This window comes from Caretta caretta, chromosome 8, assembly GCF_965140235.1.
Source record: "Caretta caretta isolate rCarCar2 chromosome 8, rCarCar1.hap1, whole genome shotgun sequence".
Classification (NCBI taxonomy): domain Eukaryota; kingdom Metazoa; phylum Chordata; order Testudines; family Cheloniidae; genus Caretta; species Caretta caretta.
Window position 1 is genome coordinate 66161648 of NC_134213.1, and position 144179 is coordinate 66305826.

General features: G+C 39.6%; 1 protein-coding gene across 2 annotated transcripts; it reads left to right on the top strand.

Annotated features, from left to right (window-relative positions):
• Positions 1-6033: 6033 nt before the first annotated feature.
• On the top strand, positions 6034-107795 carry NR5A2 (nuclear receptor subfamily 5 group A member 2). Of its 2 annotated transcripts, XM_075131573.1 has the most exons (8): positions 6034-6079; positions 6456-6593; positions 10402-10520; positions 11776-11917; positions 14686-15332; positions 60855-60974; positions 77000-77147; positions 104820-107795. In XM_075131573.1, exons 2-8 carry the CDS (start codon positions 6512-6514, stop codon positions 105065-105067), a joined length of 1506 nt encoding a protein of 501 aa, XP_074987674.1. In that variant the 5' UTR covers positions 6034-6079; positions 6456-6511; the 3' UTR covers positions 105068-107795. The 2 variants fall into 2 exon arrangements, with proteins under 2 accessions (XP_074987674.1, XP_048718083.1); XM_048862126.2 differs by lacking the exon at positions 6034-6079 and having other exon boundaries at positions 6374-6593.
• Positions 107796-144179: the final 36384 nt, after the last annotated feature.

The following is a 144179-nucleotide window of genomic DNA, read 5'->3' on the forward strand; positions in this document are numbered from 1 at the left end:
GTATGTGTACTCCAAGCTACAGCTTTTCTTTTACAGAAAAAAGAAAAGGAGTACTTGTGGCACCTTAGAGACTAACCAATTTATTTGAGCATGAGCTTTTGTGAGCTACAGCTCACTTCATCGGATGCATACCGTGGAAACCTTCTTTTACAGAGTGAGCTAAACCTCAAATAGTGAAGCAGAAATATGGACAGAAGAACCTAACTAGAACAGTATTGTGATTTCAATAACACTGCAGTAAACATGCTATAGATTGGCAACAGTAAAAGTAGGTGAATGTGATAATTAATAAATAGTAACTAGACAAACGTTAATAAAATAAAGTAGTAAAAGCTAAAGCTCCGATCTTGCAAATCCTTACTCACATGAATAGTATTTACTGTCCTAAATAACGCCGTTGGCACACCATGAGAAATGTCTGTTTGTGTAAGGGGTTAAGGATGGGGCTCTTCTTTGTATTCAACTCTTCTTTGTCTATATGATAAAAACTAAAAATGTCCTCAACTTCAAAAAATTATCAAAGCTGAACAAATTCCCTCCCCCCTCCCCCGACTGCTAATGGCAACAGGTCTGAGCTGTATTTAATCCTTCTCCATTAGATCAGATTTTCCATCTGAAAGGCAAACAGTGAATCGCAAGGGGGAAAAAAACCCGAACACCATTTCTGCCTGAACGTTTGGCTCTCAAGGTGGCCTAATGGGATTGGGTGAAAACTGCAGCCTGGAATAGATTGCAGTTTGCTATTGATGCTGTTAGTTCAGGAAATTCCTCACAGCAACCTTTGGGCACGTGTTGTTCACATATTAAAATGTACCAAAGGTTGTCATTGTTTAATTTCAAATTGGATTGCAGAGTTACAACCACTTTGTCCCACCCTAAACGTCCACCACCACCCCCTTATATACACCTCACCCTCATCTCTTTTAAACCTCAATATCCATACTCCCAGTTTGTTTGCTGTAAGAAAGTTACATTGCAACCTAAAGCTAATGGGAAATTATAAACTCGAGTTTTGGTATGACTATTGAAGGTGGGAATATTTTACTCCCAAACCATAAATTGCAAACGTGAAATTTGCTTGTAAAACACCTTATTGCATAATATTTGTATTGAGATTTGTAAGAGAATTAAGCAGGGATCAGCTAGGTATTGTGTCGTGTCCCTACCTGCATGGGCTGGAAGGTACATCAACTAGTAGGAGGTGAAGTCATTACAACTGACTGGTGATGACTCATTTCGCAATAAAAAAAAATACAATCACAGAGATACTTTACCACTTACCTGACCACGTTTATTCTCATATAACATGTCCTGCAAGTTTCACTCTACGCTGCAAGGTGTTTATAAGGCATGGGTGCGTTCCAGTGTGCAGCAGTAAGTTTTATTGTTCTTTAAAAATAGCACTGCAGTCAATAATTGATTGTGTCGAAATAGTTGTGTATTTCGGAGTGGAGGGGATCGACACCCTCAGTAAGGTAACTGTGAATCACTCAAGCTCGTAAATGTAATAGACTTTTGAAAAGGTTGATCACCTGCGACGTATATTTTACAGCCTGACTCACTCACTGTGTATTGCGTTTTACATCGGATCAGAAAGGTGTGGTTTTGGTTTTCACTTCTCTAGACCGGGCAGTTTACTTTCTAACGCCTCCTTCTGCGAGATTTGGATTAGAGCACTAACAATCCCTAGCGCCTCAAACCCAAGTTATTAAATACAAGACTTCCAGTCTAATGGGAAAAAACAACCAACTCCTTCTCTTAAGGGACTTGCAGTGACTTCATGTCACTCTTCCCTTTCTCTGTCTGAGAGACGTGGGTATGCTTCACATTCTGATTGACAGAAAGCAAGCACGGAAAAGAAATGTGTGCGCATGTGGTCGGGGAGATGAAGTATAAAGCGCATGAATTGTTCAGGAAGAGAGCATGTCTCCCATTGTAAAGAGATCCCTTGCATTTCATGCTCTCCGAAGTTGACACGAGCAGCTAAACACTGGCTCCTCTGCTGTATTTTGTGAGGGGACGTATCAAGTGAGTGGGCTATGGACTGGCTGCGCGTTTGTGGCTCTTTGCCTTCCATCTACAGACACAGTTTGTCATGCTGATCTTTGCAATGTGAACTTTCAGCAGAGGCAAAAAAGAGAGTGCAAATCCTCTCCACCCTAAACATTAGTATAGAAGCAAGAGGACTCTTGCCAACAGCAAAGTTACAATTTGCTCTCATTTATTTCTTAATGGGATCTGGGGGAGGGGGGGGTTCTTCTGCTAGAGCTGCCTGCCTTTGTGGTCAGATAAAGCAAACCCTCTCCCCTGCAGGACACTTTACCCTAAGCAAAGCAGAAGGAAGGTAGCCTCGCATTTGTTGCTCACAGGAACGCCCATCAAAGTTCGAAATGTTCCTGCTTAGCTGGAAAGCCTTTAGGAGCGCCCAGCTTTGGGCCTCTTTCAAGTTCCCAAGAATTGGAGCTGGCCTTGAACTTCCACGACCATGGAGCCCTGCACTGTGAAAACAAAAAGAGCAGAGGAAGTTCCCGATTAAAAAAATAAAAAGATAAATAATCAGCCCGTGTTTTTAATGGAATTGTACATACATTTAAACGGGAAAACATAAATATTCCAGAGCTGTGCTCCTTGCACTAATCAAGGCTGCTAGAGGCTCCCCAAGCCATCATCTTTTATTATTATAATTACACGCGTCAATCAAGACCTTCAGGCTACATCAGAACAAGCCAGGCAAACTCTGGAGAGAAGTCACATTAAAAAGTTTGGAGAACTTGGTAAGGAATGGCGAAGGGATTAGAAGAGAGGGTAATTAAGGTTGCTCAAGGCAATTGTGAGAGCTAAAGCTCCACGTTAAATTTAACGTAGCCACGAGGGAGCAGGTATAATTTATAATGGTTACTGCCCTAAAGTGTTACTTCGGAGAAATGTAGATGTGTAATAACCACTCCAAAGTATTTTCATCGACACTAATAACTCCTGGAGTAGCTTTGCAATGTACCATTTGAACTCCTTCCAAGTCAGGCCCCTGTGGAGTGATACTGCCTGTAACATTGACTCCACAAGTCCTAGTTAAACAGAGACTTAAGCACTAAAGAGTCATTTAGAGGGTGGATTCTGTTTATACCTGAGTGGGAGTAAACCACTGGGGGGGTGATGGGGTTGTGGAGAGTAGAGATAGAGATAGAGAGCTATAAATGAAGCAATAGGTAGAATCTTCACAAAGAAGACTGGCTCGTATTGATGTGAAAATAAGTAATAGGTAAAATCTGAACATTAAGGGCTCGATCTTAACCTGAGTAGATTTGAGCGCTCAAAACTCCCATTGATTTCAATGCATAATCTGGTCCCAGACGAACTATGAGACTGAGCTATACTGTCCTAGTTGGCATGATCTTTTTCTGCTTTTGCCTTGGTGGGCTAAAATGTTGATCTTCTTTACTCACCAGAAAGAGCGGGAGAAACTAAATGGATTGTCTCGCTGCGAGTTTATCGGACAAACAACATGAAATCACTTTCCCCGGAACAATATACTGCAGAGAGGGATAGAGAACGGCCCTTCTTATTTGCCCAGGAAACCTTAGAGAGCTGTAGGACTGAGGATCTGTATATAGGTATTAATCTAACTTTCCAAGGTCTGTTGTAAATACTGTCATAGGCTGTGCCTTTCATAATTTATGTCCTGCGGGGAGGTAAAGTGGGGTGGGAGGGACAGGGCACAGATCCCTCTAACAGAGAACGAGGTGCTTTTAAAATAGGACACAGATAGCTACCTTTGCTCCCTTTGGAACGAGTGGGCATGTAGGGAGAGAAGCAGCGTCAGTCTATCCTGTTACATGTCTCCAAATCAGAATTTTCCGTCTAAGACCGGCTCTTCGAAAGCACCTCTGTGTTTTTATCCATTGATCTGCTCCTCTTTGCTGCGGAGACAGGAAGCCCAAAGTGTTCTCCTCTAACCCATAGCCGAACCAAAAGCAACTTCCATCAGATCCACTTTTGTGACCCTTTGCCTCTATTCTGAAGGTATTACAACTGCTGAGCCCATTCAACCTGAGCTTACAACAATTTTATAGAAGCAAAGTCTATAGGTTTGAAAAAATAAGTAAAGAATACATCTACAAATGCCAAGATTGTATGGTCTCATCTCATACTCGTCCGCTCCCCTGAGAGGAAGGCATCTTTCAGGGGACACTCAAACAGCCCTCCCTAGTAAGATAGGCTGCGCCGGTATTTATTTTTAAAACCTGTCCACAAGAGAATTGGAGAGATAAAATTCCAGGTTTGGAAATCATGTTAATATTGAGCAGGATTTTTTCCCCCAAATTGGCTATTTCAATATTTTTAAGTTGCAACACTTACAGGTCTGATTCCCTCCCCACATTTAACCCGTCCCAAGAATATCAAGTCCGGAAGTCTCATAAAAGAAAGAGAGAAAGAAAGAAACCTGTTTTTCAGTAACACTGTCGTTTGGAGATATCCAGATCTCCAGGAAATTAAGTTTAGAGTTTTAACTTTTAACTGCTTGATGGGAAAAGTTCAAACTAACTAAGCACAGAGCACAACCGACTCCGTTATCGCTCTTAAATGACTTTTTGCCACTTTTCCATCAGCACTTTGGTGATCAAAATTGTTTAATAAAGTTAGAGCAATAATTACCTTTTATAGAATCTGGATTAACAGTCATGAACCTTTATTTTCCATACACTATTATAGTCAATAGCATATAATACTTACAGTTCAAAGGGATTTTTATTTTCCAAATATTTATATTTTTCAATAAACGTGAACATGATTAACAAGCCATAGAAAAATAATCATATTAACTGTCAGATAGAGGAGGTTTTGATTGTTTTGAAGATGGAAATAATGCTTGCTCATCTAATGTCAACAAAATAGATATATGTTAATACAACTAATTTGAATATCACAGCAATTGTATTACCTCGACTAGTGGACGGTGAGTTTTGATTGAAATATTTCTGCTCCTCGTGCTACTCAAATAGAATACATTAAAATCTTTGAAATCCCATTCACTAGAATGGACTGCGAATGGCTGCAATAACTGTGGGATTGCAAAAGCTGGCACCGATAATTAAATATTCTAGCATTTAAAAAATACTATTTGAACGAGGTCTTTCTGGTAACGTTTAGGTTGGTGCCATTTACTGCACTTTTAGTCGGCAGGTTGGCTGTTGTTTGACAGATTACTCTTTAGGACGTTTGCTTTATTTAAGTTATGTAGCTCGTCTTGATACGTCTCACAAGACGCTAGAAAATGTAGAATTAATACAGAAAACCCAACTGTACCTCCATTAGGTCTCCATCGGACTGTAAGAAGGAAATGTAAACAAGGGGGATCAAGGCAGTGTTTGCAAAGATATACAATTCCTTCATAATAGTGGGGCGGGGGGTGATAGCTTCCCACCTGAGTCCATGTACAGGCGGCGAGCCTAGGACCATGTGCGACAACGTACTCTCTACTGGAGAGAGTTCAACTCCAGCTGTCGCTGCTGTGGGGCGGGGAATAGCCCTGATGGGTGAAAATGGGATAGACAAAAACGTCTCTTATCAGCCCTGCACATACCCCCTGTGCACGCACAATGGCTGGGTGAGAGTGTAAGGCAAGAGCGCGGCTGCACAGTTAGGAAACAGCCTGCGATGACTAAAGAAGACCCCTTAGCCCTGCCTTCCACGGAGCAGGAATAATGCATTGCCCGGCTCCTTCCTTGCACGGCCCCTTCATGTCTTAGTTCCCCTGGATGCAGAGATCACCTGGCTTGCTAGGGGTGTTTGCAAGCTGCTGGCCGGTGCTCCTCGCTCCCTTAGGCGGCCCGTGCCTGTTTTACTAGCCCTGTAATATCAGGGTGATTTAACAACTGTAACGGGGGGAGGGGGGGCTTTAGTGAAGGGGGAAGGGTTGGTTGCAGATTGTGCCTCTTCCTCATTGGCTGGAGCGGCAGTGTCAGCCTCCCCCCCGGGAGCCCTCACACTCGCTATCTCCCCAGCCCCCCTCCCCCAACCCCAGCCGGCTGGGAAGCGCCTCTTCACGGTGCATGTGGAGTAAACAAGGCAGGACCGCAAGGTCTGAACTTCGCAACTCCACACTTGTGACAGGGCGAGAGCCGCGGCTGGAGGGAGCCCCTGCCCGGCCAAGGGGAGGAGAAGAAGCGGGGCGGGGAACCCGGCCAGCCGCGCACCAGCCCCGCCGCAGCGCGGCTTCCCCGGGCTGGCGCTCAGCCTGGCTGCCGCCGCTCTCCGGCCGAGCTGCGCCGCGGGCTCCCGGGCTGCCCCCTGGCGCGCGCCGAGCCCCACCGCCCCACGCGCGCGGCGCTAGCGGGCGGCGGCGCTAGGTGCGGGCAGCAGCGGGGCGCGCAGGGCACGGGCCGGAGTAGGGGGTGGCCGCCGCCGCCGCCGCCGCTCGCCCCCTCTCCGAGCTAAATCTGTGCTGCCGTGCCCAGGTGCCGCTCTCCCGGACGGACACGGAGCCCCCATCCCGGCCCGCAGCCGCCTTGTCATGCTGCCCAAAGTGGAGACGGAAGCCCTGGGACTCGCCCGAGCGAATGGGGAGCAGGGGCAGATGCCGGAAAACATGCAAGGTAAGCACAGGGGGGCTCGCTCCTGCGGTACCTGCCGGGCAGGGCTCCGAGCCCCGGGGGCAGAGCTCCGCGGCTCCCTCCATAAAAAGTTGGGGGCTCCTGAGCAATCGGTTGCGGAGGTTTCTAAAGCGATTGCCAGTTAGCCACTTCGAGCCGGCAGGGCTTAGCGGCACCGGCAGCTGGAGCCGGGCTGAGCCGGGCAGCTGAGCCTGACAATTGGGAAGTTCGCTGAACTTCCAGAACCGAGTTACTAAAAGCTTGGGGAGCGGGGGGGTGGGGTTAAAGCCTTCGGAAATTCAGCACGAAAGCAATGAATGGGAGGGAGAGCTACGTGTAACGATCCGAATCTACCCTCTGCCCCCGGTGCATGGGAGACGTGACACGGTGCAGTCGTATCCTCAAAGCATCAGACGCAGGGTTGAGCTGTTAAGGGAAACTCGGACCCGCTGTCTAGTATTTTAAGGGGGGAATGGGGCCTATGGGAGCGGGGATTTGCAGTTCCCCTTTATTTTCCTAGCTCCTGATTGCTCGCAAGAAAACATATCCATCCCACTGGCTCTATTTTAAACGTGTTTTATTAAAAAAAAAAAAAAAAAAGGCAGCTCCAGATTCTGGCGCGCGTGAGAGAGCCTCTGAAGTTTCTCTCAAGCAAACGAGGGGGTGACATCAGGAAAATCCCTGCAGCAATTCCATACTCGCCCTTTGCACGACCCAGATTCTGTCTCTGCTCTCGAAATGCTCCTCGCCACCCCTTTACAACTTTACCTGGCATAGACTCGAAGGAATAAGGCTTGGAGACTGAAGCCTCGAAGGCATCCGAAATACACAGCTGTCAGGGGACCATTTCCAAGCAGGGTTTTAGCCATTCTGATGCGTTATTAGCGGTCGTTTTCTGGGCTGTTCCTGTCGGTTTGCTAATTGCATCTATGACTTTGTGTGAGAGTAAGTGTGGTAATAAGGGCAGCTTGTCTTTCAGTACAAATAACACAGGTGATCAACCAGATGCGTTGGGAAACTTTGATTCAGCAAGTCCTGAAACTGACGGCGTATTTATGCCTCTGAATTTCATTCCTGGGTGGGCAGAGAATGCAGGCGCTGGAGCTGAGTCGCTGGGGTACCATAGTTTAGCAGGAAGATCTTTTTAAAGTCCTAACTCCAGAGCGGAGCTGGAAACTTTCTGTCTGAAACCCAGAGACTTTCGCTTTAACCTGCGTGAATTTTGAGCTCGGGACAGGAGATCGGAACGCTCTTTCCGAGAAGTGACTGTGAGCGGCACGGGAACCAGTGATTTTCAGCTCGCTCCCGAGCTCAGTTAAAGGTGGTCCTTATTTGCCATGCTAAAGGCAGGGGGCTTTCGCTGTGTCACAGAGAGATTCGGCATCAGCGCTGGAGTTGCACCCCATTCACACCCCTAAATGGAGGAGCAGAGAGGATCCCCTAAATGCTGGGTCTCCATTTCGGGCATTCTCCACATCCTATAGTCCCAGGTGTCTGGTGGGGCTAGTTGGCCAGAGACACAGCGGTAATTCTTCACTGTAGAAATGCCCCATTTTAACACAATGTGCTACTCAACTCCTGAAGGGGGTAGGAGTGAGGGCTCTGGGCGACCCTTTAGCAGAAACTTCTCTACCGGTCGCTTGTTTCAGCCTAAATTGTTCGATTTCAAGGGGCCCTTTTCTGTCTTGAGGCTAATGGGACGCAGAAATTGTAAGGGGATTGGGGTGTCAGGGTAATTCAGACTTTTTCTTTGGATGTGTCTCGCTCAACACTGTGTTATCCTGCAACGCTCCCGGACAGCGCTTGGGAAAAAATCCTTGTTTTCCCTACTGACCCCTTTGACCGTTTATTTTCTCTTGTGACACCGGGAACTTTGTTCTTGCGTCGGCCCCTGCAGCCCAGACAAAGTGAGGAGAAGGAAGGGACTGGTCGTTCTCTCTCTCCCCCTGTGTATTTATTGCCTGCATACCGTGAGCAGAGAAACTACATTCATCCGCTCTTTAATCTTAAAGAATCGTCCACCTAAGATCAGGTATATAAAAGAAATCAACAAGCGTGGAGATGGTAGCTGGAGAGCCCATAGCGTATAACACACACACACTACTCTCTGATCAGATTGGCCCTGATTCATAAACCGTGAAGAAGTCGTTCTGAAAATATTTTCTCTCGGCTATTTCACGCCGTGTTAATTTCACTCCAGTTCCCTCTCTAGTTCCCAGAGAGAGCCTGGGGGTTCTTTCCTTAGGGGACACGGCTGCTGTTAGTTACTTAAGTCTTAGCACATCTTTTTCTTAACCCAGAGACTCTTAACTCCAAGACATCCTCAGCCGCTTTCTGGGGGATCTCTCCCTTGCTACAACTACTTAGATGTAACTCGCTTAGATGACCCAAAAACGTGATAGCGGTTTGATTCTAGGGGAACAAAATAACAACTTCTGCCGCTGCTGTGTCCATCACCCCCTTACAGAGATCATTGATTACATTACAAACCAGTCAGCTGCCTGGTGTATTTTGCAGCAGGAAAAGAGAAGGAAATTGGCTCTGCGGTGAGCGATGGGAGGGTTTTTTTTGGGGGGGGGGGGGGGAGAGGGATAATCAGACCTGCTGAGTGCGCTGGTTGTGGGGTGAATCCGGATCAATTCTCTCTCTCTTTCATTCAGGTCCTTTCGCACCCCCTCATCTCCCAGCTCCTCCTCCACCTTTCCTCGGAGTGGCAGAGGCCGCATTAGATTCCTATAGACAGTTTTTTTCCTTCAGGGTTTTGTCTAAATTGCATAGGGGTATTTGGGAAAATCAGGGCATAGGAACTGCTGCGTTTCCTGTTTACATTCTGTACATCTTTTAGATCTCCCGCAAACACTGATTACTTTTGTCCGAGGAAGTTGGTTACTTGCGCCTGGGACCTTCATCCTGGATCGTTGGGGTTTGATTTGGGTTTAATTTAGCATGGCGATTATATAAAATTAATTAGGTTTAGGTACTTTACCACCTCATCTCTCCAAAAAAACAATCCCAGTGCCTTCTGCTTGTCTCCTTCTTTGCTGTTCTCTAGTTTCCGGGGGTTAAAAATGTTTGGAGGCAAAAGTAAATAAAATGGGAAACAATAAGAAATGTGAACACTTAATATTAAAACTGATCGATTTAGGTATTACAGGAAGCAGGCTTTTGTTAAAGATGAGCCTGATCAGAATCAAGCACACAAGGTTTTGGGTGTCAGGACAGCATTTTAACTTGGTGCTGTAAGTAATTTACATTCAACACACTAGGAGAGTGCTGGTTATGTGGGTTTCAAGTTTAGATAAAGTAAATATTTACAGATTGGTATTATTTTAACAAAACTTTAAAGGAAGCAAACCTAGTTAAAGTTAGTTTACATACATCAGTGAGATTTAACCTTGTCAATTTTGGTTCTGACTTTTCAAAGCACTTTCCTGATAAGTGGTGAAATTAAATTATTTAACATAGTTTCTGGTTTGATGGACTGTAGATGGTTTAAGAGCACTGGAATTCTGAATAACTCTAGAATTTTTTCTTACAACACAAAACTTTGAAGTTTATACTTTTGTTTACTTGTGAAGAGTCCATATTGTTTTGCTGTTGAATGAAAAATTCCATGTTTCTGTGTGAGTTGTGATGGGGGGATGTTTTGTTTGTTTGGATTTTTTTAAAGTCTTTTTATTTAATTTGCAGAAGGTGTTTAATGAATTGTTTCCTCAGGTCAAAATTAATGTCTGATAGTTGGAGCTGAGGAAAGCATTTTTGAACTACTAATGTAAATGCTCATTGAATGTGTTATTTCTGTTTTTTCCAGTGTCTCAGTTTAAAATGGTGAATTACTCTTACGATGAAGACCTGGAAGAACTGTGTCCAGTTTGTGGAGATAAAGTGTCTGGTTACCATTATGGACTTCTCACCTGTGAAAGCTGCAAGGTTTAGTACAAATTACTTAATAGAATGCAAATCAAAATGGTTTAAAATGTTTAAAAATGTTAAAGGAAAGTGCTGGTAAAAATTCCATTTATTGTTAGATTCACACCCAAAATTTTGAAAAACCTCATTTGCCCAAATGGAAAAAAACAAGAAGTTAGATTGTTTTGTTGTATGTCTGTGTCCACTGCTTTTAAATATTTTGTTGTTGTGAAGTGATAGAGTTGTAGAACTTTCAGTCCTAAGTGACTCAACTATTGATTTTAGGTGATTTATATACATTTAGAGTACTATTGTTCCTGTAGGATAAAGTGACAAACTGGTATCCTCAATACATTTCAGTTTTACAAAATCTAATGCCACTGTTCCAAGGTTTTCCCTTTCAATATAAAAATGTAAATTTCTGTTGTCATCACAACTTCATGCTTATTTTTCCTACAAAGTATTTTATTTTAGTATTTACTTGGACATGTACACAATTAAAGTCAAGCAAATAATTTCTTGCAGTATATTAAATAAAGAATAGTCACACATGTAATTTATCCTGTGCACATATTTGGAAACTAAATCCATATCTAATAAAACCAACTATTAAATATAGTTGAGCCTTGTAAGTGAATGCAATAATTTGTCATGAATAAACCTTTTAAAGTTATATACAACCATTTAAATCGGTTTTCTAAGAGCAGAATCTCTTACCTTCTACACCAGAACAATGCAATTTTAAACATTTCACTGTATGGCAAGCAGAATAAACCTAGCAAATCGCATTTTTGTTTTAAAAAAATTGTATCGAGACAATAAAAGTGAAATATTTATTATGCCTCTGGTATACACCATAACAATATACAAAGAGCCAATGTATCTTATGTTTCTCTTACATTTTGCATCATTTATTCCATATAAGATTACTTGAATAAGGCAGGCTTCAGTCATTTTATGAATATTAAAGAGCAGACAAAAGAGATACTGGTCAGCATCAGTGTTTATGGTCATATTGTCAGGGATGCAGTGGCATACAGACAAGTCTCACCAATCTTTGACGTAAGTCTACAAAAAACGCAGTACTACTACCAGAAAAACTCCTCTCTAGTCTAGCAGTTTTCTCCAGGGTATATCTTGCTGAAATCTAAAATAAACCACGTAACCTCATAAGTGTTTGAGTGGTATATGACAAGTTTCTGACAAATTTCCATAAAATAAAATGCTGAAACCTACTGTTAAAGTGAAACGGGCTGACTCTTTGTCTGTCATACAGGGATTTTTTAAACGAACGGTCCAGAATAACAAAAGGTACACGTGTATAGAAAATCAGAACTGCCAGATTGACAAAACACAGAGAAAGCGCTGCCCTTACTGTCGATTTCAAAAATGCCTAAGTGTTGGAATGAAGTTAGAAGGTAAGAATTATTACTGTTATTGTATATTTATAATCTATACAAACTATTGAAAATATTACATACATTTTAGTTTTATACAAATTATGTTGCACATAATTTACCATACCCATTTAAAAATACTTGCTAGTAACTTACTATATGCTGCTCTTGTATGTTTTAAATAAAGGATATTTTTAATCTATTCATAAGTAGTAGCAGGTCAATTATAAGTTAAAGCTAGTTAAAACCACAAGAAAAAATTGAAAACATTTGATTTATAGATAGTTTGATGCATTTAGGAGTACTTGGATGAAAGAGTAAGAATAGCATGGAAATTACTTTTTAAACTTTATAGGAACAAACAGAATTAATTCAGAATAAAAACAGAATACAGAACGGGGAATTAATAATTGCAACTAATTTCTGGTCTTTAGTATCAGGGGATTATTTTATTTAATTTATATTTTATAAAGTATTTTGTTTTTGTTGTGGTTTTGTTTTGCAATATCCATCTTAAAGAGAATGTGAAATAAAGAAAAATTAAGAGTCTTTCCTCATGCAAAATTGCAATGGATTTCAATGGGAGTTCAGTACACAGAGTGACTAAAGAATTGAGCTAAAAATAGGGGTAAAATAATCTCCAAAAGTATGTCATAAAGCTATTATGAATAGGTATACTTTCACAATGAGATTTCTTGAAAAATTTAAAGGAAATACAAGATTTTAGAGTTCAGAAAGATCATTCACATACAGAGAAGAATGGTAATACTACAAGAGTCTATTGAAATAATAGAACGCAAAATTACTGTCAAGAGATTAGTAAGAGAATCTTGGCAGTTCAACACAACACATTCTAAACATATCATTTACACTTAGGCCCAGATTCTACAGTCAATGGGAATTTTGCCTGAGTAAGAAATGCAGGATCAGAATTGAACATTCTTTACTCATGCAAAACTCTTATTGTAAATGAATAAGTTTTGCCTGAGTTAAGACTGCAGGATCATGCCAGTATTACAATGGAAATATGTAGATATAAATGCAAATATGCATTCAAATATACAGACACCCTCCTACAGACACAATTTAGTAAATACAACACTCATTACATTTGCCCACAGTGCACAGATAAAACTGGTATATTGCAATGAGCTAAACATCTTGGGTTGCAGTATATCCCTCTGAAAACTAGTGGTAAAATAAGTCATTTAATGTTTTTGTCAGTATGGACATTTATCAGGTTGAAAATATATTGCATAACTGCTACTTCTAACTGTTTTTAATTATAGATAATCATACAGGGCCAAATTCTGTAATCGTATGATTACATACAACTCACTTTTGTGCAACTCCTACTGAAATCAAAGTATCTCAGGGTGGAATTTGACCTATAATATTTAATTGTGCAGCATGTTGCAACTGTTTTGAGAAGGATGCTTATATATGTTACATTTATCAGAAAAATATTGTATAAGACTTTTCAGTTTCCTGTAATATTCATAAGGGATAGTGTTAGCAGCAAAAAATGCTTTAACTACAGCATTAACTAAAACTGAGAGAGACTATAAAAGATTTATCTTTATATCCTTCTGTCACATCTGTACAACTTCTCTTTCTCTATCTGGAAAATTGGAAGAACACATGCTTTCATAATTATAAATGCCTGTAACATTTATATATCTATTTCCCTGATAGTGATATGTGGACTTGAATTCTAGTTAATAAATTACCGTGTATACCAAAAATCATTAATTGTTAAAGTCTTCATGATAATTTATAGTATTGTGTACCTAGGATTCATAATAAATTTTTAATGTTACACTAATCCCTAAGATAAAAAGCTCAAGAACTTAACCTCCAGCAATCTCAGCAGTCTCATCATGTCACCAAGCTGTCAGAGGTTCCTGTTTCTATCTAATTGCCATTGGGCAAGGTGGGCTTGGCGAGAACTACTCACTAGTCCATTAGATATATGCCATAGTGACAGATACTGCTGTGACAGAGACCACCAATATGATTCCTGAGGCAGCTGTTGAAGTAGATTTGTTTTAATTATTTCTGATTCCAGAGATATTACAAGCTATAACACTGTCAGTAGTTTCTGAGTCAGTTCAACCTTCTGTGTGGAATATGGCAAGCGGGCAGCTTTCTCTATGCCTATTCAAATTGTATTTGAAACATCTCTAGAAAATGAGGAATGTTCCTTAAACATTTGCAACGATATACATAAACCATAAAGGAAATAATCTTTAATTTTTGCCAAAGAAACCAGATTCACCTTTATGCCTATTGAGCATTTTACAGCTTACATTTCAGACAATTTTTGTGTAATGGTGGTATGCAATAATGGAATGATTATCATGAGATAACATGGCCCTCAGGATACTTCTCAGATGAGTTCAGGACAGAAGCCATTTTTTTCCTAATGATACCGTGGGTTGCAGTTAAAAAAAAGTATGAGATCTCAACAGGAATCACGTTATCTCATCATGTGTGAAATTTGTTCAGCCAACCACTGTGTTTGTCCCTAATTATTACATTTTAAATGACCTAAACAATGAGTTCATACATGTTAAGAATATTTGTCCAATAGGTAACTAAGACAATTAAAATTCATTAAATCAAAAGATTTTTTTTCCTTTTGGAATAATCGTGATATTTTGATCAAAGTAAATTAAGGGAGTGCTGCTGTCTTGCCACTCTTTCCTAAACGTGTGTTCAACTCAAGAATGTTAGTTACCTGCTTAAGTTTTAACGAATATCTTACTTCCTTCTCTTTTCCCCAACAGCTGTGAGAGCTGACCGAATGCGTGGGGGTAGAAACAAATTTGGACCAATGTACAAGAGAGACAGGGCACTGAAGCAGCAGAAGAAAGCCCTTATCCGAGCAAATGGACTTAAACTGGAAGCCATGACTCAAGTGATCCAAGCAATGCCCACTGACCTGACAATATCCTCTGCAATCCAGAATATCCACTCTGCTTCCAAAGGCCTACCTCTGAACCATACTGCCTTGCCTCCTACAGACTATGACAGAAGTCCCTTTGTAACCTCTCCAATTAGCATGACAATGCCGCCTCATGGCAGCCTACAAGGTTACCAAACCTATGGCCACTTTCCAAGCCGTGCTATCAAGTCTGAGTATCCTGACCCTTACACTAGCTCTCCAGAGTCAATAATGGGCTACTCATACATGGATAGTTATCAGACAAGCTCACCAGCAAGTATTCCACATCTGATATTGGAACTCTTGAAGTGCGAGCCAGATGAGCCGCAAGTCCAGGCTAAGATCATGGCATATTTGCAGCAGGAGCAAGCTAACAGAAGCAAACATGAAAAGCTCAACACATTTGGGCTTATGTGTAAAATGGCTGACCAAACCCTCTTCTCCATTGTTGAGTGGGCAAGGAGTAGCATCTTTTTTAGAGAACTTAAGGTAGGTAAAAAGCTCATATTATTTTAGATACAGGTTTTTAAGCAAGAGAATATGATTTATTTTGTTAAAATGCATCACACTTGCTTACTTTACTTCGGCTTCATGTAGGTTTACTATAATGAGAATAAACTTTCAATTGATTTTGCTATTTTAGCCTATTATGTGGGATATAAGAAAGACTAGACACTGTTCCGCCTTTTTTATATTTAATGCATCTCCCTCTCTCTCTCGCTCTCCCTCTGATCAGAAATCATTTACTCTTCTAAATACATCCATTGAGTATATTGTATGCAAGTTACACCGCTATAGGTAGCATTTACCTAATTGGTCCTGTTACTGTAGTCACATATGGGGAAAAAACACTTTATACACTTATGTATATACAGCCCCAAAATTACTGTGTACCACTGGAGCATGGGACCTGATGAAGAGCAAGCAATGGTGGCTTAAGGTCTCCTTTGCACTCCCCTGATCCTAGAGGTACCAATGGACTGCTTTAACCCATGCTGGCTGCAACAGCCCCTTAGAGGCTGTTACTCAGGCCAAGGTTTGCCAGAGCACTAAACAGCTGGAACCCCTAACACACATGAATGACAGCTCTATGATAGCCAGGAATTCCCTCACACCAAGGGATTCCCCAGTTGATTTGTTAGGGCAGCTTTATGGCCCAATTGTGCAATTGGTCTGGCATAGAAGAACTGGGGAAGTGGGGTGGGGGGCAAACATCAGGCCCAGAATGTTAGAGGGGTAAACAAGAGCATTCTCTACCCACTAGCTTAATAGGGGGATCGCTCTTGAATGACCAAATGGTCTCTTTCTGTCCCCAAAAGAGAAGATGCATTGGAATCCACCTCTGAAACTTCCTGCTCTAGTTCCTGTTTCTGCATTTCCTTCTGCTACTCAGGGAGATGCTGTTGCTTCAACATCATTTGTTGTACAGCCTTGTGACAGTCATTGGTTCCTTGCAGGCTGACTCTGTAGCCAATGGAAGGTAATCCAGTATGCTGATAGAACTGCTGCTGCAGAGTTTCACTGAGCACTGAAACCTCCCTTGTGAATCGGGAGCACTGATGGGGGACCCTGTTAAAAAAGGCACAGGTACAGAATAGGACGCTCGCTGCATCAGAGTTGCTGGCTGTTATAAGCATGACGATGCTAAGACACATTTGGAGTGATCTCTGAAGGCCAGTTCAAAGGAAGCTAAAGGAACCTCGTGCTACCTAGGCAGCTGAAGTATGGGTGACTCTGACCTCAGATGTCTGTTCCCACTCCATTCATGAGAGTAGTTGCAGGAGCAGTGCATACTAAGCCTGAATGATGAGGAAGGTCATTTAGAGGGAAGGTGATTTAAAAAGGAAAACTAAATGTATAATTTCTTCTGATTTATTTGCAAATATAAATTATTTAAGATTTTATAATGAGCCACGTGCTCTATTTTAAATAACTTTAAGCTACAAAATGCAGAAACAAACTTTTAGCAAACCATTTCCTAAAAGTCAAATTTATTTATAAAGGACCAGACCCTGCTGCTCTTACACTGAGGAATACCCACTGAAATCACTGAGACTATTCACAGAGTAAGGCACTACTCAATGTGAGCAAAAATGGCAGGATCTGGCCTAAAATTATTATGGAGTTATGTGATAAAATGATAATCTGAAAACATCTTTAACAGATGTTCCTTAAACATTCATCGTTTGGTGTCCCAAAACCCAGTGCAAATGAAGACTAACCACTCAGATGGCTGTAGTGAGGACAGTTATAGGAGACAGCCATTACCTCCAGCATCAGCCTTGTAGAGTCTCTTTATCCCTTCCATCCACTACAGTAAACACACAAGATGCAGGAATGCGTTCCATACAAGAGAGAGCCAACTTTTCCAGGCTGCAGAAGTATGGGGACTATATACATTCTGTACCCAGCAAGCAGGTTTTTTTAAAATAGGCTTTTTAAGGCACTTTTTTCATCTTAATATTTGTACCTTTTACACCATAGGACCTTATACTTCAGACAGTTTAATGTCTACTGACAGAGATCTTCCTCTTGGACAATGAGCTACTAAACCACAGAGCATCCCTGGAAAATCACAAGAAAATGAAGCACACTAGCACATATAGATCTGATGGATTTTATGGCCCAGGTCCTGCAAAATGCTGAGCATGTTCAACTCCCAGTGACTTCAGTGGGAATTGTAAGTGCTCAGCACTTCCGTGGATCAGGTCCTAGAGTGAAAGACGACAGCATATCCCTTTGCTGCTAAAAGAAGATGAGAGAAACAGCACTAAAGCAGGACTTACATTCCTATCTGCGCATGGATTCCTTCCCAGGTCCCCCCTTCCTATCACCTTTTGCATCAGTTTCAGGTGTCCATTCCTGGTCAGTACAAAAGGAGCAGACATCTCAGAATGCTCCACAGAGCATGGATACTGAAGGAAGCATATTTGGCCTGTGGATATGACTGGGAGAACTCAAGTGCAGTATGGGAGTGAGAGGTGTTTGTGAGGAAAGAGGGACTAGATCGCCAAATGAACTAGCCCTCGTCTTGCCAGTCTCAACTGATTCAAATCAGTAGTCACAGCTGAGAAGCATGAGAAGTATGTAAAAAGAATGAGAAAAATGTATCTCTTTTTATTCCTACTTCTCCAAGTTTAAAATATGAATCTTGAACATCCATTGCAGGTTAGACAGCTGCATAAAAAGAGATCTGGGAATAAGAGTGTCCCTTGGATGAGTGAATCACAAATGATGTAACAAAAAAATCTGCATAAATAGTGACTAGTAACAAATTCATAATGATCCAATGCATATAGATCACATCTTACACAAATGGGTGCAAATTATTAAACAGGGTGTTTGCAAGCCATTCAGTTCCTTCCAAACCCATTGTTACATGCTCATCTCTTCGATGCACAAGAAAGGGGAACCTTTTCTTTTGTCCCAGCCCTACCGATTTGGAGCCAGAAAGCTTAAACATCCTTTAACTCGGGACTGAAAAGGACATATGATGACAACGTGCTGTCTTAGTTCATAAATGGATTAGGAAAAATTCATCCTTGGGGAAATGGCACTGAATTTTGTTCATTATTTTAAGTTTTCCCTTTATAATTATTATTTTAAAATCAACTCACATGATAATAAATGCATATTTACTTCTTAAATGGTTATGTCTTGAAGTTTCCATTCAGTTTATCCATGATCATCTTCCTCTGAGTGTATCTGCTCTATCAAAACGCAACATCTCTTCTGTGGTCCCTGACATACATACAACAGGAAACACCTACCACTAGAGTAGTAGACTTACACCAGGGAAAAAAAGAGAGCGAGAGAGAACTTATCCTGTTGTGACAACAGTACATAGATTAAACTCCTCATTTTGGACCCTGCTCCTTAAAGGTCAGTTAAATGATATATTGTAGCACGCTCTTTGCATTGTACTGGACTCTTCAGAGCTTTGGAATGAAGTTAAAGATCTTTTCAATCCATGTATGAGTTAAATTTTGGGGATCATCATTTTCATGTTGGAGAAGGAGAGAAAGGAATCATTAGTCTTCAAATGATGTTCATTATCATTTGCGGCAATGAACTATAAAGTATGCATAACAAATACTTTTCAAGCTTGGTAGTGAAATGATATTAAGAAAATGTAATGTTTTAAGACTGATAATCTTACTTATTAAGGGCCAGATTCTGCCAGTTTTTACAATGAGTGGCACCTTATTCTGAAAGTTGTCCTATCTGAAATTAATAAAACCACATGAAGTAAAGTACTATGCATCAGGGAATATGGATGTCAAAATCTGTCTCCAAGTGACTAGCTGCAGTCTGGAAACTTTGATTTCAACATCTTGCTAATATCTCAAACTTAAATATATCTTGTGTGTAGCCCTAGATGATGGCTGTGTAGCAGGCTGTGCTATCCAGGAGAAAGGTCTTTGCAAGGCTCAGAAGAAAACACTGCAAGAGTTTCTTCAGTCCAGAAACTGCATGGCCCCAAGACTGGATACAGAAAGTTCCAGTGGCCTCCATCTTCCCTGATCAAAATGTTAGTCAGCCACAGAAGAATTCACCAACTGCTATCAAAGCTAACATATTCCCCACTCCATAATGGGGAACAATCTCTGTTGCTGCATAACTCAGGAAGACAATAACACTTCCATGACGCAGTAGCCATCAAATTGCTTTCATCTTGATGCAGTCCTGATTACGCTGTGGCATAATATCCTGGAAAGTAGCAAGGGCCCTGGGCTCCAAAAATTAACTGAGGTTGGTAGTACCTAAAAGGCAAGGATCATGTAATGTTTAGCTCAATTTATTCCCATAATTTGGAGTGTGGATATTATAGGTCAAAATACTATATGGCCACAAAATCCCAATATCCAGCTGTGCTAGAAGAAGGATAGGAGGCACTGGATGTGGTTTAATTAGGCTGCAACTTTATTCCTAAATGTTAGGGAGTACCCAGCATGTAAAAGCATACAGTGCAGGTAATCCCATAATAATTTATATATACTAAAGGTTAGGGGAGTGATGTCAGCTCTCCCCTTTACTCATTCTGGTCCCCAGATAACCTGCTGCTGGGCCCCCCACCCACCTCAAAAAAGGGTTAAAAGGGGGGGCTATAAAGGAGGAGGGGTTGGCTGCCAGCTGTACCAGTCATAGAAGTCCCAAAACCTGTTTCATCTCCTTTAAATTCTTTACCAATCCATGCTATCTGAACACTGTATCCCTTCCCTATGGAGTACCTGCAGTGGACATCCGCCTCATGTTTACATAATGAGTTGTGACATCATAGCCTAACCTCCATTTCATGTCCACCCCAACTAAGCCCCCATCCTGCTGTGGGAAGAAGAAAACAACCCACCTTGCCATGGCCAATCTGGCAGTGAGGGAAAAAGTCCTTCCCAGCCCTTTGAGAATGGAATAACTAGCATAATGACCACAGCAGATCATGACAGAACCTGGCATTTAACTACTTCCAGTGGGGTACGAGGGGAGGGCTGGTGCAGCTCTGCCTGGTCCAGGTTAGAGAGGGCTTTTCCTGCACCAGGGTGGACTTAAGTAGTCCCCCCACTCCACAAGTTGCACATTTTTCCTATAAGCCAGACATCGGCCCCTATCATTTAATGTGTGGTGAGGTCATTTAGCAAATGGTTGCAAGTGTGGGCAGCTTCACTGACTTGGATGAAATTACACCCACTTACAGCAAGGAGGATTCTGGTATGTAAACCATGCTTACAAAGAGTATACAAAGCCACATTTACATAAATCCCCTCTCCTTGTCTGGGGTGCTCCTCTTTGTGACTTTTGCAACTTCAAGTATTGCCCCATTTTTTCCTGTTTTAGACTGCTTTTCCTTCATTACGTTGCTGGAAAGAAATGATATTAATATGTCATTTAACTGACCTTTGAGGAGCAGGGGCTGAAATGAGAGGAGTTTAATCTATGTATTGTTGTCACAATGGGGTAAGTCCTCTCCCAGCCACAACCCATACATTCTTTGTCATTAAGATGATCATTTTTATTATGTTGGTGACAATTTGGTAATGTAGTCAAGACAGGATAATAGCGAGGAAGTGAGATTCTTACAAGGTGAGCATGCAATTTAAAGTTGGAATGAGTATCTTGAACATACCCAGTTTTAAAACACATTGAAAGGACACATTTATTAGGGCAAAGTTCTTTTCTCCCCTCCTGGCTGGTACAGGAGAGACCCCCAAGAGGACCCTCCAGAAACTGCTTTCTTAGTTAACCCTTCTAACAATGATGTTTTTGGACCTCTTCAACTTTTGTGTGGCAACCCCACTGGAGTTAATGCTCACCTGGGGCTACAGGAGCCGTTGTTTCTCCTGTGCAGGGGAAAAGGGGAAACCAGATTTATGGAGGCCTCCCCGTTAAGTGGCTTTGCACCCTTGGAGAAGGTGCTAGTCCATTTTCCAATATATTTACTGTCTTCAGGGTTGGTCAGGGCAGCGCAGAGCTGGGTTAAGGATACTGTGTCCTTTATTCCTGCACAACCACGGATCCAGAGTTTGTAGACTGAGTTGGACAATCCAGTGATTTCTGACTGTATCAGTTCAGAGCCAGAATCCTCCTTGCTGTAAATGGATCTAATTTCATCTAAGTCAGTGAAGATGCCCACACTTGCACCAAAACTGCATTTGGCCCTTTGACTTAAAATATATTTCTTCCAAGGTTTTAAATTCTCTAAGAAACCATGCAAAAAGAAAAGGAGTACTTGTGGCACCTTAGAGACTAACCAATTTATTTGAGCTTAAGCTTTCATGAGTTACAGCTTTGACAATTTATGTTCCATAGGACTCAGTCTACTCTGCTACTTCTGCTGTATAAATACTTGGAAATTTGTTTACCCTGGTATCAGAGACAGATGGCAACTGGGCAAAAGCCATTTAAATAAATTTAGATCCCATGCTCACCATCAGCACAACAGTTAGCAGAAACTAAAATGGGTTCTAAATATGGTAAAAAGTATAGTGTGGACAGAATCAACAAAATTACTCGGCTACATCTTCCATCCAAAAGCATTACAGATAATACTTCGTACATCACCTTTAATTCCAAATTTCTAATTCCAAACAAATAAATCAAACATCTTAAAACAGAACCCATAAAAAAGAGGGAATTGAATTACAGAAGTCCAGGAAATATTAAGTTATCTCTTATAAGATAATTATATAGAGTAGGAAATCTATATTTGTTTGTGGAGAAAAATATTAGCAGCGGAACTCAAAATTTTCCTTTGGGTGCTGAAAGACTGTTACATTATTCAGACTAACTAATCAAATGCAACTGGGTAGCTTGAAGTGCTTTAGATTTTTCTTGTATTTACATTTATCAAAGCAGGAAATGTAACTAACAGAGCTGATGAAAGGAATCTTTTGCAGTGTTCTTTCAATCAGGGATCTTCCAGAGCAAATAAGGAGAGAACAGCTCTGCTGTTTAAAACATTTAGGTTCAGGATTTCCCTTAGTATCAATGGTTATATTAGCTGTCACGTATAGTCGTGGATTTCTGGTCACGCTTAGGAAATGTATTCCATGATATGGAAATAGGAATTGCCTTCATTCTTAGTCTGTTTCTCAAACTGTGTGGAAGAAATATTGGGTGAAAGTATTAATCTTGTACAACAAAAAGAATTACTCATTTAAAAAAACTTTAAATTGACAAACGCTGAGTGTACTTTGATGAAAAACAATTGTTCATACTGACATTTTTATCTGAGAAGACTTGGAAGGCAGTGGTAAAATCAATATTACAAAAGGAAAAGCCTCGAGAGAGGACAAGGATGGATGGAGCATGGAGACTAAGCTACACACACCATCTACAGGTGAGCCTTCTCAGTCAGTGTGGTGTGTGTGGAAGTTTACTTTGCCACTGTCTTTGCTGTATCTGTTCTAAGGATAAATACAGGATTTCAGTATCTAGGGCCATTATTCTGACATCCTTCTTGAACACTATATTCAGTCCTGATCCCAAGCCTTCTTGGGATGATAAGAAAGCTGACCTTCCATGCCCAATTACTGCAGGGCTTGTGCTGAGGCAGCCCATAAACATGCCACTTAAGGGGGTATATGTTTGAGGTAGACACTTTCCACTAGAGTAGACAGACTCACCAACCCACCTTAGTGAATAGCCAGCAGGTAATAATGATGTTTAGTCATTTATGAACTGAGCAGGACTTGAACTACTGATGATGCCATGAGGCATCCAGTCCGCCCTAGAACTAGGGTCTGATGTGATAAGCAAAGGCACGCAGTACAACAATTAGCTGGAAACATGACAGGTAAAGGAATTTCAGAATTTCCATTTGTTTAACTTTCCCTTTCAAAACCGAGGTGCAAAATCAGAAGCTCAAGGCAACTATTTGCACTGAACTTTGAACTGTTACATGGGAGACGTTTATCCGTCCAGATTAGAATGAAAAGATGCTGCTCTTTAGGGGCCTCATTCTGTAGGCTTTGGTCAAGCAAAAACTATATTAAAGTCAATCCAAGCAAGGATTGGGCCCTTGATCAGAAAGTGGGCCCCAATGAATAATGGGCCAGATTTTCAAAGGTATTTAGGTGCCTAAAGATGCAGACAGGCACCTAATAGAGTTTTCAAAAACAGGTACACAGGTTAGGTGCCTAGTTCCCTTTGTTTTTATCGAGGCTGCTTAGGTGCTTCTGAAAAATCCCAGTAGCACCTCTCTTCATCTTTAGGCTCCCAAATACCTTTGAAAATCTGCCCCATTATGAGTAAAATTGAGGAGAGAATGGTACTCCCCTCAAGGGTACATTCTAGCGCTTCTATACTGGCTGCTTAACCCAGATTCTCCCAGCTGGGGAATGTTCCTCCTCACGGAGGTGGAAAGCTGTATTAAGTTTGATGCTGACTAGATCAGCATCAAGTTATCTACTAAAGACCCATGGGGTGGGTAGGGAGACATAACAATTTCTGCACCCACTGCCTGCCCCATTTCACACACAGATGTTCGGGCGTGCCACAGAGGCAGCACTCACCACCTCTACACCCCTTGCACTGGGTGCTGCTAGAGAAGGATATGATATGGTCCACAATCTTCCAAACTATTATTTGGACTATTATTTGCTGTGCTGATGTAGGGTGCAATTTCATTCTCTGTTAAATGACACAACTTTTATAACCGTGAAAAAAGGAAGAAATTCCAGTCCCAGGGAAAATCACAGATTTGTCCATTCACAGAGGAATGTTACAGTTTCATGGTGGAAGGTTTCTCCTTGTAAAAAGTTCTTTCATCTTTGCAAAAAGTTCTGTGTGAGAACAAAATGCCCTGCTTTTTGCAAACAATGAAAAGAATTGGAGGGAAGGCTGTTTTCAGTTACATTGAAAGTTTTCTCATCCAGTTCTATCAAGGAGATGTAGATTTAAGGGCATCTTTAATTTAACCCATTGCAGCTAGCAACTGCTACATCTAGGTAAAATCCTGGCCTCATAGATGCCAATGTCAAAACCCTTACTAAGTTCAAAGGTGTGGGGGTTCCATCCCTATGGGACTAGCCAATGTAATTTTATGCTTCATATGTAGAGGTATCATGTTGTTACAGAGTAGGGAGAGGATTATCTTTCTGTATACAATATATACAGTTTGGAGGCAACCCCTAGAATAATGCATTAAATTCTTGGGGCAGAAAAATATTGACAAACTGGAGGTAACTATGGGAAGAGCGGTAGTAGTAATTGAGATTGGAGAAATTGACTTTAAAGATAGATTAAAAGAACTGCATATGCAGAGCTTGGTCAAACAACCACCTTGGGAACCACATAAGCACATAGAAGTGCTGTATCTGAATGGAGCAAACACCAAGGACAGTGAAGAACTGTGTTCTAACTGCACTAGGAGTAATAGAGTGATACTAAGAAATGGAAAATTTAGGCTGACTGTCAGGAAACATTCCCTAACAACAAGAGCTATCAAACTGCGCAATAGTCTCCTAGGGGAAGCGGTGAAAGTCCTATTGCTTGAGTAATTTAAAACTGGTCTTCACAAAGTATACAGCTGTATACTACAGAGAACTTTCCAACATATGCAGAGGAGTGAACTAGATGACTTACTATGTCTTTTCCATCTTTGGTTTTAAGATTGCACTGTAAAAATCAGTTTAAGCCCCACAGGCAGGAAGGAACAAAGATGTAGACTGAAGTTCTTAGTTTTAGTGAATATAAATTAGGGAGCAGATCATTCATTGGGGTCCATTTACTGGTCCATAAATGGCATGGGTCCATTTACTTCACTGGAGCTGTACCATTTCACACTAGCCAAAGATCTGATCCCTAGATTTTTAAAATTATTTTTGGCATTTATTGAATCCATCAAGGTTTGCTCCATTACCCAGCCTCAATATCTGAGCATTCAAATTATTGCCAGCTTTACTTGCAAACTCAAGCAGGAGGTAAAGTCAGGCAGTGGAAAGTGAATTCAGTTGCTTAATTATTTTTCATGCTAACTACTCTACCTATTTTCTCAGGAGCAAAAACAACCTCCACAGAGCAAGTTTCACTTTTGATGTGAAATCCATCATAGTTTCATTACACAAGGTGGAGGCGTGATAGTTTCAATAATTAGGTTATATCTGAGTGGACTTTACAGTGTCTATGTAATTTTTCCCAGTGATAACTCTATTAACACAAAACAATCAGCCAAACTGGAGAGTAGCACTTAATACAATGACTATGTCCAGAATTTGTTGTTCTGTCAACATAGGGGTAAGACAAATCCTGCAGTGAGTCATGATGAATAACATGGCTATGTAATTACTAAAGCAGGCAAACCTTCTGGTGAATATTTAATTTGTTGCAGCACCAAAACTATTCATGACTTTGGGTCGAATCTGACAATTAGTTTCAGTCAGAAAAGAAACCTGAAAAAAAAAAGTTGGAAACACTGAAACATTTTGTATTGACATTTAGCTTTGAAATAACATTTTCAAAATGACATGTCGGTTTGAATCAATATTCCATTCCATTTCAAAATGTTGTTTCAAATCAACATTGGAAATGTTTCATTTGACCTAAACAAAAAAAATATTTTTTGTTTTGGCAAGAAAGACCTTTAAAAAAATTTAGTTTCAGTTCAAAACAAATCGAATTATTTTTCTGATTTTTTCTGTTCAGCCATTGAACTGAAAAATCAATTTGTTCGCTTCTATTAATTATTCCCTTTTCCCCTGAACCTTCTAGTATGATCAGTTTTTAAAAAGCAAAATAGTAAAAAATATTTTTGTTAAAAGAAAGCTCTTGGGAATTCAATGTTCTAACTTCCTGTTTGGTTTCTGATTGATTTTCTAATGAAAAACCCATCTAATTACCTTGTTCCAGTGATTTTAAGGTTTATAAGTAAGTACTGTTTATAAAAAAGCACCGTTTATATTCAGAGAATGAAGAGGAGTTAATAGTAAATTCGAGTACATTTTGCTTATTTGTGGGCTTTCCATATCGTAACATTCATTTGAAATGGCTCTTTCATTTGTACTTCTGCAAAAATGACTAATTTTTTTTTAAAAAGTACTCTTAAACTATCATTACATTTGTACTTTATAGTCTCTTGATGTACTGCTCTGTCAATTCAGCTTGGCAGCAGGATGTAGGATTGCACTACCTTGTGTGTCGAACAGAAATAGACATGCAACCCTCACTCAGACAAAACCCCCATAGACATCAATAGGAATTTTGCCTAAGTAAGGGAGTACAGAACTGTGGCCTAGTTGTTGAAATGACTTCATCTTGAAATGAAAAAAAAAATGTCAATTATTTGCTGAACAAAAGCAACATACTTCAGGGAAGCATTAGCCTAACAGCAACTAGTTTACAGATTAAAATCTCAAATCTAGCTGTTTGACGGCAGGTCTGTTTCCATTTCACTGACGTTCACAGCATAGGGTCAATCTTATGCAGTGCAAAAGGGGGCAGGGGAAGGACTTTGTATACCACAAGAGCACAGAGATACTGCAAGTGCAAACCTGTCAGATAATCTGTAACTTGCCCAAGCTTCTGCACCCTGCATGAAATTCACCCTTGTACAGAGGGCCAGACCAAGGCCTATGCACTACATAAACCCTCCAAACTGGATTTAAATAGGACTGAGGTGGTGTATAAGCCTAGTGCTGCTCTCCTGCAGAGGGGTGAATTTAACCTCACTCTGACCCATTCCCTTTGCCCCCATCTCGCCTCCATTTTCCACGTTGGCACAAAGGCAGGAGAAGGGAATATGTAAGGCTTCAGAATAGATTGAGGAGTGGTTTGGGTTGAATTTCCTGTTCCTGATCTTGCAGTGCACAGCAGCCATTTTGGACAAAGTCCATTACATCTGCCCAGTTGCAAGATAACTGGGATACAGACTCAAGACAGCATATGATAAATAGGATAAGGAGTTAGGCTACCACCTGTTCAGGTTTGTATTCCACACAAGTGCAATTCCCCTTGTTTCTGACCAGTGGTAGATTTGAGTTAATGCTACCTATTGAATAGCAAATCATTGATAATTTTCTCACGCTTTCCTCCAAAACTTTTCTTAACCCTATTGATTTCAATAGAGTTAAAAGGCATGGTACAAGTTTTGCCCCCAAATGTACCTTATTTATACATTTTAAATATTGGTCATAAGCAGTTGCAACTGGAGTCACTACTATTAGGTTGTCAGGACAAGTATAGGGCAAATAGAAAAAGAACGAAAGAAAGAAAGATTTGTATTTCTCATGGATATTATGGTGATGAGTGACTTAGAAGCATTATAGATGGATACACTGCTGGTAAAATCAAATCACACCGAATAATTTTAAAACTATTGAATACTTGTGTTCTGATAAAGTACCAATAGTTAAAAAATTTGCAATTTACAAGAAAAGTTCAAGTAAATGTTTGGTAAGACACTGAATAAACACATTACTGAAAAAACAAATATTTGTTTTCTCTATTTCTAGAGATTCCTATAGTGGTCCTCACTCTTGTATTTGGAAAGAAACAAAAATCTGTCTTCATTAATACAGAAATAGAAAAATGCTTTGTTTACATCTAAATACAGCTCTTTCGTTTGTAGAAAGAAAAGTAGCTTAGAAAAGTTTGTTGCTAAATAAAATCTTGGATCAAATAAATTTAATTAATAATGTGCTAAAGCAACAATAAACACAGGAAATATACATGAATAAAGTGTTCAGAAAGTCAGGCAAATCTTTTAAGACTATAAATATCACCTAAGCTAGGCCACTATAATTAGCAAAGGGTGAACAAAAGAAGATATCCAGAAATAGATATGGGGGGAGGGTGAAATGTCTTGGCTAACCTTATTCAAGTGTTCTTTCCATAGCATAGGAAATGGTTCTAGCTAGCTCAAGAGTTCTGTGGCTATTAACTGATTTTAAAAGGACATTTCCATGTTGTCTCTTTGCCAAGAAAATTCTTTTACTGGCATGTTTCCTATATACAGGAAATATCATCCTTCCTAAGTGACATTGGATGAGACGAAGAATTATATCTTCATTCTAGTGCTACAATGAGCATGGTCTACTCGTCTCAACTGATTACCTTTATGTATTTATTCGTGAATATTTAGAGTCTTACTGTAACCTCACAATCTGCCCTAAGTAAGGGACAGTGCTGTGAATTGTGGCTCTGAGGGCTTGTCTTCGCTGCTAAAAAGGATGTGTTTTTTTTTTTAACCTCAGGGTAAGTAATGAATGTGAGCTAGCCTGAGGTAAAAACACAGGCACATTAGTTTTACCAGGAGGTAAATTCACCAAGGGTAAACCCAGGTGGAAGTATAAGTCTGACTATGGCAAGTTAACCCCACAGTAAAATTGAAGTGCCTGGTCTTCATTATGATTTACCTCAAGATAGCCCATGTACATTAGTTACCCTGAGATTAAAAACACAGCTTTTTTTTTTTTAAAGCAGTGAAGACAAGCCTTTTGTCATCATTCATTCTCTGATTCCCCCCTTGCAGAGGGAGGGGCTGAGGATGGGGACTCGGGAGGGAAGCGTACCCCTGTGGTATGCGGTGCAAGGATGGTGAGAGGCATCTATACCCCCTTGCTCCCTAGGCGGGTGATTGAGAAAGTAACAACCTTTCCCTTACTGATTATCAATGTGAGTAACTCAGTCTAACATATCTTACTGGGAGAAAACTTGCATGGAAGTCAATGGGAGTTTGTCTCAATAACGAGTGCAGTCTTAGGTCCTACATATGTATATTTAGAATTTAGTGTGAAGTGTCTGCCTGGTTTCTTTGGTAGGAGTTCCCTTGTTAAATCGCTCACTATTATATTTTTCTAAGACATTATTCACCTGTTTCCAACTTCCCAGATATTCACCCCTTTTTCCTTTCATTTCTCTGCCTCTTGAAAACTGTATTAGCACCAGCTTTGCCACCTGGAGTAGCATTTTTAGCCCCTTTATATCTATGGGCCAGTTTGCATCCCTCCACAGAAAAACCCACAGCGGGGGCCAGAAAAATTCTGTGAGATTCCCCCAGAGACATCTCTGTGAATCATCCTCTCAGGGGAGAGGAATTTGTGGGGTTGTGAGGTGAGGAAGGGGATAAGGCTTCCCATCCCTCTTGAAGCCTCAAATCTATGGGAAGAGAATCTTCTGCATGGATAAACTCTGCCTCTGTGATATTCCAGTGGCCTTCTTTCTGGAGCTCAGGAACAGCCACAAAGATGGCCCAGAGGTAGCCAATCCGAACTCTATTAGCTTCCCCCAGGTTTCAACAAAGAAATCCAGCTGTTAACAGATGATGATGCTGTGCAGAGTAGCCTGTCTTGTGCTCCATTCCCACTTACCTTGGTATCCACTCCCACAATTGGTAGAGTCCCTTCCATGCAGACGGACTTCATAGGGTGCTAGAGAGGGGGAAACAGTGCCACAGATGTAGAACTCCCTGTCTCCCCCTTCTGTGCAGCTTGGAAGAGATCATTAATAACTATAACTTATGCAGTAGAACAACTCCTCATAAAAAGCATGACCAGACTATTTTATGCCCAAAGCGTTGAGGCTTAAAATCTTTTAGCAGTAATTTTTAATATGAATACTGCCAATACTGTTACTCTTTGGAAAAGTTAAATTGCTGCAGAAAATGACATCAAAGAGACCATCTTTTTGTTATATGTTTTACAGTGCCTAGCATATTTCCTTGTCTACCAGGACCATCCTTTCTATTCTTTCTTTTACTACCACAGTCACTATGGAACATGACCTGCCTTTCCGTAGACCACACAAATAACTGTATCATACCAATGAAGAAAAATTAAAACTCAGCACCCTGGCAAATTCATATTAATTATATAAATTATTCAAATTATCTTGTTTTGTTTTAAAACAGCAACATATGTATCTAGCTAGCTAAATATTTTTAATTATCCTGATGCTAATCTTAGCACCCTGTACATAAACTAGAAAAATTACATTTTCTGTGTAGGGGACCAAAATTCTCTCTACCAAATTTAGGGCCAGATTCTGCCACCCTTACTCACCTTGAATAGTACTATACTATGCAAACAATCCCATGGATTTCAATAGGACTCTCTGTGATAAGATGCTACTCAACTTGAGTAAGACAGGCAGAATCTGTCCCTTAGTTTGCACTGCTTCCTGACTTATTTTTTTTTTAAGCAACAAAATTTCTGTAACTGTAGTTAACATCTTGAGAACAAAAAATATTCTTCTGCTTTGGGATTTTGATCTCAAGCTTGCATGCCCACATATACCCAAAGACATATTGAACAAGAGGCATTTTTCTCTCTTTAGAAGTAGTATTCCATGTGGTTTTATGTGCTCACATAACCCCTGTTCCAATATTTCAAAAGATACAGAACTTCCCAGCATGATGATAAAGTTTTCCTGTGTTCCAATAATAAAAGCTGAACGTACCAGTAATTTCCAGTTCCTTTGTGGCCAGGCAGCTTGTGAAGACTAACTCACTCATAAGTACCCAACCTGCAATATCAGTGTGGGAGTCGGAAACAGATGTTCACTGGACAATACAATTTGTTGTCACTGTCGATACTATGTGGCACTTTTCCCAACTGAAATTGTTTGTGGATGGAAAAGAATGTAAGGAGTGATTCATGCCCAAAATGATTATTTTTTTCATTTGCTAGGTGCTACACATCTAAATGACAGAACAATAGGGAACTAAACAATCAAAATACAGTATGCTGATGCATCTATGTAATACTTTACTGAGCAGTGTTTACAACATTTTCCCCAGAGTCATGACTATTCTCATTATTATTATGAAAATGTTAAGCACATAGGGTCAAATTCACTTCAGTTATAAAATGGATAAAACTCTACTTATGTCAATGGTGCTGCACTCATTTATGCTAGCAGAGAATCTGGTCCATAGTATCTATCTATTTTCCTAGAGACTCAGCAGTTTTCTTCTGTAAAAGTTACAAATTAGCATTCTCGTACATAAAACAGTTAATTTATTTTAATGGCTTCTCTGTTTCTTAGCAATTTTTTCAGGATTTTTGAATCATTCAAAAATTATCAAACACTCAAAATAGTAAAATTTTCTCATGAGAATAGAATAGAATGCCTAGCCTTGATTTGAAAATATCATGAATATTACAAAAGCAAAAGCACTAGATCATACTTACTGTAAGAGACAATGGATTAGCCTAGGTGCTTTTTAAATTAAATATTAATTTTTTAGAGATGCATCAACCATATTTAACAATATACTGAATGCAGAAAAGCTACTTGAAATCAAGCCTACCATGTGACTATATTTATGAAAACAATTTCTTCTCAATATGAGCCATAATGAAAGTTAAAGACATGATTGTCATAACTCAGGGGGCATTCCTACTGTATTCTTACACTGCAAATCTGTGATATAATGTTCAAGATACATTTAAAAATTAAGACATCTTAGCTCTGATTCTGTGCCCAGTGAAGACAATGGCAAACCTCCGATCCGGTGACAAATTGAAGCTACAAAAATCAACTATGTGAGCATGCTTCAATAGGAAAATAAAGAAAAAGAAGACTATATTCATGATAGGGTCCAACCAGGAGTGAAATTATTTTAAAACTATAAAGCCAAAGTGTTGATTCATTTTTACAAAGACATGGGGTAGTATTTGACAGAATTTCTGTAATAGTAATTTTGCTCTCATTGCTTCACGTATCCTGCAACAGACTACTTTAGTACTGTTTGCATGAAATATTTTTATCAGCGGAAAACATGAGCTGATCCTCAACTTTGTGGGGTGGGGCGGGTTAAACTATCAGAACACTTAACATTAAGATTCCCGTTATGATCCCACAACTTTAATGGTTTTAAACTTACTATAAAAGAATAGTTGTAATGGAGGAGCACTGTTTCCTCAGATGATTTCCTTTAAAAGCTTAAATTCCATGCCTGACTTCCAAATTCATCATGTGATACGAATGAAACAAATTAGCTGACCAGATATCTTCTTACTATATGTTCCATTCTATGCATCCAATGAAGTGGGCTGTAGCCCACGAAAGCTTATGCTCTAATAAATTTGTTAGTCTCTAAGGTGCCACAAGTACTCCTTTTCTTTTTGCGGATACAGACTAACACGGCTGCTACTCTGAAACCCATAAATTATATGTATATTTTTGAGTGTGTGCATGTGTATATTTGTGCATGGATTAAATTAAGGTTTTCATCACATAGGAGTTGGCATGTGCCAAAAATGATTTAGGCTTAGAGTTGAATCTGCATTTGACCAGGAGTTTAGACTAATCGAGCAGCAGTTACATTTCTCACTTCATCATCATGCCTTGGATTGTACAGACAGATCTTTAATTTATGAAAATGACAAAATTAAACGTTCATACCAGACATCCCATTAGGTTAAGGGGGTAGAGGGGAAAGACTGTATTAGACCTTGCACCCAACAGAGAAGAAGCCCTGAATGCACAAAACAGCTGGGAAACTTCATGTGTAGTATATAACTTGAATAATGAATCCAAGTTAGAAATTAATTCTAAATAGTCAAATGAAACAAACCCTATTTCCTGGCCCTGTAGTCCTTGTCTTTGTAAAATACAGATTTATAGCTGTTGTGTTGTCTTGGTGCATTGTCTTTTTCAATATTAATATTAATCTTGTTTTAGCCATCATGCAGATTGAATTCTAATAAACACTTTGGGACTTTTAAGACCTTTAATTGTAATACTGTCTCTAGAATGTGGTTATCTTAAAGTTTTGCTGTTACTTAGCATTTCAATAATTATAGGGGTGGGGGGGTTAAGTCTTTTCTTTGTAAAAGTAGCTAGTCCATTTTGAAAATTTTGTTGATGTTAATATATTAAATGTCCACTGAATAATTTCTGGTTGTACCTTCCTGCCAGGCCACATTTAGGTGTTAAAAAAAGAGAAACTTAACCTGGAAACAAATTTCAATCTTTATGTTACAGGAAGGATTTCAAAGAAGATCAGAGAGAACTTAAATTAGAAAGAACCTGCCCTACCTTTTATTAACTTGAACAAATATTGTTTGGAAAAGAGGAAATCCTTGGACACTGTATAATGTCACTTTGTAAACCAGAGTTAGTTAGAGTGCTCTGAATCTCATCTTTTGATCTCAGGCAATATTTTTCCCTGTTATGTCACAGAGGTCACCTGGCTCATGTGTGACAAACTGCCTGCATAAGTCACAGTGCCAGTGGCAGAGATTTGTAACCATGTCCCTGGTCCATTGCCTTTGAATTATTTCACAGGCCCTCTGCTTTACATTTACACTCTGTCGGAAGATGAACAGGGGAAGGGAGTAAAATCAAGGGCAGGGTCTCATCCTGAAGGACAAGGGGAAACAGGTGGAAGGTTAATGGCCCTGGAGCGTATCCACAAGCCTCTCAGGCTTGATATATGGGCCTCAGGCCTAAAACGGGCATTGGCTTTCAAAGATATATTATTTCATTTGAGGAGAGACATTCTGGAGTTCCTGCATTTGTCTGCTGATAGATGATCCTCTGTCCACAATTGGTTATGGCGTGTGAGTTTTCCTTGGGCCTGCTCCCGTACATAAAAATTTTGCTGAGCTCTCCAACCTTTCACATGCCTTTAAGAATGGGACGTGTGCAGCCCGTTTGGCAGGCTGTTGAATTTTTGTGGCTGCTATTTTAGTAGTTCCTTTTGAACCAGGAGGCAAGTGGGGGATGAAAGACGCTTCTGTTCATTCATACATAACTTGATAAGGGTGGCCTTGCAACAACAACAAAAAAAAATAGATGTCAGGAATCAATTATGAATGTGTGTGTCAGGGTCCTAAGATGAGCTTAAATCTTCAAATGCAATATTTCTGTATTGACATTTTACCTATGTAAGGATACACAGAGTAATGTAACAATTTAGAGAACTTCTCACAGTCCCCTGTCATTTTGATTTATAATATTTCATTTTTACTAATTATTTTCAAATGTGCTTGAGTATTTGGTGATGCAATAAATTACCCAATCCATAGCCAAAGATGCTTTATTAGGGGGGTCTATCCAGCACAGTGCTGAATGCCTACTGGGAATTGCTGTACACTTACTATGAGGTGCTCAGTACCTTGAACCTAAGTCTCCCCTTTGATGAATCCCACATCCTGGATGAGTGCTCTAACCAGTTAAGTAAAAATCCTAAAGTCGATACCTTGTAGTATCAGGTCCTTACTGACCACATTTTAATTAAGCTATTGTACAGTTAGGGCCCAATCCTGCTTTCATTGATATCAGTAATATATGATTGAGTTGAACAGTCAGGATTAGGCCAATAGAGCATGATCATGCAAAAACGTACTGCTTAGATTAGCGCTTAATACTAAACATAATCCTGTTGATTAAATAGAACTATGCTTAGTGGTAAGCACCACAACCAACAGTAAGTGTTTGCAGGATCAGGCCCCTGCTCTGAAAGTTAATTTATACATTCATTTGGGCCCTGATTCAGCAACACACTTAAACACATGCTTAAGTGTCACAAGCATATGCTTAAATACTTTTCGATAAAGCTCTCAATTCAGCAAAGAGCCTGATTCTGCATTCATTGCACACCCAGAATTCCCATTGGCTTTCCTTTGGCTGTATGGCCATGATAAATTATCATCTAGCATTTTGTTTAAAGTGCCTCTGGATAGTTAGCAGATTGTTAACAAGTTTTTCTTTTGATCTTTAGGATGTTTAAATACACATATAATGTTTGTGTCTCTATTTCCTGATAACTATTATAAGACTTTATTTTGGAGATAACTTATTCGTATACTTTGACAACATGAAGCAAGGAAAAGTTGGGTCTATAATTTAGCTACATAAAATATTATTCATTTAAAAATTATTTTCTAATAGACTTCACCATACTTACAGTAGATTTTATTTAAAACAGTTCATATCAATTATTTTCAAATCTGCCACATTTTTATTATTGACATTTTTGCTCCAGATATATTGGATAAAACAGGCAAACAAACAAAATCATGACATATATATCTATGTATGAAGTCACCGTGTAGTTTTTGTTTGTTTGTTTGTGCTGTCTTTAAGAGTTTGTGTTTATAGAAATAATTGTTTGATTTTTATAGAATGGTTGTTACGTTAAAAACTAAACTTAGAATCATGGGAGGCTCAATCTGAAATTAACGTTGAACAGAAGTATTGCTACGTGGGTAGCCTATGGATTTAGGGCCTGATTCTGCTGTCACGAAAATTGAAGGCAATACCACCACAGACTTCAGTGGGAACAGGATTAAGATCATCTTGTATTTCAGTCAGTCTCTGTAGATAATGCACTGTTGTAAAGCAATTATGGATTCCTTTAGAATCCAGCAGAGTTTAGGTTAGACAAGCGAGTTAAAGACTTGAGAGATGTATTTAGTACCGACTGCAGCAGCAGGAAGGAAATCTGAGAACTTGTTAAAAGGAAAGATTTAGAATCAGAAATTCTACAGAGAGAACTGAACAGAGGGTGTTAGCAGTCAGGAGGATCTGCTTTTCCACTTGTTGCTTTGATAATGGATAAAAGGCTGTCATGAACTAGAAGATACCAGCTGGGAGCAAATAGAATATTCCTGGCAGAGGGCTGCTCCCAGACTACACAGGCATTCTTTTAAATTATAGAGAATACAGAGAAGTTGTTTTTGTCATCGTCATCAGTGTTGATGTGGGTATCTTCTGTCCATGTTTAAAATGTTTGTCATCTAAGTTTATTTTAAAATTTATTTTTATTTATCTTCTCTGTGTTATTTGTCTATCATTAAATAGACAAAAATACTTCAGATATTTCATTTAACTGAACGAGGAATCCCAGAATACCAAAGAACTAGATCAAATATGAAAATTCTGCTGCCTTGGTAGATCTCTGGTTTGTTCTGAACATGAAGGGATTGCACCTAGGACTCAGATAATCATGCACATGCCCTGGGAGGAATAACTTGCTTGTAATCAGTTGCTTAGCTGTTTTCTTGTAGGCAAAATGTTTGACACTTTAAAATCAATGGGTTCTATACCTGGAATGGGAATTACATTAGCAATATCATGTGTTAGAACGAGTGATCCCTGCATGAAACAAACAAGTGCAAACATGACAACAGGCGTAGGGCCCAATCCTGCAAATATGATCCACTTTACTCGTGAATACTCTCTTTGACTGCAAGTTACTGACATGCTTAAACATTTGCAGGATTGTGCCCATAGCATTTTCTATGGTGAGTGGTCAATGAGATCAGGTATAGTGCTTACTTATACCAATAAGCAGTATAGCTGGTACTAAATGTTGGCAGGGCATGATACTGCAGTTCTTCCTCTGGCAAAACCACCACTGAGGTTAATGAGTTTTGACCAAGAAAGAACTAAAAGGATTGGGCTCATCAAACAGTAAATGCTTTAGTGGAGCTGAGTTATTTCAACTTGCATTCTTCCAGCCAAAGCAAAAGGCATACTTAATGCCCTGTTTGTCATTCTATACTGTTCATTTTAATGATATATTTAGGACCTCATCTTACTTTGTATTCTTATGTGTAATTACCTGTATTAAAAAAACCACTCATTAGTGTTCTGTTCCAGTGACTTAATTATACTCCTTAATTAAATCTTGACTAACTGGGGGTCACTGCAGTGTCAGTGGGATTTGTCACTATTTGTCAGCAGGTGTCTGGTCACATCTATTTCTGGTTTCCCTACTGCTGCAATCTGTTTTCAGAGCTTGGTCTTTTTTAAATGCAAAGGACAATTATGTGTTAGCTTATTGTGTTTATTTTGTGACAAATTAAATGAAATGCCAATGAATCCACTCAGTAATTTTCTTATGTATTAGCACTCACTGGATCTTTAAATTCAGGAAGAGTAACTGTAAACCTTGTCAAAACACAATCCAGCACCTGAAATGTTCTCCTTTACAATGCTCATGCCTTTCTTCACAATAGAAATTGTAGTTTTATTCATTTACAAGATAATTGAGTGTACAATAGATGTAAAACATATGATGCAAAAATCAATCCAGTGATACTTCCTCCCTCTCTCCTCCACCCCTTCAACATGGAACGAATCTAAAACACTACCAGCAAGGATAAGCTAAATCTATATTGTACATATAACAAATACAGCTGGCATGTGCAACTATTGCTGTGTTGCTTAGAGTCAAAATACCAACAGGCCTGATTCTGCACTCCCTGAATAATTCAAGTTTTGTATGTGCAAATAAGGGTGTCAGATTATATCTGCCATTTCTTTCTATTTCAAATTTGCATGTTTTGGGTTTGTTATTTTAGTAAGTTACTTAAGGGAAATACAATTCCCATGTTTATGTATATAATAGGCACCTAATGTTCATCTGAATAATTGATTAGTCAAGTCAGGCTTTCATAATTAGTTGTTGGCTTTCCAGTATAAGCCCACAAAACAGTTGCTGTCAGTCTACAAATATTTTTAATTTATTAATATATATGTTATCAAAAGAGCAGCAGTAGTTACCTGGAAAGCATTTATTATTTATTCTTTGGAGGCTGAGATACATGTATAGAACAGAAATACTATTTTCAATCTATTGTAACTTTCCCAGAAAACTATCTTTTTCTGCTGAAAGTTTTCATGGTTGTTTTCTGTCTATAAGCAACCGCTTTTTGAAAGTTTTATAAAATTCTATTAAATCATTTCTGAATTATCCAAAGGTGGAAAAGTGGTATGTTTAATTGGTTAAGAAACTATGCATACAATTTATTTGTAGTTGTATAAATAACCATCATTTAGATGTATAGGTAGTAATATCTATCAGTAGTAACATTATCAATAGATACTATGAATAGATAAACAGATCTGTTGGTACAACACATGTAGTAGTGGTATCCAAGTTATAAATTGGGGAACTATATGATAAATTGCAGATTTATATGATAAATAATTTATCATGCACTTTGATTGCCTCACCTGAACTCTGCCCACTAATCCATCTCTGCTGCCTCAGATTCCAAACCTTTCAGCAGCTTCCAAGCAGCTGCCATTTTTAAAAAAACAACTTGCTGCAAAAATGTTTCCTTATTTACCTGCCAGTGTGGAATTTCCCTACAAAACTACTTCAGTGTGAGGGCTAAGCGAAAAAATATTCAGTTATAAACCCATAATAAGTTTAAGGTCCTATGTATGATAAACTATCCGGGCTAGAAATGGGTGCTTTATCCAACTGGAGAGCTAACAATCCCCCACTTTCCATTAGGAGAGAACATTTGTTTCTAGCACAGGTAGATTGTGAAATACTGGATTTTAAAAGGACATTATGATTTACAGAAAAGGTATTTTAGCTGTTATTCAGGGTCTCTGAAAATTATTGGATATACATTTTTCTCTCTGGCACCAATTCAGGAAAGCATCCCTATTCACAAAAGTACTTGAGCAGGTACTTAATGGGACTGAAGCACATGCTTAAAAGTTAAACAAGTGCACAGGTGTTTTTCTGTATCAGAGCCCCTCTGAGGCCTGTGAGCTTGGGCTCAAGCTCCTAGCTTTATGGGCGGGAGAATACAAACATCAGGACCACTAGAACTTCTTCAAAATGCAAATCTAAAACATTTTTAATAAAGTTATACAGCAAATATGTGCTGTAAAAACTATATCATAGTGCTGTCTAGAGAATTTTTTGCTACCCATTTTAGTGACTTGTCGCATGGTTTCACCACTGCAGGTTACGTGGTCCCACAAATTCATGCCACAAAACTTTCATCCTATACCACAGCATAATGTATATAACATGTATTTTAGTATATATCTATACATTGTATATATGTAATACATCTGAATATATAGAAGATAGATATTCTGTAGGCATATACACAGATGTATATTGAGAGAGACAGATAGATGCATCTATGTGTAATATGCCTCAAACTGAAGCCTAATAATGCACCTCCTAATGCAAAAGGCAAATATACTTTTAAAGTTGATGGGGAAAGTTCATCTTGCCTTGTATTATCATTTTGTATTATTAAATTAATAGTATTTCTCATTCCCAAGTGTTATAGTAATTGCAAGATCATATTGCAATACGGGCTGTGTCTATAAAGAGTCAGTGTTAAGGTTACTGTGGCAATCTTAACTATAAATTTACTGATTTGTGTATTGTTAAAATCTCAAATGTAATGTTATATTAATGTAGGGTTTTTTTTAAAATGGGAAATGAGTTTAAAAGCATCAGTAATTACCTGGAAAGCATTTATAATTTAGTCTGTTGGGATAATTAAAGATTAGAGCTGTGCGAACATTGAAATATCCACGTTCTCATTATTACCAAACAAAGTTCTCACCAGTTCTCTTGTCTATTAACTTAAGGGTTTCAAAATATTTCCCAGTGGTATTGAATGGTTATCTTAGTTCTTCCATCTAGATTTTGAAACCGTGTTGTTCAAAAAAGTGTATTATTAAGAGAAATGAATATATTTGTTAAAATGATTTACAATTTCATGCTTAGACAGGTGAACTGATTACAAAGAGGACTAGAGATCATATAAATAAACAATGAATTTTAAAGCTGAATAGGATCTCAGTCTGTTTTTCTAGGTTACAGTTAAATGAGAGTCATTATGTAGGCTTTCAGATAAGCTCACAAAGCTCTTATCTATACAAGCCTGATAGATCTGCCATTATTCTTAGTGAATAACAGAAGTTATATCATTCAGTTTCATTAAAAATGCATTAATCCTTTTTTAGTAACCTTCTTCTAATTCATTGATTCAATTATACACTGAACAATAAAAATGTTTAGTATAATAAAAATACAGTACTAAAATGTGCTTTATATATAAATACTGTATTGCAGTCAGATTATACAGGGTTTTAAATATGTATGTATTAACATAGAAACGTCAAGATTTTGGGCTACTAAGTATGGTTTGTTGAACATTTTTGAAACCAGGTACTAGACAAAAATTTGGTGTTTAAAAAAAGAAAGGCTGAAATGATTCCATGAGACATCACGTATAGATTACACTCAGTTCTGCAATAATTTCCCATGTAGAACTCCCACGAAAGTCAATGCCAATATGAGAGCTAATTCGTAAAAGAGCCAGGCACCATAATAAGAAGTATGCATGTAGTAGTCCTAAATACTACAAAGCCCCAAGCATCCAAAAGGTTCTGAGCAGCAGGTGAACACTTAAGCTCTAATGGAGTGCATTGACTTGAGTCTGCCTACTAGGATCCCATTGCAGGATCAGTTCCTAAAGTGGTAATAGTAAGGGCTACCTTTTGAGGAACTTACCCACAACTTTTGACTCAGTCCTTACTCAGACAAATTCCCACTGAAGTCAGTAGCGTTTGGTTTGAATGATAGCTAAGTAAGACCCTCAGGATTTGTTCAGAGTTAACAGGAAATATTATGAGGGTTATGCTTGCTACACAGTAATTGCAGAACATGGCAATTTTATTAGCAAATTTAGCAGCAATGGCAGCTGTTACAATTTTATGTTAAAGAAAGTACACTAGCCATGACCTCCATAATTTAAGCATAGCTGTTAGTTTTGTTGCTTAGATTAATCAGTTACAGCTGTGGTTTTCAACCTTTTTTCATTTGTGGACCCCTACAAATTTTGAAAGAGATGCAGACCCCTTTGGCAATCGTAGACAGTTGAAAACCACTGTTCTATGGTAACGACAACCCCATTCACGGACCCCTTAGACATAGGCTGCAGACACTAGGCAGTGACGCTGGAACTAAGGGTGCTGGGGGTATGGCAGCACCTCCCACCCATCATAAACAGGGTTTACAGTTTTGTTCAATGGCTTTAAGCACCCCTACTATACAAATTGTTCCAATGCCACTGCCTGGGGAACTGCGGACCAGAGATTGAAAACCACTGGTTACAGTAATTCAGCCTTTCAAGAATTCTATTATCCACTTTGCCAAGGCTAGTAATTTTTTGTTGACAGGCCAGTAAAGTATCATTAGTTGTACTTTATTCATAATCTTAATTGATTATGGTAAAAGTGAGTAAGTAGAATTGTACCTGAGCTGGAAAATTTACATGACAATTGTGCAAGGCTGGTGTAATTTCTATAAGAACTAAAAAGCAAGAGGAAAATAAAAGCACACTGTATTTTCATTAGTCATCTCTTTTCAGCTTTATGTTCTTTTCTCTGTAGCAAAGGAGATTTATTAAAAGCAACGACCTGAGGTCTTCATTCAGATATGAGGTTTGCGGTACAGTATAATTTGCACTATAGGGCAGAGGTCACACTGATGAGTCTGTTAATGCAGTCACTCTGGGATAAGATCAATCTCCATACTTCATCATATTGACCTAATAGCTCATTGGCACTTCCCTCCTTGAACTGATTAGCTCATGTGTGAAAAGAGATTGATGGGTTTCTGACCCTGAGGATTCTATCAGGGTACCACCCATGACAGGAGAATTAGATGTTTTCACCACTTCATTTGGGTGGCTCATTATGTGCATGACTCACATAATAAGGGAATAAAGGTTATATAATTGTTTTATCAATTATTCAGAACAAGACATCAGGGTTTTTTTCAGTTTTGATTTATACTATTACTATACTGAATCTTTTCCAACCAGGACATAAAAAGTAGCCATGAATAACCTGAATGCTAAGCATGACTACCTTCAACAACCACATATTAGTGACTTTATAATGTTATTTTTCCAATGCAAAGTAATAATAGATATTAGATTTAGAAAGGACTTCATGGGTCATGTAGTCCAAACCTCTATATCATGACAGGATACTGATGATATATATATATCCAAGTATATATATGTGTGTGTGTGTGTGTGTATATATATATTCATTCATGTAGTACTAGTATTGTCTGTCCAGCTCAGACTTTTAAGTGACAAGTTGCACGCAAAATTTGAGTTAAAATATAAAAAATGCAATTTTTTCCATCTTTAAAGATCATTTGCAGGACCCCAGTTTCAACCTAGTTCAGCCAGTCACATATTTGCAAAATGCATATATCCGATACAGAACTCTGGATTTTAATGCTGTGTTATCGCATATGAGAAGGGCCCTACCAAATTAGCAGCCCATTTTTGGTCAATTTCATGATTTCAGCTATTTAAATCTGAAATTTCATGGTGTTGTAATTGTTAGGGGTCCTGACCCAAAAATGAGTTGTGGGGGGATCGCAAAGGTTATTGTAGGGGGAGTTACGGTATTGCTACCCTTACTTCTGCGTTGCTGCTGCTGGCAGCAGCGCTGCCTTCAGAGCTCAGCAGCTGAAGAGCAGCGGCTGCTGGCCGGGATCCCAGCTCTGAAGGCAGAGCTGCCTCCAGCAAAAGTGCAGAAGTAAGGATGGCATGGTAGGTATTACCATCCTTAGTTCTGTGCTGCTGCCTGCAGAACTGAGCCCTCAGTCAGCAGCCACCACTCCACGGCCACCCAGCTCTGAAGGCAGCAGCGCAGAAGTAAGAGTGGCAGGGCATGGTATGGCCATCCTTACTCCTGTGCTGCTGCTGGTGTGGCGCCGCCTTCAGAGCTGGGTTCCCAGCCACCAGCCGCCACTCTCCGGCGACCCAGCTCTGAAGGCAGTGCAGAAGTAAGGGTGGCCATACCACAGTGCCCCTAAAATAACCTTGCAACACCCCTGCAGCAACTGTTCTGACCCAAGTGAAGCAACTTCCTTTTGGGTCAGAACCCCCAATTTAGAAACACTGGTCTCCCTCATGAAATCAGTATAGTATTGAGGAAAAGCACACAAAAGACCAGATTTCACAGGGGGAGACCAGATTTCACTGTCCGTGATGTGTTTGTTATGACTGTGAATTTGGTAGGGTCCTACATATGAGACAGGAAATCTGTGATACAAAATAAACCGCAGCCAGAAGACAAATTTAAAATTCGCTAATGGTGGATTGAGTTTTAAAATGTGTGCATTGTCATAGAGTCTTTACAAATATAAAGCAGTATAAACTGAGGGCCTGATCATTTTTTAAGTCAAGAAGTTTTGTCTGAAAATTGGCTACTGGATCAGGCTCTAAAGTATTTATAATAAAATGTAATACAGCCCAATTTCAGATATGTCTGATTGCAGGATACACAGCTATGCAACATTATAAAGGATATGGAGTTAGACATTCTCACTGTATTCTTGTATATGGAATAAGACAGCAAATTGCTAATAATATCCTGCTGCATTATTTCCCTAGACATTCTGGCTTTATTTGGGGGACTGTCCATTTATGGGGAATGGTAGATTTTTTTTATTTACATAGAAGTTCCCATGCATGTTCCACACAGTGAAGCAGCCCTTTACTATTATTATTTTTATAATAGCAAAGAGACCTCCGCTGAGACAGGGATCCATTATGCTAGGTATTGTATAAACACATAATGAGAGACAGTTTTGCCCTGGAGAGCTTACCATCTAAATAGACAGGACAAACAAAGGGTGGGAAAGAAAACAAAGACAGAGACTTGCCCAGGTCATACAGCAGGTTAATAGCAGACCCAAAAAATTCCTGTCTCCCAGTCCAATGCGCTGTCTATTAGATCACAATGAATGTGTTTCTAGATCAGTTGAAGTTACAAGCACACAAATTTCTCAGATTAATTGTGGATTGCCAGATCCTACAACATAGGGAAAACTTAATTTTCTATGCATTCCTTGCATTCTCTATTACAAGATCATATAACTTCCCAGTGAATAAAGAATAAATATTGGGTGAGCTCTTGAACCATCTCGTTAGGTCTAATTCATTGACAAATTACTGCATGCAAGGCACTCATTGGATGAAGGGGAGTGAACCACAGGCAACATAGCTCCTTTCCTCATCCCCTGGCTGACACCCAGAAGTGAGCAGAGAAAACCTAATAAGTTGGGGTGGAACAGCCTCTTAAACTTCTTCCCAGACTAAGGAAGAACTTGCTCTTGGATATAGGCATTTAGGAACTCACTGAGCAACATTTAGAGGTGTTCTCACAAGGCTGTGTCCAATTGAGTGAGTTGACCACTGCTTCAGCATTCCATACTCACTTTGTTGTAAGGTCCATGTTCATTTCGTGCCTTGAACAAGCACCAAGTCCCTTACTGGAAAAACATTTTAATTAGGGCTGTCAATTAATCGCAGTTAACTCATGCGCTTAAGTCAAAAAAATTAATCGCGATTAATCGCACTTATAACAATAGAATACCAATTGAAATTTATTAAATATTTGTGGGTGTTTTTCTACATTTTCAATATTGATTTCAATTACAACACAGAATACAAAGTGCACAGTGCTCACTTTATATTATTTTTTATTACAAATATATGCACTGTAAAAATGATAAACAAAAGAAATAGTATTTTTCAGTTCACCTCATACAAGTGCTGAAGTGAAATCTCTATCGTGAAAGTGTAACTTACAAATGCAGATTTTTTTCGGTTACATAACTGCACTCAAAAACAAAACAGTGTAAAACTTTAGAGCCTACAAGTCCACTCAGTCCTACTTCTTATTCTGCCAATTGCTAAGACAAACAGGTTTGTTTACATTGATGGGAGATACTGCTGCCTACTTCTTATTTACAGTGTCACCTGAAAGTGAGAACAGGCATTTGCATGGCACTATCGTAGCCAGCATTGCAAGGTATCTACATGCCAGATATGCTAAACATTTGTATGCCCCTTCATGCTTCGACCACCATTCCAGAAGACATGCTTCCATGCTGATGATGTTCATTAAAAAAATAATGGGTCAATTAAAGTTGTGACTACTTCTTGGGGGGAGAATTGTATGTCTCCTGCTCTGTTTTACCTGCATTCTGCACATATTTCATGTTATAGCAGTCTCAGATGATGACCCAGCACATGTTTATTTTAAGAACACTTTCACAGCAGATTTGACAAAACACAAAGAAGGTACCGATGTGAGCACTTGACCCAAGGTTTAAGAATGTGAAGTGCCATCCAAAATCTGAGAGGGACAAGGTGTGGAGCATGCTTTTAGAAGTCTTAAAAGAGCAACATTCTGATGCGGAAACTACAGAACCCAAATCACCAAAAAAGAAAATCAACCTTCTGCTGGTGGCATCTGACTCAGATGATGAAAATGAACATGTGTCAGTATGCACTGCTTTGGATCGTTATCAAGCAGAACCCATCATCAGCATGGAAGCATGTCCTCTGGAATGGTGGTTGAAGTATGAAGGGACATATGAATCTTTAGTGCATCTGGCACGTAAACATCTTGCAATGCCAGCTACAACAGTGCCATGTGAACATCTGTTCTCACTTTCAGGTGACATTGTAAACAAGAAGCAGGCACCATTATCTCCTGCAAATTGAAACCAACCTTGTTTGTCTGAGTGATTGGCTGACCAAGAAGTAGGACTGCATGGACTTGTAGGTTCTAAAATTTTACATTGTTTTATTTTTGAATGCAGGGTTTTTTGTACTTAATTCTACATTTGTAAGTTCAACTTTCATGATAAAGAGATTGTACTACAATTATAACTACAGTTGAAGTCAGTGGAGTAATTGTAGAATAGCACTGGTATAATTGAGAACAGAATCTCGCAGAATCTTACGTACAAACCAGTTCTTGGAAGGTACTGTAGGTGTCACTTGTTTAGTGAGAAAGGTTACACCTCCTTTCCCTTATTCCCTGGCTCTTTCTTATTATCCACACCCCCTTGAGTAGCAATAATGGAAATCAAGAGATGCAGAGCTTGATAGACAGGAGAATATACACATAGCAAAATTTAAATTAGAGCCAATTTAAGCATTTTGTGTATTTTAACGTATGCAAAAATCGGCACTATGGGACATGCAGCACATGGAAGTACAGAACCCTATGTGCATAGAGAGGTTATTCTAGTTGTCCATTATGATGACAGAGGTTCTTTCTGAAATTAGCATGTCTCTGTTGCACAAGAAATAAATATGTTCTCCATCTTATATTTAGTTGATTGTTAATAGACTATTTCTTATTGCAAAAAATAAATTCCATTCTCACTAGGATGAAGGTCCTCCTTCATCTTTCTTTTAGCAATGCATCTGTATGTGCTGTATTGATTTCTCTCAGGTTTTGATGTTGCTGTTTTCTAATAAATTTCACAAATGAGAGCTAATACAGTGGTAAACTTTATATATAGACTACTGAAATAAGTGTCAGCTGCAAAAATGGGGTAGGTGTGAGAAAAGTGATGCAATAACTATCCAATAAATCACCAAGCAGGAGATGAACTTTAAATATTAGAAATCATTTTACATAATGCTAAAACACTTGTGACTCAAAGATGTCAATAGGGACTTTAATCAAAGGCTGTTGTAACATATTTTATAATTGCTGATTCAATATATTCAAAAATATGACTGGGACTTTTCAGCTTGGAAAAGAGATGGCTAAGGGGAGATATGATTGAGGTCCATAAAATCATGACTGGTGTAGAGAAAGTAGATAAAGTGTGGTTTACTACTTCTCATAACACAAGAACTAGGGGTCACGAAATGAAATTAATAGGCAGCAGATTTAAAAACAAATAAAAGGAAGTATTTCTTCACACAACACACAGTCAACCTGTGGAACTCCTTGCCAGAGGATGTTGTGTAGGCCAAGACCATAACAGGGTTCAAAAAAGAACTAGATAAATTCATGAGGATAGGTCCATCAATGGCTAATAGCCAGGATGGGCAGAAATGGTGTCCCTAGCCTCTGTTTGCCAGAAGCTGTGAATGAGCAACAGGAGATGGATCACTTGATGATTACCTGTTCTGTTCATTCCCTCTGGGACACCTGGCACTGGCCACTGTCAGAAGACAGGATACTGGGCTAGATGGACCTTTGATCTGTCCCAGTATGACCATTCTTATGTTCTTAAATAAAATCACCAACAGCGTTTTAAAATTCACCCGGCTTTGTCCTGTCTTCTGATTCCCAACAGAGAACCCACTGGGCTTAATTCTGATTTCGTTTGTACTGAAGTCAATGTAGTTACACCAGTCTACTAGTGTAAGTGTGATAAGAATCAGACCCATCGTGTTTTCGTATTTGGCATATTGGAAATAGAAGTAGATCTACTGAAAGGAAGAGAATACTTTCATTACCAGAAACTAATATGCAAAGTATGTACCTTTAGCAAAATTTTACTAACTATGGGCTCATCTCTGCATAGCATTACTCACTTTAGTGGAGCCACTTATTGGAGTAAGGATTACTTACAGAAGTAAGCTTGCAGGAGCAGGGTCCTATGGGCCAGATCCTGTACAAGGCATCTTCTTGCCTCCTAGTAAAATATGTGCTGGAAAGTATAGTGTTTCTCTATACCTGTCGTTGTATCCACTCTGATACAGAAAAGTCCCTGCAGTGTAAGCAGAATTTCCAACTGAAACTCAAAATAACTTTTTTTTTTTGGTAAAAGAAAAAAATAAAAGAACCCAAGAAACACACATTTATAATTCATCAAAAATAATGCTGGCTACAAGATACTGAATAATCTACATATACGCTAACATTGATTACAGAGACAGAAATCTATTTTTCTGAAAAGCTCATGCTAGTATTTTAAGTGTTGCATTTGTTGGATTATATAACACAAATAAATATACAGCTATGACCTCATTTTAACTTTCAAATCATTTGAGTCTTCCTCTGCACGATGAGAGCTTTTGTTTACCTTTTCCTTGGGGGTACAATCTCCAAATCGTGTAGATTCTAAGCATCCATGAGGAATAGAAGTGCCAGATCTGCAGTCTGGTTGCCATTTGCTGCTCTCCAGGGCCCGTTCTGGCAGTATGGTGTCCTTACACATATATCCCTGTGCTGTACTCTTACGGGAAGAGGGAACCACATGAACAGGGTGCTGTTAATGCCGGTATTTCTGCAAGTTTGGGAGATAAGCATGCAGTTTAGAAATTGCCACACCTTGGGAGTCTCTCGGTGCCTGACTGTTGGCCTGTCCCTACTTTGCAGCGATCTTATGTGTAGGTGTTGATGGGCATATCAGAAGGGAGCATGCCACAGAGCCATTGCTCTCCGTTTGCACAGCTCCTACCACACAATTTCTTCCTTTCTGCCTGTGTAAGTGGAGGAAACCAACCCTAGATTACTAAAGTGAGTATTTGATCCTCAAGTGCAGCTTTATAAAATGCAAAGTCAAAACACAGCTACTGTACAAGAGCCCAGTATGTTGCAGCTGACTATACAGTACACATTTTTCCGTACTTTTTCAGAACAGTGGCAGGAGTTTGAATTATCAAAAGACAATGGTTAGTGGAATAGTCAGCAGCAAGAGCCCTGCATTGCATGTCAGAGTCCTAGGTAGAGCTGTGAATTGGTTTGCTGGGAATTCTGAAAAAAAAATCATTTCAGGTCAACCCCAATTTTTTTTAAAATTCTCAGCATATTGAAAAGTCAAAAAACTGATTTGACCCCAAACAAAACATGTGTTTTTTTTTATTTTGAGCATTTTCAAATGTTTTAAATAAAACTGCAGGAAATTTTGAAAGAAAAATAATTTTAAATGAAAATGTTTCATTTTAAATGTTGAAATAGTTAGACTTCAGAATTTTTTTGATGTGAATAATCTGGCAAAACTGACATGAATTTGCAAAACTTTTTGCTGTTGTCGAATCTGCAACGTTTCAGCTGACATTCCCTCCCTCACCCCCACAGCTCTAGTCCTAAAGTCTATTCCTTAGTCCTGCATCTCATTCCAGGAGGTTGGTAGTGGTTGGGAGCACAGTGGATTCAACGTGTTCAGGCCTCGCTAAACAAAAGACATCATACATCACCCTGGAGCAAGGGTGACTTTGGAGGGGATGTTAGCCTCATGTTCCCCTTACTGTTAGCTGAGGGGAAGATATAATGTAGGTGTCACTTTCCAAGTCCTCCACAGACTGAAAGGGGGAAGCCAGGGCTTGATATTCCAGATGTTTAAAATATCTTTAAAACTTTTTAAAAGGCCACCTATACAGACCATAAATGAGCAGCACCCAGCATACACAAATCATGATAAAACGTACAGTTAACTAGTATATCTATTAGCGCTGAAATACACTGGACTAGCCATTGCCCGCCTAAGGCTATCCTGGGCCAGATTCACCATTGCCCTGCACCTGCTAGAGTCGTGCACAGAAGCACCAAGTGGACGTAAAATGCTACCAAATCAGAATGGATCTGATACTCACTCTGCACAAGTACAACAGGTGCAGGGCAATGGTGAATTGGCCCCCTAGTTTGTAAACATATTTCCTCTCCCTTAATTAGGGGGGGGGGGCACTTTTATTGGCAGATAGGTTTCTACTACAGTACCAGTGGATGGCTGGAACAATCAGAGTTAATATTAAATCATTTTTTCTTGGACTTTGTAGCACTTTATTGCTGAGCATACAGATAATCATCAAACTTTATAATAGTGTTCACTGATTCAGCAAGTTATATGCATTGTCATTTAAAACCACATAGACAGCTATACCCTGCATTCAGAAGACAATGCTGTGTGCAAGAATTTTTCATTGTTACCAGCGACATATCAAGATGTACCAAACCCCTCCCCACCTATGTAACAATTTGTGAGCTACACTTGCATTCCAGGGCAGAAATTGGCCCTTCAAGTGCACTTGTCTTATAAAACTGATATGGGGGGATTTGCTTCACCATAGCATAAGAAAATGTAATAACTGCTTTAGCTATAGACCTGCAATGACTTTTGAGTGATCTCCAAACCACGCTTGAAAGAAAGTTCCAGCATCCCTTGAATTTCTGTGCTTCAGGCTGAACAGTTCAGACAGATGTTTAATCGCTTCAGATTCACTGGGAAATGGCTATTCAATTGCCTAGGAATTAAAAAGCAACATTTTGATGTGAATGCTTCAAGTTACTTCTTGACTTTGAGAAACATAAGTAAAACCAATTCAACCAAAGCCAACACTTACAACTTTTTTATCATGTCAGTTTTAGATTTTAATTTCAGTAATTAGATACCCTCCTGAATTTTTACTAGCAATAGATCACAAAAATATATTGGCAGTTGAAGCAACTTAAAAAGCAACTTATGTTTGCATGAAATAGGATCCTCAAAAAAGGAGCTGTAAAACTGGAATGCAGGTTGCGTTCTTTCGAAAAAACTTCAACAATAATAAGTAAAATATATACCTTTATGCAGTGCACAAAAATGTGTAATCCCCGAAAACTCAAAGGTAATTCATCAAGTTCCAGTTGGAAAACACTTCTTCAAGAGGAAAACAGAAATAGAGCTGCAGTTGTTAATTACAATACGATAAGTATTGTGAAGCGCTATTCTAAAAAAGAAGGTTTTGATACATACAGTATGGTTTTGATAAGGTTATAGTACATTTCAGCAAAACATACACATTTTTCTTCATTTTACTGTTTGCCAGTTTCAGCGTTCTTCTTCAAAGAAAACAAAAGTTTCTAATAATTAACATTCTGTGCTGTGGGAAGTATACACTGTCCAACAATACTACCGTTGTATTGCACTAGCCTCCCTCATCTATAACACCAGCATAGATCATTTTTACGATGAGTAGCCAACATTTTTGAGATAAGTCCTTCCTTTAACTAGACTTGATAAGCATGTGTTCTGTATTGCAGTGTCAGCAAGGACCTGCTCCTGCTCTACTGAAGTCAATGACAAATTTCTGTTGATTTCTTTGGGAAAGGATTGGGCCCAAATTAGGCAGGACTCCTCAGATAGATCTGATCCTGGAGGTACTGTGATGACACAATACTCAGAATCAGATCTTGCATTTTTGACAGATGTGTTTACCTCACACACAAAAATATCCTATACTGGATCCTTTTATGTGCTTTATACTGTGTAAGAGAAATCAGCCAAAATGAGTATATATTTAATATATTTCTCATGCATAACTGTTTTCTAATCATAGTTATCTCATAAAGAGCGCCAAACTTTTCTTTAAAAATAACTTTGAGTCATAAGTAATTTGCCCAAGGTTCCACAGTGAGTCAGTGGAGGAACTCAGGCATAGAACCAAAGAGTCCTATCTTCATACTTGCATTTGGGTAATTAACAACAATCTTAATTTTACTGGACACATTCTGAGCCAGTTCTGAAATGAAAAACTCTTAAATCCTCATCAGCAAATACAGGTTTGTGTCCTACCATCAGCCAGCATGCAGAACTAGGGTGACCAGATGTCCCATTTTTAAAGGGACAGTCCTGTTTTTTGGGACTTTTTCTTATATAGGCCTCTATTACCCCACACCCCCATCCCGTTTTTTTCACAGTTGCTATCTGGTAACCCTATGCAGAACACCCATCAGTAGAAGCTCCGTGTACAAATCAATAGTCAGCCATAGCCCACCATTAAGCTGGCCATGTTTTTTGTTTAGTATTTTACATGCCAGGCACTTTCCTCATAAGGCTGATATTTGGTTGTTAAATGCAGAGACTCCCACTGGAAAAGCAACTGATAGGCAGCATTATGGATGTTTTCTGCTGGGTGTTTGTGACAACTATGTATTTCTCTCTACTTACAGAAGGAGATGATACAAATAGTCCAAGCAGCATGAGACACAAGCTTACATCTAGCTCCCAGTTCTCTCACTCTAAGTCTCCCCTTCTAAACTGGCTTCCAAGGACATCACATGGACAGGGGTTGAGCTGAATTTTTTGGAGCTTTAAATCCTAGATCTCTTTACTCCCTTTGAACTCCTGTTGCCATGCTTCATTCCCAGGCACCCACTCACCAGAAGGTAGATGCCAAGGACTACACGAGGGTATTCTCTCTTCCCCTTAACTCTAAGCCGGAGTTAGAGGGTAGCTGGCTCTCTTTTCCTCCCCCACCTAAACAAGGAGTAATGACAGAACGAGGAGTAATGGTCTCAAGTTGCAGTGGGGGAGGTTTAGATTGGATATTAGGAAAAACTTTTTCACTAGGAAGGTGGTGAAGCACTGGAATGGGTTACCTAGGGACGTGGTGGAATCTCCTTCCTTAGAGGTTAAGGTCAGGCTTGACAAAGCCCTGGTTGGGATGATTTAGTTGGAGCTGGTCCTGCTTTGAGCAGAGAGTTGGACTAGATGACCTCCTGAGGTCCCTTCCAACGCTGATATGCTATGATTCTAAACCAATGCATAAACTTGCACTGTTAGAAGGATGATGTTCCAGTCTCCATTCTAGTCTCTTCCCCAACCTGTGTGTGTCCACTTCCAAGTCAAGGAGAGAAGACACTGCACAGGTCCGTGCTTTGGCCACCTCTCAGTCTAATTATGTGTAACCTCCTCTATGGCCAGATCATCTTGCTCACTCATCAGTCCAATCACATCATACACACCCTTACACTTAAATCCTTCAAGTCTACATCAAGTCCAGGTTTATCATCCTTGCTTTCAAGGTTTTACCTTACTTCTACCTTCTTCTGTATGTCTTCTCTCCTCTCATCTAATAGTGAAAGTCTATGAACTGGTTTCCAGTTCACTTCTTAGTGTGATTCAAGATGATGTTGATAATATATAACGTCTTGAACAGTCTGGGACCCAGTTAACCAAGAGACAACCTCTTACCTTTCAGCCCACTGACCCTGTTAACATTTGCTGGCATGATCTTACTGTTGGTTCATAGGATTAAAGTTGGCAGGATGAGCAGTATGGCTTTTTCAGCAGAAGGCTTCCCTCATCTTGGGAATCCATTCCACTTATTGGGCCACCAGAACATGAGACGAGTAGCCATCAGGAAACAATGCTAGTGACACTTACTTACTTTAGCCCGGAGTTGATGTTGGTTATGGTGTATGTACACGTAATTTGGCTATTAACATACCCATGGAGGTAGTGAGGTCCTTGTGGTTTAGCTGTGCAATTTTAAAAAAATCTTTATATACCAGCACCTCGTTAATTTATTTATAGGCTTTATACACATCATTGATCAATCAATCATCTTGTCTTACCATGTTTTTTCCAGTGGTGGACTGTGGGACTAAGTTTATTTCACTTATACTTCACTAACATCAATATCTTATGTGGCTCCTCCCAGTTTACAAAAGCTTACAGGAATATTCCATAAACGATCACATCCCGTAAGATGTAGAACACCACCACCTTTAAATTCATCTCTGTGTCCTTCTAATGCAAACTGTATAGCATTCTGCTGCTCTACCAGCCTCTCTGATAGATGCAAGAATCCCATGCACTGCTACAGACTAGGGACCGAATGGCTAGGCAGCAGTTCTGCAGAAAAGGACCTGGGGTTACAGTGGATGAGAAGCTGGATATGAGACAACAGTGTGGCCTTGTTGCCAAGAAGACTAATGGCATTTTGGGCTGTATAAGTAGGGGCACTGCCAGCAGATCGAGGGACGTGATCGCTCCCCTCTATTCGACATTGGTGAGGCCTCATCTGGAGTACTTGTCCAGTTTTGGGCCCCACACTACAAGAAGGATGTGGATAAATTGGAAAGCGTCCAGCGGAGGGCAACAAAAATGATTAGGGGACTGGAACACATGGCTTATGAGGAGAAACTGAGGGAACTGAGGGATTGTTTAGTCTGCGGAAGAGAAGAATGAGGGGGGTTTTGAGAGCTGCGTTCAACTACCTGAAAGGGGGTTCCAAATCCAGGCTGTTCTCAGTGGTAGCAGATGACAGAACAAGGAGTAATAGTCTCAAGTTGCAGTGGGGGAGATTTAGGTTGAATAATAGGAAAAACTTTTTCACTAGAAGGGTGGTGAAACACTGGAATACGTTACCTAGGGAGGTGGTGGAATCTCCTTCCTTTGAGGTTTTTAAGGTCAGGCTTGACAAAGCCCTGCCTGGGATGATTTAGTTGGGGATTGGCCCTGCTTTGAGTAGGGGATTGGACTAGATGACCTCCTGAGGTCCCTTCCAATCCTGATATTCTATAATTCTATGATTCTGTGTCAAAAGAGATGCATCAGTTAAGTTCTCTCAAGAACGCACTAATTTGTGCATGTGTATTTTGCTTTTTCTCTACTACTTTTATGGGCTCTTGCTCATTAAATTAAAATAGGTGCAAAGTTTGTGAGCCACTGGCAGATGTTCACTGTTGCTAGTTTTATGAATCTTGTACAACAGCAGGAGCAGATTATGTGAAAACATGGTGGGGGGGGATTGTGAATTTGTCATCTCCCAGCGCTCTCCCAGCACTGATTTTGTAATGAGATGATAAAAACTTGGGAGGTGAGCTTTGATAATGTTAGCTGCTGTTGGATCCTTCTAAAATCAGAAATGTAAAGTAGTTTGTTCACAAAAGTTGTTGCCTGTAGCTGAGGTAGATTTTTTAAAAATATATTCTATGAGCAATTGCATGAATGGAGTCACGTATTTTGGCCTCTTTTCCAGGTATGAGTTGTTACTCATGAAGACTGTATGATTAAACTTTGTTTCAGAGCTTGTTTTATTATGCAGTAAACAGAGTTAGAGACACAATAATGTGCGAATTGCAATTTATGTTGGAGGTTATTATATGTAGAGCATGGTTTAAATGGTTTTATAATCCTTGTTGTGCAGCGTAGACTACAGCAAAATGACCACAAAGCAGAGTTTTAGGTATTCAAATGATAGTGGCAGATTCTGAATACAGTTATGCTATTGTAAATTCCAAGTAATTCCATTTACTTAAAATCTGGCCCATAGGGTACATCTACACAGCAAAAAAAACCACCCACGGCACCGAATCTCACAGCCCAAATCAATTGACTCAAGCTCATGGGACCTGAGCTGTGGGGCTAAAAATAGCCACGTAGACGTTCAGACTTGGGCTGGATCCCAGGCACTATTTTTATCTCCATAGCATGAGCCCCATAAGCCCAAATCAATTGTCCCAGGCTCTGAGACTCACTGCTGCCGGGGGCGGAGGGTGGGTTGCTGCGTAGACATACCCACAGTCTTTTCAGGGTGTGTATGAATGTTATAATTTACAATCCTCTCTCCAGCTAACATGTTGCTTGGTTGAAATGGCAAGGGGTGTCAAATACACGTTGTGGGCAGAGGAAAAGAAACATTTTTAATACACACTCAGCCTTGCTCTGTGATCTGAACAGAAATGAGTTATCGTGGCCACACACAACATCGGAACAAAGCTGAGTTAGTGATAGCTCCAGCTTCACTTTGATCAGAAATATATCCATCTACTAAGCCCGCTCCTCTTTCTCTCCTCCGTCACTGTTGCCAATGGATATGTGAATTGTAGCTGATATTTGAGCGTACATATATTAACTTGGTTTGCACACTGTGATTGTAATAAATACAGCAAGGGGTTTTTTAACCCATTTAAAATTATTCACATAAAAACACGTTAGAAGAACATTTTTGCTAAGTCAAGCACTCAAAAGTTAGGGAATGCCAGAATAAAGGTGGTCTGTGCAACCCTAGTTTGTCCCCCTTGTGCATATGAATCATGACACAGTCTTTAATTACCTGATCACATACTATTTTTTCCACAGGACCACTGCCTTGTGCAGTGCACAGAATGGATGGTGCTACTGAATAAGAAACTATTCAATATTTTTTCTACATGTTGTTCAATATGTGGCCCCAGGCCTTATTTATTGTACATTTATTCAAAGTCTTCTCTGAAGACAGAAGTATTAATTTCCTTGTGGTGTTTTCTGTGGTGGTCACCACTATAGTATCTGAGTACTTTACAAATATTAAAGAATTTACTTTCACAACATGCCTGTGAGATGAAGGAACATTTTACAGATGTGGAACTGAGGCACAGAGAGATTAAGGTCAAAAATATCCACTAATTTTGGTGCACACGTTGAGACACCTAGGACCTGATTTTTTAGAGTACTTACCATAATATAGCACTTTATGTGTTCAAAGCACAGCTCCCACTGACTTCATCTGCAGCTATGAATACTTAGCACTTCTACAAATGAGACCCCAGAATCTCAATTCAGGCACACAGATAATGAGGAATACACTATTACTAAACAATTGTAAAAAGTCTGGTTCAAGTGACTTGGCTAGCATCACATAAGAACTCTGTAACAGAGGCAGGGATAGACTCCAAATTTCTAGGGTAGCATTCATTTGCCTTAACCGTGAGACCAACTCTTCTCTTCCCACAATCTCCCACCTCATTCACTACATACCTGCCAATATATGGTCCACTGGGGATATTAGTTGACAGCTCCTCCATGGACCTGTGAGCATGGATATGTACATGGCACAGCTCCCAAACTCCTCCAACATTTGTCCCCTTTGTGGTGAGAGGGAGACCCTGGTACAAATCTACATAATGTGTCAGGTTGCAGCTCTTCTTCCAGCTCCTCCAGAACCTCTTACTGAGTTCTCTCTGCACTTCTCCCCACATCTCCTGATCCTCGCACCCCATCCACCACCCTGCGTCACGAGACCTCCTCATCAACCTCCTTCTGGCATTGGCCAAGATGGCCATCAGTCATACCAGGAGGAGAAAGCTGGATAGGGCAGGGGTGTTCTGCAACTGTGGAGCCTATTTCCAGTCCCTTGTCTGCCACATCTCCAGGCAGAGTTCCTTTGGGCAGTGTCCACTGACTCCTGAGCTCCTTTGGGAAGCAGGGTGTACTGTTCGGGGCTCTCTGCCCAGTGGCCCCTTCTGGTTCCTAATATTCAACCTTTAACCTCACTCCCATTCCTGTGTTCTCCTTTGTTGTCCCCAACAATCAATTGTAACCTGGACTTAGTGTCTCCCCCCTTTAATTGAGGAGGTGGGCCTTTAGTTATGAGCAGGCCTAGACCCGCTGGCCCCAGTATTACAAATAGTATATACCTTCCAAATTCTGCAAGGTAGATGCAGGTATCCTACAGTCAGCAATTTCTTCACTACAAAACCCTCACTCATCCCCAGAACAGGTCCATCTTGCACACTGAATGAGACAGGGTTCTGTGGAAAAAATAGTATGTGATTACACAGTTAAAAGCCGTATCATAATGCATATGCACAACAAGGCCAAATTAAGGTTGCACAGGTAACCTGACTTCTGGCGTTACCTAACTTTTGGGTGGTTGACTTTGCAATTTTAATAATATTCTTTTATTGTAGATGTTGTGTGTAATTTCTTAGGTTTTTAAAAAACCCACAAAATTCCATCATGTGGCATCAAATTGATACCTATATAGGTCATCAGCAGGGCTGGAATCTCTACCACATATCTCTACCACTTAAACTAATGGAGTTAACTGATAACAGTAGTAGGCTGTCATCCTCTGTGAGGAGGATAGCAGGAGATGAGAGTGAGTTTTACAGGTATTGGTTGACAGCACTGCAATTGCAGCAGAAGCCCTGCTCAGCACTAGGCTAGAACATGCCAAGTACAGACAGAATCTTCAGGAAGTTTAGCTGCTAAAAATCTGAAAGGTCTGTACTGAGCATATGTGAACTGCAATTTTTCAAAGGCTTCTAACTTGACCAAATTTGGGCAGATTTTCCCGGGGCTGGAAAAAGATACATCCCTCATACAAAGTCCAAAGTCCCTGCTCCAAAGCATGGGAGAGCTAGAGGTTCTCAATGAAAAGGTCACCAGGATTTTTTTTAACAGGGGAAGAACAAAGCACTTTTCCCATGTTTCTTTCTTGGAAAGTGGTTGAACTGTTTTGGCTGAAACTTTCCACAACAATTTAGGCTGAGGCAGACAACCACCATGGAAAATTTCAGCACAAATGGATAAAGTTTCACAAAATTATAAGCAACTGAAAACAGGAACTTATAATGGGAGGTGTCAGGCAGCCTTAATAATAGGCGGCACTACTAGCCAAGCTTATAATAAAAGCTTTCAGTTTCTTAGGCTAAGCAAACCATACAATTAGTACCACCCTGTTGGCTGTAGCCTAAGTCTGAAAGGGTGCAACTGATAAAAAGTTCATTGAGTCCTAGAAGTTAAAAATTGAAAAGACCTATTACATCACCTATTCCAGCTCTCCAGTTATGCAGGATTGTTCCCTGAAATACATTTTTCTAGTGCTTTGTCCAGTCTAGTTTTAAATGTATCAAATTGTGCAGTGTCCACCGCTTCCTTTGGGAGGCTCTTTTGCAGCCTAATAGGTCTGTCTCTCAGAAATTGTTTTAGGTAGATATTCAGCTTAAATTTTCCCATCTGTAATTTTGTTTTATTTCTCTGAATTATAAATATTTTAATTATCCTCAGTTCCTATCCATCAGTGGTGTTTACAGCCTTTAAATATTTGTTGAACCTTATCATGCTTCCCATTTAACTGTTGCCCAGCAAAGCTACTGTACAAATATGTATTTTTTTAGGGCAAAATCATGCAGTATCCTAAGCAAGCAAAACTTCACTTGGTGTCGGTAGGACTACTACTTGTAATGAGACTGTAGGGTCATGCCTTTAATCATTCCTTAAAAGTCAGACTCACCCCCCCCCCCCCCAACAATTGTGCTGCTTTTATAGGATTCCCCTGCAATTTGTCTCTTTTTTTTTTTTTTTCTTTTTGGCCAGGAAAAGAAAGTCCAAAACTAAAAACAATATTCCAATTGCAGTCACACACATTTTCACTGAGAAACACAGTTGCTGGAACCATCCTTGTCTGCAACACGGTGCCTCTTTACATAACCAACCCAAACTGCATTGCACGTATATACATTGTACTGCAAGCCACTTCTTTGCAGCCATATCATATTTTAAAGTTTTCTCTCTAATTTGCTATTCACTATTATCACTCATTCTGGCAAACCACTTCTAGCAAATGCTGTTTTCCCTTAATTTTAATGATAGTTGGAGCAAGCCTTTTGTATTATTCAAATTTCAGTACTGTGCAATATTATGCCCCCAGTTTTTGAGCATTAATAAAGATATTAAATATGGTTCCACTATTCTCTAGATGTTTTACAATATGTTTCTCAATATGTTCTAAGTATAGAAATAAGATTAACAATGTGGCAATAAGAAATGATCACTCATTTTTTTTGAAGCTTCATCTATAACTATTATACAGTCATTAAAATTGCACGTCTGTGGCTGTTCATGTTGTATCATCTATGTCATCTGGGCCATTTTCTGTAAGAAAAACATTGACATTGTGCACTTTACCTGCATTTTTCTCTCAAAAAGATTATTTTTCACTGGTCCCACTACCTAATGCCATAGCATTGGTTTAGTTTGTGTCACGCCTATTTATTCAGACTAAGTTTTTTAAAAATGAGTGCTCCTAAATCCATAGCCTGAATTTCAAAAGTGCTGAGCACATAGCAACAGCCATTGATTTCAAATGTTCAGTACGTTTGGATTAAGTTGCCTAAATCAGTTAGGAACCTAAATTCAGGAATGCATTTTGAAAATCTTGGTTTCAGTATACAGTAGCACCAGAATCCTCTAGGTTCATTCTGGCACTGTTTACTCTCTGTATTCAGGAAGGTGTACTACTCACAGGAAATTTACCCTTTATTTTGCATGTTTTTTCTTCTCCTCCCTTTTGGGAGAAGACAGACTCCTTTAATCTCAGCCTCTTCCAGTCTGTCTCTGACTCAGATTATAATTGCTATGTTTCAATGCCTGGACAATATTCTAGGTGGTCAGAATCAGGACTAGTGTCAGATATGCTTCTGCTATTACCAGATGCAGTCAGTGATACAGCTCTTACTACTGTACAAATTCTCTGACTACTGCTTGTACATACATTTTCTTCTCCTGCCTGGAGTCACCCTGCTCCATTTTGTTTCTAGAAGTAAACCGTGGAGAGGAAGCATCCTTCCTTTTTCAGTGTAACTGCTGGAGGCAGTATTTACTTCTTCCTCAGCCTGCTCCTTGTCACGGGATTAATCCTGGACCTGGGCTTGTCAAGGCAACTGGGTTTTTGATACTTTTCTGCTGATTCTCCAGTACTTCTAAAGAGTGAGGCTCAGTGGCAGGGAGATGGCTGCACTAGCACTGTCTTTTCTATGCCTGTTCTGTGAGTCAAATAAGATCCACTCCCCAAAGCTGGGGGGGGGTGGTTTCAGAAGGCCTAAAATTCTTTAATTACTTCTTTTAAAGTGTGTGTCACGCTCAGTTATTCAGTTTATATTAATCCATGGTGAAAGTTGCAGTTTAAAAGAACATCGCCATAAGAGCATAATAGGCATATAATAATATTCAGCTCTTCTCCAGAGCTTTTCTCTCATAGATCTCAAAGCAGTCTAAAGGAAAGTGAGTATCATCTACATTTTGCAGATAAGGAAATTGAGGCATGAGGTCACACAGCAGGCTAGTGGTTGAGAAAGGAAAAGAATGCTGATCTCCTGAGATAAGCACCTAATAAGGTGGAAAAATAAAATTAATTGCTCAGTCAGTGGGCATTTCACCAGGTGTCCAGTATAATTTGGTTATTATGCTCATGGATCACCTTATTCTAGCAGTTAATCAATTGTAAATATTCTACTTAACCTTAGATTGTGCCATCTAATGACAAAGGCCTATCAGCTGCGATATCAGTGTTCTGACACCCATAATTATTGACATCTCTTCAGTTCTCAAAACGTTAAATCTGAATATCTGAAACTTAACTAGACAACTAAAAAGGGTGGTATGCTACCTTCTTCTCCTTCAGCAATCTGTGCAATATGAGTTCTGTAAAAGTTATTACCAAAGTAATACTATCAATTTTTCTGTTTGTTTTACAGGTTGATGACCAAATGAAGCTGCTTCAGAATTGCTGGAGTGAACTCTTAATTCTAGATCACATTTTCCGGCAAGTGGTACATGGGAAAGAAGGCTCTATCCTTCTGGTTACTGGGCAACAAGTGAGTGTTGAGACTCCAAGAGGTGTTGTTTTTTTATTAATCATCTTCAGAATAGCAGGAGCTTAATTAGATCAGAAGCACTTGTGTTCTGAAATAGAGAGATTGGCTACAAATAATGTAGATAAAATGACTTGTGTACTCTGTTCCTAGTCCAATGATTACAGTTAAACTTATAAAAGCAGATATAATTATAAGCACTTTGCTTTTCCAATCTACTTGTATACCACTATGATTGAAAGAGAGTAGACCTGAAGTGTCTCTCAAGAAGTTTTATTTCCTAGGGCTAAGATGGTTTCTGACAAAAACTAGGGTTTAGACCTGAGCAATAAAAGTTTATTTTTCTTTGAGAATTCTGGTTTACTCAGAATAATCACTGGTCAGCTCAGAAGTTCCCTGCAGCTATTACCCAGTGTTGCTAAACAGCTTCTAAAAAAGTTGATTGTCTCCAGGCATCAGAGGTATAGTCTGTCTGACACAGCAAAAAACAGGCTAAATTATGAAATGAGGAAAATTGTGGGAAAATCAAAATAATATAGAAAGCTTTGAATCATTTATAATTTCCAAAAGCACAACAGGCTTGACAATGAAAATGAGAACCTATTAATAGAATACATATTCAGACTTTAATGGAACAAAATGTACAGTATCAGTGAGAGGTAGAGTGTGCCTGTACATTTGGTTCCTGATTCAAAGTGAAAACAAATGATGGTCCACTGGTATTTAAGTAACTGCAAACTATATTCCTGGGGGAATTCTGCGCTATTGCGCATGTGCAGAATTTATGTCCACCACAGATTTCTTTGCTTCCCTGCAGAAAAATGACTTTCTGACAGGGAAGCAAAGGAATGACAAAAGAGCAGTCATGTGACCCTCCCCAGCAGTATGCTTCCGGTGCCCCAGCAGCTTGCAGAGAGGTAAATCACTGTGGGGCAGGGGGCAGGACTGGGGAAGACCCGGCTGGTGGCTCCTACTCTTGCACTGGGCTCAGCTGCTAGTCCCGGCTGGGCTGAGAAGGACTGGGCTTCCTCTTCCCCTGCATGGCATCCAGGGCTGGGTCAGACCCATCCCCCAATTTCTTTCCCCGCTGCAGGAAGCTCTGAAAATTCTGCCCTCTACCCCCTGCTTCCTGCACCCATCACTCCTCAGCTACAGTGGGAGGGATCCCTCTACAGGGAGCTGCTCCCCCATCTGCCCAACCCGCATGCATCCAGACCCCCTAATATCCAGCCAGTGCAGCCATTATGGAGCCTCCACATTTATTTGACAAATAACATTTGCAGAATTTTGCAGAATTTTAAAATACTGTGTGCAGAATTTTTAATTTTTTGGCACAGAATGCCCTCAGGAGTAAAACTAAGCTGCCTAGATTGATATGCACAATGGGAAACAACTCTTTTTTCCAACTACAGAAATACATCATGCATGGGTCTATGCTGTGCAGAATTTGCTTAGCAACTTAGTCATAATTTTATGAATGGAGGCCATTTCCCTATGCTCGGAAGAAGTGTTCTGCTTGCTATTAGAAAGTTTATCATCACAGACATGATCTAGTGGTGCTAGACCAGGACTGGGCAGCCACACTACTCCCACATTCTAATCTTGGCTAATCCTGATGCCCTTTGCAGCATTTGGCAAATAACTTAATGTCCCTAGGCCAAGATTCTGCCCCACACTGAGATCAGCTGAAAGGAGTGGAATTACTCTGGGTTTATATTGGTGTCAGTGAAAGCAAAGTCGATCCTCTGTTTCCCCATCTGCAAAATGAAGATAATAGTAGCGGCTTACCTACCACACAAGGATGCTTATGATTTTTATGTTTATAATTCCCTTTCAAAATGGAAAATACTATCTGTCACTATGACACATTGGCAGTTTTCTATTCCTGAGGGTTGTAGTAAATTAATGTCTAATTTATTTTATGATTAACTTATTCCCTTGCATTGCAGCCATTTATATGCAATAGTAATTTCTTATTGCCTTGTGCACTTTTAGCCTGTACTTAAAAAAAAAAAAAAAAAAGATGTGCTTGTGATACAAAGACAAAGCAGAACATTTCAAGACTATTGGGCAATAATGCACAGCAGGCTGCATAATAATTGCACTGCTTACAAATGATCAGAGTTGCTTGGAAAATTTATTTTTCCAGGCAAAACTAGAGTCTCAAAATATGACTAAATTGGACTGGTTGCATCCATTTTTGCCCCACCACTGACAAGCTGGTCTAATATGTCCTCTTTTCAGACCCAATTTCACCTACATCTCTTCCAGCATTAGTGCTGCATTAGTTGGTGCAGGCACTCTCAGCATCCCCTTCAAAGAGTTTCTCCTCATCCATTGAGCACTCTTCCTTCAACTTGAAATGTTCAGAGAATAGAGGGACCCACCCTGCAAGAACAACAACAAAAACCAATTTCAGTGCCTCTCCTTATGGATGGGCTACTGCTCACTTCACTCGTGCTGAGAACTAACTTAGTCTCCAGCTAATCTCCTACAGACTTTCACTGAGAAGTAGAGATGAACAGCAGCCGGATCAAATAGACTATCCAAAAATAACAGCAGTCTGAGACTGCTGGTAATAAGACAGTAAATAGTCTGAAATCAAACACACATCTGGTAGATTCTAGGTATGCAGTCTCATCCTACTCTGATCACCATCAATATGGAATCAAATTCATTGCTAGTGGAAGTGCACACTACTCCATTGACTGTGCCTGTTTATGCTAGTGGCCTATCCACTGGAACATTAGCAGGGAACTATGGGATTGCTCTAACTATGCCAGTATAAGTAATTTGCCACTTGTAATTTTAAAACACTCAGTTTAAAAGGCCATTCAGGACTAACAGAAACTATTTTACAGAGAGGCTAGCTGAGTGTTCTAAGGATCAGGTTTTAAATATCCAGACTTACTAGAACCACAAGTTCAAATCCTGGCAGGATAAACTTATCCCATTTATATCTGAGAGAGATAAACTGAAACTATGGCTTACTACGCAGGGAGAATTTTTGATAGAAAGCTTAGAAACTGTCTGTCGGCTTTACATTGATGCTAAAGATCCCACTGTGTTTTTAGTAATTCTGGGGCACCAATGTCCTAGACCAAAATACTTCCAACCTCTGCTATTGTGCAGCGTGCTGTGTGCTTCTTGCTGCCCGGCACCCAAGATGTAATGGTGTGCCTCAGTTTCCCCAACAGTAAAATGCAGATAATGCCTGCATCACATCAATAATGCCTATATTAAGTAATTGTCATGACATTAAATTGCTCAATGTCTGGAAAGTACTTGAATCATTTGACTGAGAAGCGCTATGGATATTATTTATCATTATCATCCTCACTATAAGCAAGATTATAGGGCAACATACAAGCTTTCAAGAGAAATGTTTGTGGTTCTGGCTGTCACTATCTTTGAGTACAAGCCCATCATTTTTTGTAAATGGAGTCCTATATAGTCTGCTTTGTTAACTTGGAGACATTAAGAGCTAGATTGTGACTAGCCCTGCAAGGTAATAAAGTTAAGAGAGCCCAGAAAGCCTTCCTCCTTGCACCTTTGCCCATGAGCTGGTTATAATCATAGCCATTATGCTCTCATAGGGGAAGGACCATTCCTGGCTAGTGATGCCAACCTTCTCTAAGGCCATGGGAAGAGCAGGATAAATAAGTGTCATAAACTTCACCTACTCCACCCCAGCCAGCAGAACTGGGCCAGTTGCATGAAGCACTCTCTGTACCCTTTCAAAGGCTTCGAATCAAGTACAGGATGTCTAGGGGCTCTGGTTGGAGTTCTGCACAGCTGTACTGCCCTCTTTCCAGCCACATGCCGACCCTTGATAGGAAAGAGCACAGTCAGTGGCAAAGCAGCAAGCCCTGGGGCTTGCACAGAAAGGCTTTGTTTTATTTATTTATTTGGCTGGAGTTTCATAAATAATGCGGGGGGGGGGGGTGTTGCAAGAAAGCACTTTTTCAGATCATTACGGTCCCTCAGCAGTTCCTCATGGATGAGTTCCTTTCTGTGCACGTTTCATTTTCTGTACTAAATGCTGCCCCTCAGCAACAGTAATTACCATTTCAAAAGGACATAAACTAGCACAGGTGCATTTTACATCTCTTCAAATTTCATAACACAAAACAACCAAGGAATGAGTTGCACTGTATTAGTTAATTGTAAATCATTGCCACATTGCTTTCCATGTTCCAGGTTTCACAGGCTAACCGCGTGGTATGTGATGGTAACAAACCACTTCCCATTAAAGAGAAACTTTAATTCCTCCAGGGTTATGTGCTATCCTACTGAATTCTCTACATAACAAGCTGCTGTCATTTTTCTTGTTCTCAGAACTCAAGAGTAGACATTACAACAGAATATTATTCATTGTTCATGCATTTTGCTGCAGTAGTTAATGTGCAACATGAGATATATTGCCCAGGCTGCCAGGACATGAGTTATTCATTTTGATCTTACCCATGCTCCCCTTATAGTTGCAGTAAAATCCTCTGCTTTCTTAGTATGGTATTATAAATCTAGTTGAGCTCCCCCTACTGGACATTCATCAGACAGCTGTGAGGGAATCCAACCACTGTATCCTGTGTGCTTTAAGCCTCTGGAGCGTGGGTGGCCAACCTGTGGCTCCAGATCTGCATGTGGCTCTTCAGAAGTTAATATCTGGCTCCTTCCATAGGCACCAACTCTGAGGCTGTAGCTACAGGCGCCAACTTTCCAATGAGCTGGGTGAGGTCAGGGGTTTGCTCACTGCTCAACCCCTGACTCTGCCACAGGCCTTGTCCCTACTTCACCCCTTCCCCCAAGGCTTCCACTCCTTCCTGCCCCATTCCCTGAGCCTGCCATGCCCTCGCTCCTCCCCTTCCCCCCAGAGCCTCCTGCATGCCGCTGGAGGCATGGGGAAGGAGGGTGAGGTGCTGATCAGCAGGGCTGCTGGCAGGCGGCGGGGGAGCTGATGCGGGGCTGCTGATGTATTACTGTGGCTCTTTGGCAATGTACATAGGTAAATTCTGGCTCCTTCTCAGGTGCAGGTTGGGGTCTTCAGACACACTCTTGGGATGCAGATCTGTCTAGCACCCCATCCTGAGAGCTGAGACCTTGTGATCCAACTGCCAAGACCCTGGGACCAATACTGACCATTCCCCCCGATTCTCCTGTAGCTTAAACACACTGTCTCCCAGAACTCCAGTTGTGTGGGTGTTCTGGGTCCACAGGTTAACTCTTCTAGGGCACGTGAGAGGCATAACACAACACAGACAGATTTTGCACAGATTTCTAAAACCATCATTCTTCCTTTAAAAACCACAAGAAATGCACAGATCTATATAAAAATAATGAATTCTACACACATTTCCCTGCCTCGATTTCTTCACCACTCTAGGGCAGTCTTTGGGCTGAGGTATCCTCTAGGCATATCCAGGATACTTCTGCTGCAGCTCATGGCTTTACTGCTGAACCAGGGAGTCTCTCACTTTCTCTAACGTTAGTTGTTCTAGCAACTAAACAGAGAGCACGCACATCCCGCAGCTATGAAAGCATGCCTGACTCATCTCTTCCTACCTAAACCTTCCTGCCTCTCTCATTCTGAGTACCTTTAGTTTATATGTCCCACCAACAACAATATGTCCTTTGTTCTGCTTCTGGGGATTTTCCACTGCTCTAAATGCCAGTCCCCAGTGGAGGGGTTGGAAAAAACTGGTTCTCCTTGCATCAGCCACCCTTCTTAGCATACCTATTATGTGGGCAGAGTACAATCATTATGGTTATCTACCCTCCATCATCCCTAGTCTGGTCTGTATGTGCTACAGGCCCTGTCAGCACATGGTGAATTCCACATTTACATAGAGGTATTCCAGAATACAGTATTTTCATAAGAACAACTTCAGAGCACCAGTCTTAATTCATAAAATTGTACAGACAGATTACCACAGATCACCACATTTGGTCAAATCAATTCAGATAAAAAACAATGACTCACAACTTTGCCTAAAACTCAGACTTCTTTGAGATATTTTTTAAAATTTTTGACTGGTTGGCCAATTGACTGAAACAGGTCACATGATTTTCTATCCCCAATTGGGTTTATGAGGATGGGCTGTAATTGAAATCGAAGATCTAAACAACGTCTAGTTTTGAAGCAGGTTAAGATCTGAATCTCAACCTACATCTGAATATTGTGGTTTGAACCCATCTCTTGGTGGAATACTTTGCAGCTTTCTTTTAATTCCCCATTACTATCAGATGTTGGCAGGGTGGGGAGTGGGTGGGCTTTTTTATGCGCTGCCATAATCTCTGGTGGACACTTACTCACCTCAATCGTATTAGCTAAGGCCTTTGGAGACCAAATTTGCCTCAAGATCCACCCTGATAGCACATAGTTGATGGAGAGAATCTGGGGGCACAGCTGAGCTTCCTAGGTGCTGGCTACACACAACTTCATGAGAAAGAGGAATCCATTTCAGAAGCAGTCCCATGGCAGCAACACCTAAATAAAACTACAGGAGGAACAGGAGAAAGAGTTGTAGTGAGAGAGAAAAAAGAGGCTGTTAAAGAAGGGACATAAGTGAATTGTTCTTCTCTTTCTCCATTTTGTAAAGAAGGAATGAAAAAATATTTCAACTATAAACCCCAGTTCCATTCAATAAATATCTGATATATACTTGGTGTTACAGTTGTTCAACTTTTCTTAAAGTGCAATTTCTGAATTTGTCCATCCCATGTGTTTAGGCAGAACTTTCAAACTTTCCAACTTGCTGCATGTTAAGGATATGAGATTTTGTTTTGCACTCAGCCAATATTATTGGAAGAAATTTTAAGGACTGAAGTAGGAACTAAATGGTAAATAGTCCTTATGTTAGTCCTCTATACAGAGGTGAATTTCACCCCTAGTCTATTAGTGAAATGGAATCCACAGCCAGTATATTGCAATACTTAACAACAAAATGATGATTACCCTTGATTTTTATAAAGGAGGCATATTGTAATGACGTTAGCTTTTGCATGAAATTGTTCTGAAAACAAAATGGTATTTCTTTTTGCTTTCTTACTAACTTTGTGACAAGAACACATTGCAGTCAGTGCAGCTCGTGGTGGTGTAAATTTAAAAAGAGCATCAGCGCACAGAGCATCCAGTACTAATTTGTGCACAAGCGGCCAAATCCTGAAGTCATTACACAGGCAATGGGCTGCAGGATTTGGGACAAGGTGAATACAAACAGTGTACAGCAATGATTGTTTTGTGTTCGGTTTATTGTCCTCTTGTGTTCAGGTTTGCCCAAGTCTCATCTGATCTAGCTATCTCTGACCAAAAGGGAACGAAAAAACAGAACCTTAACCCACATATTTAAAACAGTGTTAGGTTTGTCCTTAACAGTCTCTCATCTCTGATGATAAAATGGTGTGTTCATTCCATCTGTGCTAAAAGTTTACAGTGACACCTCAAATTACACAAAACTCACCAGACTGTAGGCTTAATTACAAATGCCAAATTCAGGTCCGTCTAAAGGTTTGCTAAGGATCCTGAACCTTTTAAGTAACCCTGGGCCAAGATTTTCAGCAATCTTGCCATGATTAGTGTTTGCTTAGGAGGCTTTGCTATGTTATGCATTCAATACAAAACCAGTTTACTACTGAGATTTTGAGTTTGAATAAATGTTATACCAATAAAATAAAAACCAGCAGGATCTTATTAAAGGGGGAAAGGCAAAATACCACATTTATTGTGAATACAGAAAGAATCATAGTGAACAGTTAGTTACAGCTATAACATTCCATTCAATTTCATATTTATTCACACATTCATTCATACACACACACACACAGGTTCTGCAAGGTTATCATCATAGTTACCAGCCTTAGAGTTGCTCATGCCAAGCCACTGGCCAGGTGGCCTGGACATGAAGAGGGAGCAGGGACTTGTCAGATGCTCATCTGATGCTCCTGGAAGTTGGTTCTCACTTTCTAGAGTCCATTTTTATAGGAATTTCTTTCTATGCCAGTCTATGGGAATTGCTTCATCATGCTGTTGCTGAATCAATCAGCAGATGTCACATTCCTGATGGCTCTGTGCTGCCAGATGTTGTGTTGTTCTTTGGTTCTCCCATTCTTGAGGCTGTTGGGTGGATTCCAGTCTGCCCTCTGGGGGTCCTCTGGTTATTTCCACTTGACGCCTTCTTCAGCCGATGGACACTGGATTCTTAGGCTGGCACCTCCCTGATCATTCAGTTATTATCCACACCAAGCATCCATCCACATACATCCTCTATCTCTATTTTAATCACAATTGTTAACAAAGCGAGATGAATACAAGAAAAGAGTGGGGAGTCTCTGGGTGCTGTTTCTATTGTTACAGAGTATTGCTTTGAGCCTTTCTCTGTGTGAGTAGTAGTTGTTACAAAGAATTGCTTGGAGAGCAGACTCTGTCTTAGAATGTACTAACACAATTAGCAGCTTGCAAGTTTCACACAGAGGGAGAGAAACAGTACCAAAAACCAAGAGATCTCTTAATTAGTAATAGCCTGGAATTTAAACTATGGGGAATCAAACTCATTTGTGATTTTAATACAGAACTTCTTTAATATGATCCAACATCTAAAACTCAAAAAAATATATAGGGATGAGGATCCCCACAGCAAGGAGAACACCTTCTATTAATCCCTGTGAACCAAAATTGCTGTTTCACGCAGTTTTAACACCTAGACCCTTCCTTGGGAAATGTTTTCCTTTCTCATTCTTTAATACAGTGTTTCCAGAGAGACAAAGAGGGTCATTGCCAAACCATGAGCTAATGGACTGGCAGTCTGGTAGCAGCACCACAAGGATGGTGCCAGTATAGGTCCCATATTAGATTTCAAGCTCTAGAACCAACAAGCAATGGGAGCATTTCAGAAGCAGTATCCCTGGAGGGAGTGGACCCTATATCATTTCTAGCAACCCCTCAGGGCAATTGCAATAGTGACACTGATGGTCTCCAGAGTGAGCATAGACAGTCCTCCTCCAGTGGAAGGAGATTTGAAAATCTTTGAGAATAGGGGGGAGTACAAAGGGAAATGTTAGATCCTTGGAGTTAAAAGCACCTCCTCACTACCTATCAGTGGGAAAATAGTGAATTAGTATGACACTAAGGCATCTATGTAATCATTCACAAAAGTAGAAAGTTCTGATCTCAGATCTAAACTTCCCTGAAGTTCTGGCATGTTCAGACTCAGGGATTTGGTTCCAGGCCATCTCTATGTAGGTTGTACTCCAAGGGGAGGGTCATTTGTTATAGTAATTTCTGTAGTAATTTTGTAGAGGTCTCTGAGCAGATGTGATAGTATTAATCAAGATAAGGTGAGCAAAGGATGGAGTGGGTACTTTAACAATGTATTGTGGTAACTGAGTTAGCCAGGTCCTGCATGTTACTTTAACATAATGTTTATAGTGTTGTTAATTTGAAGAACCTGATCTTGGTCATTACTTCTATAAAAAAAATAAGTAATTGATTAAAACTGCTCTCTGTACAGCACCTTGAGAATACTTTTACAATGATAGGTTTTATAACAAAGTCAAATCAGTCACTGTAGATAATATATATATGGCCCAATACAGGAAATTGCAATCTATTCCTATCTTGATGTACTAGTGGTCTTTATAATGTAAGTTAGACAAAACAAATACAGTACTTTGAAGTGTGATCAGTTTTACTATTTGCATATTATAGCTAATTAGCAACCACAACAACATCATTCTAAGGGAAAGGTCCACTGGCAACTTAATTCATTATCTTCTATTATTGTGTACCATGTTAAAATGTCAGGCATCTTACACTGTACAAGTCATCACAATTTTAATTAATATAACTAAAACTGATTTAACTATACCTTCTGTCTTTGTCCAGTATGAGCCCATCTCAATTTATATAAAACAAAGGCAGATCTAAAAATCTGAAGCAAATATTTATGAACAACATTAAGTTACTGAGCTAAATTATATATGAAAAGTTCTAAATGAGCTTTAATAGCTATGTAAAAATGTAGTGAAAAGTGAAATGTAGTTGCCAGTGAAAGGTATACAGTCTCACGCTTCAGCAAACAATAGAAACATAATTATGCTTGTGATATTAAATAATCCTTCTCTACAAACCATGCTTGTCACTATAGTATCACATCCTTATGAGAAAGTTTCAGGTATGAAGCTAACTTATGTTAAGTCACCTGCCTGTCCACCCCCTTCTCCCAAACACACCCACTTATCCACAAACAGTAAGTTAATTTACTAAATTATATATGAATTAAATGTCACTAAACTGAAATTACATTATCTCAGCCAGTCAGAATGTCCAGTTGCTGTCCAGTTATTGATCTGTAACTGTAGCTTTATTCCTCAGTTATGCAGTTCCTGGCACTGGTTGAAGAGGATGTAAAATTCAGTGGTACAGTTGGTATTTTATAACTATACACTGTGAAAGTCACTGTAATCTACTAGTCTGGGGACAATTATTAGCCAACTAAAGGATTAATTATTGAAAAAGGACAATACAGTGATTATGCAAATCGCTACACTATGACTGGCTACTGCACCCCATCCATAAGCATTCAGCAAATATGACCACTCAGCTTCAATCTCCCCACTCACATGCTTCCCCCACCAACCCTCTATTTCTCCACCTGATCCTAGATGTTAAATACAATTTAACTTAAAAAAAAGAATTAATTTTAGTGCAGGGAAGGAGCCAGATTGTGCTTTTACGTTTTAGGATTTGTATTAGGATCTGTATGGAAGAGTTCTATAGCAGCGGAATCCTTTGTGGCATTCTGGCTGGCTCAACCAGAATTCCTCCTGAGGAGCCCACTGCAGCAGGATCTCTGCTGCCCCACAAGAGGGTGCAGCATACTCTCCCCTTCAGACCAGTGCTGCTCTGCTGTCCAGTGAAAGGGATGAGGACCTCATCTTTCCTAATCTATGTTTAAGAGGCTACTAGTCCTAGCGAGAATACCACAAGACATTGCAGCGAACGCCGTTCTCTGGATGGCTTGTAACATCTGGGATAAAATTCCACCAACCGAGGGGTGGAAGCAGCCAAGAGGCAGATCCCCTATTACATAGGTTCATCAAATCTGTTCTGATGTTGGACTCTCAGGCCGTCAAGCCCTTGCAGCCACGCAGGAACAGACCAAATGGCGAACGACTGCTACGACCAACTGTTCGGCTAGGTCTTGAAGAAGTAGTCCTAGCTAGGCCTTCTGCCCCCAAATGCTTGCTGGCACCTGTTCAGGGCACAAAAGATTCATTGTGCCACTGCCACAACCCCTTTTGCTTGTGGACAAGGCCAGCCACAAGTCAAGTGACAGGCTGGGGAGAAATTCAGGCAGTCCTGGGCAGTAGCCGGTCAGAGCACCTGTGAGATGGAGAGCACAATTATTATACTAAATCATAAGAGCACCAATCAATTTGATGGTCCCTGTTAACTCAGTCGTATTCATATCTTGGCTTTCAGGCTCAAAGCTTATTTAGCCCAGAATATAGTTTTCCCTTGTAAACAAGATTTGCCTTAAATTCTTACTTAGGCAAAACCTCTCATTGACTTCAGAGAGATCTTTGTGTGTAAGGATCGCAGAATTTGGCCTCATCTAAGTAAATACCTTACAACTGTATTGATCAACTAGAGATTACTTGATCTGGTTTCCGGTATAAGTTTTCCCAAATACATCACTTTTCACAGTTTTAAGATGGGATTTTCAAATGTACTCAGCTTTGGCCTAACATTGCTCCCATTGAATTCATTGTGACTTGTGTTCCTAAGTTACTTAGGCACTTTTGAAAATCCCACCCTCAGGCACCTAAATAGGGATTTAGGCGCTTAGTTTTAAGCTCTTATTTTTGAAAGTGTCAATCATCATGTTGAACCATCTTCTTCTGCATTAAAATCTATTGTGCAATATCAGACCATCAATCTTAAGGCAGGTTTAAGAGTAGCAGCCGTGTTAGTCTGTATCCGCAAAAAGAAAAGGAGTACTTGTGGCACCTTAGAGACTAACCAATTTATTTGAGCATAAGCTTTCGTGAGCTACAGCTCACTTCATCGGATGCAAATCATCATTTAATTTCAAACGGGTTTTTGGTTAATTTGGTTAATTAACCAGCATTGATGGCACAGTATGACTCACTGTTAGGTAAAAGTTATGCTCTTCAGTATGCAATTGCATATGATGTGAATTTGCAGCTCAAGTTACAAGTACTGTAGTTTATTTGGGGTTTTTTAGAGAGACGTGGTATTTGAGGTAATATATTTTATTGGACCAACTTCTGCTGGTGAGAGAGACAAGCTTTTGAGTTTACACAGAGCTCTTCTTCCGGTCTGGGGAATGTACCCAGAGCATCACAGCTAAATACAAGGTTGAAGAGATTGTTTAGCATAAGTAGTTTACACATTTCAAAGGACCATTCTAGGTGAAGTGTCCCCTTTAACATCTCTCCAGTCATAGAGGGGAAAGGAAAAAACCTGGGTAAGTTAAGTGGGTTATAGATTGTTGTAATAAGTCATAAATCCATCTCTATTCAGTCCATGATTTTTAATATCTAGGCAAAGTTATGAATTTAAGCTCCCAGGCTCATCTTTTGAAAGTGGTGTGCAGATTTCCTTTGAGGATGAGAACTGAGAGGTTAGATACAGAGTGAGTGCTTTGTAAAAAGTATTCACACACTGGTGATATGGTGTTTTTGTCTTACATAATTTTTCTGTGTGAGTTCATTTGAAAGTGTAGTGGTTACGTAATTTCACCCACACAGTTGTTATTGGGCCATTTAGTGCACTGGATGAGGTACACCATATGTTGTGATAGGCATGTGAAGAACCCATGGATCTTGAAAGATGTGTTAATCATTATAGCAGTGGAGATATACTCACAGATTTTGCATCTGTTGTTCTGGCAGGGTCTGGTGCTTTGAGTTGGTGAGTCCTGGTCTGGGGGAGCTTCTGATGATGAGCTTGGAGAAGTTGGAGGGTTGTTTGAAGACCGGAAGAGAGGGTTCAGGAAAGATTTCTTTCAGGATGATCCCCATCAAGTATGGGTTGTAATTGTTTGATGATACCCAATATGGGCTCCAATGTGTGGTGGTAGGTGACAACTAGATGTGTACGGTTGAGGGGAGGTATTTCTGTACTGAAGCAGGTTCTCTTGGGACTCTGAGTAGCCCATTCCATGATGGAGTCTACTTTTTTGGTGGAGTGTCCTTGTTTGGTGAAGGTGGTTGTGTGTTAAGATGTATGTCCTAGTCTTTCTCCTCAGAGCATATTCTGTGGTCTCTGAGTGCCTGGCTGTAGATAACAGATTGCTTGGTGCATTTTGGATAGTTACTGGATCTGTGAAAGTAATTGTGGTTATCTGTGAGTGTCTAGCATTTAGTTGCTTCGATACAGAAATAAAACCTACTCTGACTATACACCTCTAGTTGTGTACAGTGCACACAGATACAGCAAATAGGACACCATGCTGTTTAACGTGAACACTTTTTTTCAGAATAGACATTAACTGAGGCTTTTTCATGCACAGTTGACTTTATATAAACTGATTGACACCTTTGGGGGTCGTCTTTCCACTGACTCATAATTTTTCTCACTCTTGAAAAAGGCTTCTGTACACCCAGTATTCTCTAGTTAAAGCTGAAAATTCAACTCATCATATTTACACAATAAAAAAATCCATTCTGTCTTGTTTTTAATTGCAAATCCTCCTCAAGGGACCAATTCTCCTGCTTAGGAGGCAGCCCTGTGCCTTCTACTAGAGAACCAAGTGCAGTCAATTATGGTAATGAAATGTCAATAAATATAAAAATTTAATACAGTCTGCTCTTGGTGAGTGGCAGATGAGGACTTGCCTCCCAGACAAATTTGTTGGTGCTGCAAATATTAAATGCACCTGAAAGAGTAGCTGGTTGCCCGAGAGCTTTCCAGTAGAGGGAAGGTGGGACATTCAGACACCTATTAGGTTTTTCCATTATAGTATAATCACGGCAGTAGGCCAGTAATATTCCTGAAATCCATCCAAACATCTTAACTTATTATTAGGAAGTGAAGATCATATTTTCACCCATGAAGATTCTGAAATTGGTACAGCATTGAGAGATGTTTTTCCCCTAACAAAGCAGTACAATTACAAAAAGGGAAATTAAGTTGTGAATGAGATGATTTTGCTGTGAATAGTTTCACAGCAGTACGTAGCATCATGTCACTACTAGAAAATTGCTGTTCTGACAGATATGTTAACATTGAAAAAAATTATTTACTGAAACAATTAACTTATTTTGGTGATTAAGGTGGTTTGTGGGATGCAGCTTGGGCCAGAGACAAGAACACAGGGTTGCAAGTCAGACTCCTGGGTTCTAAATCCTGGCTTTGTCACTGATTTTTTTTAAACAGTTCTAGTGCATGATGTTGAAACTTGAAATTTAGCAGACAGAATGTCTCCCTCTTGCAAATAAGTGGGTAGGTGAAAATTGGCTTTTATTTATTAAAGCTACTTTTTTAAAAAAATGTTCGTTGTGCATGCACACCAAGTTTTGTAATTCAGGGTATGAATTCCAACATTCAATTCTTTCTGCATGTGAGGATAGTGTAGGAAAGTTCATAGGCAGTCCTAGCTCCTCTACAGAGTAAATGGGGTACATACCAATGAAGGCAAACCCTAAAAGCAGTCCTGCTTTCTTCCCTATATAAAGAAATCTGCTACATTCATTGCAGCAGTGGAATGGTGTGTTGTGGATGAGGCTGCTGTCTATAGCACTCCTGCTTCACTCCTCTAAGAGGAATTAAAGTCCACTGGAATTCACTAAAGCAAATGGGACTTTGTTGGATTGACAGGGGTTGAGAGAGAGAGAAACCACTCCCACAGCCCTAGGAATTTCTATGGGACTCCAGTTTATGGGCTGGAAGAGAGGACACTGCCCCAACTGTCTCATTTATGGAGGTTGCCAGAGGCTGCATCACTCCTCTCAAACACCTGGCACCAGTCTCCTCTGGATCAGTGTACTCACAGCAGGCACGGAGCCCACTTCCTTGGTACACAACAGGAGCAAAGACCAGCCTATGAGGCTCCTCAACCAGTGCCCTCCAAGCAAGGGTACCACAGTGTTTCCTTAGTACAGAGGGCCTTGTACAAGACCTCTTCCAATGGGTAAATTTCACTCAGTCAGCTCGGTTACAGTGAAGTGTTATCTAAAGTTGAGGGTGGATTTCATCTTGTTATAAATAATAATAATAATTAGCTCCTATATAGCCCTTCTCAAACAAATTTAAAAGTGCTTTCCATTGTAAATTCCTTTTTTAAAGTACAGGATTCAACTGCAGAGCAGACAAGTCAGGCTAGATTCTGCCTTCATTTAAACCTGAGCAACCCAACTGAAATCAGGGGTGTGTAAATGAGGCCCAGATATGGCTCTTTATATTTTAAATACAGTAACCTTTTTGATCCTCAAAATAAAGTCCTATGGTGAAAGCCTGGTCCCCATTAAAGTCAATAGCAAAATTCCCATTGACTTTAGTAGGGGCAGGATTTCAGCCCCTTGAATCAAACTATTTTCATGCTCCAGTTTGTAATGGCACCAAATGTTCCCAATCAAGGGTCAGATATGCACTGTACACACACACAGTGAAAAGATGGTCCCTGCCTGAAGGATCTTACAATTACAATCTAGGTATAGGATGAGACACAACAGTTGGATACAACTAACAGATAGAGGAGACAGTTTTGGTAATGCATAGTGTCATATCAAAAATATTTTATCCTTTAATTTAGTACAAACCAGTACTCAAAAATGTTGTTACATACCACAATGCTTTACACCAATAACATTTGAAAAGTACAATGCCGTGCAAGAATAGGTTTCTAAACAAAATCTTCTTGATTTGATTCCATAATTATTTTGAGATTAAAGTAAAATGTTTTACTTCCTGGGGTATCTCACATGCATAAGATTTCTTGAGACTCTCCAACTGGACACAATATCTGGCAATGATAATCAGACAAAAATGTGACCTTCTTTTACAGATGGATTATTCAGTAATAGCATCTCAAGCGGGAGCCACCCTCAACAACCTTATGAGCCACGCACAGGAGCTAGTAGCAAAGCTTCGTTCCCTGCAGTTTGATCTACGGGAGTTTGTGTGTCTCAAATTCTTGGTGCTCTTTAGTTTAGGTAGGTAAATCCTGTTATTTGTGCATGATTTAATATTGATATCTTTTAATTGAAAATCTTTGGCTTTATAAAATGTTTTTTATTTTTTTCTTGAAAAATGAAGTAAGACTTTGAAACATATTTTATGATGTTCACAGTAACCTGGAAATTATTCTTGAATTATCACATTTGGAGCAATGCTATACAATGTAGGAGGGATTTACAAAATAAGGTTCTGTGGAAATGATTCTATGGGATTTAAAAGGGTATGATATGCTTTCAACGTTTACTTTAACATGCTATAAAATTTTAAACCAGGTATATAGTTCTTTGCTAAATTCTAAAGGAGGGTGCAGAAAAACTATAGAAAGGCATAATTTTGTGTTGAATTCTATAAAGCAATTCTGTAAGAGATAGAGAAGTAGTAAGGTTGAAATATGCATGTATTTTGGAAGAGCGTGCATGGTAAGTACACACAGTCTTGTTAGCATTTTGGTGTCAGTATTGCAACACATAAACCAACAACGTAACTAATAGTTTTTAAAAGTACAATGAAAGGCACTAGTAAAGTGTAAATAAATGGTCGTCATTTTATGAAAGATCTATCCAGGAAATAGACTTTAAAGGGGAGATTATTTTGTACTAGTGGAAAGGCCTTAGAATGGAAAAGATACCTATGCAAGACAAATTAGTTAAATCAGTGCTCCCAATGAATCAGTCAAGAAAAATCACTATTGCCAGGAATAAAAAAGGGATTAGGGAGATGGATTCTTATTGATTTCCGGAGACCAGATTTTTCTGCCTGTCGTCTGTTTTAGGTTTGCATTTTGTTGACTTAATAAAGCCAGCAAATACAGCTTTGCCAGGTGAATTTATTATATGCTGATAGACAGCTGAAGGAGGAGACTTGAAAAACATAAATAGGGCCAGATCCAGCCATCCCTCCATAGACAAAAGTCCCATTTATATCAAAGGGCATTTTGTCCAAATAGAAGGTGCGGGACTGAGCCAAATGTAATAAAAACAAATAAATACCAGTAGTGCTGAAATATACTGATATTTTTTCTTTAATTTCAAGTTACAAGCTCTTGTGCAAAGGAATAAAACTTTAAAAATAAAGAATCATTGCAACACATCCTTAAATAAACTGCAGGAGTGAAATGACTGGGCAGCAGCATAAATCCGAGAGCTACGTCCTAATGTTCAAAGTTGTCCCCTAGTGCCTTGCACTCTTCTTGGACTTGCCACCCAGCATTTGTTGAAAACTAGAGTGTTTGTGAAGGAAACTCATTTTAAATATAGGCATCTTAAAAAAGAAAAAATAATTTCTGACATAGAACGTGTAGTGAAATAACATAACCAGAAATGTTATTGGAAAAAACCTGAAGATGTCAGCATTGGCAGGCCTTCTGGGTGATTGCAAGGCTTGTGCATGCTCAATCCCAAAAACAAATGAGGTGTAATTTATCTACTGTCCGCAACATACTAACATTCTGTATTTGGAGATCTGTCTCTTCCCATATGTTAAGTGCAGAGAAGGAAAAGCTTTCTTGGCAGGAGTTGTATTGTCTTATGAATTAACGTGGTGTAAAGCAAGGCATCTGCTTCTTTAGTTCTAGTACAGTATATTTTTGTAGTCATTAGACAATGTTATAGAAAGGTCTGAGGAGACTTACAGCTTTTCCCTGATAAAATATTTTGAGAAATTCATCTCACTTCAGTGGTATTTCAAATTAGCTGAAAAAATGAATTACATTTGGAAAACACTCAAGTTTACTTTAAGCGGTCTTTATGTCTGATCATTATCATCAGCTCCTCAAATACTTGCCATTCAGTTAGGAAGTATTCTGCTCCCTGCCTTTATATTTTTGGCTCTTGGCCTGATTCTGCAAGGTGATGAGCTTGGCTTCAAAGGAGTTGAGGGTATACAGCATCTTGCAATGGTGCCCATCCCTTTGCAGAGACAGAGGGTCTGATTCTCCTCTCACTTACACTAGTGTAAATTAGGGCCAACTCTGCTGAAATCAAAGGAGTTATGTATCAGCATGTTTAAAGCGGTGTACCTGAGAGAGGACCAGTGCATCTGAAAACAGATTAACTCACAGGGCCAAATTCAGGCCTAGCACATCCAAGTACAACATAATTGACTTCAATAGAATGTCTCCTACTTACTGCATGCTTGAATTTGGCCCAATATTTAAAGCTACATGTTATCCTACTAAGAGTAAAATGTAAATATATTAATCATCATCATCCTCATCTGAAGTTTTCACTGGAACTAAGGCAGAAATTTTAAGTAGAATTATGAGACAATTAATATAGTAAACACAGATGTCCTTTCCAGCAAAGCACTTAAGCACATATTTAACTTTAAGCAGATGAATAATCCCCCTGAAGTTAATGATGTTGCTCACAGACTTAAAGCCAAGTATGTGTTTAAGGGCCAGGTTTTTGAACCTATTTAGGCACATAAAGATGCAGATAGTTGCCTAGTGATATTGTCAATATCACTTTTCACCACAGACTTAGCATGCCATTGCCATCCTTACTTCTGCCCTGCCACTGCCACCCCAAGGCTGACAGCTAGAGCCCCGTCGCCTCCAGGTGAGGGATTGGGGGTGGGGGAGAAGGAGAGTCTGAGCTCAGGCTGCCTCCCAATGAAGGATTGAGTAGGGGGGGTGGAGAGGGAAGGAGAGTCCAATCCTGGGTGGTGGGGCTCCGGTTGTCCCCATATCCCCACCTCCCAGGTGTCCATAGCCCTTCTGCACAAGCCCCAGCCCAGCCACCCAGGGCTGACAGCCAGAGCTCTTCACACACACACAAAAAAAGCACAAGCACACAGCACCTCCCTTGGCACATTCCCACGCCTCCCTTGGGAGGCCCGCCCCATAGTTTGAGAACTGCTGGTCTAGATATAAAATTCGAGACGTAGACTGTTAGTATCTGCTAGTAAAGCGATCCAAAGGGCTTGTGCAGAAAAATGCTTTTGATTGATTCCAGAGATAATAAAAGGATGTTGAAGCTTAAATGAGAAGATTTGTATTGTAGTCCCAAAGTCCAGCCAATCCCAAAATTAGCTAGGAACTAGAAAAGAGAGAGTTTTACAGATTTTCCTTGTTCCATTTTTTCCCTTGCCCCTTTTGGCATCTGTTTTCTGGTGCCTCCCACTCCTATCCCATTGTTTCTTCTCTTCTCACTGAAGACCCCTCTCCAAGCCCAGTCCCCCTGGGTAGGTATTCACATTGCTAGCCCACTCTGTGGTCCATTCCACCTTGTCTTCACTGCTATTTTTAACTATGCTAATTACATTAAAGCTAGCAAAAATATGCCTATGCCAATTACAAATCACAGCTTTGATCTAAGTCCATAGCCTAACTCACAAGGAATGGAGAGCAGAGGAGCTGGAGCAGAGCATATCAGGAGAGAGTCAGCAAGCCCAGGTATCTGGAAACAGCATCCCCTTTAAGGAAGCAGGATGGGACCCACAGAGATCATAAGACCAAAATAAATTAGACCGAAATCAATAAACACCCCTTCTCTGCCACAATTAAATCAAGTCTCACCAAAATATAACTAAATTGTTACCTATTTAATTCCCCTCCCACCCCACCTCCGAGAAATTATTCCAGACATTGACAAAATGTAACAGTCCACTGAAGCCTGAGCTCTTCATGGGATTGATCCTACTCCCATTGAAGTCAATGGGAGTTTTGTATTTGTCTTCAATGGGAGCAGGATCACTCTCAGCGAGCCTTTTATGGAAAATCCCATGGAATTTTATGGGGATTAAACAGAGTTCTGTGGAAATTACCTTCAACATTTATAGAAGTTAACAAGGAATGGGATCCTTCCAGTGGGATTTTAGAAACATCCAATAGAATTCTACAGCTGGAGTATAATTTTCTTTAAGATGGTCCAAAACCTACAGAAAAATTATTTTTCTATTAAACTTTATAGGGCATTTCCAAACAGAGCAGCAAACTACGGTCTGGAATTCTATACCCCTATATTCAAAAATAGCCAGATACCACTTGATCTCATTTTACAGGGAACTGAAGACCAAGATGGGTCAAAATAGTAGAAAATACAGGCTTTAATATCCTAATACATAATTCCTCAGAATAGTTCTACCTACAGGTCCTGCTTCATCCGTGGGTTCAGAGCTTTCAATTCCCCCTTGGAATCAATGGAACTTGGGAGTGCTCAGCATGTCTTACATGCAGTTCAGCATCTCACAGGATCAAGTCCCCAGTGTATTAACATTCCATGCACAGATTTTCCATCTCCAAACGCTGGACCTAGAAAGCAAAGTAGCCACAGGTACTAACTGCTTATTATACTACCACCCAAACCTTGAAAATTAATATCTAAATAAAATAATCAGCACACACAGAAACAGCTATCAGTTCCCCCAACAAAATTAAACATCTAACAATTAAAATACTAGTTGCAGACTGCTTGATCATAACAGCTAATATAAACAAAGCTACAAACGTACGAATTATTTACAGATCCAACAATGTCAAAAATATTCCTCTTCACATACACACACAAACAGAAAAGAGCATGTATTTTAGCAGCAGAACAGCATCGTCACCTTCCTGCTTCACTGATTAGCACTAACATTCTGCAGCCCTAAAGCAGAAACAGATACACAGCATAACTTGGGTGAAATCCTCGCTCCCTTGAAGCAAATAGGAATTTTGCCACTGACTTCAGCGAGGCCAGGATTTCACACTTTAGCTCTAAATTAGGTCCCCTTTCTACAAAAGAAAAAGAGTTCAGATTAATTTTTCATTACCTAAATGACTAATTTAAGATGGACATTTTAACAACCAAGCAGGTTTCTCATTGGGATATTTTCTATCATCTTGAGTTTTCAGTGCAACAGATCTTTTCTTTATTGCTGTCCAGTATTTTTACAGTCAAGTCATTTAAACTGAAATCCAGCCACTGTTTTCCCTTTACCAAAACTTCCTATTTGTCCTGCTAGCTTTCACCATTAGAACTAAGCAAGGATTTGTCAACGCTTCCATCAGAACAGTTTGTAAAGTGAAATGCCAATAGGAAGAAAGTTAGACATCATTTGACCCATGTCCAGCCACTTGTCTGCCTGCAGAGCTCACTGCTAGAATAGGCAGCAACTGACTGGTACTTCTCATCTCTGTCAGAACAGAGATAAATGTACTTCATTTAAGAAATGAAGGCTTTATCAATGGGCAAATAATTGCAGAGCAACTATTGATCTTGCATCTCACTTAACATGAGGCAACAGGGACTTGTACAAACAATAAACGTTTAATCATTATGTATGGCAAACAATGGGCTATTAAACAAAGCAAAGAAAGCCTTAGTTTTCAAGCAGGCCACCATGTCACATGGGGTGACAATTGTGATTCACGCTCCCTGGATGTTATATTGTCCATTATGGATGTGCCCCTTTTCTGCCAGATAGGAGCAATATTAGCAAAGAAACCTGTACTTATGTCTGTGTATTCTCTATAGTACTCAAGCACAGATGGGAGAGGACAGCTCTCATTATTGTGCTCCATCATTTGCTTCTTGGAAAGCACACAGAGAAATCTGTGCCGCAACACTTTTCAGTTGGTTCCAAGAGCTCAGCAGCAGCCTGAAGCTGGAAAAGTATTTTGTTATTAATTATTACTATTATTTACTTATATAGCATCCACAGTGTGCTGGGTGATTTACAGACAAGGAATGGTCCCTTGCTCCAAAGAACTTACTATCTAAACAGACAAAAGCTAGCAACAAATACTACTAAAGCTTTGTGGTTCACATGTAACTTGTCACTTCCACAGTTTTTGCTGAGGGTTTATTTTTTATCACATGGTTAGTTAGCCCTTCTTAGGTGAGGAACACTAGGATATCATTTGGAAGCAGTATGTTTTAAAGCGGGATGTGAAGGGGGCATGGGGACTGGTTTGTGGTGGAGTTTCAAGGCTTAGGGATGCACAGATCTGGTGAGTGTGAGATGGAACAAAGTGAGTCATATGGCTTGATCAGGGCAAAGGGGTCTGAGGAGTGAACAGAGGACAATATCAGAGAGCTAGACAGAAACTAATCAGTGCAGGGGTATATGATCCTCAATTTATCATCACACACAGAGACACAACCCAACAAACAGACCTTTAATGCAGCTTCCTCAGAGATCATTCTGCATCTACCACACCTGAACCCAGCCACTTGGATTTTCTGGTTTGGGCTGCTATTGGGTTTGTTAAAGGCACAGTTCACTAAAGGTGCTATAAATTTGGGAACATAAAATAACAAGAGGAAGGATTAGGTCAGACAAAGTTATTCCCAGAAGTTCTATTTCCAGTTCACATGTGCAAGTTACTTAAGACTTTCTGTGTCTCTATTTCACAGTCTGTTAAATTGGAACAATAATAGTTCTTTATCTTAAAGGCTGTTGTGAGGCTCATAGATAATATTCCTAATACTTTGCATTTATATAGCATGTTTCATTCAAAGATCTCAAAACAGATTTTACAAGGTGGAAGTGAAGTATTATGTGGGACAAATTCTGCCCCCAGTAGCTAATGCAGATCTCTAGTTGAGTTCTGTAAAAGCTGACTGCACACATGCATGCAAAGATAGAATTGTTGCCTTAAATATGCTTGATTCTTATTGAAAGTATCAGACAGTACTTATGGTTTAATTTAATCTTATTCAGAATGAGCATCGTGGTCACGCCAGATTTATTGTTTTACCTTTGACAGCTTATAAAATATGCCTCTTTATAACTAGTCTAATATTATGATGGTTTTAAGTGATAACCATTGGAGGTCTTTGTAATGTATTCATCACATACTGTTACCCGAGTGCATTAGAAAAATTGTATCTAGTGAACTCAGATAAGCAAGAGAAATATCCTGGGGTTCTCAGCTTTATTAGCATGCAGCCGTAGTTTTAACTTTCCCCATATGATAGCCTAATTTTGAAAAAATACTTACTGTACACTTGTCAAATAGATGCACATATCTTGATCCTAATGTCTAACTAATGTATGCATCGGAGGATAATACTGGCAAATAAACATTTCCTTAAATTTATGTAATCATTTGGAATTCAGAAAGGATTGATTAGCATTCAGGAGATGTGACCGTTCAATATTTGCACCATAGAGACTTGGCAGAAGCAAATAATTGTACATAAAGCTGATGCTTGTCTTAATTAAACGCAGTATAATAGGTGTTGGAGTTGTTGGGGTTTTTTTCTCTGTCTAGTGAACAAAGCAGTTGAGCCATGGGCAGATATAACTCATTTTGAAGTTCAGAGTTTAAACCTAATCAATATGTATTTATATCAAGGGAAGGAGTGAATTTCATTTATTATGAGATGGCAGCTGGCTGCAATAGCTAAAAACGCCATGAATTTAAGTATATTTTTTCAAACAGCAGTTTGACAATATATTTATCCCATGTGATGCTTGTTACATTAATAGTGTTGTTTACTTAACTGATGGTATTTAGCGTAGATTACTTTTGGAAATGAACAAGATCATTTACATTCCCTGTTCTTTACTCCCAGCCTAAGAATGACTTGCACAAGCAAGGAGACACCTTTAAATTCATTGAGTTGGTTGCTTATTAGTGTAGAGTCGCCCTGGTTATCAGATAAAAGTTTAGTCCTGCAAATATTTACTAGTGTGAGTAATCCCACTGCAGTCAATGGGATTATTCACATTTCTAGGATCAAGCCCTAAGTGTGCCCTAATGGAACTGGTGAGATAGCTAATAAATATTTTTTAGGCAGGTCATAGTAAGTAGGTGTAGTTTTAACAGTGAGGATAATTAATTATTGAACCACCACCTAGGAACATGGTGGATTCTGTGTCACCTGAAGATTTTAAATCATGCCTGGATGGGTTTCTAAAATATATGCTATAGCTTAAATAGAAGTTATGGGCTTGATGGAAGAATTACTGGGGGAGTGGGGTTCTTTGACCTGTGACTAGATGATCATAATGGTCCTTTCTGGCCTTAAAATCTATTAAAGTAGACTTCAGTTGAACTGGGTTGGCCCAATAAAGATATTTCACATATTGCTTTTGTTTATTTTCTATGTCTTTGATCCTAATTGCTTTAGATTTGAACACATTTAGGATTAACTCATGTTATGAAGGATTTTCCGAAGGGGATGGCTGTCAGGAGAATTGTTTTCTATTATTGACTGTCACAAATTCACAATGTGGCTTTGGATTATTCAAATGATGCCTAAATCTCCTTATCTGTAAAATGGTAATAGTATCTATCCACCTTTGTAAGTTATAATGAAATGCTTGAATGAAAGATGCTATATAATTGAAAGTATCGTAACCAAAATATCATCTGGCACTGAGACAGGGTGACTGGATCCTGTGAGTGAAGTAGGTCTAGACAGCTTGCATAGAGTTACTGGGGCCTCTGAAAGGGGAAACTGAGGCAAGCATGACTGTTATACTGCAGTCTGTCACAGGCGGGCACTCTAGGCAGGGCTGCCTTATGACAGACTCCATAGAAGTCACAGCTAAAGGCCCCTGATTAAAGAACCTTTATGGATGTTGGGGGAAGTCTTTTTTCTTTATAAATTGTGTAACATATTGTCCTGAAGGAGTTACCTTCTACATTTTCATGTTGGTGGGAATTAAGGGGCTAAAACTGTGTGGAACCCTTTGAAATGAATCCTTTCAAAGGTCAATTTTCACACCCAAACACTTACATTCCATATATTGTATGGCACAAAATGACACGTACTTGACTTTCCTTTGCAACCTTATATCAAAACCATATTCCTTTGCTACTCTGGCCCTTCTAAATTCAATATAGGGAAAGAAATCAAGCTGTCTTCCTTTCACTTCATCCATCATAACCAGCAACAAAAAGCCAAATAATGGAAAATGAGTCCTGATTCCTGAAGTTGTTACAGATGCTAAATGATGATGGGTGGAGTGAGGATTTTGATAAACTGGTATTCACCCACAAAAGCTTATGCTCCAATACGTCTATTAGTCTATAAGGTGCCACAGGACTCTTTGCCGCTTTTGATAAACTGAGTTGACCATGCAAGACTACTGTTTGCTTCTTGGACAACACTTATTCGGCAAGCTGACAATTTTTTAGTCCAGCCTTCCATGCTGGTTTCCAAACACTGTACAATCAGCTCAGAAGAAAAACAGACAGCTAACATTTGTTTTCTACTTTCCTTTCTTCAAAGACAGGTTTCAGAGTAACAGCCGTGTTAGTCTGTATTCACAAAAAGAAAAGGAGTACTTGTGGCACCTTAGAGACTAACCAATTTATTTGCGCATGAGCTTTCGTGAGCTACAGCTCACTTCATTGGATGCATCCGATGAAGTGAGCTGTAGCTCACAAAAGCTCATGCTCAAATAAATTGGTTAGTCTCTAAGGTGACACAAGTACTCCTTTTCTTTCTTCAAAGAGTTTCTCAATCTATATCTGTTCAGTGTCTATGAAAAAAGTAAATTATTTTAAAGGAGTAAAATGAACAGAGGTGGGGGATTAATAAATTATGAGGAGGAATTAAACCAGCCATTTTGGTTTTTAATCCTTTATAATTCACCTCAGCTCTGGATGTTAGAGTCATGGTTAATAAACTCCTCAAAAGGAAGCAGAGTTACCCTTCTGTTTTATGGTTACATGGATTGTGTTTTAACAACTGCACTAAGCCAAAATTATGTAGAAATTAAATAATCATCATTCATTTGCATTGATTTTATTTGATAAAACACAATGAATGGTGCAGATTCACCTCGGTGTAACTCTACTGAGTTCAATGGAGTTACACCAGGCATGAACTACTTTCGATATGGTCACTATACCTTTGGGGAAGGGGGAATGTTACAGACCAAAAAAAGCCGGCAGTTTCTTTCACTGGGTTTTTAAAAATGCAATTTTTTAAACAACAAAAGGATCAGATGCTGAAGAGAAAATTAGGTCACATATTTATTAGACACAATTTTGTCAGTAATTAGAAACATGGGTATCCAAGTGATGTTTATATTCTATACTGCCTTTATATGCATTCAGTGGGGATTTCAGAATAAGCCTACCAGTATCTTCTGCAATCATAACACCAAGGGACTTTATCTATCTAATGAATTTATAGAATGTCAGTCACTGTAGTATTAGATGCTTCCCCCATTGCTAACATCTATACTGAAAACAGCACATATCAACAGTTGGGTCTGATAGGTCACTTTGGAATTTGTGCACCATATATGTCTTTAATGTAGATTACATATGTTCAATGTTTGTATGGCACTGGATTGCATGTGTTTGGGGGGAGGGAGCGAATGAGCATACATACACAATTTTCAAGTACTGTAAGCAGAAGCAGTAAACTCCTTAGACCAGTTCCTCAGTTTTGGTGTCCCAGGCCCCCTATCCAGCAAAACTTATCCATTTGATTAATTTTGAATTCAATAGGCCCACCCCACATTTTTAAAGGTAAGCATGATCTTAAGTGCTTTGTTGAATTGAGACATATGGTAATATTCTGAATGTATGGATAGATTCTGAAAGTAATTGTAGCAGGCTGAGAGTTAAATATTTTTATGTAGAAGTGATCATTATAGAACTGATAATTCCCCCATCACTCCCTCCCGCCAGAGTAAAACTAAGAGGTTCTTGCAAATCCTTACTGCTGTAAGTAAGCAATGTGTCTAGTTACATAAGTAAGGATTGGCAGGATCTGGCCATAATATCTAACTTGTAGGAGTTTGCAGTACTAAATATATGGAACCTTTAAAAATCTTAACAGTGATTTTCCCAGCCAATTTCTAACATCTCGAGAGTTTGTTTACAAACATTAATTTATGATGAGGTGTAGAAGGGAACAATGAAGTGCTGTAAATAACTATGAGCTAAATCTGAAATATGGAACAATCTACCCCAACAGAGGCCCATTCCACACTGGGATCAGAGTTGTTGGCTACAAACATGTTTAAACACAGCATGAACATAGATGGTCACCTGAAAGCCAACATAAACTTGATAGTCAGCCTCTAAGGGAACACACGCTGCAGTGTGTGCCAAAAATCCCCATCATACTTCTCTCATCCCATTGATGCCCGACGATGCTGTAGCAGCCCTGCCAGGTTGCGAGCAGAGCAGTGCCTTCTCCAGTGCCAAATGGGAGCTTTTATTCCTGTCACCTGCTGGCCAACCAAATGTACACTTGCCTGCCTCTTTGCTGTGCAGCAAGAGTGGACATGACCTCTGCTTCCTACTGCTGAGAGGTCTGATGTGGAGGGCTATGCAAATACATAGTAGCAGTAGCTCCTGATTCATCCTGGCTCTGCATCAAAAGAATCTTTGCAGCCAGGCTGAAGAGATTCTTGGGCCTATCCTACTTACAGCCAAAAACACACAGCTGGAATTAGCCATGGTGGAGACAGGAAAGCCGTTAAGAACTGAAGTAAAGAGCTGCACAAAGGAATCCATTTGCAAGGCACAACAATAACTTTTACTGCTCCTAGAAAACCTGTGTGCAATGCTGCATATTCTTAAGCACCATCTTCTAGTACATTATTTAACTAGCTATATATATATATACAGACATCTCGTTTAGAGAGCACTCTTGTAACTGTGGGGACTGAGGTGGTTAATGAAGACATGTAATAGAGGACCTGGGAGAGAGCGAAGGGGGGACAACTTGGAAAGAGAGAGAGAAGGGGGAGAGACCTGAAAGTGGAGAAAAGGAAGGAATATGGACGCTGGGTGGAGTAGAAGGAACAACTGGGGCAGTTTGAGTGGCTTCCTAGCAAAGGAGGAACGAAAAATAATGGGTGGATCTGCAGGAGAGAAAGGAAAATGGAGGCAAGAGCAGGTCAATAAGAGAGAAGGAAGTTCAGGAAGGAAAACAGATGGGAGGAAAAAGAGCATGTCAGGACAAAAGAGGAAGTGGTGAAAGTGTAAAAGATGAAGGGTAAGAATAGTATAGTATGGGGGTCAGAGGAAAAGATGGCAAGAGAATGGAGGGTCATGAGAAAGAAGTAAAAATATTAAAAAGGTGGGGAGGAGAAAATTGGCAGAAAGGAAAGAAAAATGTAATAGAACTAAGAGTAAAAGTGAGAGATGGAGGGAGAATGAAATAAATAAATGAACAGGAAAAGAGCAATGGAAGAAAGTGCAGAAACAGGCTTCGGTAGTTAGATGCAATTTCTTTGGTGCAGGCACTGTCTTTTTGTACTGTGTTTACAGCACCTCATCCCATGGGTCCTGGTTCATGTCTGGGACTCCTAGACACTACAACAATACAGATACATAATTACGTACATGAGCTCTTAAGGGAAGAGGCCCTATGTCTGTATCTGTTTGTACAATGCCTACCACAATGGTGGAGCATGCAGCAGAAAGTGAGCAGGGTGAACTAGCTTTAGAAGCCCCCAAAATACTCAATGCAGTTTCCAAAACCTCAGCCTGCACAAGATTCACTCACTGTCCTTAATTATTAAGGATATTCTTAACTTGCTTTTATAAACTACACTCAAGAGTTTATGCGGAAAATATACTTTGACCATCATCACCAGACAGTGACTTTCAGTGCCCTTTGGAAATGTGGGTCCCAGTATACCCCTCCACTTGCTGCTGTTGAGCTACAGAAGGGGTAGGATGCCAAAATGGGGAGTGGCACCTCAACAGCACCCTCTCCATTCTCCCAACTGCAGGAGAACCCTTCATGGGAGTGGACTACTTGGGGACAGGAAAGGCAAGGACTCTGGGCCTCCTCCTGATGATTTCTCTCCAAAAATACCCATGGACCAAAACAGAATAAATTACTGTAGACAGACTCTTCCTCAAAGGGCAGCTGCTGTCCAAGTTCGGTAGGGAGGCAGGTGATTTTCTGAGGATGTCTGTTCCCTTTGTGGATACCCATTTTTTTCTGGTAGATGTCCAGGCTTGCAGAGATGGAATCATCCGCTGCTTTTTGGAGGGCTGAGAGGGCCAAAAGTCAAACCCTGAACTCTTCAAAAAAATAACTAGAAGGGAATTCTACAAGTGCAGGAACATGGGTAAATAGCTACTGTGAGAGCATAAATAATACATAAAGCTTCATCCAGCCAGCTATGTTATCTGGAGTTTTGCCCCCAGTAATATCCCATTTCTTTACCACAGATCTTTACATTTTAAAAGTTTAGCAGTGAGATGGGACCATACAGTTAATAAAACCGCAAGTAAAACTACCATAGCTGGGACAGGGATGAAAAGGGAATGGAGCAGCTGAGCACATTCCTGGTAAAAACCTCACAAGGCATACTGTACAATTCAGACATATTTGTGCCCTGAAAACATTCTGCAGACACAGCAGCAGACACTTAAGAGCACCACCAATTATTCAGATGACTTCTGGCACCCTTTCAGAACACTGGAACCGGAAGTGGTTGTGGTAAACGTATTTTCTGTGCAGTTGTCTTTTCTGACAAAACAGCTCAAATATTTTGACACCAACAATAACCAATTCTTAGGCATTTCCTTTACTGAGACCTGCAGACTTCTGCAAGTTGAGAATTAATGACAACTTACTTAAATCCTCTGTGCTCTTTTCTGGAAATAATCTCTTACAAAGTTCAAGTCCTACCCATATTCTCTCTCTGTCTCCCTTTGCAATAAGATGCAAAATGGACTCTGCCACAACAAAACAACTGAGCTTGTGGAAACTATTACTTTGAAGATGAAACATTGTGTTGTGTCCGTTAGCACTATTACAGGCAGTCAGTCTGTTAGAACATATTGGGCGATTATAGGGTAGTCTTTTCAGAGAAAGCCATGGGTTTCAAGTGAGCAGTAACCATCTATCAATTCCTGAGATTATGCCATGATTTACTATCACAGCATCATGTATTCTCTGATTTTCTGCCTCCTGTGAAACATTGTGCTTTCCTTTTCTATTGATGTATCAACTATAATAGTTACAAGCAGCTACAGAAAAATCAATAGTGAACTTTCATTACTGTGCACATAAAGTAAAGAGTACCATACTGTGAGAGCACCTTGCTGTTAAATAGTCACCAACTGCAAGGTACACAATAAATGTCTGTTATTTCGGTCTAAATGAAGGATGTCTGAATTTGAAACATCAAACATCTGGGATTTTTGACGCAACTGGATCCAATGTCATGTTACTCTAGCTGGTAATTCTTTTGCAGGGTAGGTGCCAAGGCTGATTTGTCTTTTCTACACTGGGAACTGTTTGTTTGTTTACCCCAAAAGCTGAACTACGAAAATTAATATCAAGATGAAATCTTTCACTGCTTTGTTTTGAAATAATTTAATTAAATTCAGCCGGACAGATATAGTGAGGGTTGCTTTAATGTTCACTAGTCCACATTCAGAAAACTTCCTCTGATTAAAGCAAACGGTACAATAACCTCTGTGTTAAACACCCAGTCACCACTACCTACTAAAAAAGGTTCACTATAATATTACCAAAGACATAGTAGATACAGCGATGGCATTTAGAATATTTAACATGTTCAGTGGCCTTCTGAAGCACACCTTGGAAGAAAGTCGTATGATTTTTAGATTAAATATGATTTATGTGCCTCTGGGAGCACATTAACTTCCAATTAGTGAATGTAAATCAAGAATGCAGAGAAACAAAAGAAAATTTATGAGCTGATAGCCTGGGATATGATCAGGGCCCTTGGATTTCTCCAGCAGTGAAGTATTGTTTTCTGCAGCAAGGGTGGGAGAATGCTGCAGCAAATTTTACCAGTTCCTCTGGCATTTCTAGGATATGATCATGTATAACCAGAGAATCCAGTGTTTGCTGCTGAATACCTTTGAACTTGAAAGTCTGCATGTTTATATAAATATATACCACAAGGGTGCGGGTATATACTTACTTAAATTATATCCCACAAAACATATATCCCCCTTGTTTCAGTACTGTGATTTAACGGAAAAGCAATATTTCGCGGTCATGACCTCACATTTAAAAGTAAGAAACTCAAGCTTCTTTAAAGATTTCTGTAGCTACAGCCAGTGTAACTTCTACTGTTAATTTAGAAAGATTAATGAGAATCTGTAAAAAAAAAATTAAAATGAAGATATAAATTCCACTCTTGAAAATAAAATGGGAATGGGAAATGTAACCCTGTCCACAAGTAAACACTCCTGTAACTCACAGCTGGAAAAATTCACATGCTCTGAGGTGCATTGGGACACTTACTTTCAAGTAGGACCTTGTCCAAATACCAGTCAATTCAATAGAAATACTCCCATTGATTTCAGTGGGAGTTGGATTGGGCCCCTAAAGGGGAAGCAGTAGGTGACAGTTAGTAAGTGGTGCACCTGAGCTCAGCCTAGTGCCCCCAGAGCCCTGTGGAAGAGGAAACAGTAGTGGGAGATGGAACTAGGATTAGAAGTCTTTACAGAGATTTGATAGTGGAGGCAGAATTAAGGGTCTGATCCTCTGGGGTGTTGAGCACCCTTTACTCACATTGACTTACTTGAGGGCATTCAGCAACTCACAGGATCAAACTGTTTATCCACAGCAATGGTTCAAATTTGATTTGAGATCTGGGATTTACTTAACCTGGCCCACCCATCCCTAATTAGCCCTCATATTTACACCAGGGAAAACTTTTAAAATGTGCTCTGCTGCTACACTATAGAAGCCTTTCTGAATAGATTTGTGACTAGGAAAATGAAGGAGGTGACTGAGAATTAAAGCTCACTTCATGAGAATGTCATGTGTTCAAAACAGAATGGCCACCAAGCATAAAATAAAATAATATTTAGAAAGGAAGGATGGGATTTTGGTTAAGACACTGAACTGGGACTCAAAGGATCTGAGTTCAAGTCCTGGCTCTGCCACTGACTTAGATAGGTCAGTTTCATCTCTCTATGCCTCAATTCCCCATCAGTAAAATAGGGAGAATAATACTTCCTTTCCCCCCATCCCTGTCTATCTTGTCGAAACTGTGAGTGCTTGGGGGCGGGGACTGCTTCTCGCTATTTATTTACACAGCATCTAGAACAGTAGGGCTTGATCTCCACTGGGGCCCACAGGCACTACCGGAATACAAATAAATAATAGAATTTACAGACATGAATCTACAGTTAAGTTGTGCTATGGAAAGCATCACACTGTGGGGTAAAATTTCAGTGGAGTCTTTACCCATCCACTACCTGTGTGTGCATGAAATTGTAAATATCTGCATATGCAAGTTAGCAACTGATACAGAAGACCAAATGGGGGGAAATAATTAATACAGATTTTAACATTTGCATGTGCACAGGTATATAACCTTTTTAAAGTACATATGCAAGCATTTGTACCTGCAAAGTGCCTTTGCACATGTGGAAGCCACAGGATGAAATCTCTCTCTGTAATTTAAGTATCCAAACCACTTCTATATCCAAGCGTAGACAAAAAGTCTTGGTAGAAAAATTATGTTACCACTTTTCAGGCAAGTAACAAGGCTATGTAAAAAGAAAGATGGTTTGAAATATTCTAGTAGTAAATCACATAGTTAAACTGCACTTAATGGTAGTGAAAGGTCAAGGATTCTGAAAGTGAAGCCTGCTTTTTATCTATGGAACAAGAAGCAGCAGTGCCTTGCCTTGACCTGGAGGGACCACTTTAAGGGGGGAAAGGTGAAAAGTCTCCATGCCCATTCATTCCTTGGCCTCTCTGCCAAGAATGCCAACAGCAGTACCTATTATCTGCACAGATACAGATTCTCACACTCGGCCCTGATGGTGGATTTTGTGACATCCACATCTGCCAGTGAGGAATGGCACTTCCCACCCCTTCATTTTACATAGTTCCACCAAACTGGCATCAGATGACTTTTGATCAGCTCTAATTTTGGATGGATTTGAACCAGTCGCCTAGATGGGAAGACCCCATATTTCATTACCAATCTCCAACCATCTTTGTAGTTGTAAAGTCTACATTGTGAAAAACGCAGATGCTCCCAATAAAGACTATCCCATATGTAATAATAGTAAAGCTCAAGTTTTTCATTGATATTATGTAAAAATAGTCAAACTTTATTACCACTATTGTTATCATACCATACTGCACAGCACATTACTGAACCATAACAATTATACAAATCTTTATTCTCATTATGGTAACTACTTGCCAGATATAGCAAAATAGATATTATGAACAACAAAACCCCTTACTGTTAGCACTGAACGCATGGAAAAGAGTGAGGCTGTCATTCTATTCTTAACACACCTCATTGTACCTATATAATATATATATAAAGTAAGAGCTACAATGGCTAATGTACTTTGAGATTCCTTTGGTCAGTATCCCTGTTGCTCCCTCTGCCACATGCTTTGGAGTGCAGAAGACAAAAATCACACTATGGATTTACTGTCCATCATACACAAAATACATTTCCCCAAGCACTTGGATGAATTAATAATTTAAACAATGTCAAAAAATTATTGATAAGAACTTGGCTTTAATGACCTTGTTAGGAAATCACTTTGACAATGGATATTTTTCCCCCAGAAATAAGATGCTGGTTGGACTCTGGATTATTTTCCTTCATTTTGGCCCCTGGTTTTGTAATCTTGCCATATGGAAATGTCAGGGCCTGACCCCTCATCCCATTGAAACTGATGGCAAAAGTGCCACTGATTTCAGTGGTGTAGGATTGGGCCCAGGAAAGTGAATTGTGATCATAGTGAGTGTGTCTGCACCGTTTTGTTGCCGCAGTGGGCTCCATCCTGCTGAGCACTCTGGTCCAGATTCAGCAAAGCGCTTCGCACACACATTAAGTAAAGCACACACTTAACTGCTTTGATGGGTTGAGACCAGAGTGCTCAGCCTCTTGCAGGATTGAGCCCTTTAAGGTAAGAGCTAAAATGTTCAAGTGAATACAAACAAAAAAACTAAACAAGAAAAGTCATTTGCTTAATGGAAAAAGAATTTCCACTCACATTGTAGAGTGTGCAAAACTTCAAAAAAATACAAACTGTCTATGACTGTGTTCCATTAGGAGAGGGCTGTGTGTTACCATACCATACAGAACATGTTGCTATGGTTAGCACTTAAAACTTATACAAACTTACAGCTACCTATCAACCAGATTCCACAGTACACCTAAATATTTATTTCAGAGTAGCAGCCATGTTAGTCTGTATTCACAAAAGGAAAAGGAGTACTTGTGGCACCTTAGAGACGAACAAATTTATTTGAGCATAAGCTTTCGTGAGCTACAGCTCACTTCATCAGATGTCTAAGGTGCCACAAGTCCTCCTTTTCTTTTTGCTAAATATTTATGTTCTTCATCTGTATTTGTTTTGTTTTAATTAGTAAATTAGGTAATTTTTCTGCCAACATATCTATTATGTTGGCAGAAAAACATGGCACTGTACAGGGTCTCTGAAATTAGTAAATCACTAAAACATCTTTACTGTAAGCTATATTTTCTCATTTTAAAGAAAAGACGTTACAATTCTTGTTCTTGCTGGGACTTGGTTACACTGAAACCAAATGGTGTTGTGTAGCCAAACAAGATTCACAGAATAATACAAAAGTAAAAGGAGTATGAAGCTCTTCTCTTACCTATAGAGCATCATAATATAACTGGCTGACCTAACATTTTAGCCAAGTTGATAAAAGTTTTAAATGTAATAATTAAATGTACATACAGTCCTGATCCAAAAACCAGAAGAATGCCTTTAAGCTAATATTTATAACAAGAACTGTTTGACTGAGCTCTCTTGTAAATTTTATCATACCGGAGGCAGTTTTCCTCATTCGATTAGCTGAAAAGCTGAATTTATCCCGAGGCAAACCAGACATCCAGTACAGGCTAAATTCAACAACTGGAGCTTAAATTTGGCTTAATATATCCCCACTTGGATCTGCCTGTTTAATTCTCTTTCATATTATAACATAGCTTATTCATAGTCTGGACTTGCCACCTGAACAAACTGAACCTCATATCTTATTCTATTAGAATAAGAAAACTTCGCAAAAACACAAAAGTTCCAGAATGAAAATCAAAAGCAAACTTAAGTTTTAAAAAAGTGTTTTGTAAAGTGTCTACAAGATTAGCACAGAGAGGTTTTTCCCTAAGGAATACTGCTTTTTATGATCATGCATTTTTCATAGAGACAGATGGGCTTTATAAAAGGATACAGCCTGCTACTCAAGAGGGTTTCAGTGACAGCTGCACTTCTGTGTTTTAACCACAGTAGACATTTATATAGGCTATATTTTCAAAAAATATTTGTACTTCTATTTGGTCATATTCATTCCTGGTGTAATTTCACTGACTAAAGTGAAACTACACCTGAAATTAATCTGCCAATTATTCCTCTAATAAACAGGGTTTAATTAGTAAAGGGGAAACATAATATTCCAACTTCCCCCCCTAAAATGCCTATCTAAAAACCCCTGTTTCTTTATTCCAGACTTTCAGTACCTTCCCATCCAAGGAATGTATATTTCCACATTCCTCTTTTATTGTGATTTGTCATTATCTAAATATAACACCTTATTTACCTTTGTTCTCAGCTTCAAGTCTTTTGAAAGATTGCCCCACCCACCATTTCCAGGAATTTCATATAAAATTACACTGATTTTGAATATTCATAACCTACAAATTGTAAACATTATATGTTGACAAATCAGGTTCCTATGACTACGGTTAGTTCAGTCAACAACTCTTGAAACAAAGAGGCTCTGAGAAGAAAGAATTATTAGGCCAATGAAATCCTTAGCTCGCTTAGAAGTACAAGTATTTGCCATATTTGGTAAGCTGAATATTTCTAGCCATTAGTCATACTGTGGACAGGGGACTTGACTAGGAGTCAAGTAATATGGGTTCTAATCTATGTTCTACACTTAAGGCAACATGTAGAGTACAGACAATGCACACCCAGCCAGCACTATAAATATCAGTGCAGACAGCGAGACACAACTTACACGAGTAGTGTGCCCCACGTGCCTGAACCCCCAGTGTACATACCTGACACTGTCCACACAGCTCTCTACATGCCAAAGTAGAGCCTCCCACGTCTATTTTTAGCAGTGTAGAGCCTTGCTGCCAGACCCTTTCCCCACCACAGTAAAAGGCTCTGGCAGCCGGAAGACAGTGAGGAAAGGTTCTGGCAGCAGCTCCCTGCTGCTGGAGCCTTTCCCCACTACCTCCCTGCTCCCAGATCCTTCCCCCACTGCCAGAGCCTTTCACTGTAGCACGTAGCTACACACTGCAGTGACAAGTATGGACCCTGCCTGCCTTTTCCTTGTGGCAGGTAGTGACATGTGTACTGCCTGTAGTGTACACGCCACCATAAGTGTAGATATAGTCTATTCCCTGCCATAGACTCCATATATGACCTTCAGCAAGTCACTTCTGCCCAAATTGTCCAAAATATCCTATAATTTTGCGTGTTCAACTTTAGAAACCTATGAGGAGTCTTATTTTTGATAGACCCCAAAATATCATAGTTGCTATTCAACCTTGCATATGGAAAGACACAGTCCCTCTTTTGAAGGGTATATAGTTTAAAAAGACAAAAATAAATAATGTAGGGAAAGGATGCAAATTACAAGCATGTGGTCACCGGAATGGATGGCACATGATTAGTTCCAGAGTTGCTTTTTTTATTCTTTGGATGGGCAGGTAGAAGAATAATGAAGAAATAAATTGTACAGAAGGAAGGGAGGGAAGAAATGAAGGCATGAGGAGAAAAGAGAAGAGGAAAGAAGGAGGAGAGAGTGGGAGATTCAGGCATCTGACAGCTGATAGGCCAAAAAAGTCCAAGTGTAAATGTCAGTTGTGACCTCAGGAGGCTGAGGCTGAAAGGTGCTTCAGCTGCTGCAAATGTGGTGAGGAGGCAGAGGAGAACAAAGGTCTTTAATAGGGCACCCAAGCAGTTTGTATACATCAAGTATACTACTGTATTTGTCCATATGTTTTCCCTACAGCTGAGTCCTTTGAGAAACAGAGTTTAATATATAATAAATTTAAGAATTTTATCTATGGCCCACTGAAGTCAATAGGGATTGGAGCAGGACTTAAATTAATCTCTACTTTGAAAAGTGACTTGGTAAATATGCTGCTGTGGGGTTCCATTTTTACTGTGTCTCAATTATTTCAATGATAAATGTCCTCAGTTTAAAAGTAGTAATGGTTTTTGTTTTATCTGCCAGCCCTGCAAATTCAACCTGGGATCTGAGAGTCAAGCTGGCTTCATTTCTTTTCATGTATCATCACCAGTAATAAAGATTCTGGAGGTCAAATTAGGCCTAGGTGAATCTGTACAAAGCTCCTTGTCTTCTGGGGTTGCACAAGCAGATGTGATAGGAACTTAGTAAATATGCTGATGCACAAAGGAAGGAAGGAACAGAATCCAGCTCACTCTCTCCTAGTCATATTTATCTCCAGAACTTAACAGAAGTATGAAGCAGTTATAAAATATTTTGACACAAAAGTAAGTAGATATGATTCTGAACACTTATAGGGAGCAGATCTGTTGCGGAAGTATGGATCATGGTCTTTTAGAATAGCAAGTTACTTTAAAGTATTGTAAATACAGCACAAAACCTATTACTACAAAATGTTGTCGAAATCTCCCTCTTTCAAATTTTGCAGCCCAATGTGATTTTTGGGAGTCTAAGAGCAGAGAGGCAAGGAAACATTGGGGAAAATGTAAACATTTAAAAAAGGAACCATTTCAGAATTTTCATCTCTAAAGTACTTCACTTTTTGACATCTTCTGGAAAAATTCTCCTCTCATACCTTAAAATATTGAGAACATTAGCATTCTCATTTGTGGAACTAGAGTAGGAGCTGAGAACTCCAAAGTCCAGAGAGGAGGGAGTGGAATTATGGGTTCTGTGCATGTGCATGGCCAGTTGGTTCATGCAATACAGACAGGAGTGGCTGGTGAAATGAAGTACTAAAAATTAATTAACATTCTTTGAAAAGTATTTACACAGCTCCTGCACAGTAACCATTTTTCAAAGTTAAATCTCTCATTCCCTTTCATTTTTCTTTTCAAAATTCCCAAACCAGTGAGAGCTCTCTATAGATTAATAGCACACCAAATTTCAGTGTTTCAAGTTTGGAACATGAGGGGAGGAAATCTCTCTGAAACCTAAATATTTCCCCCCTCTAAAGGCCAGACCCATTTTTTGGAAAATATGCAAAAGTGTTTTCTTCAAAACCCAAGTGTGCTCATCTTGTATGCAAAATTTCAGCTTAGAGCACAATTTGATGACAGAGGTATGAACCCGTGAAAATTGAGGATTTAGTGAGAATACTGACAGACCTTTACTGTGACTATAGGGCTGCTACTGGCACCACTATAATAATTTTTTTGTCTTCATCTTCAGAAGTAAACTATAGAGAACACAAAGTCTATGTTTGACAGAATAGCTATTGCTAGTTCTTGTAAAACATGTAATATATTCCAGAAGACCTAAGGGTGTACTCTCCAATAAGGATGGAAAAAGATGTGCGCCCCACTGTGAGCTCACAGTAAGGCTGTTTCATGTAAAAAGTTGGTAATTAGTCCCTGAGTGAATAAAGTAGATGAGATAAGAGATTGGACTTACTGTAGCAACACAACATGCGTTTTCTAGTTGCTAGAATTTAAAGGGTGTATGGGTGCGGGGGGGGGGGGCTATTTCTGCTCATTTTATTTTACAAGTTTTTAAATCTTCTAAACGAATTTATTACTTTAAGCTTAAACATATGTACTTTAAAATCTCACTAAGAGATACAAAGATAGATAGGAGACATATAGACTGCAAAAAAAACTAGAATAGGTTGAATAATTTTATAAAAAGCACTACAGATTTTCTTACTATACTTGTCAGGTGAATTTCATCCCAACTGATCTCAATATGTTGACTGGTGCTTTGTCCACATAAAACATTAGTGGTCATAGAATCTTTAGTCAGAAGATAAATATTTTTATAATGAAATCAAATCGCTTTACCCAGAGGTACAACCACAAATGTTAAAAAAAATCCTAGAATAGCTAAAATAAAAGAAAATCAAAATTACTGTTAAGTACCACATTATGAATAATCAGCTAAATACACAAGCATCAGGAAGCAGCAGTGGGCCCAATAGTGTTATAATCTCCTTTGCTCTAACCTGCAAAGCTGAAGAAGCCAACAAAAATACCTTACATTTTCTATTTTTCCTTGTTACTCATCCTCGTCAGAGGTGGACCTCTCCCCACCTTGTCTATCTCTTTAAAAGTATTTACATTTATTACTGTGACTACTTTTAAGTAAATCCATAAGGGTTCCAAGAAAAAAAAATTATGAAGTAAATGTTATATTTTATAGGGGTACTGGGCCTCACAATGAAGCCTAAAATCATGTGTTCCCATTATATCAATGCCTCATAATTATCTTCTGTGTTTTTCTACATTTGTTTTGTGCATAATTTGTGAGACCCAGCGGGTTTTCCGAGACCACAGGCAATGGTAATACTTTATTAAGAATACCTCTCTAAAGCAAATGCATTAAGAAGTGTATTTTCAACTTGAATATGTGGCATTTTAGCCACAATACTAGCATTGGTATTTAATGTCATTGTTAATTGAAGTTATTTATATGGCATTCCTAGAGTGGTCATCACTGTTCTATAGGAATGCTTAAAGCTCTGTGCACTGAAGTGAGAAAATATCACAGAGACAGATTCTGCCCTCACCTCCATGCATCCTCCATTAAATCAAATTGAGCCACTGAACTCACAAAGGGTCACACAGGCCTAACTAATGTCATAGGTCACAGGTAGCACAAGTTTAACTGAGGGCAGTATATAGCTGACTCCAATATGATACCAGCACATCTGACAGCAGAATATGTCTCTCAGCAGCACATACTTTGCCTCCATATCTTAAACAAAAAACAAGAAGAAAAAACACCAACTTAAGAAGTATGTGTATTTTCAGACTTTGGCTGTTCTTCATCTCTGCTAAGAATTGAGTGGTTTTGTGAAGTTACAGTTGAAAACATGAGTAATATTTAAGAACATAGAGCAGAAGTCAGGATTAAACTTATTATAAAAATATTATAATAATTTAACCTAAAATAGGGCCTAATCCAAAATCTATTGAAGTCGAAAGATGCCCATCAATTTTAATAGGTTTTGGATCAGGTCCACAGTAGCTGAAAGCAGTTCAAAAGTTACATTTATAAGATGATGTTTGACATACTGATTTTGTAACATATCATTGTTCATTTAATATAGTCTAAACTGTATACTCCCTGTTTATCTGTTTGTCTTTTACTTCACCTGCAGTGTCTCTGGGAATTTCTTACATTATATTAGCAAACTAGTGATTATATTTCACATTTGAAAGTAACCCATTTTAAATAATTGTGATAGTTAGTAATGTTAGTATTCTTAACAACCTCCCAGAAACATATTTTAGACAGATTTTTAAACCATTGCAGAATTGCAAAATACCTTGTGAGTGTCATTACTCTTCTAAAAAGCAAATGGCAGTGGTAATTTATGCAGAGCAGTACAACTTTTCACATTTAATTCTGTGCACTTTGTTTTCTGTAGACTAGAGAAAATGAAATTATGCCATTTCCCACACAAGACATTGCAAAGAGCAAAAGTGACTAATTACAGCCTCCTGGAGGACTAATTACAGCCACATAGTTTGCAATTATGAGCACTGAAACAATATCTTTAAAAACAATGCATGGTATATTTTTATAATATAATGCAAACCTGATTATCCAAAGATCTCTGGGAACACCAGAAAACTTTGGATAACTGAGGGTTTGGATAACTAGGGGAGGTGGCTGATCAGGCTTTGAAGTCTAGTTTCTGGAACCCCCAGCTATGAATAGAACCTGCTCCAATTTTAGGGATTTCCCACTGGCTTCCTTAAAGCCAGCGAGCAATTCATGAGGAGGTTGTGCTCCCAGTTGCTCAGGACTGCAGCACAATAAAAAGGAGGCAAGTGGATTGCCCAGGGTTGATTCAGGAACTCAGCTCAATGTAGAGGCATAGGCTGTTCCTCTCTTCAGACAGAGAGTGTAAGGGCCAAATACACCTTGGTCACAGGAGGCCTCACACACACACACACAGTCAAACTAGCACTTTGAAGGAGCAAGGTGCAGAGTAACCATGGAGGGAAACCTCATATTTTCAGCATGCTGAAGAGTGCAGCTGCTACATGTCAGTCTCTGCAGCAGGCATACATCGTAGGGATTTGTGGCTATGGGACAACCCATGCAAAGAGCTGCGTATGCTACTGTAGTCCCAAGTCTGCATTAATGGCCATGCAGAAACTTCAGAGTGGTTCAGACCTTGTTGCCAGGTTGGAATGGGAAAATTCTGTCCTTCAATCACCTCCAACGTCTTCCTGCACACAGCAGAATTTATTTGGGCTCTGTGCAGGAACCAGGCTTTGCTCCATCAGAAGTACTTTTAGGAATAGGTGCCGATGGACCTGATCTCTGGCATATAGGCTGAAAAATTGATTTGGGGTGCAATCACAGATAGCAGGTTCCCTCTCTACCAGCTACATACATTATTATTTAATAAATGAGATTGGTGAATCACATGAATAGAGTTTTTATTTAATAACCAAAGCGCACAAATCATTCATGCAACTGAACAAAAATCAAATGCATAGAAACAGCCAGTCCTAGTGTTGTCATACTAAAACTTCTGAAAACATAGGAAACAGATAAAAATAGATATAGTCAGTGGAGTCCACCATAATCTGGAAGTGACGGTCCAGTTTACATCAGCTTCTCAGGTGCTCACCAAAGATCAGATACATGCCTTCTTTATACCCCTTTCTTTCCTTATATCTACACATGACTGGGACCATATTTGACAATGGTTCAGCCCCAACCCATTTCTGATATTCTGGGAAACCTTTTTTGGTATGCTGGCTACCCATAATTAACTTTCTACAGTTGGCCCCACTGTTAGGTCAACCCCTTTCCCACTACTTTTGATACATCAGTGTAGTCAGCTCCATGGATAGATGTACCCCAAATCCCCCCAAAAGCTACTATATAACTTGTTTTTCACTTGTGTGGCTAACTTGCTTGTCACAAGATACAAATCACAAAAAGTCCCCAGAACTGGTGACCCTAGGTGACTTGTTAATGCTTACTCCTGATTTAGTTATGCCAGCTTTGTAATAGGCCTTACTAGGTCTCACCTTTTTGCCAAACCTGTAATTTATACCGTGTGTTCATCTACTTGCGTTTCAAGCACTCTTATCCTCTTACCTATTAAAAGCATTAAAACACATTCTAGCATTAATAGCCTAAAGCTTAAAATAAATTAGGTCAAAGCTTGGGCTCAAGTGAGTGCCACTTGTATGCCAGGCCAAAACCCATTCTTGCTCTTCATAATGAAAAACTCCATTCACCTCCCTTCACCAATAAAATTTGAAGGAGACTCCACAGGTGGGAATTCAGCAAGTTCCCTGCCTACTATGCTGGAAAAATCTGCACGGGAGAAAATTTGGCCTCTACGTTCATGTTAATTAACATTGTTATTGTGTTTCTTGCTAACATTCATTTGTGTCATAACGTTATGCTGACAACCAAGACACGTTCTCACAGCAACTGTACCTTGATCACTGCATACATATATTTAAAGTTGTTAATTTAACAGCATCTGGTGCATACATGTATGCAGGATGATTTTAGTTATCCTGAAATTTTGAATTTCTAGATCTTTTTGTGTTTTAGTTTCTAACTAAGCTTTCCAATAGTGTTGTCTTTTGCATTGAACAGAACTTTAATTTACACTCTTTTGAATAATAAAAAAAGTTCAGCATCTCATGTTAAGGACTATATAATACTGCAATACAGACACATCAAAATAAGTATGCCACCAAACTACCTTTTAGTAAACCATCTACTTCAACATTCCTAGAGAGCTCAGAGGTGCTTTATAGATAATCGTATGTTGTTAGAATGAACAATTTGTCAGCGCCCACCTCACCAGTGTGAATGACAGTTGTCCAATAGCAAAGAAGATCAATGAATCAGAATTTATAAACCATATTCAGGTTAAAGGGCACTTTTCTTATCTTTTATTCTGTCCAAAGGACATGGGTTTTATTTTATAAAGATCATTAGTCATTGAAATATATATTTTAGAGAGTTTCTAGTAGGTAAGATTATTTTGGCAGTCACTGGAGTGTACCAGATGGCTCATTAGCATAGGCTAGACAAGTCAAAGGCTTTCAGAATCATTTAGAAAATGTCAAACAGAAACAAGAACCCTGTCACTTTTTATTAGAATTAACTACATCATACCCTGGACAAAGATTTCACCTTGGGTCAGAAAAATTAATACAGAATTATATGAATTGTTTAATATACTGGGTTAAAGATAGGTCTCCCTCTGGGGACTCATTTGCTGGCAATATATTATGGTCATCTACTTCAGAAATCTTCAACCTTTCCTTTTGTAAGCTATGAAAAGAGTTGACCTTGCTCAAAATCCATTGGTGTCTAATTGATTTGAGGTGTATGCAAAATTTCAACAAGACACTCTGCTAGAGTTCTTTTGTGATCATTTTCCCAGGAAAGTTGGGGAATGGATTTGCTGAATATTCAGCAGCATGTAAAGTATGCTTTTGTCAAGAGAAAAAAACATCTTTTAAGTAAAACATTGCATTAGTAAACAGGAATTCAGATGCAATTGAAATGTTACTTTCTTTTCCCCCCCCTCAGATGTCAAAAACCTTGAGAACTTCCAGCTTGTGGAAGGTGTTCAGGAACAAGTGAATGCTGCTCTGCTGGACTATACAATGTGCAACTATCCACAACAGACAGACAAATTTGGGCAGCTTCTCCTGCGGCTACCAGAAATCCGGGCCATCAGTATGCAGGCCGAAGAATACCTCTACTACAAACACCTGAATGGGGATGTGCCATGTAATAACCTTCTCATTGAAATGCTGCATGCAAAGAGAGCATAAATTATACCCACTAGAGCTTCTGCTTTCAAGAAAAAAAAAATACTCTGAACAGCTCCAAGCAATGCTAATTAAAAACTTGGTTTTAAGACTTTGCAAAATGGTATAATAATCAAATACTTAATAGTAAATAAGTGATGTATCAGGGTATTTGTATTGCAAACTGTGAATCAAATGCTACACATCCCCAAAGGAATCTTTACAGGACTTTGTACTGGAATGAAACAAGCTTACAAGTGGATCTATCACCAATGTCAACATGAAAAAAACCAGAACAATTCTTGTATATTTAACTTTTCTGATCGCCACTATGAAGAAATTTAGGAACAAACTGATCTGTGTTATTAAGCTAATATAGCGGAGAAATTGAGTGCACTAAAATCCTTCACTGTACAGCAGGACTTCTAAAACAACTCTAAAGGATGCAAAACTGCACCATCAACATCTTCTATCATCCTTCCAAGGACCCAACACTTACTTTGCCTGTGATAAATGTTGTGACACCTATTCAATCTGTAATAAAGGTCTGGAGTAGGCCACATACTGTATAGTAACTCCACCAAATCATAAAAGCCTGGTTTTGAATGTCTGTGTCTCAGGCCTGCAAATAGATAATATGAAGAGTCTGTTAATAAGTTAGCTTGACATTCTTAATATGTTCTGAAGTTTGTTTTTTGTGTGTTCATGTAATTAAATCAGGCAGTATCCCTCTTCTACTAGTATCACATGAGATGGATATAAAACATCACAAATAGTTGCTCCAAAGTAAATTTGCCAATTCAACCATGTTTCAATTACAGTGTCAAAAACATGGCTCTGGCATTGTCTAAGATTTTCATGCTAAATAAGCTTGCTGAAGTTTTTCAGTCTTTTAGCCATCCTGTTTAAAGTTAGTTTCTTTTAAAAATAAATAAAATCTTCTCAGATTTCAAATGGTAACATTGCTAAATAATGCAAGTCAACATCTAAAGTGCATTTAGCGATGGAAAAAAACCAACAATCAAAATGTATGAGCTGATGAAGTAAAACTGCTTGCTAAGAAGTGATCTTTAAAATTATCAAGAAAAGAAAGTAAGTTTTAAACACATAATTTAAATAAAACAAATATTTTTTTTAAAAAAAGTTAGGTAATTAAAATATTCTCCATGGGTAAAGAAGAGTGATACTGCCATGTCTATGTAGACCAAAGTCTGCTGCAGAACAAATATTGGAGAAGGACAAATAATTACATCTCTATCCAAATGAAGATATCAGTATTATAACATGTAGTGCCCCAGTTATGAAAGTCTTGCCTTATTTCATTATCCTAAAAGGTAACTGGGCAAATGTGGATCAACGTATGTTTAAAATAAGAGTATTAATACTTTACGTTAAAAATAACCCTAGTGTTTACATTCTTTAGGTCCTGTGGGAAAAAAATCTGTGATAAGATTGCAAAGAAGTGATTCCCTTAGTGTTGCTTTCTGATTGGTAATTATTTTACCAGTACTGAATTACTGTATGTCGTGAGACACTAAAATCAAAAAGGGAATCTCATTTAAACTTTAATTTTTTGAGATTATCGGCTGCACAATCACTTGTAGAAACTGTATAAACTCCTAATCCCTTAATTTTTTTTCATGACAGTTGCTGGCTTTTGAATAGTTTATTTATATTGTATATCATAGTTTCCACTGTAGACAATTATGATGCTAATTTATTGGTCCTTGGTTTCATCTTTATATAAGATATAGCCAGAATGAAGAAGCCAAATATATGTGTTTACTGTAGCATGTCTTCAAGTTAGTGGAACATAGTTCAGGGACATACAAGGGTCTTTACAAATTAAAACCATTCACTTGATAAATGTCTGTAAATCTTCATAATCCTAAATGTAGTTTATTTAAATCTATTGTAAATTATGTGACTTGTAGCTTCTTCTGGTTTATGTGAATTTAACAAGGTGCATTCTTATCTTAAATTCTTTTCCAAACATTGTACATTGTATACCAAAGACATCAGTTATTTCTGCATTAGTATAAAACAGATTATTTTAATCACCTGTATTAATAATCTCTAATATTCTGTCCATGTGTAGGGTACAAACCTAGCTAAGCCTAGTGTCAGCAGCACGTAGATGTCTGTCTCACATCATGGAACACCACTCACGCTGTTTTACAGATCAAATGTTAATATGAAAATATTTCACCTGAGTATCTTGTATAATCAATAGGGATGGAAGTATCACTTGAAAAAAACAAAACAACTAAACTTATAGAAAGTAAGATGTGAATGGCATTTGAGGGTGGTAGTGAAGTTGCTGTGGTCACATATGTACAACATGGGTATAATATTTCTTTTTTCTTTTTCAAGTGTTCAGATTCTGTAAATTCTTGATTTGTTTTTATGGAAACTCTACAGTGAACCTCAGTGAATATTAAAGCTTAAAAAATAAATAAAAATGTGTTGCTAACTGAATGCACAGCACCATTATCTATGTACAGGACAAGAGTACTAATATAAGGATGTAAAAGACAAGCAACAATTTGCATACAATTTAATGGAAACAGTTTCAGATAAACTATAACATATATTAGCAGTATCTGTGGTTCCAAGAATCCCTCCAGATTGCCCAAAGTTTCTAAACAAAAATCTCCCTAAGTTAATTGTTAACCACTTTGTAACCAGACATTTACTTGTGACTGCCTTATTGATTGCAGGACATATTAGTAAAAGCAGACTGAAATACAAAGGTTTTGGCTTTGCCTGGTTTATTATAGTTCTGTATTTGTAAGCAGACGATCTGTAATGTCTGAATATTTGTATTACAGATGTTCTGCGGCTGCCTCGGATTTAAATCCATGCAACTTTTAGAATGTGCAGTTAGTTACTTGTTGAAATTGAAGTTCTCTTACTGTATCAGTGAAATACCTATTGTCATGTCAGTTCTTGCCAGGAGTTATGCATCACCAATGGATTTTTTTCAGTATTTCAATAAATATTGATATGCCCATCCTGATTATTTTAAAATTGTTTTTATAATAATCCCATTGCATTGGAAATTAAGTCCTAGTCAAAGAAAAGTCAGTTACTCAAGCAGGAGTTAAAAAATACTGAAGATGAGGCCAAAGAAAATTTGATGCAGAAAGGAATATAAATTTGCATGTATGAAACATTACGTTCAGAACCTCAGATATCATGATGAACACGGTGTAGATGCATATGCTGAAAGCAATACACATGACTTGAAAGAGTGGGTAAGATAAATCTCCTTTCAAAATAGCATATTTATAGATACATGGTTTTATATGTATTCTTTAACAGCATTCTTAGTCTTCGAATAGCAGTTTGATATTCAGTGTTACCTACAAAGACAAAAGAGAATCAATTAACAGCATTCAGGAGGACAGCAGAGCTCAGACTAACCTGTCAGCAATGTAAATACATGACAAGGCCAGAGCTTCCAACACAACTGCCAGAGGACTCTGCCAAAGAGACAGATGTTGCTGCTACTAGAAAAATTATTTTGCCTGCCATTTCAAGAACATGAGGAATAGTGGTACACTATGATTTGTCAGTAGAATCCCACTATGAGATCAAACACACCTTTTCTAGCTTAAAGTGTTTTTTCTCTTCGGCCCTGATCAGGCTCCCACTGAAGTCAATGTTAAGTCTAGAATTAGTTGTGTACAAATATTTTGCTTAAAAGAAACACAAATTCACAAAAGAGACACAAAAATTAAAGATAATATTGTGTGGCTTAAATGTTGGAGGAATGTGTTTTTATTTTGAAGGCGCACATATTACAAGAAACTTTTGGATCAGCCCGCAAAGAAGATGTCAAGTTTATCAAGTTAGCATCACTTAAGAAAAAACTTCCTAATATATATGAGTGATGTATTTAGTATCCACAGTACACACAAACTAGGAGGGGATTTTAGCTTTAACTAAGTTTGACATTGGTTCTGAAGCAAGCTGATGTATGTTTTTATTGGAAACATGCAAAGAGAGAGTTCAATGTAACTCAGGTCAACGGAGTTCAACACTTAGTGATCTTGACAATTTCCTGGCATGCTAAAAAACAGTTTTTTTTAACTCTTCACTGGAAGCATGAAGTTCAATCTCTAACATAAGATATAGTAACAATATTTTCACTCTCACCAAAGCATTTGCTGTGTGCAGCATTACACAATGAGCTACTACCTTTCATAGGAAAAGTTGTTGTGTAGAAACTAGATGCTAATATGTAAGCTGGCAATATTTGTAGGTCCAAGAGTGTTAAAGTAACAATGATCAAAGCGTGGTTCAGCCAAGTTACAACAGCATTAGGGACAAGTATTAAGACAGTTTTATAGAGGTACCCTAGTGATGCTGGAATGATTCAGATCACCTGTGTGTCAAAGCAGCACTCTGCTATTTGCATATATGCTGGATAAAAAAAAATATTTGTAATCCTTCTGCCAGGTGGTGTCCTCAGCAACAAGGGCCAAGTCCAATATTGAGGGGTTACTTTTAACATTACAAAACAGAACTAGCTTAAACCTTCACCCAGAAAGCTGGGAAAACTAAACACCACCCCGGGTGCCTCTAAGAGGCAATACTTCCCCACTCACAAGCATTGAGTCTGTGTGTAACAAAAGGAAACGTATTAAGAACAGGAGGAACTCAGGATTAATTTGGGAAACTACTGCACCACTTATTCAAAAGTATGCAAACCATAAGTAAACACCCACCCTTTAGTATCATGGGCAATAGACCTTTGCCTCAGTTTCTCACATTGTGGTGTCAAAGTCTGACAAATGTCCCTTTAAGATGCCATGCCTCTTTCCCTCCACCACACCCCACTCACAGTTGATTGTCTGAGGTCAGTGAAGTCCCAGAATTCAGGGATCTGCATGTAAGCTCACCTCCTACCCCTGAATGGGAGAAGGAGGAAGATGGTTTGAGCAATGCCTCTGCTCCTGTTCATTACTGTCGCTGTGGTCTCTGCCACTGCTTGCCTTTGTCACTGCCATCTTTGCTGCTGCTCAGTGCCACCTCTGCTTCTAACTGCAATGCTGTGTTCAGCAGTTCCACCACTTAGCCCAGCTCTTAGTGGTTTCAGCTCTTAGTGATGTCTGTGGGTAGGTCTTTTCCCCCAGTTCATCAATAGATGGCAGGGGAGAGCTCACTCAGACCCTGGCTTTCATATTAGTTTAAGTATAGCAATTTGCCATTAATATAAGAGAGATGCGCTAACTGGCAGTCTTGGGACAACCAGGCGTAAACTGATGCAACTCCATTAATGTCAATGGAACTATGTCAGTTTACTCCAGCTGAGGACCTGTCCCAGGTTTACTAACAGAGCCAGCTGCAGAGTAACCATCAGCTTCAAGGGGCCCTCCAGCTATTACACTCTGGGTATAATGAAGAAGTCACAAAGCAAAAGCAACAGGGTGGTAGTATGCAAGTGTTACCCACACACCTTCTGCGTGTGGTGTTCTGTCCCATCTAGTGGCACTGAGACTACTTAAAGAGAGTTAAATGAGTCTGCTCTACAGCCTTAGCTAACAGCCAGTTGGCTTTTAGCTCATGCAGTAGAAGCTCATACACTAAGCTCCAAAGGCCCCAAGTTCAATGCCGACAACCAGGATCTGTCGGCGTTATAAAAGCTCTTTACCAATCCTGTGTCTCAATCTTGCTGTCATAGGCCAAAGGCAATAGTGGCACATTGAAATTAGTGGGCACTTTCCCTGAGTCAGAACAGCAAAGGGACAGCAGGAATTGTCTCCATAACGCCACACAGGTTGACACGTGTTAGCAAGGCAACATGGGGAAATGCTGCACATCAGTATCTGCTCCCCCTCTTTTACTTTTGTGATTACTAAATTCACACTCTAAAGGAGGGAAACAATTCTCAAACTGAGGCTCAGAACATTTCTCAGAATGCTCCCAGCAACGCTAATGAGCATTGTTATGTTGTTGCAGCCACTCAAAAGAAGTTGAGTCATTCAGTGCAGTGCATGATAGATCTCAGAGTTCAGGAGCCTCAGTTGAAGCCTTAACGAAACAGGAACTTTCTGGTAGAGCTGATGTCAGTCACACAGTAACCGTTGCTTCAGAATGTTTCCCTGGATGGTATTAATCCACAATGTCATTTGTAATAACATAGCAAATAGTAACCTGCACTAGAGAGATAAAAGTAAAATTGTGTGAAGGGCCCAGAAGAAGTTGCAGTCGGTGTGTTATACATTTCTAGATGTCACCCAGTAACTGTATACACACATGCACACACCCCAAATGCCACAAATGGCAATTTTTATGTCATGTACAGAGAGCTGTTATTACTAATTTCCATCAATAATATATAGTTAGCATAAAACTGAAAGGGAACCATTGGCATCAAATTAAATGTTTAGAGTAGAGTTGCAGTGGCAGAAAAGGTTTACCACATTATCTTCTGTTTAGCAGCCAGCGTCCATGTGAGAGCTAAGTGCATATTCATAAACTGAGTGCTAAACTGTCAGCTTCACAATGTGTTTAGAAATGGCTGTCCCAAAGATGGAGTACTTTGTCTTCTTTCCAAAATAGATACCCTCTCCTTTGATAACAGGTCTAATCTGTTAGTTATCAATAATTATATTTAACATGCTGCTAGCATTGAGACATTATCCATCAACACCTCCCTAGTGATATCAGTCAATATTACTTTTGTATGGAAAGACTCCACCCCTAGCATGCAGCTTCACACCCAGGCCAGATTCTGATGAGGTTCTATTAAGGAGGGGTGAATGGAAGAGCCGCAAATTGGCTTTACCCATGGTCCATACGCTCCCTTGTTTAACATTTGGAAAGCATTTTGAGAATGTCAGCAATAATGCACAGTATTTGTAATATGCATCATCACTTTCTTTTAATTATTTGTAGGACATTTCCAGACTGACTATTTGTTGTATATATTGCCTTTAATATTTCCAAAAGAAATAAAATGGAAATTTCAGCAGCGCTTTACAGGAGTGGTGTAAGTATTTTAAAGATGAAAACATGATAAAAGCCCCCAAGTGTTGTTAACCAGTGCTTTTACTGACCAGTACATTCTTCTACTCCCATAGCCCTGCATCACTAGAGTGCGGGAGAATGTTCTTGTGACCACTGGATATAATGAAGTGAGGTCAGTTTCCTGGAGAGTTAACTAGTGTTCTCCCATCTTCCTTCAGTATAGTCTTCAGAAACATAAGCAACACTGATGGAAGTCACTCAGCATCAACCTAGAAGTAAAGAGATTCGACAGAAGAAGAACTGGCTGTTCTGGTAAAATGTGTGTTTCCTTGCCTTAGTTGCCAGAAATACAGACTGGGGGGGGATTCTCTTCTCCAGCTGTCAGGTAGGCTGTAATCCATCGCAACATAAAAGTAGTTTCAGAGTTTTCATTCCACCCCACGGCTCCAGGAGGGTCCAGGATCTTAATAAATTAACCTACTATTAATAGGTGGCTATTGCATATTTCTTTAAACTGACTGCCATACAAGCACGTCATATTCTGACTTGTAAAAGGTCACAGATAGACCTAAAAACTAGATCTGGAGATTTCCAGTGCAGATTCTAGATATTATAGTACCTAGCACAAAATATCGCAATTCCATAGATAAAGTTGAAAGGCTCCCATCATGCAATTCCAGGTGACAAGCTGTTTTCCTTGCCACTCATCATTCTCAGAAGCCATATAAGAGTGAAGTGGTAGGTATCTTACAGGTGAAGTTAAAGTGGCATTTTCATTATTAAACTCCTGTTTTCAGACAATTATAATAAATTCTTTCAGAGATAAAGTTTGATATGATGCCATCTCAGCTTGGGAGAAATTCCTTATGCAGAATTTAAAGAAAACTAGTTTCTCTTTGTTATATTTAATTTGGTTTAAATTTGGGTTATTTGTTTTATTTCAGTGGTTCATTGTAGGATAGATGTTAATTTCCCATGTGAGTGTGCTTTCAGAGTGGGACTTCTCTTCCTTTGAGCTCAGATCCACCAAGCCTTTAGACTTTGCTTTTGAAGTACTGCAAAAGTGAGAAGATGGAGATTTCCACTTGCTCTGTGATTTACATTCCCTCATGCCAGTTTCCTGTTTTTCAAGTACTGAGGAAAAGTTTTCCAAATAATTGAATTTCCAAAATTCAACAGAGCATAAGAACACAAGTCAGTCAGTTCAACGTAGCCTCATAAACAGCGCAAAAGTAGCACTGTGGTCCTCAAGAGCAAAGGATCTCAGACTTGTAGCGTGTGTCATGGGCCCAAGCTAGTTCAGGACTGTAATTTGTCAGTTCTTGATTCCTTATTACCATACATGTATAACATATACAACCAACTGCACCTGGTGCCATGTTCCTTTGGAAGATCAAAACCTTGTGGAACTTCATGATTCTGTCTAGATCTACATGCAGCAAAGGATGAAAGAAGTTCTTCAATGCACACTACAGACTGATGAAATTAATACTCTGCAGTTCTGTAGCATCTTTTATGCAAGGCTCAAAAGTATTTTTATTAAAGTAGATAAGTATTATCCCCATTTTATATATGGGGAAATTGAGACAGAAAGAAATAAAAGGGACAAAGTTTCAAGTGTCTTCTAATTTAGAGGATTTAATTTCCCTAAATTAAAATTTTAAATTAAAATTTAATTTAATCTCCCTATTTTGAGATAACTATTGGTGCAGTCTAATTTCAGAGGTACTGATCATCTCGTCTCCAGTTAGGTACTCTCAAATTACTTGAGCTAACAGATGAGCTGGAGTCCTATTTGCATTAGCATTCCATATTAAGAAATATGCAGTTGTGTCCATGTCTATGTTATTGTGAACACAACCCATAAAATGTAACAGGAAGGGGATGGGGTAAGGGAAGAGCAGAGAAAGAACTTAGAATAAAAATACAATACAATTAGAAGGAAGCACAGATGCTGAATATGACATATATGTTTCATAAATATTTAAACTTAATTCACTTTTAATCTAGAAGAAATAAAACTAAATAAAATGCTGGATTATTACTATTGCTTTGAAGTGTTAACAAGTCTTGTATAAATTATTGTTTATGTATTTCGGGGAGCTGCTATATTAATTTACATCTAATACATCTAAGCTTTGTTTTACCCAATCTATACAAACTGATGATGAAGAAAACCAGAGCATTGCATAATTGATTAAATACGTTCAATCAATTCATTCAAAGATCATGCTGTGAAAACTGAAGCCTCTGATTAAATTAGACCGTTTTTTATTTAAAATCATATAGTATGATTGTCTCACAGACTATTAAGAAAATGCAAACTGTAAAAGGATTGTTTTCCATTTAGAATATAAGCCCCCAAAGTATGATCAAAAGACAGTGAAGTCATTTTTTCTACAGAACAATTTCTCTGTGAGTAAAAGTTCACTGTAACTGGATGTATAGTTCACATTTTGCAAAGCACGGAACTCTTGTTCTGCTTCATTGTAAATAGAACTTCATAAATTCAAGTTCATTAAGGTCATGACCCAGCAAAACATTGAAGCATATCTTTAACTTTGAGTCGATGAATAGTTCTGTTGATGTCAATGGGACTACTTGTGTTCTTAAAGTTAAGCACGGGTTTAAGAGCTTTGCTGGATTGTGGCCTAAGGGAGAAACTCACCAGTTGTGGAGACCCCATCCATGGCCCCTTGCATGACTTACCACCAAGACATATGTACTGTGACAAAGTTTCTCCTCTACCTTGGTGGGTCTTGCGCTTATTGGAGGATTTGCTCACCTTGGAGCTTCACGGCAGCCCTCAGCTTGACCGTTTTTCTGAACCCACAATCAAGGTGGACTCCTTCTGTGTCTAACCAGGAGTTTGGAGGTTGGGGGGAACCCGGGCCCGCCCTCTACTCCGGGTTCCAGCCCAGGGCCCTGTGGAATGCAGCCGTCTAGAGTGCCTCCTGGAACAGCTGTGCGACAGCTACAACTCCCTGGGCTACTTCCCCATGGCTTCCTCCCAACACCTTCTTTATCCTCACCATAGGACCTTCCTCCTGGTGTCTGATAATGCTTTTACTCCTCAGTCCTCCAACAGTCCGCGTTCTCACTCTCAGCTCCTAGTGCCTCTTGCTCCCCACTCCTCACACGCACACCATAAACTGAAATGAGCTCCTTTTTAAACCCAGGTGCCCTGATTAGCCTGCCTTAATTGATTCTAACAGCTTCTTGATTGGCTGCAGGTGTTCTAATCAGCCTGTCTGTCTTGTCTCCAGAAGGTTCCTGATTGTTCTGGAACCTTCCCTGTTACATTACCCAGGGGAAAGGGGCCTACTTAACCTGGGGCTAATATATCTGCCTTCTGTTACTCTCCTGGAGCCATCTGGCCCAACCCTGTCACAGTACTAGATGGGACATCTACCTCAAGTTCTTAACTCTCTCATTACTTAGTTTCCTGACACCTCACTCATCAATGCAATGATTTTATTTTGTTTCTATTCCTTTTGGAAAATTTGTTTGCCTGTTTTTAACTTCCAGTTCTGTTCATCATTCATCTCTGCCCATCTATTCCACTCCAATTCCAATGATTAATTCACTCAGGCTCTCCTACTCAGACCAAAGTCCTTTTTAACATGAACACACTTCTGTTTCTGTCTCCTGTTTGCTGCCTTCTCACCTCCCTCTCTCTCCCCTCAGTCTTCCCCCTAAATCTGTTCTCTATCTAATCTCTACATCATTTCTCTCTTTGTAGCCTCTTTTTTCTGTGTCTCAAAGAAAGCTTACAAATCAACTGAACAAAATGTGTGAAAGGTGTCATGAATGTTACCTATGTGACCTGAAAATAGTTTCAAGGATTCAAAATAACATGCCTGCTGTGTTTATAAAGCAGCAAAATGACCAAAACATGTCAAAACAGGAAAAGCAACAGCTGGCCCTGGTCAGATCAGCCTGAAGAATCATCCGGCCAACAGCAAAGACAAGGTCATTGGTCAGCCTGCTGCGTCTTGGCTCAAGTGAAACTATTTTACAGAATCAAATAACTAGCTGTATTTAGTAAATTTGTTTTCAGAAAAAATGACAGCTGAGAATTTTAGTTCATGAACTGGATCTCAGGATGAACTGTTATTGGTCCTCAGAAGTAACACTGAGACCACTTTATTACTATCATAATTAATTCGTTTAGCACCAACAATGTGCTTAGCTTTCTCCAGTTCCCACAAATGAGGACAGACTTTTCCCCAAAGAGTTTACAATAAGGACAGATGGGACATCTAGAGGTGAGGAAATATTAATATGGATTTTTGTTTGCTTTCCTAAACTTTGTTATAAGACGCTTATCGTGTGTCTTGCAGAAAAAAAAGTCACATGATTTCTTGCAGTGCAAATCATACTCACGTGAGTGGTTCCTACACGAGTAAATCAGACCTTAAAAAGAAAGCAACAGGACACATGCACAAATAGCCCAGAACAGAATTTAGCCCTAGGAGCATTCAAAGACTCATCTACACAAATGTTTTCAACACTATGGTCAACTGAGAAAGCAGCATATATGAAACCCTACCATCAAGCAGAGTTTTAAAAACTACTACGGAATTCATTTAATTGTATCACATTTTACTTATTTCTTCAATAGACACAGAATGTATCATGAAGCACATTGTTCTTAAATAAATTCATAGTATATTTACATATGCAAAATGAAGTTCAATAAAGAGAACTCAGGGGGTTGAAGGCTACAGTTGCATAAAAAGTAATTATGCAAAACAAGAACAAAATTCCAAAGAGGAAGTGAAGTCAGATTTGCAAGGGTGATAGAATTAAGGCCAAGGATATTGTGAAAGCTAGGCTGATCTTCCCAATAGTTGCTTTGTAATTTAACTCTTTCCAAGTTTCAAAGCTATAAGAAGGGTCATACTAACCAATATAGCTAGTCAAAATATAGTGAAGATTTTTTTCAAAAAACAATTTAATCATTTTTCAGAGAAAAAAATTGACCAGTTTCATAAGGTGTATGAAAAACAGAAATTGGGGTGTAGAGGGGAATGTGTTAACATTTTGAATCATTTCCACCAGTTCTATTAGTCAAGAGGCTAAAATCTAGGACACTCTTCAAGAAAGAGATGTGGTCTAATGGTCCTTCTCACAGGACTGGGAGCCACTATGTCTTAAATTCCACTCCCTCTTCTGTCACCAACTCCTTTGTGACCCTAGAGAAGTTGAGTTTTTTGGACATGTCTCTGATTAACTCCCTCTTTTCTGATGTGCTACTGAACAAGAAAGAGTAAGGACCAAAGAAGTAAGCACATCTTCCAACAGGCAACCAAAATAATGACAACATCTCTTTGTTTTTGTTTGAAAGGTGGGTTTTGTTGTTTTATTTGGGGAGGGTAATCTGCATAGGTGTGGGAAATAGGGGTGCTGCTTCACCTCCTGGTTTGCAGTGGTTTCCATCATGTACAGGGTTTACATTTTGGTTGGCTCTCAGCACCCTCACTTTATAAATTGTTTCAGCACCCCTGGTTATACACTTACAAAATGTAATGACAACAAAATTTCAATCAGATACAACACAAAGAATTTGACATTTTTGCCCTTAATAGTATAACCTATTAGGAAAAAAATATCTTTATCTTCTTTCTTTCCTTATCTTGCAAAACTCCTGTCAACCCAGCACTTTAGGGTTTTTTTTCCTTCAGTGGGTTAGTCTTTAGCATTAGAAATTAGACAGTGTCATCTCCCAGCAACTAATCTCAAGCTTCAAAATTCAGATCTGAACTTCCACATGTCTCTGATTTTTGGGGATCTTGGGTTTTGGATACTACCCATGTCTAATTCCAATGGTAAATACACGTTCTAATGTTAAATACTATTTCACCTTGGAAACTACAGTATGTGCCCCTTCAGAAACTGTTTACAAGCAGCCCTTCCACAGAGAATACCAATGATATACTGTTGATTAACATCCTCTCTCTCCTTTACTGAATGAACGGTTAAAAGACCAAGACATGTTGCAGAGATAATATGAACTGAAATACATGGAGCAGTTGTTACATGCCAACCTATCAAACACTATGATAGCTTCATTACCGATCTAAGTCCAACCAAAGCAATTCCTTCAACTTTGTACAAGACAATCTGAAGATGACTCTGCTGGGGGAGTATTGTGCACTTCACTATCTTACAAAGCCAGAATTAATATGCATAATATATCTTATTTGCTTGCTGGTCAATCCCACGGCTGCAAAATCTTAGGTCCAAGAAAATCAATCCAAGACAGCACAGCATTGAAAGGTACAGATATATACTTTATGGTGCCATTAAAAAAAAAAAAAGCCAGCCAGCCAGAATTTAGAGTTCAAAGTGACAGCCTCTTTGGAAATAAAATCCCACTCATTAGTTCAGAAATTTGATCTCATCATGTATTTGTTGGATGATGACTTTGGGGGGTGTATGATCCTGCATGAGGACACGGTATGTTGAATATTAAATTACTAATTATTGTTTGATTTATCCTTATTCCTTTCTTCTATCAGGAAGTTCACTAATTATTTTTAAATTTAATTTTGGATGAACCTATAACAACAACAGAACTTTGTGATAAACAAGTGATGATACCGCACTTTTAAACATAACAGAATAGAGGTGCCGCCCACACACACAAAGAAATATTCACTGTTGTATTGCTGTGATGGACTTAGCCTAAAGACAATTTACACTGAAAACTAAGCATCTGATTTGCCCCTTGCCTATACCAGTTTTACATGGCTGTGACTTAATGAAGTTACTCCTGATTTACAACAACGTAAGCAAGAAGAGAATCAGAAAGACAATTTCATTTTTTCTTCATTTATTCTATAAATTTTATACCTTATCAAGTTATTGACCAGAATAGGGATCTCAGACTATAAATGGGAGGTTTGCAAGCACTGATTTTCCTGATTTATTTTCCTGTCATTTGATATTTCTAAGCAAAAGTAAAAAGAAATACCTGCTCAGAGTCACAAGAGAACATTTTGCAGCAGTTGATGTGCAGCAAGTTTTATGCTGAGCTCTCAGAGGTACTTAGCACACCAACCAAATATGTAGTCTACTGGGTCGCTGAACTGTAATAAAAGACACCATTAAGTGAAGTATTTGATGGAGGTGCTTGGCTCATTGGGTCAGTGGTTATAGTCATAAGCAACTCCTTGTGAAGCTAATAGATAAAAAAATTAGCTATTTTGATTTCAAAGACCAGCCTCTCTTTTTAGAGTGGGGTACTTGACAGTTTATTGTAATGCATATAAGTAGTTGTGACACTTAAGTAGAGTACAAACTGCTACTGCAAGAGATTCAATAATATTTAGGCCAGTAACAAAGAACATTTACAGCCACTGTTGCCATCAATGAATTTGTTAAAATAAAACTTTACTACCACTCTCCTACTTTTCCTAGTAGTTTGAGATTACGGCAACTGCTCTCAGGCTCTAGCTGATTTTCAAGAATCATCCCTCCAAACTTCATTGAAGATTGCTGAAAGGCTGAGCAAAACTATTAGGCACATATTACATTTTCCCAAAAGTGAGATTCTTACCCCCATATAAAGTTACTAGAGACCCATGCTTCCTGGTTTTCCTATTGTCTTTCTAGCCAGCCAATCCCAATCTGTTTCCTTTTAGGATCCCACATGCACTTCATACCTTAAAGCCAATGGGACTAACTCTGTTCTAAGTAGTATATTTCTGGTTTGATGTTTATGTTTAGAGTATAAATGCCCCTGGATTGGTGAATCATAATTCTGACATAAGAACCAAGAACATGGCCAACAGCAGATGATTTAGCACACATTAGCCAACCAATAATCTGTTTCATTACTCTGCTTTTATCAGGCTTTAACCTAACTTTGTTAAGTACTGCATTATTGTAGTTACTTATTGTTCAAAATAAGCAGGTACACAGAACAGCTGCGCTTTGGTCCTGGAGGAGCCCACTCCTGTATTTCCATATCCTACTGTCCTCTGCTACCCAACTGAGACTTGCACATGAAGAGGATCTGAGAAAGCTCCCCACTTTTTCTGCACCCTTTTGAATCACATTTGGAAAAGTTAACAGGTAACAATTAAGCTACAATTTGATCTAAAGCCTGGGTATAAGAAGAAGAATCACAGCACAATGCACAGCTTTTAGGAATGACCAGTAGCTGTTCAGAAACATTAAGAACTCTGAAAACATGGAGAGAAGGGCAATGTATGTATGTTTCACAATACTGTAACCAAACCCAGCTTGACTGTGGGAGAAGAGACAGAAGAATGAAATAAGTCATTTTACTGGTATAATTTTTCTTTCACTTTCATAGTAAGGAGACGAAGCCAGAAAGGCAAGGCTAATGAAAGGCTCCACCCCACCTCTGGGCTTTTTAGCTCTGTTCAGTTAGAGGCAAAAATTAGCTAATCCTTCCTTCTTTCTGTGTTTAGGGCTGGCTATTTGTGGGTTTCTGGGGAGCAAAGCTGCAGGCAATTAGAAAAGCCCACAAAATTACAATAAATAATCATTAATAATACCTAGGTATTAATAATATCTAGCTCTTATGTGGTTCTTTCAGTAGATCTCAAAGGTGCCCAAGTCCTGCAAGATCAAAATATCTACAAGGAATATGACAGGAATCTGTAGGAAGATTGTAGCCTAAGATGGGATACTTGGCATTTCAAATGCGCAGATATAAAGTGGATGCAACTGTGACCCAGATGCTAAGTAGTTTAGTGTGGGGGTAAAGCCACCCAGTATAAGCTGTGGGTATTAGGGTTCTTTGGAATGAAGAAAGCAACGTGTCAAGGAATGGAGGTGTTTTATCACGCCGAGAAATCAGGCTGAACTTACACCCCAGGAAATATTAATGATGAAGAGAGTGCCTAATTCAAAACATAGTAAGAAAAGGTTACTGTACCACCTTTCCACGGCAAAGAAAGTTATTCACTTTGGGCCAGGCAGGTTGAAAAAGGATGTCATTCCTAATTTGGGGGGACATTTTCCTCTTGTAACATCACTGATTTTCTCTATATACTAACGGAAAGAGTGTTGGACCAAATTTGGTCCATCGTGAAGAATGTGACAAGTATTTATACAGCATCTGACACAATGGAATCCTGATCTGCCAGAAGCCTGTGGGCACTACTACAATATTAATTTTTACTCCTGGGGGAATTCTGCGTCACTGCTCATGAGCAGAATTCATGGCCCCCACAGATTTCTTTGCAGAAAAATGGCTTCTGATTGGGAAGCAAAGGGAAGCTGCAAGAGCGGTTATGCTCCCCACTCTGGCAGTGCAGGCAGATCAGTTTGGGTGCCTGGAGCAGCCAGCAGAGACATAAATCACTGCTGGGATGGGAGGGCTGGGCAGTCATGTATGTGAGAGAGGAACACCACTCTGTTCCTGTCACTCACTATTGCGGCACGCTCGGTGTGGAGCGGCAGAGCTTTGGGGTGTTTCTGGGGAGATAGGCATAGGGCAGGCTCTGTCTTCTCAGGCAGAACAGAATGTAGCAGCTTGCCTGCTTAGTGAATTGTTCCCATTGTTCTTAGTGAATTCCCCCAGAAGTATAAAACAGGTGTAAAAATTTTAAGTTTCCTTTACATTACCAGAGTGGTGTAAACGAGCCTTATTGTAAAGGCCAGTGTAGCCTTATAAATACTTATGGTGCTGGTCTAAATTTTTGGACTGAAAAAATATCCTATCAAAATGTGCTCCATGAACTGTTTGCTACTGACCTTCCTAGAGATGATCAGTAGCCAATATAAATTGAGAGTTTGAGTCCTCAGCCCTTGCTTGCTCTTCAGTTGCCTATGATGTAACATTGAGCATATGGCTGTATATATTTATTGACTAATAACCAGCAGTGAGGGGTCAATACTAGCTACGTTACTATTAGACAGAGGGGGGTTGGGGATTTCCTCCAATGCTCCCCACTCCCATTCTTCATCCATTGTATTGTAGTTTAAATAAATTACCAAAATAATTATATTGCATTATTTTAACAAATAAAATATGCAGAATTTTGCAGAATTTTAAAATATTGTGTGCAGAATTTTTAATTTTTTGGCACAGAATTCCCTCAGGAATAATACAAGTGAGAACGTTAAATAATGTGGCTGTTTAATTAAAGGAATGGAGTGTAAGAGATGGCAGTGGCATTAAATCCCCACTCTTCCACTCGTATCAAGCAGCATTGCAGAGTTCCTAGACTCATTGCAATTTTTCACTTTTTGTTGCTCTCATTTCTATGCATACTCTTTATTCATAATTTTTAATTATTAAAAAGTTGGATAACAATTAAGAATTATAAGATGGACTTTTCTTGAAATGCATTTCCCTGTAGCGCTAAGTAAGATGTCATATTACTAAACTACCATTAAAATAATTTCCATTAATGGCTGGTTATGAATGGTTTCCCACTCCAAGACACATTTACTACAGCAATAAATAGGGCTGTATTAAAAGGAAGTACACGCCATTGTTTCATAAACAATTCATTTGCTATTTATGATATGTAAATTCCATCAATAATGCAAATTATGAGATAATCTAAGGAGGAAAAAAGCCACCTAGTATATTTAAAGCATTATGTTTTTTTACTAGTGATCTCCTCCTAGCCAGTCACCAGATCTGGATAGCTTTTAAATCCCTTTTTAACACCAACATCCCAGAAGAAATTGTATCGGCTGATGGAAAGAAATTTTTATTATGTCTAGCGTATACCCAAAGAGACACTAAGTTCCCATGTAATGCAGACTACAGTCTCAGTCCCAGCAGCAGTCACTTGATATCAGTAGGCAAGCTCTGAACTGAAAATGACATACTTACAGCAGCAGTACCTCTTAAGAAGGCATGTAGTGATCAAAGAGAATAGTGAAGTAGCATCTGTTAGGTCTGAGAACTGCTTCTTGTCACAAAATGTGCCAAACTGTCAAGCTGTCTGTGACCTATTACAGCAACCATTTGTAACATACCCACCCGACTTGAGTTGCTGTCAAAACAAACAAGTATCTCAGGAACCATCATATAAGAAAAGCTTATTGGCAGAGAGGTGCATTTATTTAAAAAAAAAATCTACATCAATAAAGGTGTAGCACTTAGAAAACAAGACCTATAACCCCAAACAGCAAAAAACAGCTTATACATTTTTCTGCCTCAGTACAACAGTCTCCCTGTATTGCAAAAATCAGCAGAGGATTACTATTGTCTTCCAACCTAAGCACAAATAAGGTTTGCCATCTTTCAGCTACCAAGAAACTTAGCTGTGTTTTCCATTTCTAGATGCACAAGTCAGAAAATATGAGCCTCGTGAATCTATAACTGACTTAGGTCCCAGTCCTGCAAATGGGATCAATGGGATCTTGACTTCAGTGGAACTACCCTAGAAGTTAAAGTTAGTAAACTTAAGGTTTTGCAGGATCAGGGCAATAGTGAGCTAGATTTTTGACAAAATCAAGGCAAATAATTTAGCTTCACAGTTAACATATGTGCATCCACTTACGCTCAGAAAAATGTAGTGAAAACTGCAAAATGAGTTTGAAGGATATATGCCCAGTTCAGATTTCTGTATGTTTACTGTGACCCTCAGCAATGATTAGTGCACCATTTTAGCAGTGTGCTCTCGGAGCTATTATTCACATGCAGCTTAATTGAAAATTATTAAACTCTCCTTCCACCACACTGGGTCTGCTGCTGGGAAATATCAGTAAAATGGCACAACAGTAGCATCCACAGCAACAGAAATGGAGAAACAGTGGCAAGTATTTCTGGAAATAGTTTAGAAATTTCATTTTTACTATAGTCGTACCTCAACTAATCAAACCTCAGCTACACAAAATTATTTGTTATCCAGAACATGTCCAGAGGTGTTTCTTATAATGAAAATTCCTTTACTGCCCTTGGAATTCTCCTCTAGTTCTTCATCCCCCATTGGCATTTTTTTCTCCACAGGTCTGTCTTTTCAGTCTTCCAGACCTCTATTCTCTACCCTCAGCCTGACATCACCCAGGCTGGATGAAGATCCCACTGCTGGCTAGGCCACAGTCACCTGGAGTTGAAGCCAACCAGCCACCGACCTAGCCCTAATATATGTTCAAACATAATTTTGTAAAAGAAAACAGCGTAAAGGTGTCCAAGATTAGAAACAGCAATGATAAAGATGGCAGCCAAGTTTTTACAGCTCCTACTCCCATGGGCACATGACTGCGCAAAACACTGCTCAGTTCTATCGGGTTGGAAAAACAATGCTATAATATATGCACATAGCACTGCATTTTGATTTATTGCCCTCTGATGGTAGTTCCAATTAAATTCTACTTAGTACAGGAAATGCCTTTTGACTACGGTACCCAGAATCTTTTAATAGAATGTTGGTCATTTCTGTGTTTGCAGGACGAAATTAACATACGCTAGGCTATTAGCTTCAAAACCGAAGCCCTCTTTTCACTCTTCTTATGAAAATCCAGGGAACGTGCAAGATACTTCCAGGGAAATTACACTTTTCAAGTGACTGCCTCATCCAACAACTCTGACTATATCCTCCACCACCACCTCGTGAGATCATATGATACAATACAAAAGAGTTCTCAAACAAAGACTGTAGATGGAGTGGTATCAGAATACAGACTATCTGGTGAAAAAGTAATCTATGGAGTATATTGGTATGAATAAACCAGTAGTAAACATACAGGTTTTCTACTAGTTAGAAGCAGGACTGCGCAACTGTATATCATAGCCCTTTCACTGCTCACAGACAGCAGGATTTGTCTTAAGCTCAAGGAACAGAGTTTGCTCTCTAGGAATAGGAGTGTCTGGGTTCTATCCCTGCAGCTGCTGTGAAGTGCGAAGTGACCATGCTGCAAAGAGACAACTGTGAAGTCCTAGTAGTCAAGAATTTGTAATAGCATCAATTCCATACATTTTGGATTGGGGGTTAAAGAGGGGAGATGGTATGCAAATTGTGTTACTCACCAAAGTACATTACCAATACCACCTAGAGGTGAGGGTAATATGATGTAAGAAATTGACTAAAAGGTGTAAGATCTTCTTGCAGATATTACAGTGGCAAGAACTGAAAAGAGAAATGCTTCCAGTAGGTTCATAAGTCCCTGAGTGCAAGAAATACAGTGATTTGTAATTAAAATGTTATTGCTTATTCCCTGTAGACTTTCTTATGAGTCCCTCTCAGACTTCGCAAGGAATTGTACTTTGTTTTTGTCTTTATGATATATGCTGGTCTGGGGCTGCTTTCAGCCAGTGGCACCCTCTGCAGTCAAACAAGTATTATGTCAATTCTGCCTCAGCTTCCCTTTTGTTCAGCCAATCACAGTTCAGCCACTTGTCTGGTAGGTCCTCAAAGTAACTCCAGCCCTCCAACAGTATTGTTAATAGTCTCCACCCTCTCAGGGCAGTAAAGTTAATAGTCTCTACCCTCTAGTGAGTCAACAGGCTGGTAACTCTAGTATCTCCATCTAGGTGTCCAGACTTTGCTCAGCAGGCTTTAATAGCTCCTTGCTGGAGTTGGTATGGAAACCCAGACACACCCACTCCTCTGGGCTCCAATCCCATAGGCTACAGAACTGGAGGGAGGGAACCACTTGGGCCATCGTGCCAACCTTTTTGGCTGGGCCAGAGTTGAGTGGCGTTGCAACCCCATGTACCAGATTGTAATGCTACTTACTCACTCCTCACTAAAATAGCCAATGCTTCATTCAGAGAAGGAATATTCCCTTTCTCCTTCAAATACACAATCATCCAGCCAACACTGAAGAAACCCACCCTGGATACTACAGTCCTAGCCAACTATTGCCCAGTGTCAAACCCGTCATTTCTGAGCAAGCTCATAGCGGCTCTCGCCAAAGACCTATTAACCACATTCTAGACCTGGCACAATCTGCATTTAGGCATAGAACTGAAACCTCTTTAGTGACATTGATGGATGACCTCCCCCCGTCAATGGGCAGAGAGCAGGTATCTGTTCTCATTCTCCTGGACTTCTATGAGGACATCATTGACCAGGAGGTACTGCTGTATCACCTGAGTGGAGGAAGGAGCCCAAGGTAAAGTGCCAACATGGTCTGAGAGTGACGCACACAAGGAGAGGTGATGGGAAACTGCAACTTTACATAAGAAGAGCCTTACTGGGTCAGACCAAAGGTCCATACGGAAGCCATTATATACCCCTAATCATTTTTGTTGCCCTTTTCTGAACCTTTTCCAATTCCAATATATCTTTTTTGAGCTGGGGCGACCACATGTGCACGCAGTATTCAAGGTGTGGGTGTACCATGGATTTATATAGAGGCAATATGATATTTTCTGTCTTACCTATCCCTTTCTTGATGATTCCCAACATTCTGTTCCTTTTTTTTGACTGCTGCTGCACATTGAGTGGATGATTTCAAAGAACTATCCACAATGACTTCAAGATCCCTTTCTTGAGTGGTAATAGCTAATTTAGACCCCATCGTGTATGTACAGTTAGGATTATGTTTTCCAATGTGCATTACTTTGCATTTATCAACATTAAATTTAATCTGCCATTTTGTTGCCCAGTCACCCAGTTTAGTGACATCCTTTTGTAGCTCTTCACAGTCTGCTGGGGACTTAACTATCTTGAGTAGTTTTGTATCATCTGCAAATTTTACCACCTCACTGTTTACCCCTTTTTCCAGATAGTTTATGAATATGCTAACTTAACCACTAGATCCCTCACTTGAGGGGTTCCACAAAGATCAATTCTCTCTCTGGTCCTTTTCAATATCTACATGCAATCACTAGGTGAAGTGATTAGATGATATGGACTGAAGGGCCAGCAATATGCAAATGACACACAGCTCTACTTATCCATCACATACAACACAATCACCACCATCAAGATGGTCCAGTGCTAGGATTAGATAAGCTCATGGGTTAAGGACAGCTGCCTGAAGCTGAACCAAAGCAAAACACTGTTGGGCAGAGGAATTTGCAACCACAGTGCAGTCTCCTTTGTTTGAAGGTTCACATCCACAATTGGTCAATGCAGTCTGTAGTCCAGGAGTACTCTTGGATTCCTCACTGATGCTACAGCAATAGCCACAAATAATGCTTTTTACCATCTCCGCTTGGCTAGGACACTCCGTCCCATCCTAGCAGATGAAGACTTGGCCTCACTTATTCATGCCTTTGTCACCCCTCAGCTGGACAACTGCAGTGCAATATACCTGAGCATGAAACCTCCAGCACTTAGGAAACTCCAGCTAGTACAAAACACTGCAGGACATCTCCTCAGCAACACAGACTACCATGAAGACATCACACTTGTTCTTTGCACTCTATGCTGGCTTCCCATACAATTTGGAATCAAGTTTTGGATCTCAATCTTTATCTTCAAAGTGCTCTTTGTCCTGGGCCCAGTATACCTAAAAGACCATTCAATGCTCCAGAACAAAGACTGTGTTCGACAACTTTGCTCCTCTGGCACAATGGAAATCTCAACAATAAAAGTAAAGCTGGTCTCTGCAGGACACAGTCTTCTCCAGGGATGGCTCAAGAGTATGGAATGAGCTCCCCCAGGAATTAAGGACTATCACAAACCTTACTTGTTTTTTCTCCACATTCAAGGCGAATTCCTTTGACCTTGCCTTCTCTAATGTAAATCCATCGCAAACAGGTATATTTAAAAAAACAGCATAGCAAAACAGGACACTCCACTGCACATGCTGCTGCTTCTGGGGAGATGATGAGAGAACAAACGTGACAGATGCGTAGTCATGTTGCTTAATGCACAACTGGAAGGCACCTGGATACTATGGTGATATGCGTGGTATAAAAACCTATATAAGAATGGAATTTGGAGGCAGTGGGTGTAGGGGCTCATGAACCAGGGGATCAGGCTGTTGGTGGAGAGGGCATCTGAGAAGGGAAGAGGAGGATCAAAGGCAAATCTATGGCCTTTCCACTTTAAATGGTGCTCTGCAGCCCCTGAATCTAGAGATCCTGTATAAAGCAGTTTCCCCTCCCACCTCATCTCTTATTGTTTCCCACTACGCCTCTCATGTAGACTGTTTCCCAGGTGCACACTCTGTGATCCTCTTCCTCTGAAAGTCAAACTACCTGAGAGGTTTCTGACCAGTCTGTTGCTGAAGGCCCCTGCTCTCAGTGGTTCCTCACCCGCTCTGGCAGCCACCCCTCCTTTCCAACCTGCAGCCTTTTGGTCTCCTGTCAAGGTTCCTCCCCCACTCTGAACTCTAGGGTACAGATGTGGGGACCTGCATGAAAAATCTCCTAAGCTTATCTTTACCAGCTTAGGTCAAAACTTCCCCAAGGTACAAAATATTCCACCCGTCGTCCTTGGATTGGCCGCTACCACCACCAAACTAATACTGGTTACTGGGGAAGAGCTGTTTGGACGTGTCTTTCCCCCCAAAATACTTCCCAAAACCTTGCACCCCACTTCCTGGACAAGGTTTGGTAAAAAGCCTCACCAATTTGCCTAGGTGACTACAGACCCAGACCCTTGGATCTTAAGAACAATGAACAATCCTCCCAACACTTGCACCCCCCCTTTCCTCGGAAATGTTGGATAAAAAGCCTCACCAATTTGCATAGGTGACCACAGACCCAAACCCTTGGATCTGAGAACAATGAAAAAGCATTCAGTTTTCTTACAAGAAGACTTTTAATAAAAAATAGAAGTAAATAGAAATAAAGAAATCCCCCCTGTAAAATCAGGATGGTAGATATCTTACAGGGTAATTAGATTCAAAAACATAGAGAACCCCTCTAGGCAAAACCTTAAGTTACAGAAAAGATACACAGACAGAAATAGTTATTCTATTCAGCACAATTCTTTTCTCAGCCATTTAAAGAAATCATAATCTAACACATACCTAGCTAGATTACTTACTAAAAGTTCTAAGACTCCATTCCTGGTCTATCCCCGGCAGAAACCAGCATATAGACAGACACACAGACCCTTTGTTTTTCTCCTTTCTCCCAGCTTTTGAAATTATCTTGTCTCCTCATTGGTCATTTTGGTCAGGTGCCAGCGAGGTTACCTTTAGCTTCTTAACCCTTTACAGGTGAGAGGAGCTTTCCCCTGGCCAGGAGGGATTTCAAAGGGGTTTACCCTTCCCTTTATATTTATGACATCTCCCAAGGTGGTACAGGGTCTCCATTCAGCCCCCGCTGAGGAGGTCCCCTGTCAACCTTTTAGAGGCTTGGAGAGGATGGAGTCTGTAAAGCCCATGACAATACCACAGAAATAAATTTTATTTCTCTAATAGAAGAGTAACAAAGATGGCTGCAAATTTCACACAGAAAAAATTTGTTGGCAGAAAAACATTGTGGATTGGGTTTTGTTTTGTTTTTTGTTTATTTTTGTTTTTTTTTTACCAGAGTAAGATTTTACATCACTATATTAATACATTTTATGACGTGCTACTGTCAAATTCGTAGTTATCACATAATTAGGTTAGTTTTTTAAGCTTTTCAGATGCTGTTGAGTACATTCATCTCCATGTGTACCTAACTCCCAGGACTTGTTGAGGAGAATATTAGATTGGGCTGGACCTCAGGCACATTAATGGTTTGGATGCGTCTCAGAAACTTATGCAAAGGCTGGAAATTTTGTGAGATCATATTGTCATGAAAGACACTCCCTACTTCCCAATGTCAGTCAGGCTGTGACAGCAACAACCTCTCTCACATATGGTAGTACTTTCACTTCTGCATCCAGCTGAAACCAGTAACTGCAGAAGCAATGAAAAAAATAAGTAAAAGGCAAGGGAAATATTCTGCTCTCAGACACACCCATGAAACTCCCACTGAGGTCAATGGGAGCTAGGTGTACACAGTGGAGTGCAAAACTGTGTCCTGTAAAGAGTCTGTACAAAAAATTCAAAAAATTCCTTCACTTTTGCATGTTGAATTCAAGTTCTGAAGAGGTGTTCAGGTAGGTTCATAGATATTCCAAATCATTTTGCCCATCCCTAGAGACTACTGGTTTGATCCTTCACCTTTAAAGTCAAAGAGAATTTTGCCATTGACTTTAACAGGAGTAGGACCAGGCTCCATCTTCCTAAATGTTATATTTATGTTTCAAACATAAATTTTGCCATTCAAATCAAAGTTTTGGTCCTTAAGTTCCTATTCAACTCAAACATTCCTGCACAAGCCAGGTGGTTCCAAATCCTGTTAAACTGTTTCTGCATGTGAAGCATTTTTGTTAAGTTCTATTGTATTTTCGTACTTAGAAACACTTCCTGTTTTTCTGTCCCACATACATAGATCCCTGTGCATTGACCCAAGCATTTGGTAATATTTGGAATAATACGTCGCAAGAGCAATGGCGCCTTAATGATGTATTACATGAATACATCATCAAAGCTATGGCATTCTTATGATATATTAGTTTAATACATCACAGCAGTGCCATAGCTTAGACAATATATTACTCAAAAACATAGCAATGGCTAGAAAGATCAAGATAAGTTTTGTATTTTTTTTAATTTATTTACACGATGAGGGTTTTTTTAAGTTTCAGAAATAAAATAAGTGTTCCCTGTGGACAGGAGATTGCTAGTGCCACCTGATAAATGTGGAGGTTCCCTAGAATCCCCTTCACATTTCTCTGCCCAATTCACCCCCCCCACACACACACCCCCAAAATCTTTACAGCATAAATGAGCAAAGACACCTCCAGCTGCTCAAGGAACAGTTCTGACAGTTTGCCAGAGCTCTTCACTTTGATGTCATATTCTATTCCTTTTACAGTCAGCCATGTTTTTACACATTCATAGCATATGGGTTTGGGTTATTTTTCATTTCATTCTTTTGTTATAAAAATAACTAATAATACTTAGTGCTAATTCAGGGTGAGATTATCAGACTGCAGTCTAGACTGTTGTGAGAGATAACACACTGTTGGAGCAAAAACAGCCCAAAAGGGCTCTGTGACTCCTCAACTCACAGTCTTCCCTCCTCCTCCAACAATGCATTGCCTCTCACTCCCCAATGCACTGGCACAGCCATCCTTTCTACACCCCACACCCACTTGTGCAAGGCAGGGCACTTAGCCCCCTTACTTCTTTGCGCTGACACGGAGGATAAGCCACAAACTAGTCTATAGTGTTTTCTCATCTGAGAAGCTTAATGCACTTCACAAAAGTAGGTGATCATTTTGCCCACTTTACAAAATGGGAAACTGATTTGCCCAAAATCATACAGCACATGAGTGGCAGAAGCAGGAACAGAATCCAGCTCTGACATCCATTCCAGTGCCCTATCCAGGGGACCATGCTGCATTTCCCTGTTCTCACTGCTGGAATTCCAGTGTGGTTGGATCATATTTGATCAGGAGGAGCCACAAAAATATCCCTTACTTAATGATCAGCTGACAGAATGCCACAGTGACCCTTCTCATGTCCTGCATCACAGATTATTTTTATACCCTTTTTCCACACGCCCAGCATTCACTGGTCAATGGCTCCCAAATCTCATTGAATTTCAATAATTCGGAAAACATAATCCCAACTATACATATAAAATGATGGGGTCTAAATCAGCTGTTACCACTCAAGAAAGATCTGGGAGTCACTGTGGATAGTTCTCTGAAAACATCCAATGTGCAGTGGCAGTCAAAAAAGCAAACAGAATGTTGGAAATCATTAAGAAAGGGATAGATAAGACGACAGAAAATATCATACTGCCACTATATAAATCCATGGTATGCCCACATCTTGAATACAGCGTGCAGATGTGGTTGCCCCATCTCAAAAAAGATATTTGGATTGGGAAAAGGTTCAGAAAAGGGCAACAAAAGTGATTGGGGTATGGAACTGCTGCCGTATGAGGTGAGATTAATAAGACTGGGACTTCTCATCTTGGAAAAGAGACAACTAAGAGGGGATATGATAGAAGTCTATAAAGTCATGACTGGTGTGGAGAACGTAAATAAGGAAGTGTTATTTACTCCTTCTCATAACACAAGAAGTAGGGGCCACCAAATGAAATTACAAGGCAACAGGTTTAAAACAAACAAAAAAGTATTTTTTCACACAATGCACAGTCAACCTGTGGAACTCCTTGCCAGAGGATGTTGTGAAGGCCAAGACTATAAGAGGGTTCAAAAAAGAATTAGATACATTCATGGAGGATAGGTCCATCAGTAGCTATTAGCCAGGATGGGCAGGGATGGTGTCCCTCACCTTTGTTTACCAAAAGCTTGCAACAGGATGGATCACTTGATGATGACCTGTTCTGGTCACTCCCTCTGGGGCACCTGGCATTGGCCACTGTCGGAAGACAGGATACTGAGCTAAATGGACCTTTGGTCTGACACAGTATGGCCATTCTTATGTTCTTCTGTTCTAATTGTTCCAATAATTCAGGGAGAGTTGGGCACCTAGCTTAAATTCCTTAGTTTATTTGAAAATCCCAGTAGAATAACGATGACCAGAACTTCCCACCATTCTCTGGAACTAGAAATTCTCTCTGGAATCTCTCAGTATCCCATAACATTCATATAGGTTCTGTGTGTGTATCTATATATTAAACATTCCAAAACAAAACATTCCATTGCACCCACTTCTCTTCCTTGGGGAGAGGATGAGAGAACAAATGCATGGCAGATGTTAGTCACATTGCTTAAGACACTACTGGAAGATGCTCAGACACCATGCTGATGAGCACCTCTATAGATTAGAACAGGGATCGGCAACCGTCAGCACATGGCACGCCAGGGTAAGCCCCCCGGCGGGCTAGGCCGGTTTGTTTACCTGCCGCTTCCGCCGGTTCTGGCGATCGCGGCTCCCACTGGCTGCGGTTTGCTGTTCCAAGCCAATGGGGGCTGCGGGAAGCGGCGCGGTCCAAGTGATGTGCTGGCCATGGCTTCTCGCAGCCCCCATTGGCCTGGAGCGGCAAACCATGGCCAATGGGAGCTGCAATCGGCCAAACTTGCGGAAGCGGCAGGTAAACAAACCAGCCCAGCCCGCTGGGGGGCTTACCGTGGTGGGCCGTGGGCCAAAAGTTGCCGATCCCTAGACTAGAATATAACATGAAGGAATCTAAGTCTACTATTGATCATAGTCTTTTCTAATGAAATATGAAACATAAGACCATTATGATCAGTAAATAACTTCTAATCTGAAGTATCTTAAAACAAATGGGAAATGTATACCAGATTTAAAATACATTTTATTAGGATTACCTAAAGATCCACTCCTCCTAACTCTTATTTTTCTAAAAAGGGGGGAACGATATGATTCAGATCATGCCCAGTTTAAAACCTCTGTTTGTCCCCCCTGGTTACAGCGCACATACAAAATTTAGTGAAGATGTGTGGAACCATCAAAGTATAATTCACACCCATAAAGTACACAATCCACTAGTCCCTCCTTTATGCTTGCAATTTACAAATAACCTTAATGAAGTGAGCTGTAACTCATGAAAGCTTATGCTCTAATAAATTTGTTAGTCTCTAAGGTGCCACAAGTACTCCTTTTCTTAATGAAATAAACAGTAATTAGCTATCTATTCATCTTCATGGCAGTATAATAGAATATAGCCCATAGAGTGGACTACATGTTAAATTGCCAGTAACAGATTTGCAGAGCTCACCTTCACAAAGCCAACTAGAAAGGTATGAGCCAGTTTAGAAAAAAAAAGAACTGTCCCAAGCAAAAGCTCTGAAAACTTTGTGTTTTTTAGTTTGGTTGGGGGAAGGGGGGTGGTTTGGATATGGAGAGATTGGGGGGGGGGAGGGTTGTTATTCTCTCCTCCCTTCTTCTGCAGTTAACTGCTCTCTTTCGCTTCACCTATGTTACAACTTTTCAGATATTGGATTAGGCTAATCAAATGCTATAGCACCTTTGTGGATGCAGACAGTAACACAGATTGCCAGGGTCTACCTGATAACGTGGCTAACAATTATATAAATAAGTCACTTTACAGTTCCTCTTGTAAAACAAACTGCATTCCACTGTCTATGTAGACTACACAGGTCTCTCCTAGGTGATTTTACTACATCAAAACCTTTCGTTATTTTCAGGAGTGAAGTTACAGACACAGGGGCAGTAGCATGATGTTTCTAAGGCCACATATCTTTGTACTGTATGCAAACATTTCTCTGAAACCAGAAAACAGTCTTTACATCTATTGACAAAGCTGATTCCCAACAGCTCCAGCCTCTTCTTGGCCTTCCTTCCTGGTGATCCTGTATCCTTTGCTTGTTTACAGGTCACTTTATGTAACACACAGGTTACTGCAAAGACCTCACACACTTTCTCTGGTACATGTTAGAAAAGCATCTCTCGCCAGTATCATGATTTTCAGTAGGCCAAAGGTTCCTGTGATCTCTGACTGTCTTTGTGGTATGATTACAGTTCTGTTCAGGAGAATTAACATTATTTTGGGCCAGTGACTATGTCTGAAAGATGAGGACCAAAGTCTGCTGGTGGTGGGCACCCTCAGCTCAACATTAACAAACTGCTATATTTGGAAGACCCTTTGCAGCTGAGCTCAATCTCTGTAGAAAGTCAATACCATTGGATGGCCCTTTAATCTATCAGAACAGGTAAATGAGTAGTTCTGAGGCAACAGGAAGGGGGCAAGAAGAGCATTTGAGGGAAGAAAGTGAGAAAGAAGGGAGGCAGAAAGAAGAGATGGAGACAAAGGGCTGGCAAAGAAAGATACAGAGGGAAAGGGGACTTAGAGGCAGGAGGTGGTTAGTGCTTCATGATTTAACAAATTGGTGGGTTAACAGTACTTCCCCAGCTTATGCTGTAGCTGTGGCTTCCAGTAGTTTGGGCCTTTAAAGCTATCTGAAGAGTCTGGTGCTGAGCTGTGTGGGTCAGTATCAGTAGGGGGAGTGAAGCTGCTGGGAGTAAGTGTGCCAGGGTAGCAGGGTCTATTGCTATAGAAGTGTCCCTGTTCTTAATTTTAAAAATGTAGCCATCTAATTTGCAGGGGGATTTTTATAGGGAACCTCTGGGTGAACACTGACTCCTGAGGTGATGAGGTGGGACAAAAAGAGTGGGGGAAATATGCATACCAACCTGTTACTGCTGTGTGCTAATTGTAAGATTCCCTACCTTGACATCTCCAACTGTGTTTGGCATAACCCGTAAGAGGACGTCCTTTAGCATGACACATTAATAACTGTATTTCTCAAGGAAACAATCTATTGTATGCCCACAGGATGCAGTGTACTTCTACTGAGCTACAGTAAGTTACTCTGTATTAAACTGCTGTTACATAACTTCCTAATCATTTACTGGCAAACATAGGTCTGGATTTCAATTTGTTTATTGTTGGGGGGGGGTATTCTTCCTTTAAATACATGAATATTTTTGTGTTGTTTTTGGCATACAGCATTCCATATATTCCTGTAGGGCTGCTTCCTTCAGAAGCATAAATCAAACAAAGTAAAACCGTTATTGCACATAAGGGATGCATTAGGCCCATTTGAAAATCACGAATTTTAGTAAAAAAACCATGCACAGAGATCTCTCATAATGTAACCAGAGAGAATGATTCAGCTCCTCACCTGAAAATGTAGCAAAGGCAAATGAACCATGAACCCCATTTTGAAAAGATGAGAAAAGGCCTAATGAAAAGGACTTTGTTTGCACAAAAATCAACTGCCCCACCATGGGGCTGAAGGAATAATAATAATTCTTATGTAGCACCTTTCACCTGTAGATCTCCAAGTACTGTACAAAGCTGGGTACATGTCATTATTCCCATTTTACAGCTGGAGCACCTAAGGCAAATAAAAGTTAAGTGCCTTGGCTAAAGTCACACAGTGAGCCAGCCAGTGGCAGAATAGGGAATAGTACCAAGGTCTCCTGGTTTCATATTCTGTACATAGGACCACATCCTGGAATCCTGGACCCACACCCTGGAACCAAAATCCTGGAACAAAATCACAGCCTTGGCACATGTTGTAGTGGCAGGGCACCCACACAACCATTCCATTTCCAGCTACTCTTGGAGACAGAGGTGGAGGGAGTACTGAAGGCAGCACACTGCTTCCCACCTGTTTCACATGGATCCACATCGTGTGAAGACCCAGCAGCTACACCCTCATTTGGAGGCAATACACCCCCTCCTCCACTGCATGTTCCTCTGTGTCCATCTGGAGCCCACAGAGGATGCTGAGTCATCCTGTGCAGATGCTTTGTCTCACCTACAAAATGGAAGCTTATAGTTTCTCAGGTGTTAGGCCCTTTGACACCCTGCATAAGCAGTCAGGACTTGGTCCTACAATAAGTACATTCTATCAGAATAAACAGAGATAATGGAAACAATATAATCTCCAAACAGCATATCTACACAGGAGATATAAACTACTTCTACTACTAAGTGTACAAAAAAAACAAGGAGTGCTTGTGGCACCTTGGAGACTAACAAATTTATTTGGGCATAAGTTTTCATGGGCTAAAACCCACTTTATCAGATGCATGCAGTGGAAAATACAGTAGGAAGATATATATACACAGAGAACATGAAAAATTGGTATTGCCATACCAACTGTAATGAGACCAATTCATTAAGGTGGGCTATTATCAGCAGGGAAAAAAAAACCCTTTTGTAGTGATAATCAGGACGGCCCATTTCAAACAGTTGACAAGAAGGTGTGAGTAACAGTGTGTGTGTGGGAGAGGGAAATTTGCAGTTAAAATTAGCAGAAATAATTCCAGTTCTGCAGTTTCTCGTTGAAGTCTGTTTTTGAAGGTTTTTTGTTGGAGAATTGCAACTTTTAGGTCTGTAATTGAGTGACCAGGGAGGTTGAAGTGTTTTCTGACTGGTTTTTGAATGTTATAATTCTTGATATCTGATTTGTGCCCATTTATTCTTTTACGTAGAGATTGTCCAGTTTGGCCAATGGTAATGGACACCATTAAATTAGGCTTGACTAAAGACTGGGAGTGGATGGGTCATTACACAAAGTAAAAACTATTTCCCCATGCTAACTTTCCCCCTTACTGTTACTCACACCTTCTTGTCAACTGTTTGAAATAGGCCATCCTGATTATCACTACAAAAGGGTTTTTTTCTCCTGCTGATAATAGCCCACCTTTATTAATTGGTCTTGTTACCGTTGGTAGGGCAACCCCCATTTTTTCACGTTCTCTGTGTTTATATAATCTTCCTACTGTATTTTCCACTGCATGCATCCGATGAAGTGGGTTTTAGCCCACGAAAGCTTATGCCCAAATAAATGTGTTAGTCTCTAAGGTGCCACAAGTACTCCTCGGTTTTTTTGCTGATAAGACTAACACGCCTACCACTCTGAAACCTCTTACTAAGTGTACAAATGCTACCTCCAGACTGCACTGTCAAGTAAGGAACCTGAAGCAATAACAGATGTTGTCCAAAGTTCCTTAAGGGACCAACACGTCGTTTTCATAAAATGAAACTACGCCAGCAGCGACTGTTCTTAATAGCAATGTACCAGGGTTTACTCACGGGTCAGGGACCCCTTTGTGGCTGCATCTGGGGAGTAGCTCTGCCTGGTCTGATGCCCCCTTCCTTCTCTCATACTATGGCCCCTCTTGCTCTCTAGGGGTCACAATGCTTCCCCTTTGTGACTCAGCTCTTCAGCCAGGTCACTATAAAGTTTTCCCCTTCCAGGGTAACAAAGTCTCACTGGACTAGCTGTCCAGGTGCCATTCTAGGCAGTCTTCCCATTCAAGACTGCCACTTTCCTCATGGTTGGTACACGAACCCGGACCTGCCCACTACTCTGGGTTCCAGCCCAAGAGCCCTACAATCAGCAGCCTTGGTTGGCACAGTCTCAACCTTTGCAGCTGTTTCCCCTGGGATTCTTCCTACTCCACCCTCCAGAGGCTTTCTTCTCCACCATGCCTGTGGATGAGCCCTTCCCTCCAGGTCAGGTTTCTGCTCCCCTCTTTTCCCCAGGTTTCCTCCCTCTCTCCTCAGTAGGCCCAGAGAATGACTGCAGACCTCTACACTGCAGCCCCTTCTGCTCTCACTTCCTGGCTTTATACAAGCCCCAACCTTCTCCTGACAAGATGGGCTCCATTTTCAGTTAGTGCTTATAAATTAAGCCTAAGTCTCCAGCACATCAACCTTATTTGGACTTTCTTTTTCAAGTCTACGACTATCTGTGCATATGATAGGGAGGAACAGAAAGCTAGAATGGAAATAGCTGTTTCTCTTAGCAAACTATAATTCCAAAGAAAACAAATATTGTATAATCCACAAGACCATCACATTTAATAGGTGACCAGAAGGATTTCAATTGAGTTTTTAGAATAGATGGCAACCTGCAAAGAAAATCTAAACACTGAGCCAAGCACAGAAAGAAGTTCTAAGTGCCCAGGGTGCATATGGAAAAAAAATCAACCCAGAAATAACCTTTTGGAAGGAGGCAATTTATTACTCCTGCTTCTTCTGGATTCACTGTTGACAACCCAGAGTGCACCATTGTAGGACAGCACAGCTCAGCTGCGTCAGCCCATAAAGCCCAGAGGAAAATGCTTATTGTTTCATATATAAAGCAGTCATGAAGATGACAAACAAAAACCTTTGAAAACTCTGCCCTGTGCAGGAAAACATTCAAGTCTTTCTGGTGCCCTTATGGGCCACCTCAGTTTTCTGAGGAGTGTTCTGGTATCTGTGATGTCAGTAGCAAACACTGATTTTACTGGAGCTATAAAGAACTTTTTAAGAGGATTGTTTAGACTTATTTTATGTATTGAATTCTCCTCTCCCCACACTGCCTGGCCAGTAAGGAGATAGTGAGCTCATTTTTCTGTGCTTGGCTCAATGTGAAGGTTTCCTTTCTAGGTTATCTTTAGGCTTGGAAGGATTAGATTTTTGTCAGTAAATGTCAGTAAATATCATTTTCACCATACACACACAAAGCAATGAATAAATATTTTCATCAATAACCAAAATTTACAGATAGGCATATCAAGTTCTGCTTGAAAACTTTTTAGAGTCAAAATCCAGTGATTTATACTTTTGAATTAGGCTTTTTACAAATGGACAAGTGAATGAATAGTAGAAACAGGTATGATTTGTTGATTTAAGGATATTTTGTATATTTTGACATATTATGTGACAATTTGTGTTTAAACAATTTATAAAACTTTAACTTTTTGAATCTTAACATCTAGTATCATTAAATAATTGTCTGGCCCCTCCATAATTTCCCATAATTGTGAAAAATTTTAAATTAATAAAAATAATTGTTTTAAAAACAGATATCTGTTGAAATTCTAAAATAATAAAAATCAAATTCTACCAAGCCTTTTTATCTTTAATATAAATAGGTTGCAAAAACTATGGCAAAAAAATTATTGCAAATTCTACTAAACTATGTTGTTCATATGATCATAAAAGAAAATTCTGCATCTTATTCTGAAGTTACTGTAAATAGTGCATATGATACGAAGCTATTAGTAGGAACAGAGTTTTTTTGCAAAACCAGACATCTGAAACAGCATCTGGCACTGAGCTCAGATTTGATTAAAAATAGTGACACTTACATAAAGTAGCACTAAAACTAGCATTTTATTTCATTCACAAATAAAACAACGTAAAAGTTTCTGGAAAATTCTATGCAACCACAATCGCAGTGCAGTTATTTATCAGTGAAATCTCACACTGGGCCTAATCCAAAGATTTCTGACATCAGTGGGAGTCTTTGGATTAGTGGGTAAACGTTATCCCCATTTTACAAAGGAGTTAATCGAGGGGGTGAGTGATTTGCCCAAGATCTCACAGTATTTCACTGGCAGTGTCAAGAACTGAACTCTGAATTCCTGGCCTATACACCAAGGACCCTATGTTTATGGAGCTCGGCAAGGAGAGTTTAGTAATTAACATATCTGCCAACATTGGAAAGCTTTAAGTACTGAGAGTGAGGGAGAAAATAGGGAAACACCTTTTAATTCTATTAGTAAAAAGAAAAATAGAGGCAGCCCCTCTTAACTGGGGCAGTTAGTAAACATCCTGTTTCTGTATAGCATGAATGTTTAGGGAACAAAATAAAACCATAAAAGGGTTTTGCGGCACGCAACAAACTCAGGTGCTGAAGGACAGAATCCTCAGACCAACTTGGCCAGTCTTCAGTCTGTGAATCTGAGCTGCAGCCACAAACACAAACAAAGAAGATGAGTAGCAGAAGTAGCCCACTGTTTATCCCCATGGACAGTTGTGACTTCTCACGCAGTGAGAAGGCGAGGGTCTATGAACACTTACCACCTCTAGGGGGAGCTACAAGTACCCTTCACAGAGAGATTTTCTGCTGTATATACAGAAGGACACATGCAAAAGGTTACCACTGATGCTGCTCCTCACATAGACAATTTGCAACTCTTAGGTCACATCTATACTACAACTATCACCAGTGCATAGAACTCAATACAACAGAGTTGTATCCTGACATGGTTGCAACAGGCTTAAAAGTTGTTCTGTGGTTGGAACCCAACATGATTTTAGTAAACTCAAGTGTTCAAGTTTGAACAATTGCCTCAGGGGAAAATAGGGAAGAAAACAAGGTCTCAGGCAATTTGTACATTTGGTTTTTAACCTAAGTGTGGTGCTCAGATACTATAGCAGTGGGTGCAATTATAAAAGCCTGGGTGGATGGATAGTTAGGATAAATAATGTACTGAAAAAATACAAAAATCCCCTATAAAAATTAGACACCTAAAAATATACTGAAATCAACACAATGTTATTTTGGCAGCATCTGATATACAAGGCTCAAAATGATTAAACAAAAAGTTTCATAGTCCTCATTTCCCTCAATATAACTCAACTTGTATTTACACTCCTTTTATGCCAGCTTTCCCAACTAAATCTTAGAATCATAGAATATCAGGGTTAGAAGGGACCTCAGGAGGTCATCTAGTCCAACCCCCTGCTCAAAGTAGGACCAATCCCCAATTTTTGCCCCAGATCCCTAAATGACCCCTCAAGGATTGAACTCACAACCCTGGGTTTAGCAAGCCAATGCTCATCCCTGAGCTATCCCTCCCCCCGTTGTACAGATTGCCACAGAGATTTATTACAAATTTTGCAAAGCTTTTGACCTGTATCATCTTATTAAATTTTTATGAAAAATCAATGGAGTTCAATCATGTTATAGGCTGTTCTTCACACACTTCAGTGGTAAATGGAGAAGTCTATTTATCCCCAAAGTCTAGAGTGAAGATGTTAGTACTGATAGAAGTCTCTGAATGTATCTTCATCTGTCATGGCTGTGAACTTAAAATAGAGAGTTTAAGAAAATAAAATAAAGAAATTCAATTTTGAGAAAAAGAGGAAAACAGAGAACTGAGAATCAATGGCTTTTTGAGGACCATCACATTATAAATTAAGAAACTTTACCCCACAAAAAATGTTTCAGATATATACTAGAGAAAGCATGCTTTTATTCAAGGATAAATACACAGGCATAACTGTTATGTAATACATTACTAATGCCACCAGGAGAGAGGACAAAAATGATGGACTCACTTTTTAAAAATAAAACAAGCCACATTTTGAATAACATAAGCAACAATACATGCTGCATCTGAATAATGAGAAGCAGTCACCACAATTGTTCACAACTATCAAAAACAGCCAAAAACTGTTACCATGCTCCGGGCAGTAGAGAAAACTCAACCCATGCACGAACTCCATAAATGTCCTTCCCCTACCCAGTTCAGGGGACAGTTCTGATAGAGGTTTGGGAATAGGAGCATAGCATTGTACGGGCAACTCGGGGAAGAGTTTTGATAGGAGAGGAGTAGGGAACTCACTGGTTGGCTTTGTACAGAGGAAAAGTAGCAATATATATTGATTGCTCATACGTACATGCTCAGCCACCCGACAGGTGACCAGGGTCTGCAGGGATTACAAAAACAGGGACAAAATATCCATGTTTGTAAAACAATCAGGGACACCAGAACAAGCCTTGAACGCTGATCCAGTCACAGTTTTCAGGCACACATAATCATCTGGGTCATGGTCACAATTACAGAATGCCATTTTGGAATCATATGAGCAGGACTAGGAGTATTGCTGACCTATAGCCTCCTACAGCGCCTCAGAGTGGTATTGAGGCGCTCTGAGATGAAGTATTCCACAGACATTTCTGTAGAAATTGCCTTAAACTATGTTAGCTGTAGGACTTTGAACAATCACTGCACAACACTGTAGTCATTTATAGAAGGATATCGACTCATGTTTGTTCAATTTCTTTATTTTCCTTTTGTTGTCTTTTCTCTCCAGTGATAGGTGGTATTGTTATCCTTTTGACTTCCTGTTAGCCAGAGGACGTAAAGCAGCAGGGAAAAGAACGGCATTTTTTTCCAATAATTTAAAAATTCCCTATTAGAAAATATGGAAAGGTGGATGGTGCCAAGCTGGCTGAAGCAGGGAATTGAGTCTGAGTCGCTCCCATCCTAGACCAGTGCCCTAATCACTGGACCACCCTTCCTCTCCATACCTGCCACCTTGTATAAGGGGATTTTTTTAACAGAACTATAAATACATGCAGATGTGTGTGCGCGCGCACACCCACCCCACAAATATCATTAGTGGGTTCCATCTATCCCCCACATGCTGCCCCACGGTGAAAGTATAACCCACAGTTCTCAGCTATAGGTATACTCTGATGCTCCATCATCAATGACAGCATTTATCAGGAATCCCTTGAGGCTAACAACAACTAATTTCTCTGTGCTCACCTGCTTGCCAAATTGGGTGGAATGCTCATTTCCATTCCAGTCAGTTGTACCAGGGCATAGCAGGGTACATCCTCATTGTGGCAAGAATGAGAATTCTAATAAACAAGGGGGAAATAACATCGTACATTCTGCTGATTAGCAACCCCTCAGTTGCCAGCAAAGAATTGCCATTATCTGGCATTTACCAATGAGCTGACAGCAGATTTGAGGCGCTGCAGCCAGGGAAGGAAGCACTGGGACCTACCTTCCCTGGCTGCAGCCCCACAAACCTGCCTGTGGGCAGGGCAGCAGCAGGGAGAGTGACTATGCAACTCTGCAACCCTCAGCGTCCCTGTTCCCTGCAGAAAGCCTGGCATCCAGGCTACAGACCTGTCCCCACTGGTACCCTGCCCATAGCCTTCCCTCTCCCCTCCCCAAGGCCATGGCACCAAGACTCCAACAGGGGCTCCCCCATTAGGAGGGGATACAGGTGCCCCAACCCCTTAACTCTTGTGCAGTCCCCAGGTGCAGGTAGGTTTGCAGAGCTGCAGCCAAAGAAGGCACGTCCCAGTGTTTCCTTTGCCATATACAGCCCCACAGACCTGCCTGAGGAAGGGGCCTTTCTCCCAAAAAGAGTCTCAGTTTGTGGCACATTGTTACCAGTATCCAAATCCCATTACTGTGAAAGTCAATGGGACAGGATTGGGTCCCAGTAAAGTGTTGCTATTAACTGGAACTTGTTAATATCAGGGATGCTATCAAGCAGCATTCACTGTAATTGTAAAGAAAAATATCTGGAATGTTAGACATTTTTGTGGTCACAAACCTGGTGTCCACAATTCAAGAAATACGTTGATAAATTAGAGAGGGTTTGGAGAAGAACCACAAGAAAGATTAAAGGATTAGACAGCGTGCCTTATAGTGATAGACTCAAGGAGCACTATCTATTTAGCTTAACAAAGAGAAGGTTAAGAGGAGACTTGATTACAGTTTATTAGTTCCTATATGGGGAACAAATTTAAAAATGGGCTCTTCAATCTAGTAGAGAAAGGTGTAACACGATCCATTGGCTGGAAGTTGAAGCTAGACAAATTCAGACGGGAAATAAGGAATTTTTAACAGTAAGAATAATTAACCATTGGAACAACTTACCATAGGTTGTGCTGGACTCTCCATCACTGGCCATTTAAAAATCAAAATTGGATGTTTTTCTAAAAGATGTGTTCTAGGAATTGTTTTTGGGAGAGTCCTATGGCCCGTGTTAGACTACATGATTACAATGGTCCTTTCTGGATTTGGACTCGATCAACCTTTTACCCAAGAAGTAAGTAAAATAAAAAAAAGATTCACACTGTGATGTAACACTTATTGACACAGCAAGAAAGAAAGTAAGTAAAAGCATACTCTATATATTAGAACATGAGAAGTTAAATGCTTCCCATGCATATCAACATAGGTATACAATATAGGCCAGATCCTCAGG

What these genes read in the sequence shown, in the direction of transcription:
- NR5A2 (XM_075131573.1), top strand. Translation starts at nt 6,512, where the DNA reads ATGCTGCCCAAAGTGGAGACGGAAGCCCTGGGACTCGCCCGAGCGAAT. An exon ending in TCTTTTTTAGAGAACTTAAG is followed by an intron (nt 15,333 to 60,854) that starts GTAGGTAAAAAG and finishes TTTGTTTTACAG; the next exon opens with GTTGATGACCAAATGAAGCT. An exon ending in CTTGGTGCTCTTTAGTTTAG is followed by an intron (nt 77,148 to 104,819) that starts GTAGGTAAATCC and finishes CCCCCCCCTCAG; the next exon opens with ATGTCAAAAACCTTGAGAAC.